This window comes from Vulpes lagopus, chromosome 8, assembly GCF_018345385.1.
Source record: "Vulpes lagopus strain Blue_001 chromosome 8, ASM1834538v1, whole genome shotgun sequence".
Classification (NCBI taxonomy): Eukaryota; Metazoa; Chordata; class Mammalia; order Carnivora; family Canidae; genus Vulpes; species Vulpes lagopus.
In genome coordinates, this window is record NC_054831.1 from 128,757,450 (window position 1) to 128,872,279 (window position 114,830).

Genomic DNA, 114,830 nt, shown 5'->3' on the forward strand with positions numbered 1-114,830 from the left:
CAGCTCTAGGGGGCAGAGGTACTCTTTCCATTTATAGGTGGAGAAACTGAGGCTCAGAAAGGTCTGGTCTCATGCACCCATTAAGGAGCCATCTCATGGAGCGTTGGGCTCGGAATTAATCAGGGTCCCTGAGAGAGAGGGTCCCTGCGTCCTTGGGCCTGGGCTTCTGGCTGCCCTGGAGGATAGTGAGTGGCCTGGGACTGGGGTGACGGGGTCTGGATTCTCCTTCCCAAGGGAGCAATGGGTCAGACAGATGGTGTCCTCCTCTCCCTTAAGGAGCCCTCCCTCCATGAGATGAGGGTGACAGTGAACTGGTGGCAATGCCACACCACAGACAAATGAACCCACACTGGGGAAGAACAAGAGGCCCCGAATTTGGTTTGGGGAGTGCAGAGTAGCTTCCAGGGGCCGTGCTACCTTTCACATTCCTCAGAAAGTTTAAAAATGAAAAGGACCGATTATAGTAAATATTAACCAGGATATGGAGCAATCAGAACTCTCATGTGCTGCCGATGGGGGTGTCAGTTGTGTAGCCAGCTTGGAAGGCTGTTTGGCAGTGGTACTAATTCTAAACACGCGTACGCCCCACGGCACAGCAATCCCACCCCCTGCTTTATCCCCAAGAGGAGCAAGTGCTCACATTCCCCAAAAGACACATATGAGAGTGTTCATGCAGCTTTACCCTGAAAGACCCCCAACAGCGAATCATGTCCATCCGCAGTAAAAAGGGTATAGTGATGGGCTCCTATCCCAGATTAACTACCCAGCAAAGGGGAAAAACAACATACAGAACTATGGATGGATCTCAAACAGACAACCCTGAGCAAAAGAAGCCCCAGAAGTGCTACATGCTTCCATTTACACGAGGCCGGCAGGGGATCCATGGTGAGAAAAGTGAGAATCTGATTTACCTCTGGGAGCCTTCGGGTGTGTGGGGAATGGTCTGGGTGGCGAGTCCACAGGGGTGTGCACGTGAAGAGATGCGTTGGGCTGGATGTGGAACATTTATGCACATTATTGCACATAAGATATACCTCAATACAAAGTCAGAACAAGAGAGCAAACGGAGGAGAAGTGCTACCAAACTAAGATCTGAAGGGTAAGTAAGAACTGGCCAGGAGGAAAGGGGAACAGTGTTCCTGGAAGAGCAGCTGGCATATGCAAAGGCCCCGAGGCAGGAGTCCATGGTGTTGCTTCTCAACTTGGCTCTGGGCTCATTTAATAATGCCCTTGCACCTCCATTCTCTGTGGCTCTTTCCACTCATTTGAAGGTCTCCACTGTGGAATAGGTTGGCAGAAATCCCTTCAACAGCTCATGATTCTGGTCTACGTCAGCATGTTCCATCTTCGAGTTGTTGAGGAGGGAGCTATAGCCAGAGCAGCATGGGCAGGACTTGGAGTTCAAAGCTGGGTTCAAAGCGCAACGGTGCCATGAATTGTGTGCTCTTGGATGGGCCCCTTCACCATCCCCCAAGCCTCAGCTTCTCCATCTGTAAGAAGGGTCTTTAACACATGGAGTTTTGGTAATAGGATACAGGAGATGCTCAACAGATGTCCGCCATATGGGAGTCAGTCAATAAAGCCTGGAATCGAGCGCCACTCAAGTCATGGCTCCCCCTGGGGTGATCTAGCTTGGCGCCGGTTAGGCCTCTGCAAACTGGCCCCCCACCCCGCCCTTGATTCCTTGCCATAAGGAGCTCAGATCACCACCTAGAATGGCGCCTGGCGGGGCTTCAAGGAATGTTGGCTCATGATGGCCAGCGCTTCTATATGCCAGGCACTGCTTTAAGCTCTTCACACATGTGGATGTGCTTAATCCCCATAATAACCTCACCAACGATTACCCTCCCATTTTACAGCGAGGGAAATTGAGGCACAGAGCAGCTGAGTGACTGGCTCACAGGCACAGTCGATGGAGCCTGGCTCTGGATCCCCTCCTCATCACCACACTGCCATACCGTGAGATGACACAGTGCTGCCCAGGCTGGCCTTTGTGAGACAGGCCTGGAGAAGGTGCTGGAAGCAACCAGGGCTCCCCCCAGGGCTGCTGACCAAGATCAGGTGCTGTCCGGGAAGCCAGTGGGACACTCTGGCGCCTGGCAGTGGTGAAACCCACGCCCTTTCCGAGGAAGGCAAACCCACCCAGAATAATTGTCGACACAACATGCAGCTTAAGCCAGGTATAAGCCCAGAGGTGCCCAGGAGGGATGAGGCCTGGCAACGTGCTGCTATTGCCGTTGCTGCTGCTGCTGCTGCGGGCACAGCCACAGTCGCCCTTCTGCCAAGCTTTTTTTTTTTTTTTTTTAGTCTGTTGTTGTTGTCATTGTTTTCCAGGAGGAGAGACGGGACATCTCAAGAATTTGCCTGTGCTGCTAGAATTAATTTTCACCTGTAGCATTATACAGGGCTTGAAGCCACTCCCTTTCTTCTGTGCCGTCATGTTTTACTGCCCTGCCTTTCATTTTACCAGGAAGAAACCTGATAGGAATGTTCTAGAAGCTACAGCCTGGGGTGGGGGTGGGTGGTGGGTGGGGACGCAGGCGAGAGGGAGCAGTTTATTTTCTCTGGCAGCAGCACTGTGGAGATGCCCAGAGAGGGTCCCTGGGTGTGGGATTGTGGGAGATGCTTTTTCCCCTGCCTCTTTACACATCTGTGGGCTTTCTATAGGTGCGTATGCAAAAGAATGGAAAACAATCAATGGTGCTAATAGCTAATCTTTATTGGGCATTTACTACATGCCCATTTGACATGTATTAACTCATTGAACCCTGACAACCACCCTGCAAGGTCCTATTTTCAGTTGAGGAACTGAAGTGCAGAAAAGAAAATAAGGTAATAATGAAGAATCCGAACGACCGAAATTTAAAAAGAAGTTGTCAGGGGATCCCTGGGTGGCACAGCGGTTTAGCGCCTGTCTTTGGCCCAGGGCGTGATCCTGGAGACCCGGGATCGAATCCCACGTTGGGCTCCCGGTGCATGGAGCCTGCTTCTCCCTCTGCCTATGTCTCTGCCTCTTTCTCTCTCTCTGTGTGACTATCATAAATAAATAATAATAAAAAATAAAAAGAAGTTGTCAGGAGCAAAGGAATGATTCACGAAGGCTACAACATGACAAAAACATCATGCTCAGTGGAAGGAGTGAGACACAAAAGACCACGGATTGTATGACTCCATTTATATGAACTGACCAGCAAAGGCCAATCCATAGCGATAGAAAGATTAGGGGTCGCCTGGGGCAAGGGATGGAAACAGGGAATAAGAGTAGGTGGGCACGAGGGATGTTACTGGGAGAGATGAAATATTCTGAAACGGATTTATAGTGATGGTTGCACAGCTTCGTAAATGTACTGAAATCCACTGGAATGAGTGAATCATACGATCAACAAAATATGCTTTCAATATAGTTGAGTCATGTTGTTAAGTCATGTTGTTAAGGTGAGAAAAATCTAACATTTACTGATCACCTCTTCTGCACTTGACAGGAGTCTTCTCTAGCCCTAACAGCTCGTTTTGTTTACCTGAACTCATCTTCGTGGGCTACCGGGTGCCAGGCACCACGCCTGGATATGGGGTTTCTAGTGAACTAGGCCTGGTTCTGGCTCAAGGTCGCTTTCCCGATGGAGATCACGGTCTAGCAAGAGTTGGAAGGTTGGGGTGGGGGTGGGGTTAGAGATGAGGATGAAAAAGCCAGCAATGGCAAAAGAGTGTACCTGGGGGCTGTCATGGAGTAGGGGTCATGCTCATGTGGCCTAAAGGAAGCGCTCCACCCTCAGATTTGGAGGGTTCTGGGCGGGGGGGCAGAGGTTTAATGCATGAGTTTGACACCTGCCGGCAGAGGGCTAGTTACCAGATAAAATCGCAGGGGAATGGGGTGGGGAGAATGAAGTTATTTGTCCATTCGTTATTAATGCTTTTATTCATTCATTCAGCTACCGTTTATCGAGAACCTACCATGTGCCCCCAACTCTTTGACAGAGCAGGCAGGAGGGCCATGACAGGAGGCAGGGTGGACTCATGGGTGAAGCCCTGCCCTTTCCACTGATGAGAGAACCCATCCTTGTTTGGCAGATGGAGGCTGGCATCCCTCTTGGGGATATGTCTTTGTCTGTGCCAGTCCTCACCCAGTGAGGACTCACCTGTGCTCCCTTTGGATGATGGATGGGCGGGGGCAGGGAGGGCGGAGGGAGGTGAGGGTGTCCAGGGCTGAGGCGATGGAAACACTGACCTCACTGAGCAGCTTGGGGCAGGATTGAACATTAGCCAGGGGGTGGGGCCAAAATTCTAGACCAGGCTTTGCCACCAATTTACTGGGTGACCTGGGTTAATCCCCCCTCTCTGGACCTCGATTCTCTTGTCTGTAAAGTGAGAGTACTGGGCCTGGTGCTCTCTGAGCTCCACCTGGCTGACACTGATGATGAGCAGGACTTCCGGCCTCAGAAACCTCCAGAGCTACGTGAACTTGTCTTGGTTCACCTGGGACTTTCTGGTTTTAGTGTCGAGAGCCCTGCATCAAGAACTCTTGGCCCTGGGCAAAGGAAGGTAGTTGGTCACCCCATTAGAAGGACATAAGGTTAGCCTTCCCTCTCATCTTACCCACAAAGAGCAAGATACATGGCGACTCACTTTTGCTCCCATGTGGCCACAGCACTATTTTCTAGCCATTTTTTTGTACACGTCATATTTCTACAACTCAGTTGGAAATTCCTTTTAGCATGGGTACTACTTCCCCCATTTCCTTTAGATCTTCTGGTCTGCTCAGCTACCTCCTCCAGGCCAGGTATCCGTTCTTGCCCCACCACCTCCCCCTACCACCTTGGCTCCAGAAGGTCTTTTCGGTTGTGTGTTCATTAGCTCTACCGGGACTCCTTAAACTCTTGCCTTCTGTTAGCACCAGGTCTGTGCTGAAGGAAATGCTCAGTGAATGATCATGGAATGTCTGAATCTCTCCAATGTCCAGGACAGGGCTGGGTGCCCCCTGACACCCCAACTCCAGGCCAATGCTGCTGGGTGGGACTTATCCTTCCTGGAACAGGCTGCAGAGACCCACTTCCAAAATGTGGCTTCTTAACCCTTTCTGTCCCCCAGGCTCCTTGAGCGTCTGGTGAAGCCTTTGGACCTCTTTTCAGAATAATTTTTAAAAATAGCATTAGGATTACAATGAAAACAATTTTTACTAAAATACAGTTATCAATATATTTAAAAAATGTGATGTAGTAACATACTTGCTTCTTTACTAAATAATAGTAAATAATAAGATTTAGTAGTGAGTGTAATAGGATCTTAATTTCAGAGTTGTGGTAGCTTAAATGGTATTTTGGGATATTCACAGTAACTGTAGTATTGATATAAAAATATCTTTGATTTCTCTAAGGACAGAATCACAGGGACTTCTACTGCCTGCCTGTACTCGTGATCAAAGGAGATGCTAAGTACCATTTAGAGATTAGTGACAATAAAGATAGGACTTTTGTCCATCCCAGTGTCATAAATTCTATCCTGGAATTTCTTGGTGGTGAGGGAGGGGGTGGTCAGGACCTCCAGCTTTAAGGCAAAGGGGTTTTGATCCTTTAGGTCAAATAAACAAAATCATCAGGAGCTGAGAGAACAAAGAGCAAAGAACAGTGACCACACCAGGTTGGGCAAAGCAGAGAAAGGTTTTAAGACAGGTGAGTTTCGGTGCCGAGTGTTGTAAAGGTTGAGCCCATTTTGGCAGGGAGCAAGGAGCTGTGGTTGAGGGAAGGAAACACGGGGAGGGTTTGCTCTTGTGACCAAATCAAAAGCAGCAGATTAACACAACAGGCACGGCCTCCTCCCAGAGCAAGCCCAAGTCTCCTTTGTGTCTCTTTTGTCTCTGAGAACACCAAACCATTGTCCCTATAAGACAGGGTACCTGCCCTCAAGCTTACACAGGAGACCAAACACAAAAGTTAATAAGACAAAATTAAGTTGCAATTCAAAAAACGCAGCTGGAAGAATGTGGAACACGCCACGTGTCTGATTAGGTGTACACAGTGCAAGCCACAGGCGTCAAGGTGTGGGTCACCTGCCCTCGGAGGTCTCCAGGAAGGATCAAATGGGAAAACGCACAAGAGGCCGGAGGTGTGGGATTGCAGGTGTGGGAATGCGCTTTGGGATTGCTGGTCGCTCCTCTGGTCTCAGTGACCTTCTCTGTAAAATGGGGATGATAACTCAGTATGGCACCTGACCCAGAGGAAGCGCTCAGTAACGGGAGCTGTTATTATTATCAACAAGAGAAGAAGGATGGATATTTGCAGTTTGGTTCAAGGGACTCCAGGAGGCTGGAGAACCTGGGTCTTTGGTGTGGTGGATGTGAAAGGATGGAATGAACGAACGAATGAAGGACTGAATTCTCGGGTTGGCTCCGCCCTCCAGGCTGGTTCCTTCCCCCACGCGGCCCCCTAGGCGGTTGGAGGGAATACACCGCAGCCGTGGGGTCCCCGGCGATGGGCGATGGGCGATGGGCGTGAGTGTGCAGCGGCGGGGGCGGTGTCATTCAGGGCCGGGAGCGGCTGTAGCCGGGCTCACACTTAGGGTGTCACATTCCGGGGCGGTCCCCGCTCAGCCCTCCCCGGCGCGGCACCTCGGGGGCCCGGGGACCCGCCGACCTCGGGAGCCTTAGGCGGGGCAAGCGGTGCACGGGCCCGCCCGGGCCCACCACGTGGGGGACGTGCGGGCGGAAGCGCTGCCCTATCCCGGGAAGGTCGATCTGGGCCGCCCCAGGCTGGAGTGGGGGTGGGGGGCGGACGCACCCTCGGGCGCTCGGGCCCCCCAGCCCCTCCAGGACACGCCGTGGGGCTTTGGGGCCGAGGGTGTCGCGATGGGGAAGGGAGGGAAGCGGAGCCTCCCGCTTAGAGGGCGTGGGGGAAGGGGCGCCCCAGCGGGGAAACGTGCGCGGCTCGGGCTGCCGGTCCCTTTAAGGGGCCGGGCTGGCTCTGCGGCGGAGCCGGCTCACCGCGGGGCTGGCGCAGCTCTGCGGTCCGGGTCCCCAGGCAGAGCCTCGGAGCCAGGCGCGGGGGCGGGGCCCGGCGCGGGAGGGGGCGTGGTCCAGCCGGGAGCTGGGCGGAGCCAGCGCTGCAGGCAGCCCGTCAACGCCGCCCGGGGAGCGGGGGGGCGGAGCCACGGGCGCGGGGGCGGGGCCGGCGCGGGAGGGGGCGTGGTCCAGCCGGGAGCTGGGCGGAGCCAGCGCTGCAGGCAGCCCGTCAACGCCGCCCGGGGAGCGCGGGGGGCGGAGCCACGGGCGCGGGGGCGGGGCCCGGCGCTGCGGGCCGCGGGGGCGGGGCCTCGGGCTCGCGGCGCGCCGCAGAGGGAGGCGGGATGGGCGGGGCGAGGGCGGGGGCGGGGCCGGGGTCTGCAGTGGGCGGGGCCCGCCGCAGGGGCAGAGCCGGCCGGGAGTCCTCTGCGCGCGGCTGCCGCGGCGCATCCACAGCGCCCCTGACAGCCCCGGCGCCGGGACCCGCGCCCCGCGCCCCGCGCCCCGCGCCCCGCGCCCCGCGCAGCCTCCCGGCCTCCCGCGCGGCCCGACTCCCGCCCCTCGCCTCGGCGCCCACACCCGGGGCGGCCCGGCCCGCTGTCGCTGCGGGGGCCGCGTCTGGCGCGCATCTGGAACCGCCGGGCCGGCCGCCCTGGAGCCCGCGCCCGCCCTGGCCCGGCCGCGCCGGGAGCCCTGCCCCGAGCTGGAGCCGCACCTGGAGCCGCGGGCCCGGGGCCCTGAGCCGCGCAGCCGGCGCATGGTCAACTCGCTGCTGTTCGGGGAGATGGCCCTGGCCTTCGGCTGCCCGCCGGGCGGCGGCGGCGGGGGCTGCCCCGGCGGGCGGCGGCGGCGGCGGCGGGGCCGGGCCGGGGCCGTCCCCGGTGACGGCGGCGCTGCGGGACGACCTGGGCTCCAACATCCACCTCCTCAAGGGGCTCAACGTGCGCTTCCGCTGCTTCCTGGCCAAGGTGCACGAGCTGGAGCGGCGCAACCGGCTGCTGGAGAAGCAGCTGGAGCAGCAGCAGAGCGAGCGCGAGCGGCGGCTGCGCTACAAGACCTTCTCCCGCGAGCAGGCCGTGCAGACCGGGCCCGAGCTGCTGCGGCCGCCGGCGCCCGGCGCGGGGCTCGGCGGCGGCGGCGGCGGCGGCGGCTGCGGGGCGGCTGCGGGCGCCAACGCCAACGCCGTGGCCCCGGGCGGCCTGCCCCCCGGCGGCGGCTCGCACCCGCAGCACTACGGCCGCCTGCCCGGGACCATCTGGAGCTACACGCAGGTGCGGCGCACGGGCGGCGGCGGCGTGGAGACGGTGCAGGGCCCCGGCGTGTCGTGGGTGCACCCCGACGGCGTGGGCGTGCAGATCGACACCATCACGCCCGAGATACGCGCGCTCTACAACGTGCTGGCCAAGGTGAAGCGCGAGCGCGACGAGTACAAGCGGAGGTGAGTGGGGCGCCCCTCCCCCTCCCCCTCCCCCTCCCCTCCCCTCCCCCGCCCCGCCCCGCCCCCTGCAGCTCCGGGGAGGGGGCGTCCGGGTCCTCGCAGGCCGCGGAGTGCGTGCGTGGGGAGGGCCGGGGCGGCCAGCTGGTCCGAGCAGGTGGGCTGGAAGCTGTGTTTGCAGCGCGCCCTGCACACGCCTGGAAAACTCACTCACTAGCTCCAAGAATGGGGCTGAGTGCTGGGTGCCCACTGCCGTAGGGGACACTTGGGCGCTGTCGTTGGTCCGGGCCGGTTGTTTTCTGGGTGACATAATAAGCGAGCGCTGGTGCTTCATGTGATCTCACTTAGCCCTCACGCCGACGCAGCGTGTGAGGCCTTCTTATCCCCATTTTGCAGATGAGGAGACTGAGGCACGGGCTTGCCCAAAGGGGGCTTGGCCCAAACCAGGATTTGAGCTAGTGAACTGAACCGCTTTTGGCTAGTTCATCTTCCTCTCTAGGTATTTTCCCAAGGATGTAGGAGGCAGGCTCCCCTCCCTCCATGGGTGAAAAGAAAAAAAAAAAAAAAGACTTAACAAACCAACCCCCCAGGCTTTAAAAAAGATTTTTTTTTTTTTTGGTCCCCTGAATTAAATGAGATCATGTGTTTGAAAATAGGTAGCTCTGTCCCTACTAGCTAGGGCCGGAGTCTACCATCTTGCTCCAGCTCTGCAAGGTCCAGTTGGCGGAGTTGGATAACCAGACCTCCACCAGACTGGCCACAAGCTTTTAAAAGCGTCTCTCTTTACCCCTCTTCTCTCCACCCCCTACTGTCATGAGCACCAACAGCCGCAGCCCTAGAGGCTCACAGGAGGTGAGAACGTTGGTCTGGACACTGGATGTTGATTGGACCCAGACCACCATCTCTGGCTGGTGTGCGAGGCTGACTGCCTGCAGGACCGGCCTGCACATTCCTGCCTAGTCCCGATCCCCCAGATTCCCCAGCCGGGAAACCGACTTTGCTCCCTGCCTGCAGCCGGGCTGACGGGACTGATGGCTCAGCTTTCCAAGAAGAGGAGAGGGGTCTGTCTGTAGTCTCTCAGGCCCTGGTGGGGGCAGGGCCCTCTGCTGTCCCAGGCATGGGCGACTCTGCATTAGGTGGCTTCCGACTCTAGGGCTTGGAGGGTGTTGTGAGAAGCCTCCTTCTTTCCACTCCTTGAGTCCTGGTGCTCACATGAGCAAAGAAGTCCGATCAGGGAAATGTGAGGCGTGGATCTCCTTCATCACCTGGCAGGGAGATGGTCGAACCGTTTGGAAGCCTGTTTGCTCATTGGAGAGATAGGAATAAGAACATCTACCCCCCAGCTGCAGAAGGGGAGAGTAGGTTGGTGATGCTTTTGGGAAGGTATAGAGTAATCAGCTGATGTTTTTAAAGGTGATAGGCATTGGCAGGCCAGCATGGAGCAGAGGCCCGAGATGAGAGATGAGACGAGAGTCTGTCTCATGCAGGGTGGGCCTGGCTCTCTGGGGGGAGGTCTTACACCCCGCTGGGGACCAGCCACTCTCTTGGGCCCATCTTCTCTTGAGGACTTGAGAATGGCCTGGTTCCCTGCCTTGGCGGTGGGGAGGCTACCTCTGTCTCTGTGGGCAGCTTCTCTGGGGTGGGGTAGGGGAACAGGCACTTGCTCTCGATGGTGAAACACAGAGGGATGGGCCCTTCTGTCTCCCAGTGTTGATCGTGTCGTCATGCCTCAGGCTTGTGCTGTGTTTGTTTTATTGTGTGTGCTTTTTGGACCTGGCTACTAAGGAGATGGAAAAACTGTGCCCAATCTCAGAGGGAGATAGGTTGACGTTGAGCAATGCTCTGTTCAAGTTGCACGCAGGGCGTGGGGTGTGATGTCAGCTTCTGGCGCTGGCCTGGAATGAGACGGGCACTGCTGGGGCAGGTGGAGTGTGGGTGCCTCTCCTCCCGCCCGCGGGGCTGCATGAAGCACCTTCCCTTCCTCCATATTTTGGTGAACTGGGGAGGTGCATCTTTTCTGAAGTTCATTCTGGGCTCAAGTTGGATTTTTCCAAAGCAAGTGACTCCCTTCTTTGGGACTCCGTTTCCCTATCTGTAAAGTGAGGGGTGAGTGGGCTAGCACTGTGCTTGCTCTTTGAAGCCCCAGGCTTCCTTGGAGAGGGTCTTGGAGTTCCTTGAATATTACATAAGACTTAATATTTTAAATTATATTACAGTGTTAATGCGGTTATAAAAATGTGCTCACTTTTAAGTTCTTAATGTCAACTCATTGTTAATTGTTCACTTGTTAGTAGTTGGCCTCAAGTTAAAGCCACCCTCCTGTCTTCACTATTTGTCTGAAGAGTACTCTGAGATTGCAGAGCAAACCGCTAAAAACCCTTCCCATTTGTAGCTACTTATCTGTGTGAGTCAGGGTTTTCCTGAAACTCTGCAGCCAAAACTGGAGATAGAATTAAACGGAATGTGGTACTGTCATCCATGGTCCCTGTTCTAGATGTTAATGAATCAAAATAGCCTCATCAACTTTACTGATAGAATTCAGAATAAGTAACTGTTCTATTATGCGAATTTACAGTATAAACGTATACCAGTAACCTTCTGTTTTTACTTGTTTCTGTATTTGGGTTTCTCGTGAGAATTTCCTTTGGGAGGAAGGCAGGCATCTCAACAATTTAAGGGAAAAAATTTAAAAACCACTGGGCTAGATGATCTCAAAAGGTCTTCCCAGCCTTGAAAAAATATAATCTTGGGTTTGAGCTCCCAAGCCCACTTCTGGTCTCCTGTCCATAAGAGATGTCAGAGTCTGGAGGGATGGGACCACGGTGTTTGCTCGGGCTGTTGGCCACTGAAGGCTTTAGATCCTTTCCGGCTGTCTAGCACAGAGCCCCAAGCAGTGACCAGTGGAAGGGGTCTGTGCCAGGGAAGGAGAGCTTCGAGGGTTTCCTCCGGTTTACCTGGAGGAACTCACAGCCTTGGACACCTCCACTTGCTTCCCCAGAATGCAACCTGGTGCGCGTAGCTCTGTGTTCTCCAAGCTGGAGGCATTTCGGTTCTACCTCTGGGATTTGTGGCCTTATCCGCGTACCTACCATCATCTGTATTACTACTGATGTAAAACTATTCTTCAGCAGCGTTATTGAGGTATAATTTGCATATCCTCAAGTTCTCTTATTTTAAGCGCACAATTCAGTGATTTTTTTTTTTTTTTAAAAAAGTAAATCCACAGAGTTGTGCAACCATCACCACAATCCCGTTTTAGAAAAATTGCATCACCCCCAAAAAGAGCCTTCATGCCGGTTTGCAGTTAATCCCGATTCCTACCCCGGCCCAGGCAACCCTGATGTGCTTTGGGTTTCTATAGATTTGTGTTTTCTGGACACTTCATATAAATGCAGCTGTAGCATATGTAGTCTTTTGTGTGTGCCTTCTTTCACTTAGATATTATTTTGGAGCTTCACCCATGTTGTAGCCTGTTTCCTTTAGATTGCCTACATTCCTTTAGATTGGTGACTATTCCCCTGTGTGGACAGACCACATTTTGTTTACCGGTTCACTCATGTAGTCAGTAGAATTAATCAATTAATTAATTAATTAATTTATTGTCAGTGGAATTTAAATGTGAAGAGTCACTTGTGTCCCCCCTCACATCCTCTCAAGTGCCGTCAATGGCATAGGAACCATGCCTTGGAAACACCAACCCAAGGCAGAGCCCCTGGCCTGGGGCGCCTGGACCCTGGCTCTGTTTGCGAGGGCTTTGGTTTCCCCTTGGTCCAACCAGCTCTGAGCTCTCCTCGCCCGTGAGGGAAATGTGGTTACCCAAGCTGTACCGTCGACAAGGTTGTCAAGCGTTGATTTGGAAACCAAAACAAACATCTCTGCCCTGTCACCATCCAGCACCACCAAAATGTCCTATTCTGAGTTTGCAAGCTGGGGGCTTTTCGCTGGAGATACCCGCTGAGTCTATCTGAGCTTGAAACAAGTGGGGATTTCTCTGCATCGCATCTAAGACACTCAGACTCCTGGTCTGGCTCTGCTACTAGGTGCTGTGTGACCTCAGGCCTGTTGCTGCCCTCTCTGAGCCTTAGGTCCTCCACCGTGGCAGGAGGGGATTCCTTTTGGTGAGCCCTCCCAACTTGCCCTATACTTTGTTCTGTGACTCAAGGGGGTCCAGGTCGAGGCTGTTCATCCTGCCTCGCGGACTGGCAGCCCTCTCCCTCTCCTGCCCCAGGCCCGGTGTGGTTTGGAACCGTCTGTCTGGGTTTCCCTCCCTCCCCCTGCAGGTTGCCAAGTGCTGTGCCCCTGACTTGAGTTGGCATGAAGGGCTTGGTTTGTTTTTCCCTGGTGGTTGGGTGATCAGAGCTTTGCTTGAGAGCCAGGAGGGAACATAGTGATCATTTAGCCTGATGGTTCCCACAGGGGCCTTTTGGAGCCTTGGGATCCAGAGCTGCGTGCCTTGGGGCAATTCTGGGGACAGGGCATGGGGGTGCCGAGTCCCTAGGATCTGGCCCCCATCAACCACAGCAACTCTATTTCCATGACTGTCAGATTGGTCTTCTGAGGAAGGTTCAGTTGGAAAGCAGGGTACTACAGTTTAGAAAACAAAGAAGAGAGGGAGAGAGAGAAATCGGTGATTCAGCTGAGTTACTTTCATTTTTGAGGTGGGGAAACTGAGGCCCAGAGGGATCCGACTGACCCACAAAGCCGAGCTGCCAAGACCTTGCCTGCCGTCGAAACCTTTCCCCACCACTCTGAGGTGATGCCCACATCCTCTGCCCTCGGCTGGGGTTTGGGAGAGTTTGCGCCTCCTTTTCATGTATGTGCCTTGAAGCATTTTTTAAAAAGCTACTTTCAGGGATGGGAGGGACTTTTGTCACAGCTATTTCTGAGCATGAGCCGGAAGGGGCTGGGCTGGCGGCCTGAATGAAGGGCTCCAGAAAGGGCTGGTGGGTGAGCCAGCTGGAGTGTCCCCTGCCTTTCCCCGTGTCACACCCTGGGAGGCCCCTGAGCAGGTGTGTGCCGGCCCCCGAGTGCCCCAGGGCTGGAAGAACTGCTCCGGAGAGCCGGCCGCAAGGCTTTTCGTTCCCTGCCACTTGTGTTATTTCTCAAGCGGTCACCGGCACGGATTCTTCATTTCTCGTTTCCCTGGGAGGCAGCCTGGGATGCTGGGGAAAGGGTTCAAATCCCGGCTCTGCCGCTCTCTCGGGGAGACTGCGGGCAACTGCTTAACCCCTCCGAGCTGCGGAGCCACCGCTTTCTGTAAAAGAGGGGGGATAGCGTGGCTCCCCTAGCAATCGGGGAGGGCCGAATGAGCTCCTGTGATCAGGATTCGGGTGGGGTCCCCTCTCTGGCCCCCCCACCCCCAATGTCTGTTCCCTCCATTTCATAGAGCTTTCCTGGCACGGCGCTGGGCCGCCCAGCACATCCATTTCGGGACACATCGCAGCTCTGTGTGTCCCGTGGAAGGCGCCAGCGGTGGTGTCGGGGGCGGAGGGAAAAAGGGCGACTTCTTTGTCCAGCATCTAAGGAGGGTGTTCTTCCTACTTTTAGCGGTTGATTTGTGCCTCCGGAAATCTCTGACCACCGCCCGCCCCTTTCTTCCAGCCTCTGTTGAAAGAAACACACAAACCCCCTCCGGCGGCTCCTCGGCGGTGCTGGCATCCTCTTTGGGGACATATTTGGGAGGGATTTTCAGAGCCTCAAGCCAGAGGCTGGGAACGAGGTCCCAGAAAAGAAAGGGAAGCAGGAAGCCGGGAGACAGCTGACGCTGAAGATTCCTTCCCTGCGGAATGTGAGGCGGGGCTTTCGCCTTGGCCACCGGATGCAAGGCCCCTGCCCCCCCTTGCACACGCACGTGCGCGCGCACCCCCGGGCTCCCACGCTCTCAGCCTCTCCAGGCCCGTGGCCCGCTCCCCCCACACGTGTCGGTGTTTGAAGGACACAGAAGGGTAGACCGAGGATCTGAACATGCTGTTTGCCGCAAGGAGATGCGTTGACTTCTAGGGGGATCGATTGAAACTGTGCCGTGCATCAGGGATACCGCAGGCTGTGGACTTTGCGTCGGGAGTCCTGGCTTTTGATCACATCGGGGAGGCCAAGCTGGGCTGATGTTGTGTTGGTTTCCCTGGTCGTGGGTGGCTGACGGCCTGGGACAGGGTGGAGGTGCTGTTGTCCCCTCTGCTCGGGATCAAGACTCCGTCCACCAGGTGTGCCGGAGCCATCGCTACCTCTCGGGTCACGGCAGCCTGCACCGTGAATCTCAGTTGTCTGGGGTGTCTGCGCCCCCCCAGCGACTGTAAGCCTATAGGGGCCGGCTCCCGGTCTGCAGAGCCCAGCCTGAGCCTGGCCAGAGTCCATGCTGAGCAAGCGTTTTGCAGGGAGGGAGGGCGCTGTGCCTGGCTGCTGGTGCTGGTAGGCCCCCAGTGCGGCTGGGGGATGTAAGGCACAGACGACACAGATGGCCGACACAGGCTGCACATCTAGGCCCGCACATCTCGTGCAGGGAAGGGTGTGGGTTTGGAGGCCTGAGACCCACCCTCCAGGCCCCACATAGCAGTTCTGAAAAACTTGAATAACACCCATCACGTGGTGTCAGATGCTGGGCTCCTGGAGCAGGAGTTAAAACCTGAGATTGGGTTACTCACTTTGTCTCTCTGGGTCTCAGTTTCCTCATCCGTGTCCCAACGTTGGGCGGAGTAGATGGGCCCGGGCAGCCACGGCACTTTATAAACGGGGAAGTTCTAAAAGAGTTTCATGGCAAGATTTCACAGGGCAGAAGCGCAGGTCCCCTAAGGGGTGAGTGGTATGGGCTTCGGGAAATGGGCAGAAATCAAGAACCAGGCTGGAAGCTGGAGGGAGGGTGGTCCCTGCCTTTGCCAGCAGCGTCTGGGTGTCACGTAGCCTCTGGGCATTGCTGGTTGTGTGGTGCTTAGAGGATTCTGGGCCAGATGCGGAGCTGGGGAGGTTTTCTGAGGCTGCTCCCCGCCCGCCAGAGCAGTGTCCTCCCACCTCCAGTGGGCACGGGGCGTTCGGCTTCCTGGGCAGGATGTGGTTACTTGCCTTAGTTCCTGGTACAAGAGAGGGTAGTTGTCACCCAACAGTAAATCTGGTGAATGCCTCTGGTTCATCTGAGGGGCTGTGGCCGGGCTGAGCCCCTGGCTGGTGACACAGGGCAGCTTGAGCCCTGTGGAGTCCCAGCTTGCCTGTGGTGTGATCTGAGCTTCTGCTTGCCCACCTGGAAATGGGGGTGGTGGGAAGATGGGCCTGTCCAGTGCCCTGTTCACCCTGTAACTTCATCGGAGTGGTCTGGAATCAGGACACCATTTAGTCTTGCGTACCTCTGTTTGTCACTCTCTAAAATGGGGATGAATTTTCTTATGAGTTCTGCTTCCCAGGGTTGCTATAAAAATCATTTGAGGTAATGGAATGTGAAAGCATTTTGAAAAAGGCTTAACAATAAATGACTTCATAGCCACCATTGACTGAGCAACTACTATGTGCTGGGCTCTGTGATGACTTCTTTAAGTAAGTGAGAGTTAATTATCAGGTATCCCCAAGAGGTGGGAATTAATTATGCCCATTTTACAGGTGAGAGGTTCTTTTTTTTTTTTTTTTTTTTAAAGATTATTTATTTATTTGAGAAAAAGCAGGACAAGCAGACTCCATGCTCAGTGCAGAGCCCGACATGGGGCTCGGTCTCAGGATGCTGAGATCACAACCTGTGCCAAAACGAAGAGTTGGATGCTTAACTAACCGAGCCACCCAGGCGCCCCCAAGGTGAGAGGTTCTGAGGGGTGGAAGAAATCTGCCCCAGATCTTGTGGCAGGTCCAGTCTGGGTCTCTAGACCCTGAGCTCAGTGTTCTTCTTGCGGGGGGGACAAGCTGGCCAGGCCTCATGCCACCTGAGGGCTGCCGATGGCTGGTCCAGGGTGAGGACGCAGGCTGAGGCATGGGGTCCCCCCAGCGCCTGTCACAATATTGCCACGACGGGTGTAGAACAGGAGGCGGCTGCCACACTGGGAAGACTTCCTGCTGTCGCTTGACAGTAATTATTTCTTGAGAAACCAGTGAGTCACTGGCAGTGGCAGGCAAATGAGCCTCCCGGGCCACTATAGAGGGCGGTTCAGCCCCCCTGCTCTTTGGAGGTGACCGTGGTGGGGGACCGGACTCGAGGTAGCAGAGAGTTCCTGGCCAGCGACAGAGGTTGGCACACGGAGCCTGGTGGGCCTGGCAGGGGGGAGGGACGGAGGGGGACAGCGAGCACGGATGATCACCTGTCTGGCACTTTGCACATGATCTGATCGCATGCAGCCCTGTGCCAACTCTGCAGATGGAAACCCGGGCTCAGCGCAGAGAAGTAACTTGCTCCAAGTCACACAGCCAAGCCGGGGCAGCACGTGCGTCTCAGATTCTAAGTTAATGCTCCTTTGATCGTGCGCGGCACCCCCGGCACTCCCAGGGCAGCAGCCAAGGGTTCTCGTGAGCTTATAACAAGCAGGAAAGAGCAAAGGGCATTCTGGTGACCGGAGGGAAACTGGCCTTGGCCTTGGAATTGGGTCTTCCGAGCTTGTGCTTTTGGTTGGTTCTGTGAACCTTGCCCGGGTACAGGGAACCTGTTACAGTCATTCTGTGCCTCCTGTCGGGGAAGATGAGCCTGCTGGGTGTGGATGTCTGAGGAGCTGAGGTTCTGTTCTGACAGTGGCTGAGCACGCTCCGTGCATGTGCCAGGTCCCGTCCTGGGCACTGGGGGTGGAGCACACAAAGCACACCCCCCCCCCACCGCCCTCAGGAGCTCAGAGCCTGGGGACACAGGCAACTGTGACCGTGCCATGTGACAAGTACCTGCTCAGATAGTACCTGTGCACCATAAGGGCACAACAAATACTAATTAATTAATTAAACAGCTATTTATATAGCATTTACTCTTTGTCAGGCTGCATTTAAAGCCTCTTAGGGACGTTTGATTCATGTAACCTCCTAGTAACCCTGTGTTAGGTACTGTCATTAGCCCGTTTTAGAGAAGGAAACCGAGCCACAGAGGCTTTGACAGAACTCAGCCCGGACACGGCTAGCAGGTGGGAAGTGAAGATTTTAACCAGGAAGGCAGGCTCCGGATTCAGCCTTTTATGCTGTACCCGGGAAGGGACATGCTCACTGCAAGGAGCTTCCATGCTCTGAGCCTCAGTTTTCTTTCTTTCCTTTTTTTTTTTTTTTAAAAAGATTTTATTTATTTATTCATGAGACACACACAGAGAGAGGCAGAGACACAGGCAGAGGGAGGAGTAGGCTCCTCGCAGGGAGTCCGATGTGGCACCCAATCCCGGGACTGGGATCACGCCCCGAGCCAAAGGCAGATGCTCAACCGCTGAGCCACCCAGGCGTCCCTGAGCCTCAGTTTTCACTTCTGTGAAATGGCCAGAGTTCCTCTGACCTCACCGAACTGTTTGCAAGATTAAATGAAGCGATGTCTGTGGAAGCACTTTATAAACTATCGAGTGTTTTGCCCTTGGGGTCAGAATGATGAAGCAGCCTGGGTCCTGCCTACGCACACTGCCGTTTCCTCCCCAGCTTCCCTGGCAGCCAGGTGAGGTTCCTCAAAGCCCCGGGAGGTGTCCCGTCGTCGCCTTGCCTTTGCGTCCTAGCCGCCCCTGGATCCCGGGACAAGCCGCCATGGGATGTTGGACAGAACCCCGCAGAACCCGCCGGCTTGCAGCAGAGCGTTCGTGTGCAAGCTGGGAGCTGGGAAAGGAAGAGGCTGAAGAGGGTTTCTGCTGCTTCTCAGCTGCATGAACTTGAGAGCGTCTTTTGCGGCTCTGCGACATGGGGACAGACATGGGGACAGTCCTCTGCGTGGGGGGCAGGGAGAGTGCACGGGGCAGCGGTGCTCAGACACTGGCAGCTGCCATCGTGTTACTAAGCGAGGCTGGGGGTTCTGGGGAGAAGAGCAGGGCTGAGGGTCCCCGCTTGGGCAGGACCCCCCCCCCCCCCAGGCTGCGCTGGCTGGGGGCTGCCTCAGGGCTCTCCCTGAGATGCTGGCTCAGCGCGCTCCGGCCTGCGTGCTCTGACTTCGGGATGTGCCGGGATGTGCCGGTTCACACAGCCCCCCGCTCATCTGCTGCTCAAGGGGGAGACGCCCCCGCAGTGGAGACACTGCCTTCCGCCCTCTTAACTGGCCATTTTTATTACTTGGGTTATTTAAGACGGTACTTGGCCCGCTGCCGCCCGCTCGCCGTCTTGGGGGAGGGGAAGAGCTGCTGGTCTAAGTGGACCTTGTGAAATTCCCCGGCAGACAGGCTCCTCTCAGGGCAGGGTCGGTGCATCTTCCCAGGGCCCGTCCGTGCCTCGTTTCTGCGCCCAGCCTGCTGTGGTCACGGGCAGAGGGCCATGCTGGGGGCGGGGGATGGGGGGATGGGGGGGTGGGGAGGCACTGACCGGAATAGCTTTGGGGAAAGCTTGTTGCAAAGTCAGACCGCAGGACCAGAGGGCCTTGGAGCTCTGGGTGGGACCCTGCAGTGCTCACAACCCAAGGGTTCCGAAAGGTGCTTGAGCCAGCTTGGGGCCAGTCAAGGAAGGCTTCCTGGAGGAGATGTCACCTGGGTTGTGTTCGGGAGATCGAGTAAGAGTGCAAGAGAAGGGAAGGGTGCTCCAGGTAGAGAGAGCAGCTTGTGCAAAGGCCTGGAGGCGAGGTTGCCGTGCCAGCGAGCAGTCCAGAGCCCGCTGCTTGGGCAGGACCTCGCCTGCCTGCTCATTCCTCTTCCCCTTCTCGTCCTCCCTCCCTCCTGCCTTCTTGGCTCTCTTTGTTCTGCTTTGCTGCCTCTCATCCCTGCTCATCTCCCTCTTCCCCTTCTCTCTTGTTTTGGTCTTCACTTGCTGTGGCTGGTTCTTACCTCCCCATCCTCCGTGTGAGGCGGGTCCTGTTCCCGTGCCTCTGCCCACGCGATGCCAGGCCTCTGTGGGGGGCTCTTTGTCTGCTGCCGGGGCTTTGTGAGCCTGTGTGTGCACACACGTGTGTCTCGGAGCCTCGGTCTACACCCTGTGGACTCGGAGCCTTGGGGTCAGGACCCTGCCTTTGGCCACCCCAGGCCCTTTGTACTACCCCTCGTATATCACAGAGGGGGGCAGGAGAGGCTCCCTGCAGCGAGCGATGGCTGTTGGGTCTTGCAGGTCAGTGTTGTCGCAGGAGACCTCAGCCCCCCAATCCCGGTGCCCATCAAAGAGGAGCCTGGGATCAGACACGGGTAGGAGCATGGGGGCCGGGAGGCTCAGCTGCTCCCCTTACCTCCCAGGCCTGCTGCCCTGCCCATCCCTCTGCTCCCTCACACCTGTGACTCCATCTCACCCCCGGTGGGCCCAGACAGTGTGAGGCCTCTCAGGTCGCTCAGTCCATCCGCCTGCTTCCAGGCAGCCTCCTGCCCCCATCACTGCACATGAGTAGACGTGCCTTTGTCTTTTGAAAAAGCACCTTCTGAGAGCTCATCCCTCAGTGTTTTATATAGTTTTCTCTCCACCCCCACTCACATCCCCATGACCATGTTCAGATGAGAACGCTGAGGCTCAGAGAAGGAGAGCTGCTCCTTTGAGGTCACACAGCAGAGTTGGGTTTGAAACCCTGGAAGTCATTTAAGAAGGGGGTTTTGAAAACTCCTGGAGGCTGGGGCTCTTGGGGTGAAGAAGTCTCAGAGCCAGAGACCGAGCCCGCCCCTGAGCCAGCATCTGGGTCCTGGTGCTGCCGCTGAGCCTAGGAAGGGACATCGACATCGGAGGACGCAGTGGGCTTGTCTCCTTAGAACAAAAGGAGGGCACCTTGGCTTGTCTCCTTAGAACACAAGGCACTGCCCTGGCCTCAGCCTGGCGGTCTTGGGCCGTTCACTGACCGACTACCCATCTTGTGTAGATGGGATGATGAGACCCCCAGCGCTGTCGATAAGCCTCGCCCAAGAAGGGCTCTTCCCATCCTCTTTTCTCTGGGCTGAGCCCTGGAGAGGGGAGGTCGGAGAACTTTGCCTTAAGCCCTGGGGTTGTGTGAACCGGAAAGCCGGGTCCCCCAACCCCACGTAGATCCCTGGGCCGGGGATGTGGCGGACAAATAGTTCTTTTGCGTGCGTACAGTTTTATATGGAGACTCTTAATATCCTGTTGCGATTGGTTTTCTATTTGTCTTCAGAGAAAACACTGACCGTTCAAATGGCCAGACTTATCCAAGCTGGGGAAACTGAGGCCCTAGCTGAGCAGACTACAGGCAGAGCCGGGATTCACCTGATGGCAAGTTCAGGGGATCCCCCCGCCCCTGACTTGTAGGCTGTTCCTTTCTGTGCCTTGCGGCATGATAGATCCACAGGCTTCCGCTCAGGCGGGGGCTCTGAGTCTGACTTGAGACCATCCTGAGCCGCAGGTCTCTCATCTGTAGAGTGGGGATGACATCCTGAGCTCACGAGGTTGTAATGGAGCTTCAGTGAAATAGTGCCTGCCGGGTGCAGAGTGACGCGCTGACCCCCAGCTGATACTGCTCTGTCCCTTCTGGCCCGGTCTTCCCAGGCCCCAGGCCCCATAAGTAAGAACTGCCTACTTCCTCCCCCCGTTCTGGCTACAGACCGGCCTTTTGTGTTCAGGGCACTTCCTCTCCCCAGCAAAGCCGCCCGCCTGACCAGCAAGGAGGAGGTCACATCCCCTCTCGTCCCCAGCAGATTGTCAGCGCAGGGTCACTGGTGGGGCAGGACCTAGCCGTCCAAGGCTGTCCTGCACAATGTGTTGCCTGGAGCCTGCGGCTTCCAGTGGCCTTGTCGGATAGGGGAGAGTGTCTCAGTTTCTGTCGCCCAGACTGGGCGGGGGGGCTCTAGGTCCCAGACTTCTTGTATGTGACCTCCAGCCTCAGGAGGTCACATCCCTGGCCTGAGGTCTCACCATGAGGCAAGGGCAGAGCTGGGATTTGAACCTGAGTCCGGCAGATTCTTCTGGACTGTTTCCCGCCACACTCACAGGCTCAGTCTTCCAGTCTGGGCAATGGGCTGCACGTTCCTAGCCCTGGCTCCTGGGGTGAGACGGAGGAGCTAGAAGACAGAGATTTAAATCCCCCTTGGCCTCTCAGCAGCCGGGGTGGGGAGCAGATAGATGTGTCACGGGAGGATGGCTTCTGGGTTCTGGTCCAGCCCACAGATTGCCTCTGTGAGGCCTCGCGGGTGAAGTGCGTGCTCCCAGACCTTGGCAGCAAGGTGACGTCGAAGGGCCGTGTTAGCATTGTTTTTCCAGGGTTGACGTCAGGGCAGCTGGTTTAGAGTTTCGTCTCTTGGACAAAGGCTGCTTTGTAGCTTCTGCCTGTGTGAGCCCAGGCACATCACCGCCCAAGGTGGGAAAGGAGACGGAGGGGATTGCGGGGCCCGGGCAGAGAAGCCCTGGCAGGCGCGGTCCACCCTTGGCTCCTCCAAGAAGGAAGCCAGGATCCCATGATCCCAGAGCGCCCATCGCACAGTTTCCCTAGAGCATCTCTTGTGCCTGGTGAGGTTCGCAACTTCATGGACGCGTCCTCTTGAAATCCCAGCGCTCTGGGAGGGGGACTGTGGTCATGCCCGTTGTACAGATGAGGACACGGAGTCTCGGCGTGGGGAGTGACTTGCTGCTTGTAATAGCTAGAAAGTGGCAGAGCTGGGATGGGAACTCGGGTCTCTCTGGCTTTAAGGATCACCGTCGGGGGACGCCTGGGTGGTTTGGCAGTTGAGTGTCTCCACCTTTGGCTCGGGTCATGGTCCCGGGGTCCTGGGATGGAGTCCTGCCTCGGGCTCCTCACGGGGAGCCTGCTTCTCCCCCTGCCTGTGTCTCTGCCTCTCTCTCTCTCTCTCTCTCTGTGTCTCATGAATAAATAAATAAAACATAAAAATAAATAAATAAAAGATCACGACCGGGTTCCGCCGCTGTTGGGCCTCATTTCAAACCCAGCTTTGGAAGTGCACTTCAGAAAGCCAAGGTGCCCTGGAGGATGGCTGGAGCAGATGAGTCTCATGGCTTTGGGGGTCCAGAGCTCCTGTCCTCAGGATTCAGGGCTGAGCCACCCTGATTCATGCCACCGTGCCTGGAGCATGTGTTGCATGTTCAAGTAGGCACGGGCAGGTGTGTGCACATGTATGTAGAAAATAGAGAAGGGGACTGGATGCTGGAGGCTCTGTGGTTGTGGGAAAGCGAGCCGAGGAGGTCCTGTGGGCAAGTCTAAGGCATCATCCTGGGGGATGCCTAGGACCTTCTGCTCTTCCTTTTTAGGAATTACCCCACTTAATTATGCATCCATCTCTCCATCCATCCATCCATCCATCCATCCATCCATCCATCCATCCATCTGTTTGCAGGGCCCCTGGACTCAGGCCTTGTGCTTGGGCCCCGGCGGTGATGCTGCATGCACCAGAAAGGCAGGCTCTTGTTCCTAGCCAGCTTGCCGAATGACTAGTGGTAAATCAGAGCTCTGCGAGAGGCCTGGCAGATGTTTAGTTTCTCCCCTGATGCACACTTGAGAGAGGGGCAGGGACTTGCTCAAGGTTGCACAGCAGCTTGGTGGCCGAGCTAGGTCTCACAGCCAGGTCTGTGCCCCCACCCCCACAGTGGGGTGCTGAGGCCCCCACTCCTGGGTGGGCAGCCCTCTCGCCCAGCCCTGTCTCCTCGCCTGTTTTGATGTGTTCTTGGGCTTTTCTGGAGTCCCCTGCAGCCTCTGTCCTGAAAGACACCCGAAGACGCCTGCTGGATCCCTGTGTAGGTAGGTCCCGGGCTGGAGCTGAGCTTGGCTGTGCTTTGCCCAGTGAGGACACCTCGTCTGGAACACCAGGTTGGCAGGGCACCCGAGTGCAGAGATTCTGAGGCCCTGCTTTACTTCTCCTTGTGGACACCAGCGTGCTACCCCCAGGGGTCTCCAGAGGTCACCCATTCCCCCCTTGCCTTGAGGTTTGGAACCTTTGCAGATCCTACGTAGAGATCTTACTGCCTAGGGAGGGCATCCCAGAACCTTCCCCTGGAAGTGCCTCATAGCTCTTTCCTGGTCTCTGGCCATAATCTCATATGCTGCATTCCATGGGTAGGGGAATGGGTGGGCATCAACCACCTGGAGAACAGGGCACCACGCCCCGCCCCTCCCCCCCGGGGCTATACGTTTACCCTCTTCCCTCCTAAGGTCCCTCTTGACTCATGCACGCTTGTTAGGGCATGCTCTTTGTGTGGGAAGGATCTGGCTGGTCCCTTTGGGATCCCACCAGTTCCTGGGAGGGTGGCACATGCCCCCTCCCGGAGTCATGGAACTCTCCCACCTTTCCTCATGTGGAAACTGAGGCCCAGAGAGGTTGAGCAACATGTCTAAGGCCATTCAGCCAGCCTGGTGGGGTGGGGTCTCCTCTTTCACAGGGCAGTGCTGATTCTGGGGTTTAGGCCAGGGAGTGGGTTTTCCAGCCTGATAAAGGTGGCTGGTGGCCTTCTAGCCTGGCAGTCCCTGCCCCACATGTGTCCTGGGAGCCAGGCAGCTGTTTCCACTCGGTTTCACAGGGCTCCCCGGCCAGGAATCAGTGCCCTCCCCTGCTTGCCCTTTGGGTCGGCACATTCCTGGCGGTCCGGGACTGCCCTCAGGGCCCGGCGGTGGCATCTCCTCCACTCCCACCTGTCCCAGGGCTCCCTCTCACCCCACTGCCTCCCTGACTCCCTTTTGGCCTCAGGGAGGCCACTCACCTCCCAGGTTGGAGGGCAGGGAGCCTGAGTGCATAACGGTGACTGAGTTGCCGAGGGGACTCGGACGCCTGTGGACGGGACAAGAAGGGGTTAAGCAGTCTGCCTGCTGGGGCTGGACACCCAGCTGGTGTCCTGGCCCCTCAGGCCGACCAGGCCATCTGGCTTGACAGACGCCACACCGTGTTCCATCTGTCCCAAGGCAAAGTCACCAGGAGGAGGCCCGCCTGCTGCCTTTGTGGGCTTGCACGGATGGGCGTGGACTCGGCTGTCTGTCCCCTAGGAAAGGGCCCACTCCCGGCAGGCTGCCCTGGGGGTGGCTGGCCTATGGGTTTCCCAGAGGCAAGAGGAGGGAGAGCCAGGGATGGTCAGAGCTGCCTTGTACAGACGGGTCCAGAGAGGTGCTGGGATGGGCCCGGGGTCACACAGTGAGTTAGTGTGGGTGAGCGGCAGGACTTGCACCCAGGCCCCCTCGCTGCTCTACCCCATGGTCTCAGCTCCTGAGCTGATTCACCCAGTAAGTACCAGTTGAGGGCCTACTATCTGCCCGGGTACTTAGAGAGTCTGGATCCCAGACAGCACCCCCATCCTGGGATGGGGGAGGGAGCCCAGAGGATAAACCGTCTGCAGGGAAGAATGGGATGTCTCAGCTGAGCCTCGGACCCTGGACCTGGAGCCACCCCCAGCAGCTGGAAGTGGGGCCCACTCACTAAGATGATGCTTGGTGTTCCCGATCTTGTATGATTCCCACAACCTGGGAGGTGGGAACTGCTGCTACCTCCCACTTCAGGGATGAGGAAACCAAGACTCAGAGGTAAAGACACTTCTACTAGGTCACCAGCTTGGAAGTGGCTGAGTCTCTCTGATGTCGAAGTGTTTTGAGATAAGGGGCAGCAGGGGAGCCGTGTGAAGGGCCTCACCCCTTCCCCCACGCTGCTCCTTCTTGTCCCTCTGTCTTGGGCTGTCTCTGTTCCAGCTTCTTGCTCAATCTGGGCCTGGGGTTGTGTGGCTGGGTGGGGTGGGGGGAGCAAATCTCAGGGAGAAGAGAGGCCCTCATTGGGTCTGAGCTGAGAAGAGAAGCCGTGCCGGTTCCTTGGCAGGGCTGAGGGTGGTGACCCTTTGCCTCCTCCTTGGCTGGGCACCCGGCAGCATCTGTGCAATGCTTGGGGGACCCCCTTTGGGGGGGGATCGCTGGTCTCTGAAGGGCTCCCTGCCCACTGGAGGGCTCTGGAGGCTGAGGAACCTCGCTTCAGGGGCTGCACAGTCAGGGCCAAGCTGGGCCCAGCCTGGCAGGTCAGCGTGGGAGCCCCAACACTTTGCCCTTGGGGCTTGGGGGTGATGCAGATCAGGGTCCATTCTGACCCCTGGGAGACTGCGGTACGTACTTGCTGACCTCCTCCCTGCTATTCTGAGGCCAGCTGGCACAGAGAAGGGAGCCCATGCTATGGGATGGGAGAGACTGTGTTCTAATCCAGTATTTGCCATGCCATCAGGACAGCAGGGGCAGGTGAGTGTGAGCTTGGGCGCCGGAGTAGACCCCCTGCGTTCGTGTCCTGGCTCTACCACCTTTGAACTCTGTGACACGTCACTTCCCCTCCCTGGGCCTCAGTTTCCTCATCTGTAAAATGGGCAGAATAATAAGCACCCACCTCCTAAGCGTGTTGGGAGGCCTGAATGAGTTAACAGTGCCCATCGCAAACTACCACTTTATGATGTGAGCTGCTTTAATTATGTGACCTTGGACAAGTCACCTCTCTGTGAGGCTCAGTTTCCCCTATCAGCAGAAATGAGAGGCTCCAGTAAGGTCTCTGCCGGAGGCTCTCCTGTCATAGCAGGTCCTCTGGGTGTCAGGTCCATTTCAACCCACTCTGTCTGTGGGAAGGATGCCCCAGCCCCAGGATGGGTGAGAGGGACACTGTGTGCGTGTGTATGTGGGGGTGTCCCAGTGCTCTCCTCACTGGCTGGGCCCTCATGACGATGGGAGGCTGGTATTAAGCAATGAGTCTGTCCCCTTGAGCTGTGTTTAGTCACTAATCCCTCTCTTGGCACAGACGATGGCACACTAATCACCTGTCCAGCCAGGCTTGGAGCCGCCCCGGCCAGTTGTGACAATTAGGATGCTGTACGCACGGGCAGTGTCTGCCACAAGCCATCCTCAGTTGCACAAGCCCCACATGTAACAGGCTTCCTGGGCCCGTGTCACTCTTCCCTCCTTCCTCCCTGGCAATTGTTCTGTGTGTTCCTCCCCTTACTGTGGTGTGGCAGGAAGCATCCAGGCTCTGGGTTCCAGTCCCTGCTCTGCTGCAGCGTGGCTGTGTGTGACCTTGGGCATGGCATTTCATCGCTCTGAGCTTTAGACTTCCTGTTGACAAATGCTTCAGAGCATCCCCCTCTGACATCTTGGGATCCCACGTTCTGAGATTTTTGTTTTCCACACATGGAATCTACTGTGCTTGCCTATCTTTGTATAACACAGGTGGGGGTCATCCTCCCCCATTTCATGGATCAGGTGACCAAAGCTTGGGGAGAGCACTTGCTCAAGGCTGCAAAGCCTTGGCTTATTTTATTTTATTGTATTTTATTGTATTTTATTTTATTATTTTATTTTATTTCATTTCATTTCATTTTACTTTATTTTATTCTATTCTATTTTATTTTTTAAAAGATTTGCTTATTTATTCATGAGAGACACAGGCAGAGGGAAAAGCAGGTTTCCTGCAGGGAACCTGCTTCAGGACTCGATTCCAGGACTCTGGGATCACGATCTGAGCTGAAGGCAGATGCTCAACCACTGAGCCACCCAGGTGTCCCCAGAGCCTTGGTTTAAATCCAGGGTGGGGTGTGTGCCAACTCCTGTCCGGCGGGCTCTCCTTGGCTTCCTCCCCTTCTTTGTGCAGGCTGCAGATGTTAAGGGTAACCTGGGCTCAGAGGCTGCATGCCCAGGGCTGCTGGGGTGCACAAGCGCTCCCAGGGAGTGATGTGGCTTCCATGGGGAGATTACACGGAGCTGCAGACCCACAGTGCCTTGCGCTTACCTGGGGGGGGGCACAGTTGCTCGGAATAAACAACGGGAGACCCAAAGTGCACATTAGATTTCCAAAATAGCCTGGGGAGTTGCTGTTTTTCCTCAAAGCTGTAAACATAGCTCTGGGTGGGGCCTCCCCGGCCTCCTGGGCACAGACCCTCTCGGGCCTCCTGCTTTTCGGCCTGGGTGCCCAGAACCCCCGCTGGCTTCTGGACTCGAGCAGCAGCAGGGGCTCCAGTGCCTGAGAACTGCTAAGGGTGCCCGATGCTGGGGAGGGTGGCGGGGTGGAGCAGCATCTCTGGGGGCTTGGCCCGGCCTGAGCAGGAGGGCAAAGTCCTGTGGGTAGAGAGCTGTGAGCTCACCTTCCTGTCATCTGTCCCGCAGGGGGTAGGCTCAGGTGACCAGGTGAAAGAAGAGGATAGTAGCAGAGCTGGCAGGTTGGGGGAACTGAGGCTGATGGGGAGAGGCAGGCGGGAGGTCACGCCTGAGGCCACACAGTGAATCAGTGCTGTACTGACTCCAGATGGGGTGTCCCAAGAAAGGCCCTGGAGGTGACACAGTCAGTATACTCTTTATCCAGGAAACGTTTTGGTGCCTACTGTGTCCCAGGCTCTGTGCTGGGCTCCGGAATTGGGGTTGGGAACAAGAGATGGGCCTGATCTTTTGAGAGTTAAGGAGAGGGAGACCCAAAAGTGAACGGATAACCTGAGTAGCAAGTGGCTGGGGCTTTTGGAGCACAGAAGTAGGGCACTTGACCTTGACCAAGGAGTCAGCAAAGTCTTCTTGGAGGAGGGGGCATATAAGCTCGGTCCTGAGGTTGGTATAAGATGAGGAGGAGAGGGAGAGAGAGGTGACAAAGGGGGCAGCTAGAACAGAGCCTTCCAGGCAGGGTGTACAGCTCGTGCACAGGCTTCGGAGGTGTGAGGTGGCTTGGCACACCTGGGGCGGAGGGTGCCACGGGGGATGCTGTTTTATCTTGCCCCATGCTAGCACGAGGCTCATCACACACTGGGTGGAAAACCTCCACCCTTTTGGAAGAGAGGAATCGGGCCCATTTCTCCTATGAACCTGAGCTCCCCACACTTTGCTCCCTGGGGAGGGCAGAGTGCCACCCTAATGAGGGTGAGGAAGGGCCGTATTTATGGCGGGGTCTTCCCCTACCAGCCTTTTGGTTACTAGGGAAACTGAGGCCCCAAGTCGTGTCGCTGCAGGAACTGGGGCGGGGACCTAGGGGCCCTGCTCTTCCTCGGCTCCCTGAGCACCTGTCCTGGCTCCAGCAGCAGCTGAGCACACACAGCACCCTAGAGGGGCACGCAAGCCGTTTCTCAGTCTGCCCCCTTGGCCCCAGGGCTCACTCCACCGCGATAACTGGGCAAGATGCATAGACAGGTGTATGCCAGGATGATGTCCGCAGCGTTGTGTCTGTGTCCCAGCCTGCTGGGACTTGGGAATGACAGTGCAGGACCCGGTCGATCAGTGGGGCCACAGCCACCTGCCGCGTGACCCACCCAGAAGGATGCCTGCTGTACATTAAGTGGAAAAAGCATGCTTGAGCGCCACGTACGATCGGATCCCACTTTCACTTTGAAAAGCTAGGCTTTCATAAGAAAGCCCTGGCGAGGATGTGCAGCTAAGGGTGAAGAGGGTTCTCTCGGGGAGAGGGGACTGGGTGGGGCTTTGTTTTGTCTCACTTACCCGATGTCTTTCTGTTCCTGTGTAATCCTCGTGAAGTGCGCGTGCAGCCTACCGCAAAGGGAGAGGCAGCAGGCATTTTTGTCTTTTTAAAGCTTAAACGATTTTGATTTTTTGACTGCCGGACACACGACATCATTCACAGTCTAAAAGATACAGGAGAGGAAGTTCCCGCACAGGCTAAGACACGGATGAGCCTCGAGGCCATTGCACTAAGTGCAATATGCAAGTCACAAGCGGACAAATACGTGCGGTTCCCCTTCCGTGAGGACCCTAGGGTAGTCCCCTGCTCAGAGACAAAGTAGAAAGGTGGGTGCCAGGGGCCAGAGGAGGAGGGCACGGGGAGCTCGTGTTCAACTGGCTCAGAGCTTGATGGGCAAGGTGAAGGGTTCCAGAGGTGGGTGGTGGTGATGATCGCACAACAGCATGTGTGCACTTAATGCCACTGCACTGGACACTTAAAAACGGTGATGGTGGTAACCCTTGTATTGTATCGTGACTTAAAGACACAGCACGGGGCAGAGTGACCAGCCTCCCTCCCACCCCTGTTCCCCCCACCGCCACGTGGTTCCCTCTGTTTTCCAGGTGGTTGGTGCTTCCTGGTTTCCTCCCTCCTGTCCTTGGGTCCCCTCCATCCGTGGACAGTGCAGAGATGCCTCCTGGCTCTGATGGCCCAGGAGGAGCGGCCTCTTCCATCCCCGCTTCCAGGGCATGAGGCAGCCCAGACCTTCCTGCCCTGTGGGTCGAGGGATTGAGAACCTGAGGGTGAGGGAGCCAGAGATGCTGCTGGAGAGCCCCTCTCTCAGGGGAGGGGAAGATACTCTCATTTCACCCCCTCGCCCCCCTAGCCCTTGGCTCCCAGAGTGAGCACCTGGGAAGTGTTTGCTGAAACTGTCGTGGGGGGAAGAAGGTGGTATCCAAGCCCACAGATAGACGGAGCTGGGCTGCAGTGGATGCTGTGGGGCTGTTGGGCTCTGTGACCCTGGGACAGCCATTCCCTGGGGCGTCCTTGGGCCGGGTCTTTACGTCAGTGCTGGGATGCGCCGCTGGATTGGACACCAGACAGATGAAACAGTCCTCCTGTGTCTTCGTTTGATGGCTCTGTGTGTTACCAGGCATTGATAGCGAGGGTTCGGTTTGGCATCCGGGTATCCTGTCTGGCGCCCCAGGGCCCTGGCTAGTTCCCTTAGCGAACTGCCACCCCAAGCAGAGCCACCCATTCTCCATGGTGGGAAGACCACATCCCGTGGCTCATCATAGCTTCCATCAGTTGAGCGTTTACTAGGACCTGGGCTCTACCAAGTACTTATCGCATCCAGACTCGATACGCCAGCCCCACAAGGTAGGGGCTTCCATTTGCACCCACCTTAGAGCTGGGGAACCTGGAGCTTTGCCCAGAGGCACACATCTGCCCTTCCCAGCATCCCAGTCTGGCGAAGGAAAGTGTCTGGGGGCCTGATGACACTACAGCCTTTCCCCGGTCATGGTTTCCGTAGAGCTGCAGGGCCAGAAGGCACAGACCATAGATGAAGAGACTGAGACCCAGGGAGAGCTCAGGGCTAGTTCATAGCAGCAGGACAGGGCAGGGAAGCAGAGTCTCCATTTATCCAGAGCTTGCATATATCCCTTCCTTCACGGACTAGAGAGCCCCGAGGTGGGTCCTTCATGATCCCTGTGTCACACTGTCCAAAGAGGGAGGCTCAGAGGCAGGAAATCATTCGCCCAGAAGCCTGTGGCCGGTCATGTTGGGATTTGAACCCATTATCGGTCTGACTCCAAAGCCAGTGCCTCTTTTGCTGGTCGTGCGCTAGTTGTCAGGGTGGGTGGGTGGTGGGGCCGCCTGTGGATTGGACGCGGCTGCTGGAGGTGGAATGCTACCCCAGGCCTTTCTCCACCTGGGTCCCAGGGTCTCAGAAGTGAGTAAAGCGGGCAAAATAAATACCCTGGCTGAGCAGCTCTTTTCCAAATCAATGACCGAGACTCCTGCGAGTCCACATCTGTGCATCTGACTCCGGGATGGGAATCTGGGCGTGTTGGAGGGCATGGTAGAGAGTGGGATTTACGGAGCTGGTAAGACACATTTGCCCCTGAGAGGCTGCTCAGCCGGGAAGGTCACATGGACTGGGCTGGACCTGGAGCCAGGCATTGCACCTGGACCTCTCTTTGCTCCTCGGTGAAGTGGGCATGAGAACCCCTGGCTCACAGAGCTAAGGTGGGAGAACAGTGACTAAACCAGCACATATTATGCATTTTCCAGTCAATGCACTTAACATTCCCTTCTCCTAAGAGAGCAGGTGTGATGGGAGAGGCAGAGAAGTGACAGTTTATGGCTCCCTGGATGCCATGAGGAAGGCATGTGCCAGGACGGGAAACCCCTGATGGGTGAGTAGTGACTCACCCTGGGGATGTCAGGAAGAGCTCCCTGGAGGAGAGGATGAAGGTGCAGGAAGCCTGGAAAGAGGTTGGAGGTGGTGCCCCTAAAGCCTCATTGTGGCCTACGATTTGGGATGCAGGTTCCTCCTTGCCACGAGATGCCCTTTGAGTGACTTTCCGTCTTGGAAGTGGTCTGGTTTGTTGGGGGGTAGGGCCCACTCAGGTGTGGCTTCCAGCAGCGCACAGGCTGCTGCCCGGCATGCAGCTCTGGATTACAGGCATGCAGAGCCGCCAGGTCTCTCTCTGTAGGTGTTTCAGTATGTGGCGCCAAAGCGGGAGTGGCCCTGGAATCTGGGTGAATGTGGACACTGGGTAACCGGAGCGGGTGACTCATAGAAACAGCCGAAACCTCAGATCGGCACGGGGGCAGGTGACCAGGGGCTTCTCTGAGCCATGAGAATGCCTTGTGCCTGCTGGGTGGTGTCTTGAGACTAGTTGGGCTCTGGCTGCCAGGACCTCTCCTGCCTCGGTTTCTTCTGCTGTCAGCAGGCCGTTGTCAGGTCAGACAAAGGGCTGAGCCCATGCCCATTCCTCCATATCTGGGGGCATGGAGGGCAGAAGCAGGGAATCGGCTGGGTCTTGTGGGCAGTGGAATTGGCAGTGCCAGCATCCCGCCTCTTTCCCTCTGCCACCCCCACCCCCATGTGTCCCGGTCACCCAGCCAGGTGATGGTGGCATTGAGCAGTGCCAATCATCATCATCATCATCAACGTGATTATTGTGGCAGCATAGTGGTTCTGGAGTCAGGTAGTCCTGGGTTCAAGTCTGGCACCTGCAGTGTGGTCCAGGACCACTCTCTCAGTCTCTGGACCTCTCTGATCATCTGTCATTGGGAGGTTCTAAGGATGAGGATGGTGACACTTGAGTGGTGGCCCTTTTCTAGGCACCTGTCATACATGAGTCCGTTGAATGGTTGCACAAACCCCTATGAGGTGGGTGGTCTTACCGAGGCTCAGAGAAGGTCGGTAGCTTGCTCCAGGGTGGATAGCCGGGGTTTGATCCTAGGACCCTCCAGAGCCCCTGCCCTTCTCCCTGCTGCACACACTGGTTTGAGCTCCAAGACTGACATCCAAGCTGCCTTGAGACCTCGTGGTTTATCAGATTGCTTTGTGGTCAGTGTCAGGCTTTTGCCCCGGGACCATAGAGATTCTTTTCTGCCCTGGCTGGTTGGGCTCTTAGAATTTATCTAGGGGGACACCATTGCACTAAGAATGGGACAGTGATGGCTGGAGGAGGGAAGGGACTTGCCCAAGGTCACACAGCAAGTTAAGGACAGAGACAAGACCTGCCGCAGGGCTGCTGCTATGTTGCCTGAGGAAGTGTGGGCCTGGGGAAGGGGATGCAGCTGAGGGCTCGCCAGCCTGTCCCTGCCACCTCTCTCAAGGCCTGGTGGCTCCCATGGAGAGCCCCAGAGGCCAGCCAGCTGCCCGTGGCCACCGAGAAACAGGGAGGGGGAATGTGGACAGTGCCACGCAGCTCACCTCCGCGCCGGGAAAGCCACGGGCAGTTGAATGGCAGTCGTAGCTCTCGAAGTTGCTTCCAGATCCCCGGGGTCGAGGCAGGATGCAGAAGTGCCCCTGCTTGGGTGGCCCCGGCCCTACCGCCCTGCGTCTCCCTCCCCTTTCCCGCCTGGCGAGTGCAGGCAGGGCGACACCAGTTACAGGGCTGCCTGTGTCCCTTCACTTGAGCTCACTGCGTCCATCCGACCGTGTACCCACAAGGTGGGACTGCCACTCCCACGTCACGGCGGGGGACACTGAGACGCCTAGGTAGCGGGGAGCGGGCTCCCAGGAATCCCAGAGTAGCAGGTGGCTCGGGCAGTTGCCTGCCCTTCTTGGCGGGGTCGGTCAAGACTCCCCGCATCTCTGATGCTGTGAGGCCCGGGCCGCTCGAGGCAAGCCCTGCCCGCTGGGCTGCCTGGACAGGGCCGCCCTTTCAGGGTGCAAGCAGGCCCGTGGGTGCGTGCGTGGGTGCGTGCGTGGGGCCGCAGCATGCGGGGGAGGGGTACGCACCTGGTGTGGGGCTGCCCGACCGCGGCCCACCCCAGCTGTGGGCCTGTGCTGCGCCTTCCCGGGCCATTACTGCCCGCCCCTAATGGGATCGCTGCCCTGGTTAAGTGTACACATTAAATTAATACCTCCTCCCTGGAAACAATCAGTTGGCATTTAATTTGTGTTTCCTTCGGAGAGCGGAGTGCAGCTGGGCAGCCGGGTGGCTGATGGGCACGGCTGCACGGGGTCCCTTCCCTGGGGTCAGGGGCGGGGTGCAGGCGGGAGCACCGAGTGCCCTGGGGAGGAGCACGGTGAGCGGCCCGGCGGCAGTGCCAGGAGGCACCTGCGACAGCGGGGACTCGGGGCTCGGGAGCATGGGGGGCCTCTCAGCTGGCAGGCGGGGGCACCGGCCCTCCTTCTGCTGGAGGGAGGAGGTGCTCACGGTAAACCACGGGAGAGGAGCAAGGCAGGAGGGAGGAGGGCCCCCTCAGAGGGCTGGGTCCGGGTCCTGTCTCCCCGGCCACGCCGGCTCCCCCTGCCTTTCCCGCTCATCGGTGGTTCTTTTCTGCCGCAAGTGGGAATTGCTTGTGATAGGGGACAAGGGGGTGCTGGGGCCTGGGACCTGTTGTGACATTGGAGTTCTTGAGGGGGCTCAGCGGAAGCTAAGAGGGTGACGGGCTCTGGGTCTCCATCTGTAAGGTGGGCTCCCTCGAAGAGGCCACTCTGATCTGCCCGTGGGCTCCGGGAGACTGCCTTTGGCCAAAAGGTCTCCCTGGGTCTGTGCATGGGCTGGGCTGCCTCGTTCCCCAGCTCAGATGTTAGTCTGGGCCGTGGGGCCAGGGCAGGGCACTGTTCCCCAGCCCCCGTCCGTGTGGGAGGGCGAGCAGTGCCTTGTGCATCTGCGAGTGGGGCTTACACAGAAGCTGGAGGAACTGGGGGAGATGGGTGGGCAGGGTGACCCTGCATGTCCCTGGCCTTCTCGGCAGCCTGAACCCAGCTGTGCTGCAATGGGGTGAGCTCCCCGTCCTTTTGGGTGGGAACTGTTCTCTGTCACCTGCCCTCCACCAGAGACCAGGCCCAGGCTTGGCCCAGAATGCAGTTTTGCACTGCCAGCTCCAGCGTAGCCTCACCTGAGCCTGCTTCCCATCACCTGAGTGAGTCAGCCAGGGTGTGTCAGCTGCCTACCTTCCCTGGAAAGGTGTGGACCATTCCTGTGGCATCCTCCCAGCGCAGAGGTCTGGGGCCGGGGCCAGCCGAGGCATTCCACCGCTCACATTGACCTGCCACACATTTATGGTCTGCTCCGTGGGGGGCAGGGGGAGGGCGGGATGGGATGTTTTCACCCATACATACCACCCACCTTATGTAGTGCTCACAGCCACCCTCCAAAGGGGTGGAGAGCTTCCCATCCCAGAGATAAGGAAACTGAGGCCGGAGAGGGTGATTGTGTTGCCCAAGGTCACACAGCTGGAAAGTGGCCGAGGCAGGATGCAAACCTAGTCTTTTGCCGCCTAGGCGGCCCCAGGACTTTCTCCCCAGCAGCCCCATGGGCCATCCCTGAAGCCTTAATTGTTTTACTGGGGCTGTACCCACTTTCCTCTGGAGCTGGAGCCCCAGACCTCTTTCTCTGACGACACAGGAAGTGAAAAATCTGTGAGTCAGTCCCTCTGCTAGTGACTTCAGCCTGGCTTTCCGCCCCCCAGCAGGCTGGCTTTGTGGGCCCCTTTCCTGAGGCTCTGTGTGTCATCGGGAGCTGATGGGGGCGGGGAGACACTGGCTGGGGGCTGGGGGGTGGGGGTGGGGAGGCTGGCCGGGAAGCTGCCCACCCCCTCCCCCAGGGGCCTGCCAGACTTCTCCTCGGTCCATCCTGTGGTTGTGGCTCCTCTGGAATGCGGGGAGGCCACATCTGGCTGGGGCGGGTGCCGTCACCCCCCTTCCTGGCCCCTGGCCTCACACGTGTTCTCCTTCTGCTAAGGTGGCGGCTGAGGCTCCGCTGCAGAGTCATTAGGTAGGGTCATTTCCTCTCCTCGCCCTCTTTGTCCTCGCATCCCTGCCTCCCCTCACCAGCCCAAGGGCAGTGGCAAGTGGGAGGGGGAAGCTTTCTCCTTCTCCCTGCCCCCCTTCCTGCCCTGGTGGTCCCTCCCCCTGGCCTTCCTCTCCTTGGAGTGGGAGAGCTGAGCGGAAGGCCGGTGCTGGGAACTCAGCTCCTGGGAGCCCCTGGACCGGGGTGGTGTGGGCGGAGAATGTTCCAGGCAGGAGGGGTGAGCAGGAGGGCTGAGGAGTGCTTGCAGCTCGGATTCACTCACTCACTCACTCACTCATTCATTCAACAAATCCATGTGGCTCTTCGGCTCCTTGCCAAGTGTGGGTGGGTTCTAGGTGCAGGAGTAGGGCAGTGAGCGTAGTAACTCTGCTGACTTGTATGATGGTGCCCCTCCTCTGAGCCTCTTGTCCCACCGAGAACAGGCACGTCACCCATGTTTCCTTCATGCCCCGTCAGGCCAGGGCACGGGGTGCCTGAGACCTCTGAGATGGGTGCTGGAGGGCTCTCCACGCTGCCCGCACACACATCCAAGTTCCCGATTTGTGGACTCCCAAGTCTGAGCCCCGGCCCGTCCCTTGCATTGGCGCGGAGGCCCTCCAGGACTGCCCTTGCCCTTGCCCTTGCCCGCTATGCCATCCAGCCGCCGTGCTGTGGGTCATGCTGGGCTGCACCCCGGGGGTCTCCGGGCTGCCCCACGTCAGTCCCTTCTTCGTCGGGATCTTGATTTCCTGTTCAGTTCCAGGCTTCAGGCAGTGGGAGGGTTTGAGCACAGGCCACTGGAGGAATTGGGGTGATGAGTTGCAGGCGCAGGAGGCTGGGCTGGGGCTGAGGATGCAGTCTGAGGTCCAGCCCCATCAGAGCTGAGGGCTGCTCACACGACCTTCAGAGAGTATGGAAGCAGGATGTGTTCTTGAGTGTCCCTGGAGGGTGTTGGGGCCACACTCTGTCTCCTGTGTAGGCGGGGAGACCCAGGCTCTGAGAGATGGAGGCAGGTGCTTGGGGAGTCCATTCCCTGTGTGACCCCGGGCCTCAGTTTCCCTATCTGCGCCCTCAGCGGTGGGGACTGGGTGAACTCTGGCCCCTTTCAGCCTTCACTCCGGAGAGATTCTCCTAGTAAAGGTGTGAAATAGACACCACCCCACCTTCCTAGCTGTGGGATCTTGGGTAATGGTCCTGGCCTTCAGATAATCACGTACCTAGAGGGGACCGTGAGGTTGTTTGAGGTTGTGCACGGGAAGCTCCTAGAAAGGGTGCCCGGCACGTGTGCGTGCTCGGTCCATGCTAGCTGCTCTGTGGGGTTACTACCCTCCTCCTCTGTCATCGTCTGCGGGGCCTGCTGCAGAGGCCGCTGTGGACAGACAGCCCTCAGAGGAGCTGGCTCTCGGAGACTGCTGTCCCAAGGGTGTCTGCAGGGTGGGGAGGGAGAGGCTGCAGGGGGCGAGAGTAGGTGTCCCCCCCCACCCCCCTTGTGGTTGGGATACAGCCACCCCCCTTGTGGTTGGGATACAGCTGGCGCTTGGGCTAGGCCCAAGCTCTTTCTGGAGGTGGAGAAGATGGAGCAGTCCATCCGTATCCTCCACGTGGCGGCTGGCTCTTTGGGTGAGAGCCATGCATGAGAGCAAGCAGCCTGGGAGGCGGGGACCCCAAGGCCCGGCTCCCTGGAACCAGAGCTCAAGGAGGGAATAGAACTGAAGTGGCCATGAGGCGTGGGGAAGAGATGGCCTTGGAGACAGTGGAGAGAATGACTAGGGTTTTAGGAGGAGCGGGGGAGGGGGATTGGGTGACATCTGAGCCTCTGTGTCCTCATCTGCACAGTGGGGACAATCTTCAGGGTAAGGCTAAGTGGTACTTTCTCTCTTACGAGTATGCGACGGCCTAACACGGTGAGCAGCACCTAGAAAGTGACCAATGATCATGCCTCCTCTCCCTTCTCTTCTCTAGCATCTTAAGGATGAAAAGCTGGAAGTTTCACGTCAGGGTGGGCAGGGGTGGCCGGGGTGATTCAGGCCGCCTTCGCCCTGGCTGCAGTTCTCTCTGTGCTCTGGGCCTTCATTTCTTTGCCTGTAAAATGGGGCGTGAGTTTGCATCACAGGCTGCAGCGTGAGCGCCTCTGCTCAGTGGCGGGGCCTGGTGTGAGAGCCAGTAAAGGCTCACAGGACACAGTGGGGACCAGTCCCTGGCCCCTAGGAGCCCCGAGGAGGCCTGTTCCCTTCTCAGGGCCAGTGGCCTCCCGGCTGCCTGCCTTTGCTTATGCAGGTGCCTCTGCCCCAAACACCCATCCTTACTGAAACCTTATTCCTGTGGGCAGATCTAGGGCAGGGGAGGGGACTGTGCCCGGGACACGGGTGTGGAAATGTAAGCGACCACATCTCGGGTTGGCTGCGAGCTTCCTCCTGGGCAGCGCTGCAGCGAATGCGGGGCGTCCGGGGCCCCTTAAGCAGCACATCGCCCGTGTCCTTCCGAAACCCCAGGCAGCAGAGCAGCTGAAGGGCAAAGCTTTTTTGCACCGTCAACGCTGGCGCCGGCAGAGCCAGCTTTTCCCACCGCGGCTGGGAGGTGCGGCGGTGTGGGCAGCGGATTTGGTCTGGCAGGCCAGCTGCCGTGGACACGCGGGGGTCTGTCCAGGTCTTCTGGGAGCAGGCCTGCCGCCTGCCTACCCGGCCCGGCTTTGGAAATGAAAAGGCCCGTGAAATCATTGGTGCAATGCTCATCTGTCGGGACGCAGCTTAGAAACACCAGTGAGACTCGGGGCAGCTCAAAGTGCTGTCCAGGGTGTGTGTGTGTGTGTGTGTGTGTGTGTGTGTGTGTGAAGCTCATTAGGAATGCAGCTGTCCGCCCCACCCAGACCTGCCTGAGTCCAGGCAAGACCCCCAAGGCATTGCCTTGCAACATCACAGCTGGAGACTTGCTGCTTTAGAGCAGAGGTGGCGCTTGAGTCCTGTCCCTGCCCACTAGCTGTGTGACCTTAGACACATTACCTCACCTCTCTGAATTCCAGCTCCTGCATCCGCAGGATGGATTTAGGGAAAAATCCTCTCCCCAAGCAGGTTAAGGATAATTCACATGAAAGCCCGTGAGCTGTGTGCGAGGCGCTGAGCTCGGGGTGTGGGACGCAGATCGTGCTGGCCCGTCAGTGGTTGTGGCTCCTGCTGTGGTCTGGAGACCCAAAGACGTGGCTCGTGTTCATGCTCGGGGTTCACTCGGGGCATGTCTCTTTCCTTCTCTGGGCCTCGGTTTCCCCTTCTGTACAACGGGTCTGCTGACCCCACATCAAAAGGTTGCTCGCAAGGAAAGTGAGAGGGGCCAGGGCTCATCTCCAGGAGCCCATCTGGGAAGTGGGTGCATGTGGGTGCGGGGCCCCTGGGTGCCCACACCTTCGCCCCTCGCCGCTCCCTTCTCTGGTGCTCCTGCTGCTGCTGCAGAAGGCATCCTACAGCCCTTTCCTGCACCTGCTCTGCTCGGCGGCCTGGAACGGAGTCCCCTGCCCCGCTCAGAGCAGCAGGGCCAGGAGAGACGATTCAGGGCAGACCTGGGTTCTGGGCCCTGGCCTCCCTTGAGGGAACCCCCCCTCCAAGCCCCATGCTGCGGGCAGGTTTCGGGCAGCCTGGGAGCTTCTCCCCACCTGGAGTCCTACTTCTCACGGTGGGCCTGGGGCTGGACTCCTGGCCTTGCCCCTGACATCCCAGGTGACCTCAGGTAAATTCCCTGTATGCTCTGGATCTCAGTTTCCTTATCTGTAGAGTGGGGGTGCTCAGTGAGATAGTCGGGTCGGGGTTCGACCCTTGGGTCCTCTCACTGACCATCCTTAGCTTCCTCTGTGTCCTTCGTTCCTGGCAGGAGCCCCAACTCCCTGCCTGCCCGCTACCAGACCCTGGAGCCCACGGCAGATCTAGGCCTGGCTGCCAAAGCCAGGGGAGTTGGTATAGACCAGAGGAAACGAGGGAGTAGGGGTGTGTGTGGGGCAGAGGAGGATTTTTCCTCTGTGTGTGCAAACAGTATCCGTTTTCTCTTGTTTCCAAAAGCCAGTGACGTAACGCACCCTTCATCCATTCCTCCCTTCTGGCCTATTTTTAGCTGGCCCCGACAGCATCCTAAAAGGCTTCCAGGCTTGCCTGCTCTGAGGCCATGTAGGGAGGCGGCCCTAGGGTGAGGAGAGAGAGAAGCTCATCTCTGTCTCAGGATGCGGGGAGGGAACCTGCCCCAGGCTTCCTCTGGGGAGGGAGGGGAGCTGGGTGGGGAGCCCGGGGAGGGCTCTGATGGATCCTGGGTCTGCGGGGAGCCTGGCAGGGTTGCAAGTGCTCAGTCTGGAGCCTCCAGCCTGGGTTTGAGTCCTGGCTGCACCTGTCCCAACCCTGACCTTGGGCCCCTGACTTCATGCCTTGCTTTCTGCATCTGTGACATGGGCTAACAGCATAGCTGTGCTGGAGGGTTAGGAGGATTGAATTATGTCATGCAGAACGGTGCCTGGTATTGTTACAGTGATTATGATTATTTTTTTTTAAAGACATTTATTTGAAAGAGAGAGAGAGGGATCCCTGGGTGGCGCAGCGGTTTGGCCCCTGCCTTTGGCCCAGGGCGCGATCCTGGAGACCCGGGATCGAATCCCACATCGGGCTCCCGGTGCATGGAGCCTGCTTCTCCCTCTGCCTGTGTCTCTGCCTCTCTCTCTCTCACTGTGTGCCTATCATAAATAAATTAAAAAAAAAAAAAAATAAAAAAAAAAATAAAAAAAAAAAAAGAAAGAGAGAGAGAGAGAGAGAGAGAGAGAGAGAGAGAGAAGGGCGCCCAGGTGGTTCAGTCAGTTAAGCCTTAAGTGTCTGCCTTCAGCTCAGATCATCTCCCGGGGTCCTGGGATCAAGCTCTGCATCAGGCTCTCTCTACTCAGCTGGGAGCCTGCTTCTCTCTCCACTCTGCCCCTGCTTGGGTACACACACTCTCTCTCTCAAATAAATAAATAAAATTAAAAAAAAATGAAAGAGAGAGAGAGAGGGAGGTGGGGATGGAGGGAAGGGGCAGAGGGAGAGAGAGAATCTCAAGCAAGCTCCCTGCTGAGTGCGGAGCTCTACGTGGGGCTCGATCTCACGATCCCGAGATTATGACCTGAGCCAAAATCAAGAGTCGGACGCTTCACTGACTGAGCCACCCAGACAGCCCTGGTGATTATGATTATTAACATCCCATTCTACCTCCAGTTAACACTGGGGGTACACCGTGAGCTGCTGTGTGCCTCCTGCCCTTCATCCTTTCCTGTCCAGCTTTAACCAATGTGTGCTCCAATGAAGACAATACACAGAAAGCCCTGGAACAGGGCCTGGCACATAATAAGCGCTGACTAAGTGAGAGCTATATTTATTGTTTTTGTTTTAATGTAATAAAACAGCCCGGGGTTTGGATTCCAGCCCCACCCACTAAGCTAGCTGTGTGACTCTGGGTAAGACATTTAACCTCTCTCAGCCTCAGTTTGCTTATCTGTGAGACAGGGATAATAGCTGTGTGGGAGATTTCTTCGCTGATGAGGGTTGCTGTAGGACAAAAAGACTCCAGCGATCACGATGATCAGCACAATAAAAGTTTCTTCCGTGTGGTGCAAAGAGCCCGAGCGCGGTGCCAGCTGTGGCCTGGCCTCTGAGTGCCAGGCTCCGTACCGTGGGATGCTGCAAGAGCCGCATTTGCACGGCACTTTACAGTTGGTGTGAAGGGGCGGTGGCGGTCCCCCCTGCTGCATCTCCCCGTGGTGCAGTGCTCATGCCTGGAACCCGGCACTTGGCTCTACCACCTGATTATATGGTTATGTGTCAGCCTGGCTGTCCCCCTCCCCTAGACCGGGAGCTCCTGGAGGGCAGGCAGGGATCGATTCACTGCTGCACCTGGCTTGCCTAGCCTGGGGACAGGCCCAGGGTGGGCGCTGGCATTGTGTCTGAGGGGTACGGGGAGGCCACCCTCTCACCACCTGTCTTTCTTGGTTCTTGCAGGTGGGAGGAGGAGCTTGCCAAGCGCATGAACCTGCAGACCATGGTGGACACGCTGCAGGAGGTGAGCACCTCAGAGGTCCCCACCAAGAGGGGCTTGTGGGAACCACATGGGTAAGGGGCACAGTCTCCACAGGGCAAAGTCAGAGGCCACTCCCAGGTCAGCCCCTGCACTGTGCAGCCTCCTGCTGCTTCAGTCCCTCCTCCATGGAGCCACGAGGCCTCTTCCTTGTCCCCTGCTTCGGACCTAGGAAGGGGCTGGCACAGCGTTGCAAAAATGCTCGGGGACGGGAGTTGGGAAGCCTGGGTCTGAGTTCCAGTGCTGACCCCTGCGTGCTGGGTGATGGTCCCCTGACTCTTTCCCACCCTCTATTATTCCCCACCAAGTTCAGGACTGGATGGTCTCTGAGCTGCCCTACCCCCAGCTTGCAGGACCCGACTTGGGGTGGAACACCTTGGAGAGGGTGGGGGGGCCTCTCACCTGGGTGGGTGAGAACATCCTCTTGGGGTCCTGGCTCAGGAGCTGTGTCTGGGCTCCGCTTCCCACACACCTCCTGGGTACCCTGGGCAGCAAGCTTTACCTTCTCGGCCTCTGAATAGCGACCCCACGAGAAGGCAAGGGAAAGTTCTTCCAAACATTTAAAAAATTGCTTTCCAATATTTAAGGCACTGATCTACTAAGAGATAGAATAAAATAATGTCAATATGTAGAAGGAAAAGGATGAATGTCTGTCCCCCCTCTTTGTTTTATAACAGAAGTTTTTTTAAATTTACAAACATGACACATTCACAGGTCAAATATTTGGAAAATTCAGAAAAGTACAGAGAAGAAACTAAAACTCTCACTTCCATCTACCCCTGCATGTCGACAAATTGCCGGGTGACCTATTGGTCTTTTCTGTGCAAAGACACACCCACTGTACATGAGTGTGTCTGGTTGGGTTGACACACGTAGCGTTGCCGTTTTTGAGATGGGAGATGGTCATCTATTGGCGATTTTTTTCACATGGACCAACCTCATATTTTAACCTGCTGGAATCACTTGTTATATTAACCTGCTCTTTGTTTCTTCACATCTGCTGGGCATTTTTCCATAGAATAAATATTCCTTTGAGCCGCGTTTTAAGCTGAGTGGTGCCCTGCAGCGTACTGGGCTCAGCGGGAAGCCGGGCCGGGGTGAGGTCCTCTGCACCCGTTCCCCGGCACGCAGGGGTCTGGCCTGGTTGGACATCAGGTGTCCAGCCCCTCCTCCCCCTCAGGGAGCCTGGTCCCCTAAGCCCTCCCCCGTCTCTGTCCTCCCTAGGCGGCGCAGGAGGCTGAAGCCATCCAGGAGGAGATGAACGAGAAGATCGAGCGGCTCAAGGCCGAGCTGGTGGTGTTTAAGGGGCTCATGAGTGACGTAAGTGCCACCGGCCGCCACCCCAGGCGTCATGACACCCTTCACACCCATCATGCAAAATGCTTCTTTCACTCCGAGGCTCCAGAGCTCGGCTTCTAGTTAGACTCCTGGCTGGCTGCGTTTGCCATAAGGATGACGGATGCATCGGAGACCAGCCCCCACCCCCCACCCCCTTCCGCTTCCCTTGGTCTGAGTAGAGCTGCATTAATCTGCTGCTTAACCCATCCCGCCCTCCCCGGGGCTCCCCGACGGTCTGTTTGTGTTCGCTCCGACTCGTCCCAGCTCGCCACTCTCGAGGGCGGGTGCTGGCCGTGGGGCTCGCTGTCTGGGGGCGCTGGAGGGCCCTGGCGGCAGGTGGAAGGAGGCCCCTAGGTCTGGGCTGTGTCCGCCCGAGAGGCTCCCCGGGCCAGCGGCCTGCAGCAGGGTTGCTTTGTAAAGTTGGGGATGGCCCGCGTATGCATCCTTTCGAAGACCGGAACCCCTCTCTCTGAGTGACTGTGGGTACAGGGAGCTGTCGGCCACCTGAGCCTCCTTCCTGCTGGGGACCCGCGTTTCCTGCCACCTTCGAGCAGCGGGTAGCATGTAGGGGGGAGGCCGCCAGAAAGGGTGGGTGACGGCCTGGTGTGGCTTCTGGTCCTGAGGGCCGAGGAGCCGGGTGTGGCTGGAAGCCTCCGGGGGCCCCAGGTGGAGTTCCACCTGACTTGCCCTCATTGGGGTCCTCGGGGACCCCCCTCATCTTCGGCGATGCCCCTGCTGTCAGCCACGGGTGGAATCCTGGGGTGAGGGCACCCCCGTGGCAGGCCCTCTGTGTGGGGGACACGTGGGGCACGCGGGGTGGGAGAGAAGGGAAGGAAGTCTTTCAACAGTGGGAATTCTTTCTTTTTCCTTTGCTCTGACAAAATGACCACCGCACTGTGTCTGTCGTGAGGATGCCTTCCAGCCCTTAGGGAGGCTGGCAAACAGGGTCTCACATGGTCCACTCAGCGCCAAGGCCTGTAGCTCCCACCACCTCTCCACCCCCCCAACCTGAGCAGCGCTGGCCCCGCCCGCCCCGCCCCCCAGAAGCTCCAGGCCCCCCTCGGACTCCGGGCTGTGCACCCCGCTGCCCAGCAGGAGCCTCGGAGCGACTCCCCGCCCCGCCCCCCAGGCTGGCTCCCACCCTTGCTCACGTAACCCCCCTGCTGTCCTCCCTGCAGCCCATGACAGACCTGGACACAAAGATCCAAGAAAAGGCCATGAAGGTGGACATGGACATCTGTCGCCGGATCGATATCACGGCCAAGCTGTGCGATGTCGCACAGCAACGGAACTCGGAAGACGTGTCCAAGATCTTCCAGGTGAATAGGGTCACCCTGCTCACCAGCCGCCACTCCCCCCTGCCACCGCCCCCTCCCAGAGTGCCCGGCCTCCCCCTGCATGGCCAGGCGCTCTTCCCCTCACGTCCCGCCCACTCCCCTTCCCCCAGAGCTAGCCTTCGCCCCAACTCCGGCTTCCCCAGGACAACCTAGAATCAGGGACTCGCCGACTCGTAGGCTCGTCAGGCTGCGTCATCCAGGCTGAGTGCTTCATCCTGTGGCCGAGGAGGACACCCGCCTGGGGGTGGGGGCGTGACATGATGGGCTGGGGGGCAGATAGAGCTGGGACTGGAACTCAGGTGTCCTGACCCTCAGGGGCCGATCCATAGGCCCCGCCGGGTGCCATCGCCAAGGTTGGGAGCCGTGGCCCGGCGGTGGGAGCCCCGGAATTCCTCAGAGGATCTGTTGGCCTCTGTTTTTCCTTCCCACTGAAGAGTGTCCCAGTACCCACCCCCGGCTCTCAGTGAGCAAGTGTGTGTCCCGGGAGAAGGCCATGGGGCAGTTGGCACCGGTGGGTTGTCCTCCAGGGAGGGCTGGGGGCTAGTCCAGCGGCCCGAAGGGCCCGTGTCATTCTCTAAAGGCTGCTTCTGGAATATCGGGTTGTGGTTTGGCTTTTGCTTGAGCCCAGGGCAGTCTAGTGTGTTGTCGCTTTGTGTGACCTTGGGCGTGGCGGGAGAGATCACGGGCTCTCCACCTCTGTGCGGTCTTGCTGCCCCTCTGCTGGGAAGCAGGGTCGACCATTCCAGGCCTTGTTTGGTTTGCTCGCGTCTTGTCTGCTTGGAGTGGAGGAAGCTTGGTGAACCTCGGGCTGCCTGCCCATCGCCTTTGCATGTGAGCAAGAGGGCTCTGAAGCATGGAGCCCTCTGGGCCTCGGTGAGGGCTTCTCCATCTCTCTGGCTGGCTCTAAGACATCCCAGGCGACTCTGTGCCTGGCTCTGGCCCACTCCTCTCCCCAGATCATGGGGCTGCTGCTCTGGTGAAGGGCCGAGCTGAGCAGGCCCAACCACCGGGGGAGGGAAGGGTCCAGGCTGTCTATCCTCTGTCCTGCATGTGTCCCGCCTCACGCTTCCTGCTAACGCCGCCTGCTTCTTAGAGGAGCTCTGCATCTTTCCCGGCAGTGGCTGCCCCAGCCACGCTCCATCCATCCCGTGGGATGCCGTCTCCTTTCCCAGCCCACCCTCCCTCCCAGCAGGGCCTCCCACTCACTCACCTCCATCTCTTCCTTTCCGGGTCAGGTGGTCCCCAAAAAGAAAGAGCGTAAGGTGGCTTCGGACGATGACATCTCCGAGCAGGACGGGGAAGTGAACCGGTTCTCGGACGACGAGGTCGGCTCCATGAACATCACAGACGAGATGAAGCGCATGTTTAACCAGCTGTGAGTACCTCTGCTGCCCCGGCCCCCCTGCTTCCCGGGGCTCCACTCCTTTTCCCCAGATTGCTGGGGCTCGGGTGGCAAACCAGTGGCCTGAGCTGAAAGTCGCCTGCACATGTGCTTTCTCTGGCCAGCGTGGTGTTCTGAAAGAATGTGCGTTTATTCTCAATGTTTATAATTTGGGGAGTTTTACATTTTCAGAAGAGGCTAAAGGGTAGTGGTGGTCCTGTCGGATCAAGCCTTACACTCCCCCCAGTTGTCCTTGGGGTGGGATCGCTGAGCTGGTCCACACACCAGGGCCCACCAAGCTGGCTGGGGGAGGGCCCCCGACATCCACTGAGCATCTTCCGTCTGCAGGGTGCTTTACAGATGTGATGGTCAACTGAGGACGTTGGAGCCTCACCTCCCGCCCCCCCCCTTTTTTTTTTTAAAGATTTTATTTATTTATTCATTTTACACCCCTTTTGTATGTGAGGATGCTGAGACTCCCGGAAGGGAAGCCTCTTGGCCAGGACGGCTCCCCTGATACAAGCAGAGCTGAGGTTCAGAGCCAGGCCTGTGTGTCGCCTGTGTCCTGTCACTGAGACGCTGTGGGCTAGTGGCAGAGAGGGGGGCTGGCTGTGGTCAGTGGGGGGCTGGAGCCGCCCCGTACCAGCTCATGCATGTCCGCCCACTCCAGGTTCAGTGATGGCACAGAAGTAGCTTAAAATTTGCCATAGTGGGAAGTGGGCAAGTACGTGCCCCTAGGGCTCCCCTCCCTGCCCTTCCCTTGCTGAGAGCCGGTTTATTACAACCTCACTGGGGGTAGTTGCCCGGGGCAGGGGGGCCCTGTAGCCTTGGCCTCTCTGGTGCCACAATCTCAACGTGGATCCATCTTTGACTCTAATCCACCTAGTGCCCTAAAGGTGGGTAGGGGAGGGGACAGGAGGGTGGAGCTGAGGGCCTGGAGACAAAGAGTTGGGCTGGGACAGGGTCTCTGGGACCCATATTTGTTTCCAACTGCCCCCCTGGCTTGTTCTTGCCTGTTCTCTCGCCGGAGCCCCTTGCAGTTGGGGCACCTGAGCCCTGAGAACTCAGCTTTCCCCGAGACTCTGAGTTTCTGACAACAGGGCTACGATTGAGCTCTTGGTTGGCTCTAAGGAGCCATCACAAAGCCCCACAGAACCCCTCCAGGGTGGGGATCGGGGGCTCGTCTTTCAGCAGGTGCCTCTGACATTGTACTGGGTTTAGTACAGGACACAGGTCTCCCCTGATGCTTCCTGCAGAGCTCTGAGGCTGGCTTAGCATTACAGAGACCAAAGACCACTCGGCCCAGCCCCTTCACATTCAGATGGGGAAACTGAGATTAAGAGGGATGTGCTAGGAGTTGGAGCAGAGCCCCTGACTCGCGGCTGAGTGCTTTGTGCCCCACTAGCTGTCTTTGTGCTCAGAAGATAGTCCCCCTCTGCTCTCTCTGCAAACCATCCCTGCCCTGGTCCCTTCGCTGCTGAGCCGGGAGACTCTTAGGGCCACAGGAGTCAGACCCGGGCAGGGATGGGTTTGTGTGACTCTTCCTTGTGCTTGCCGTTCCCTGGAAACAGAACTGAGGTGGCCCTGTGTTTTGGGGGCTTGCTGTTGGCGCGTGACAAAGAGACTCCTGATTCCATCTTTTGATATCCCCTGTAAAAGTCATACTCTCCTCTTTGGGCGATGAGAGGGGCTTTGGAAGAGAGCCCTTGGCTGGATCCAGAGTGCCGGGCATGCCTGAGCCCAAGGCGGGGTTGTCCACCCCACAGACCCAGGCTGGGCTCATTTGGGCGAATTAAAGGGCTTCTCTGAAGAAATTGTCCCGTTTTTAGAGAGTCGCCAAGGGCTAGTTAGGCTGCCTGGGAATGGGGCGAGCTGAAAGGAACAGTCCCAAGAGCCAGGTCTGGGGACTCCACCTGCAGCACTACTGTTGTATTGTGGGGCCCAATACAAAAACGGGTGCCTGGTGTTGACAGGTTGGAACTAGGTTCAGTATCCAATCAGATCTGTCAGATTTTAAAGTTATCTTGGTTTAAAAAAAAAAAATATATATATATATATATATATATAATATCTCCTCTGATTGCCCCAGCTCCAGCCAAGGCCATGCTGACCCCCCCGGGCAGGGCCCTGGCCCCCTCCCACCGTCCTCTCCGCTGGCTCTGCACCGGCCGAGACCCAAGCCAGAGGCTGCCCCCGGGGAGTTCCACTGAAGTCTTTGAATCATGTGCCCCGTGTCAGGGCTGTTTTGTTGTGATCAAAATCTGTTGCTTGGGCTTCAGACCAAGGAGAAGGGGAGGAATTTGCTACTCTGCCTGCGCGCTGGCCAGCTCCTGAGCCCGCCCTCCTGATCTTCCGACCCCTTCCTCTTGCCCGTCTCCCTGTCCTTTCTGGCTCCCTGTTCCACAGCTGGGGTTTTCCTTCAGATCCCAGACGCTAGAAAGGAAGTGAAGTCAGCGGTTGGGTATGTCTTGCAGCGACGGTGGACCCCAGGGGCTAATCTGGAGCCAGGCTGGGCCAGCAGCGCCTTGTTCTGCAGCACTGGTCCCGCGCTGGCCCCAGGGCTCACGGAGCCGCCCAGAGGCTGTGCCAAGAAGCCGCTTTCAGTGGGGGACCTGGCTCCAGGTCAGCTCCAGGAAGCTTTTAACCAGAAATTCTTCTTGGGCCCTGACCCGTGGCCCCCAGCCTGACCCATCGTGGGAAGGTCGGGAGCACTGCCCTGGATGACCAGGGGGGAGTTGACGGAGAGCCCTGGGACCCACAGTCTCCTCTGTGGCTGATTCAATAGATCAAATGATTTAACCCCTCAGATGTCAGCCTTCCCATCTCATCGAGTTCCCCTTCAGCTGGGGGAACCAGGGCAGCCCCAGAAACCCCTCAGTCCCAGGCAGGCCGTATAGGGCCTGTTTTGTTTATATAGTTTCAGAGACCAGGGAAGCCCTGACATCACTCAGGCTTTGAATTCAAGCCCAATTTCCAGCACGTATTGGTCTAGAAGTCCCCCTAATCCCTTCGACCTTCAGTTCCTTGCCTGTAAAGTGGGAATAATCAACACCCTCATCTCATAGGGATATTGGGAGGAGGGAATGAGATGCAGTTTAGTACATGCTTAGCAGCCAGTCCCGCATGCGCAGCACATAATGGGTGTTTGGTGTGTTTTCCTGGGGAGGAGAGTGCTGCAGGAGACACCTGGTTTTCTGCCCCAGGTTCTGTTACCGGCTAGCAGTGTGACTTTGGACGAGTGGGTCATTCTTTCTGAGCTGCAGCTTCCTCCCCTGTAAAATGGGAATGATATCAACCTTTCCACGTTTGTGGAGATTATATAAATCGCCTCTTGCAAAGTAGGAGCTCCAGAAATGAGCTGTCACGTGAAAGCAGACAGCTACCAGGTTGGACTTGAGGGACACCTGGGTGGCTCAGTGGATGAGCATCTCCCCTCAGCCCAGGGTGTGATCCCGGGGTCCTGGGACCCAGTCCCGCATCGGGCTCCCTGCATGGAGCCTGCTTCTCCCTCTGCCTGTGTCTCTGCTTCTCTCTTTCTGTCTCTCATGAGTAAATAAGTAAAATCTTTAAAAAAAAAAGAAAAAGAAAAAGGTTGGACATGAGAATATCGTTAGTCTCCACTGATGAAAGCCTGGCATCTTTAAAAATATATATTTTAAATGGCACAAGGAATAGGTCACTACTTTCTGCATTTTAAAAGAGTCGAACACCCCCGGAGAAGGTGCGTGTCCCCTGTGGCCGGCCGCCTTGCAGGAGCGTGCCCGTCGGGGCGGTGCCCCTTTCTTTCCCTGATCCCGGCCTCTGGAGCCCGGCTCCCGGTCAGCCCTGCCCTCCACTGTCATCCCACAGGCGGGAGACCTTTGATTTTGATGATGACTGTGACAGCCTGACGTGGGAAGAGAATGAAGACACACTGCTGCTCTGGGAGGACTTCACCAACTGCAACCCAACCATCGACCTGCAGGGCGAGGTGAGCTCCCCACCTGGCTGCCCAGAGGCCAGCCAGCTCTCCCCTGTCCCCGCTCACTCCCGGCAGCCCGCACCACCTGGCTCATTCGTCCCCTTTGCTCTGTGTCCCCAGCAAGAGGAAAATTTGGGCAACTTGATCCATGAAACAGAATCCTTCTTCAAGACGAGAGACAAGGAGTACCAGGAAACCATTGGCCAGATCGAGGTGAGGACACAGGCTCCCGTGAAGTGGGGTCTCGATGGCAGTTGAGGGGGCCGGGGGCTGGCAGGGGGAGGGGGGGCATCCACAAGGTCATGAGTTGGAGGCTTGCGGTTCACTGGCTGGTGTTGGGGGGGGGTCATACCCCTCCTACAGCCTCGATTTTTCTCAGGTTGAAAATACATATCATGGGGGTAGTGATCCCTGTCTGTCCCAGAGAGGTTTTTTTTTTTTTCCTTCTAAGTTATTCAGTGGAGACGGTGATCCCAAATAATGAGAGAAAATGTGTGAGTGACATGGAGTGATGCTAGGCACTGAGCAAGCCTCCCTGGTACCCACATGCCCGCTGTACGTGCCTAAAGGTAGCTAGGTGCCTCCAGCCCACACAGTGGACACCGTGTGCCCCGTTAGGCAGAGGAAGAGATGAGATTGAAGGAGACCCAAGTGGCTTGCCCAGGGGCCTCCAGTTGGGGAGCAGCCTTCGAGCCTGCTGGCTTGTGCTCTAGAGCCTGTGCGCTTGCCCCCGTCCTTCACTGATAGTGAATGCTGCAGAAGGAGCTGGCCAGCTCCTTCCCTGGGGGATGTGGCATTGGTAGAGGAGAAGAGGCAGAAAGATGACGGAGACCTGAGAACTTTCCTAAGCAAGGCCTAGACAGTGGTGTGGGAATGCCAGGCGGGGCGGAATTGGCAGGCCGAGTGGAAGCTGCCCCTTTGGAGGCTCAGCAACCGTCTCCCTTTCACTGGAAGCAGTTCTGCAGGCCAGGGGGTCAGCATGTGGAGGAGGGCAGAGGGCGTGGTGTCCCTGGGTGGCTTTGGTGCCGTCACCACGGAGGATGCGCGGAGGAAGTGGCCGAGGGTTCCCACGTGACGGTGATTTGGCCTCACCTTTATCCTGCATTGGGTCCTTTCAGCTGGAGCTGGCCACAGCCAAGAGCGACATGAACCGACACTTGCATGAGTACATGGAGATGTGCAGCATGAAACGTGGCCTGGACGTGCAGATGGAGACCTGCCGTCGGCTCATCAAAGGCTCTGCAGACAGGTACCCACCCCCGTCCTTCTGGGGCATTCAGTCATTGTGTCCCTGGGGGGAGTTTGTGGGGCTGCAACCTGCAGCCTGGCCCATTTCACCTGCCCATCCGTCCATCCATCCGTCATGCACCCATCCATGCACCCAGTGAGTATCAGTCACCCACTGTGTGCTGGATCACCGACGTGTCTGATTTCACGTGACTCCCCCAGCGGCCCTGCCCCCACTGATTCAACAGCTACTTGTCATGTCGAAGGCCTGCTCTGTGCCAGGCCGTGGGGACAGTGATGAACGGAACCGCCACAGCCCTCTCGGGCTCATGCCCCACTTTTTGCCGAATTGCTGGGTGGAGGAGGGGCGTGGGGCACTCGTCTCCACCACTGCTGATGGGGCTCAGAGATGTCCACGGGAAGCAGTTTCCTTCCTTTCCTGTCTTCCCACCAGGGGGTCTGTCTCCCGGAGACTGACATGCATCAGGCCCCTCGTATTTGCCAGAAAACGCCAAAACAGAGACAGAGCCCCCCTGCCTTCAAGGGACACACAGCCTTTCTGGGAGAGACAGATATGCCAACAATAAAATGAGAAGATACACGTAGGAAGCTGGGCACAAAGCACAAATATGTTCATTGTAATCCTTTTATCGTGACTGTGGTTCAGGCTATAGAAGAGGGAGACGCAGCTCAGTGGAAGCTGTGGGGGTGAGGGGGAGGGCTTAGCTCTGTCGTACCTTAAACTCAGCTGTTTCCACAGAACCTACTGTCGTCCCCTCTGTGTTCAGACGGAGGAGCAGGTTAAACAGTTTGCCCGTGGCCCCCCCCGGCTCTTCAGTGATGGGGCCAGAATCCCAACCCAGTACTGTTAGCCATTGTCCCGTGTGGCCTCCCTTTGAGCTCTGAGTTCATTGGGGTTTGCTGAGCACCTACTATGGGCCCAGACCTGTGTTAGGTGGCTAAGAGAGTAAGAACCCAGCTAGATCTGTGGGTCCTGCTCCCAGGGAGCTCTCAGCACCTGGAGCAATGAGAGGCAGCACAGGGGATCCCCGAGAGGTCTCGAGGGCCGCATTCAACTCGCCAGCCTAGCTGATTCCAGGGAAAGCAGAGCGAGGACAGGGTCTCCGGGCCCAGGATACTGCTCTGGGGTTAGATTTCAAACAAGCTGCGGCTCCGTCTTTCCCGCCCCTTGGATCCTGTCAGGAGTCCCAGGCTGCCCTCCCAATGACCCCCGTTTTCCCGTGCCTTCCAGGAACTCACCGTCCCCCAGCTCCGTGGCCAGCAGTGACTCAGGAAGTACAGACGAGATCCAGGATGAGTTTGAGCGGGAGGCGGACGTGGAGCCCATGGTCAGCTGATGATGGAGGCCCCCCGTGCGGGCTGGTCTCGGTGATGGGGCCTCTGCTTCCTCTCCCCGCGGGGCCGGGAAGGCTCCTCGGAGTGGGGGTCCGGTCCTCACCACACAGACTCCCTCTGCCCTCCCTTGGCTGGAGGCCCCAGGGGACCGCTGCTTCCTCCCTTCCACCCCACCACCAACCAGTGCCCCTTCTCCATCCACCCACCCACCCACCACCCACCCAAGGAATGGTGCTGTCAATTTCTATCGTTCTCCACATTACAAATGTAGACTTCTGTCCGGACGATGCAGTGTTAACTGTGCCTTTTCCCTTAAGCTGAGCCACTTTGAGCTCCAAAGAATTCTTCCTAGCAGGTGTTTTTATACAAAACTCTAAGGTGAGGGCGGGGCCCCAGGCGTGGGATCATGTGGATGTCTACCCTCCCACCTGCTCCTCTGATTGGCCATGACCTCTGCCCTCCCTGCCTCTGCCTGGCCAGTGCTGACCTTGGGGTGGTCCACCTACCCCCCCCCCCACCCGCACCCCAGGAAGGAGCCGTTTGCCTGTGCAACCTTTCCAGGCCTGGGCGGTGTGTGTGGGGGGTTACCCCGACCCCCATCCCCCACCCCAAGTGTTTTTTTTACTTACTTACCGACCGAGAGAAAAGATGGAAGGAGGGAGGGCAGACAAAATTTTATTTTCTTTTTTGGATCGAGTGGCGACGCGGAGGGACAAGGCACCGTGGGGGAAAGTGGAATCTCACTGTGTTTAAACTACTATGCAAAAAAAACAAAAAACAAAAAACAAAAAAAAAAACAAAAAAAACAACCCACAAAACAAACAAACAAAAAAAGCAGCTTGCCTTATATCATTGTGTAAGGTCGGCCCTTGCCCAGACTCCTGGTGTTGTCCTGGAGCTGGGAGGGAGGCCGAGGCAGCCCCCCCCCAGGGTGAGCACCCGCTGGGAGGGGGCGGTTTGTCAAGGTCGATGGTGAGGCTGGGGGTGGGGGTAGCCTGCAAGGCCATGGCTCACCCGACTGCTTGCTTTCTGGGGACCTCTGTGCGGTGGGAGGGGTCTTTTAGTGCCCTGATGACTTGATGTTTTTTTCTCTCCCTTCCCAGCCAGTGATAAGGGGCTAGAGATCTGTAATTTCTCTGTGAGAAAGTCTGAAGGGGGCTAGGCCTGGCGTCCACCCCCCTCCGCAGCGGAGCTGGGTTCCCACTGCCTGCCGCCGTCTTCATGGGGTCGCCCACCATTGGGCCACTGGCAGGCCCTGGAGAGGGAAGGGGAGCCGTGGGGGGCAGCGAGGGCAGCTGGCGGATCAGAGGTGTGGCAGGAGCCGAGCTGGAGTGAGAGCCATCCTTTGTTCTGCTCATGGACACATGCAAGCCTGTTTCCATTACTTCACTTGATTGACCGACCAGTGGGGAGTTCATCTGAGCCAGTATCTCCCCAAGACTTAGGTGGGCCTGTGTCACAAGGCACTGGGTTGAGGCCACCTGCCAAATCTCAGCTTGGAGCTAGCCGAGCGGGTTTTGCTTTTTTCTTTTTTTTTTAAGGATTTTTTTCTGTACCCACTCCTGTGGGTGGGATTGCCCATTTTTGTTTCTTGATTGGCCCAGGAGCGCCCCCTGGAGGTCAAAGAAGCGACACGTGCCCGAGGACCAGAACTTCCCACCTCCTGCTCTCCTGCGGAAGGCAGAGGAGGGGGCTCTGGCTTTGGATCAGATTGCAGCCCCCTGCCCTGTCTTTCTTCCTCAGGGTACCGGCGACCTGTAAGGGCCTTCTCTCTCTTCCGTTTCCCCACCTGTTTTGCAGTCTTAAGACCATTGTACATAATATTCATATTATATATATATAATACGAAGTGTGTATTATATATATATAATATCCATACATATATATATGGAGAGAGAGCGTGCGTGTGTTAGTGACTGTATGTGATTTTTATTTATCAGCACTTGGTGGCCTTTATTGTGAGTTTGTTTCCTTTTTATTTCTGGTGGTGGTGGTGAGGGAACCTGCTGGTTCCCTGTGGCAGTCTGGCAGCCAAACAGTCCCTGGGCAGGTACGTGGAGGGACGGTGGCTTCAGAGGAGAGCCAGCCCCTTCCCCTCCTCCTCACTGACCCTTCTTCTAAAGGTTACAGGGTTCAAACGTAGCTGACTATTCTTGTCATTAGCGTTATTGTTGTTTTCGTTTTAGTTTCATCTTAACCAAAGGTGATCAGAGCCAGTCGGGCTTGGACCTCAGCTGCTGGAAAGATTTTCCGTTTCTGGGAGGACCCCCTCGGGCCTCCTCTGTCCAGGGCTGGGGGTGGGGGGGGTGATTGAAGGTGTGGTGTGGGAGGCAGAGCAGAGGCCGGCCCCAGGGGTGGTTCTCAAGGTGGTGGGGAGGGTGACAGACCTATCTTTAGTGTTAAGACATAAGGTGACAGTGTAAGTATTGGGGGGGGGGGGGGATAACCCAGGTGACCGTGGCAGTCGGTGTCCGGTGGTATTATTTATGCTTCCCCCCTCGTGTACATAGGATGTTTGTCTCGGGGACTAGGGTGCCCTAGTTTGTCCAGGGAGTCTGGAAGTGGCAGGAGCCAGAGATGGACGCTGGCCATGCAGCCCCTTCCTGCTGCTTTTCTATAGCTGTGCTCCCCTGGGGAGCAAGGATTTGGGGCAGGTGGATGGGCGTGCGGCAGACCTGCCTCCTGGGCAGGGGCGAGTGGCGGGAGGCGGGGAGCCCGGGTCTGGGCCTGGCTGCCTTTCTCCCCACCAAGTTCTTTTTTTGAGTTTGTTGCCAGTGGGCCCTGCTTGTGCCCTCGCCATGAGCCCACAGCTTGCCAAGAAAGCCCCCAACGCTCGCTGGGGCAGCACCAGGTCCAGTTGGGAAGAACTGGTCCGTCCTTTGTAAAGCTGTAAATACTCAAATTTCTATTTCTAAGCCCAGTGTCATATTGACATTGGTATTTTAAGGTCGTTCTCAGATGGGCTCTCCTGCGCTGCCCTCTCTCACTCTCCTATTTTGGGGGGGGGTTTTATAAAAAGAGAGGATTGGGGAGAGGCAGGGAGAAGTAGCTTCCTTTCACCTCCCTGGTTGTGGATCACACACACGCGCACGCACGCACGCGCGCACGCACCTCTGAGACTCCAAACAGGGGAAAAAAAATCATTGGCAAGTGAACACCTCTTGTTTTCTTGTAGCAATATACCTTGAGGTCTCCGAAGGGCCAGCCCATCGCGGACTGAGCTCCGACCTACCGAGAAGCAAACCACTTTGGCTTGGAATGAGGGAGAGGGTGTGGGGTGGCAGGTACTCTATGGTGTAACTTAAGCTAAATGTAATCTATTTATAAAGCAAGAGATTCTCATCTATTTTTATGAAAGGAAAGGGTTTTTAAATCTAGGGTAGGCAGTTATGGTAGCCCCGCGTTCTCCTGTGAACAAGATGCATGTTGCTGCTGGACTGAATATAACCAGTGCCCCTCCCGTCCCCCTGGCCTCACTGCCAGGTCACCTGCACCCATGAGCGGCTTCGGCAGAGCCTAGGTCCCACCTCACCCCACTTCCTTGTTCCTCCACCCCCCCCCCCAGCTCCTTGGTCCTTGAAAGTCTTTGATGGGGGGGGGAACTCGGGGGAGTGGGTGGGTGGTGAGGGATTCAGAATCGAGGTCGGGGAGTGGGGGGAAGATGGGAGATGGGGCACCGGGTGGGGGATGAGCTCTGCTTCAGAGGGTGGGCTCTGGTCTGCCAAGATCCATTTCCGAGTTGGCTGTGTCTGGGGGAGGCTGAGAAGCAGCGGACCGTGGTGGCCATGAGACTGTTGGTTCAGGGAGCTTGCGGCTCCCTTGGGGCCTGGGCCCTACAGGGTCCCAGGCTGCGGGGTCCCAGGCTGTCAGGCAGCCGGAGCAGGAATGGGAGTGCTCCAGGAGACGCCCACCACCCAGCCCCAGCTGTGCTTGCTCCAGGCCTGAGGTCCGGGCTGCAGCCCTTGGTGTGCTCCTCCAGGGCCTGGGGCAGGGACTGGGCACCTGGGGCTTCCTCAGACCCGGGTTCACCATCTCGGCACAATGAGCTCTGGTTCTAGAAGGGCACCCTCCTGGCACGGGGGAGTCTGGGGGCAGCTGGGTGGGTATGGGTCAACGCAAATTCTCTCTGAAAGGGAGCTTCCCTTTGGGTAGAGGATTTCCAGGTTCGGGGTGGCCTGTGTGTTAGTCTTGGGCGAATCCCCCACCATTCCCGCTGCCCGGCCCTCAAAGAAACGAGGCCAGGCACCATCCCCACCCCCCAGCAAGACCCCTTCGTGGACATTTTAGCATCTACCTGATTTTTAGCCCCATCCAGGGAGACTTTGTATCCCGCAGTCCCATCCCACCCCACTGTTGCTGTTTGTCTGCCCATTGGGTCTAGTGTCAAGGGGAAGGGGGAGGGTTTATACTCATTGAAAGACTACTGATCCTACCGGAAACCAACCTGTTTACTGTACTGTTGTAAATATCATGCCCTTTATATCCTGTATATTGGCTTCTTTTAAATAAAGTGAAATGTCTTAGAATTGGTGGTGCTTTCTTCTTTTTCTTTTCTTTTTTTTTAAATTGATAAAATAGTGGGGGGCAGGGGGAAGGGCAAGGGGACTGAGGCATAGACAGGGAAACAAAATAATCAGCCAGTTTGTGATACAATAGGGCAGCCCAGGTGGCTCAGTGGTTTAGCGCCACCTTCAGCCCAGGGTGTGATCTTGGAGACCGGGGATCGAATAAATAAATAAACTCTTTAAAGAAAATAGGGGACATTTCACACCCCCTGTTATATTGGTCCCTCACAACGAAATCTTTGGACGTCCATAAAGCAGGATTTATTATTATACACGCTTTACAGGAGGGGAAGAGTGGGCCGGAGATCCCAGGCCGAGGAACCGGCATCGCCTGGTTTGCAGTTGAGGTCTGCTGGTCATAAAGGCCCTCCCCACCCCCCCACCCCCCAGTTTGTTTAACTTCCTTTCTCGGTGCCCATGAGGGGCTGCCTCGGGGACTCTGGATTTGACACTGTTCTTGTTTTCTTCTTGTTAATGGCCAAACTCGGGGAGACACTGCTTCCTGTGAGCTGCCCTGCCCTCCCCACTAGGGTTGTTTTGAAGGATTCAGACAGGCACCAATTCTAGTCTGTCTTCACCATCTTTAAGACTTGTGGTTAACGGAACTTCCTTTTCTCCCCACTCTTTAGATTTCCCGAAGTGTCTTTAAAGGGTGTGACCTGGAGAAAGAGGAGTAGCATGAAATAATCAGAGCGTTACCCCTCTTCTGTAGACATGGATAAACTGAGACCCAGGGAAGGGAGCTGTTTCCAATGTCCTAGGGAGGAACCACAATCAGCATCAGCACTCTGACTCCCACCAGGTTCTCCTTTAGCATTGGAGGAAATAGAAACATTTATTTTTTTTTCGGAAGAGTGTTTGAAATTCTTCAGCAATTTAAATGGAATGAATCCAGAGGAGCCTGCCATCAAGAAGACTTCAGAATCTGATGTTTTTAAAAAGGAACTTCATCTTAAAAAAAAAAAAAGATTTTATTTATTCATGAGAGACACACACAGAGGAGAGAGAGAGAGAGAGAGAGAGAGAGAGGCAGAGACACAGGCAGAGGGAGAAACAGGCTCCATGCAGGAAGCCTGACACAGGACTCGATCCCGGGACTCCAAGATCACACCCTGGGCTGAAGGCAGCGCTAAACCATTGAGCCACCTGGGCTGCCCTGATTTTTTTTTTTTTTTTTAAGATTTATTTATTTGACAGAGAGTGAACACCATGGGTGGGCCAGGGCCCAGAGGGACAGAGTCTCAAGCAGACTGCGCTGAGTGCGGAGCCTGATGTGAGGCTCCATCTCACCACCCTGAGGTCAGGACCTGAGCTGAAACTAAGAGTTGGTCGCTTAACCAACTGAGCCACCTGGGCGCCCCCAGAATCCGAATTTTAAATAAATCTTTCATGGAAACAACTTTTCCAAAAGAAAACCAAAATTTTCACTCGGGGGTTGGCCGGGGTGGGGAGGGATGGGGGTGGAATGGGGCGCAGGGACAATCGGTTCCAGTGTCGCAGGATTTCTTTTCCTCCGGTGCTCCCCGGTTCTTGGTCAGAATGAAGAGAGAGGCCGGACAGAGTTGTGGGCAGCAAAGCAAGGCTAACCTGAGCAACAGTCAAGTTGATTGAAAAATTAAAAAAAAAAAAAACTTTTAAAAAAAGGGATCCCTGGGTGGTGCAGCGGTTTGGCGCCTGCCTTTGGACCAGGGCGCGATCCTGGAGACCAAGGATCGAATCCCACGTCGGGCTCTCGGTGCATGGAGCCTGGTTCTCCCTCCGCCTGTGTCTCTGCCTCTCTCTCTCTGTGACTATCATAAATAAAAAAATTAAAAAAAAAAAAAACTTTTGAATGATGGCTCACAAAGCTCCCAAAGAGGGAAGGGCCCTGAGACAGTTGCAGATTTGGAATTTAGATCTGGAGGTTTTATGGGCTTATTGGCCGGCTGTTTTAATCTAATCGACCCTCGCTGAGCCTGTCATCTATCTAATCAGTGTTTTGTCATCGATGCATCACATGGGAAAGGGTGGAAGGCTCCTTCCAGGGTGGGTGTTCCATCCTTTCAAGGGTGGTTTCCTCTCAGGGGAGGGGGGAGCTTGCCCCTGCCTGCCTTTCTTTTTTATTTTATTTTATTATTTTATTTTATATTTTATTTTATTTATTTTATATTTTATTTTATTTATTTTATTTATTTATATTTTATATTTATTTAATTTAATTTATTTTATTATTTTATTTTTTATTAATTAATTTATTTTTTCCCTGCCTGCCTTTCTTCCAAGCATCCTCCATCACCAGGTCCCCTAGCTTTGCGGAAGGTAAGCATGGACCGGCTGGGGACGCAGGCGACTGATCCAAGCGCCAGGCCTGCAGGTGGGGGCAGGCTGGGTGCCCCCCGGCGGGAGGCTAGAGGCAGGGCCTGCGGGCTCCGAGGCACCGGGCTGCAGCCCCGGGCGGAGCGCGGCGCGCACCTGGCCGAGGGCAGCGGGGGCGGGCGGATGCTCAGAGCACCTGACGCGCCGACCCTCGGTCCTCCCGCGGCTCCTCCCACGTGTCCCCCTCCGCCTCTCTCATTGGCTCGCTCCGCCACACGGCCGCCCATCCGATTGGCCCGCGGTGTCCGAGGCGTCTCTCTGATTGGCCGAGGAGGCTCACGCCCCTCTGAGGCAGGCGGGGCCATACCATAAAAGACGGGGGGGGGAAGCGTGTAGCTGTCATTGCCTCCCTTTAAAGCCGCCTTGTTCCGTGTCGCCTGCTGGCCTCTCCGGTGCCCTCCCCTGGAGCTATCGTGCGAACAGAGGGCAGGCACGGAGGCGCTTCGGGGGGTCCCGACTCGGAGGACGGCCGCGTGACCCGCCCCCCGCCCGCCCAGGTGGTGCGCTCCGGGCGGGGCTCCGCCTCCCGGCCGCGCCCGGGGCTCCGGGTGCGCGAACCGCCGGGGGTCGCAGGGTCGGTGCTCGGCCCCGTGCAGCGCTCGAGATGCTGCTGCCGCTGCCGCCCGCGCTCCGCCGTGCCCTGCTGGCGCGGCCCTGGAGGGACCCCGGGTGAGTGCGCCCTGGGCCTGCGGCAGGTGGAGGGCGCCCCTGCCGGTCCCCGCCGCGATCCCGAGGGCTCCCCGCGGGGGCCGCTTCCCCTACCCCCTGCCGCTCATCCAGGCCCTCCTCCCCGCGGAGCCCCCTCCTCCATCTCCTTCCTTCCTTGCTCCCGGCTGCCACGCTCGGAAAGTGCCCCCGCTGAGCCCCCCCGCCCCGTGCCGGGCTCCCCACCCTCGGGCTCACATTCAGGACCCGACGCGGGGCTCCCCGGGGCTCCTCTCCCCTCTCTGCAGGGACTTCCACCTCCCTCTTCCTCTCCGACCGCCTCCCCCCTTTCCGAGATAAGTACGGGGCACAAGAGGGACCCTTCCTTCGGGTCGGCGGGGCGCTTCTACCGAGCCGGACGCCGGGCTCGGCACTGGGTCCCCCCCCCCCCCCCCGCGGTGACCGAGGGAGACCCTGCGCGCAGGGCCTTGCACAGAGGCTCACGCGCAGCCCCCGGGCTTAGTAGTCGCGATCGTCGTTTATCCCGCTCGTTCAAACTGCGGTGGATGGTGCAACTCAGAGGTGAAGAAGCCAGGGTGTAGCTCCAGGGTGCACCTGCCCTGCAAACGCCCCGTGCTGTGGAGCTGGGTTCCCGGACCCTCGCCCGCTCAGTGGCACATGTTCTTGGAGCTCTTCTGGGCTAGGTGCGGGGAGGTGGGCAGGGCACAGACCCAGGCCAGGAGAGGCTCGGCCTGGTGGACTGGGTGATGGAGGTTTGCGGGGCACAGACCCCGACCTGGAGAGGCTCGGCCTGGCGGACTGGGTGATGGAGGTGGGCAGGGCACAGACCCCTTCCCCGGGCGGACTGGGTGATGGAGGTGGGCAGGGCACAGACCCCTTCCCCGGGCGGACTGGGTGATGGAGGTGGGCAGGGCACAGACCCCTTCCCCAGGCGGACTGGGTGATGGAGGTGGGCAGGGCACAGACCCCTTCCCCGGGGGGACTGGGTGATGGAGGTGGGCAGGGCACAGACCCCTTCCCCGGGGGGACTGGGTGATGGAGGTGGGCAGGGCACAGACCCCTTCCCCGGGCGGACTGGGTGATGGAGGTGGGCAGGGCACAGACCCTGTCCCAGAGACGCTTAGGTCTGGCGGACTGGATGTTGGAGGTGGGCCTCCCTTTCAGGGCTGGGCAGCCCCCGCTCCCAGTTTGAGTTTTGTTTGCCTGACCCCTGGGACTTGTGACCAGACCAGCTAGGTCTCCACTGCTGAGCCCTGCCCTGAGTTAATCAGTTTCCCAAAGGGTGGTACGGGGGAGGGGCCGGTGCCCTGGGCATGGGTCAGTGTCCTTTGTGGGCAGGGGCTTGATAGGTAAGGGCACAGGAGGAGCACAGCGGGGGAGGATTCCTCTCCCAAGCCAAGGTTGGGGGCCAGACTTGCCACCCCTCCAGCGTGGTCCCTTTTGCGAGCTTCTCCCTGCACTGATACTCCCCCCCCTCCCGCCCCCGATGGGGGAGGAAGCCCTGTAGATTCATGTGTTGACTGAGTACCTACCATGTGGGATACTGGAAGAGAGGGGTACCCGGGGGACTTACAGGTGGATAGGGCCTTCAGAGAGTTTACAGTTTAAGGGCAGGCGGTGGGTACTTAGCCATAAAAACCTCCAGTATCTGGTAGAAAGCAATCTATATTCTAAAAAAAAAAAGCTTGTGATAGCAATAATATTTATCAAGCAATCAAGAACCACAGACCTGGCCCTGTGCTGATAAGCACTGTATTATCCCCATTTTTGCAGATGGGAAACTTATCTGCCAGTGAAGGCAAATGGAGAGCTAGAATCACAGTCAGACTCCAGCTTCGTGCTCTTAATTACAGAGACTCGGGAGCGGAGCCAAAGCGTTTTTTTTGCAACCAGATCTGAAGGCTCAGGTTACCTCTTTCGATAGAGCAGCTGGCCCAATGCCCTAGACAGAGTTTCTCAACCTTGGCACTATTAACATCCTGAGCCTGGCTAATCCTGTGTTGTGGGGGCCGTCCCGTGCATTGTAGAATGTTTAGCAGCTTTCCTGGCCTCTCCTCGCTAGACTCCATTAGCACCCCACAGTTTGTGACAATATAAAAATGCCAGACACTGCGGAAAGTCTCCTGGGCCAAATTGCTCCTAGTTGAGAGCCACTGCTCTAGAAAAGCAGGTTTGATGTTTGGCTACTTTTTCATTTATTCAACAAATATTTAGGACGCACGGATACATATGCTTAAAAAAAAAAAAAACCAACAGTGTATAATGGTGGGTTCACCTGCAAATGCTTTTTTTTGGTCGTTTTTTATTTCATAGACTTGTCTATCTTACTGCCCCCACGGCCTCATACCTTTTATGTGCATTATTTTACTGAGCTCCTCAGCAACCTATGATGTAGGCGTCGCTGTTCCCATTTCAGGGATTAAACGATGGAGACCCTTGGAAATTGAGGAAGACTTGTCTGAGGCCTTAAGCTAGTAAACATCAGGCCCGCAGTTGACTGCCTCCTGTCTTTGGCCCTGATCTCCTGCTTTTTTCTCTACTTCATTGACTTTATCAGGGGTGTCCTCGGTTATGTCTCTGCAAATTCTTGGAAAGAGCCCAGATCCATGTTTGTATTTATATATAGATTTAATAAGCAGAAGAACTAGCCCTGGCACATAGTAGGCTTATACTGGAAGTGAATTGTTCTCTATTACTAGTTTTTATACCAGACCCTGCTGGGTACCAAAGGATTAGAGATGATGTGACTAATTGAGTGAAGGAACAACTAGACTCTAAAGTGACCCTAGTCCTGGCTTCAGGGGCTGTTAGAGCCCCTACTTGGACTGCAGTTGTCACTAGCATACCTCAAGCACCTGCTGCTGGTCCCCAGCCCCTGGCCCGGCGCATAGTAGGTGCTGACCACTGGCTGTTGGAATGGCCCAGAGGACAGCACGGGCTGGATTCTGGCTCCACCTCTTAGCAGCCCTGTGGCCCTGGGCGGGCTATGCAACCTCTGTGTGCTGCCTCATGTTCCCGTGTGGTGGATAAAGACAGTGGCAGCCACTCCAGGGGACTGTCCTGGCGAGGAAATGAATTCACACTCAGAAACCACTTTGGAGAGTTTCAGCACCTAGACAGTGTTGCTTTATGTATTATTTTGATCCCCTTCCCCACCCATGGGCTGTCATGGGTGATCGCCCTGGATCAGGAATATCCAGGTCCCAAGAGCACAGGGTAGAGGCAGGTGTGGAGCTCAGATGCCCCCAGTGCTTTCCCTTCATCCTCATTAATTACCCGGATGCAAACCCCTTTCTGTTGGGGTTGACCTCGCTCGCCGCAGAGAAGGGCGCAGACACCTGCCCATCTTGGGGGTTTCTTACCCACTCTAGATCATTCCTTTCCTGGCAGGGACCTCATGGAGCGGCCAGCCCTAGGCTGAGCCCTCAGTGCCCGTGGACAGCAAGCCACCACCCACCTCTTTGGTGAGCTGGGAAATGTTGAGCCCGAGGGAGGACCAACCTGTCACCACAGCCCCGCTGCTCAGGGGTCTCTGAGTGCCTGCAGGTGCTTCTGCCGTAGGAAGACCTGGGTTCAGGTCCTGCTCTGTGGGGCTGTGCCCCGGAGCCATGCATGAGCACAGAAATCTCAGAAGTCCATTTTCTCATATGTAATACTACTAATAATAATCCTGGCACCTTCCTCATGCATTCATAGCTGGATTCAGGAGATAATCACTTAGCGTAGTGCCAGGTGTGTCGTAAGTGCTTAATAAATACTCCTTGATGTTTCCGGGGCAATAAAGTGGAAACAGCTCGGCCTGGGCCTGATGCCGCTCCCTTCTGGACCTGCCCAGGGCCCAGCACTTTCTCTCGGCTCACCGCCCCTTATCTCGGAGATAAGGAGGATTGGCCTTATCAGGTCCCATATAACAGCTAGGAAAATCTGGAAGCTGAATGAAGCAAGGGTGTTTCCTTTCTCCTCCTCTCCTTGGTCTCAGTCACCACTCACCGCTAACCTCGGCCACTAGGGACCTGCAGCCAGTCCCAGGTGTGAGCAGAGGGCACTGGCTTGGGAGTCCAGTCCTGGGAGCCTGGTGGTGCTGACAACACTTGGGTGTTCATTATCTCCCCCACCCCCACTTTTTTCTTGATGAGTCTCATGAAAGGTGTATCAGTGTGTTGTTTTGTTTTGTTTTTTAGAATTTTATTAGAAGGTGTATGAGGATGAGGGGGGAGGGGTAGAGGGCGAAGCAGACTCCCAACCAAGCAGGGAGCCAGACTTAGAACATGATCCTGGGACTCTGGGGTTATGACCTGAGCTGAAGGCAACCGACTGAGCCACCCAGGTGTCCCATGTTCTTTGTTTTAAAAGGCATTTCTCGGGATGCCTGGGTGGCTCAGCAGTTGGGTGGCTGCCTTTGGCTCGGGTCGTGGTCCTGGGATCTGGGATCGAGTCCTGCATTGGGCTCCTGCAGGGAGCCTGCTTCTCCCTCTGCCTGTGTCTCTGCCTCTCATGAATAAATAGATGAATCTTTAAAAAAAAAAAAGGCATTTCTCACATGCTCCGGTGCACCAGATGGTGTGTCTGGTAGTGAGCAGAATGTTTGCAGGCCGTAGGGGGTCGCTGATGGCCTGTTGGGAGCACAGACAGGCACAGCTCCGTGATGAGCAGCGTCAGTGAGGAGATCATGGGGCTCTGAGATGACGTGATGCCCCCCACCCTGCCGTCCAGGCGCTGGAGGGTAGCATCCCAAGCAGAGGTGACTCCGAAAAGACCCAGGTGGCCGGATTGCAGCAGACCGAGTGGGTGGGCTGGGGCGGGGGTGATGGGAAATGAGCCCCGAGCCCTCAGTAAGGATTCCGATTTTTTGTTGTGGAAGAAATGAGAAGCCGCCAAGTAGGCAGATTTCATTGTCCCAGTCTCTGTGTCCTTGAGACGTGGAATAAACGTATGCTGACGACTGAGGCATGCAGTCCTGCCTCCCCGGGCCTCGCGGATCCTCCCAGAGGCTCCAGGTTCTGCGAGGGACTCTTCTCTGCCTTCCCCCGGAGCCGAGGGAAAGGTGTTCATGTTCATCCCACATGGCCCATGAGCCAAAATAGAAGAGGGGGGGGATTGCTTTTGTCAGGCGTCCTTGGATCATTTTTGGCTGCTCTGACTCAGGATGATCTTTGAATTCTGTTCCCTACATTCGGACTGTTGGGCAGCCAGGCCGGGGCTTGGAGACTTTCCAGGCATAGAGGAAGCCAATGGGGGATGTGAGCCTGTGGTCCCAGTGGACCTCTGCCCTGGGGGAGGTGGAGAGGCCTGCAGGGTTTCTGTTTCTGCCTGGGAGGCAGCAGGCTCAGGAGGGCTGGTAGCTGTTATATTTTAAGCTGGGTGGAATGTGGTGCTAAGCTGATTCCAGCGCTAGTTGTTGAGCACCCGGGCTAGCCCCTGATCGCTAGCCCCTGATCGTTGTGACCTGAGGGTGTCCGAGAACCAATTTGCCTTTTTTTTTTTTTAAAGTAAGCTCTATGTCCAATGTGGTGGGTGAACTCACGACCCTGAGATCGAGAGTTGCATGCTCTACCCACTGAGCCAGGCGCTGAGTCAGGCGCTCCTGGTGCAGTAACGTTCTAGAAGACAGTTTCCTTAGAAATACAGAGCAGGAGGGGTGAGGAAAGACAAGCACCTCGAACCCCGCCATGCCCCTGCAGGGCACACCGTACCACCCGCATTCTTCAGGTGGGCACTCCGAGGCCCGCCGATTTTATAGCAACGGGCTGAGGTCTTGGAGGAGGTGTGCTTTCTGCACGTCCTGGGAGCTGGGGTCCGGGCTGGGGTTGGGGCGTGCACCTCCAGCCTCCTAGCCCATACCCCCTGTCTGCGACACCCTCCTGGCTGCCAGAGGAGATGGTGGTATCTGATTTACTGATTGGGGGTGGTGCGCTGCTGGAACCTTCCAGAGGGCCCTGGGGGCACACACACCACCCCCGCTTTCTGGGCTGGGGTTGAGGCTTGTGGCCTGGACCTTGGCAGCCTCTCTGTTCTTCCCCACACCGTCTGGAGGGGGTCGGTATGGATTTTAATTTATGGGGCGTACCTACAGCTCTGTGTTACCATCTCCTCAGCTCTCCAGCGAAAGGCCTGGTTTGGGGGCTGGCCTAGCCCCACGTTTCTGCCCTTGGTTAGGGGAAGGGTGAGGCCTGAGGAATGGGGCTGGCCTCCTCGGGTGGGCTGGGTGCTGCCTGGGAGGTGTGTTGGGGGGTAAGGCCCAGCTCACTCTGTTTGTTCGTTAGACAAGATCTTGGGTAACCAGGCCCTGCCTTCCTCCCTCCTGGACCGCCCAGGCCCCTCTCAGCGCTTCCTGTCAAGCTTCCTGCTCTGGGCCTTTATCCTTGCGCTCCTCTGGGCCTGGAATGTTCTTCCTTGCCCTTCTCAGATCCCAGGTCACCCTCAGACGACACCTCCCCCGAGAGGCCTGCCCTGATCACCCTGGCTGGAACAGCCCTGCCCTTGCCCTGACTCATTGTCACAAGCCCTCTGTCCTAACTGTGTTTATTTCTTGCCCGTGGCCCCCACTGGAGGTTAGCTGCTTGTGATGGATGATTGGAAGAAAGGCAGGCGGGGACAAAGCCCTTGCCCTAAGAGGAAACCAGCCTCGGAAGGACTTTATGCCACTCCTGCCACTCCGGAGGGAGCCCTCTACCCTTTCCCACCTGTGATTGATAGATGCCAAAAAGCTGATTGGATGGCAGGCTCAGGGAGGGTCGATCAGATTAAAACAGGCGGCCAACTGAGCCCATAAAACCCCCGGATTTAGAAACTCTGGTGGCAACCCTGTCAGGTCCCCTCCCTCTTCTGGAGCTTTGTACAGTTCAGTGAACTTTGCTTTACTATTGCTCAATAAACCTTGTTTTGCTGCCCACCACTCTGTCCTGCCTACCTCTTTACTCTTCCGAGTGGTGTGCGAGAAGCTCGGGACACCGAAGAAAAAGAAATCCTGCCCCATATGCGGCCCGAGGCCTTGCTGTCTTGGTCTCCAGTGTTTAGAGCAGCGCCAGAGACTTTGCAGGTGCCCAAGAGCCTTGTAGAATGAAGGACCAGTCCTCACGGCTCCTGGTTTTGTGTCCTTCCTCCAGGCCTTCCAGGCTGGGTCCGTAGGTCTCCAGACCCCTTCCCAGGGAGGAAGGATAAAAAATGCCCCCAGCACTCACAGCCCAAGTGACACTGGCGCCTGGAGGACTCCCCCAGCTGGGGCTCCAGCTCTGGAACGAATGGCTTCATGTTCTGGCTCTTACCCGGCTGCCCCCCACGCCCCCCAACTGCCTTGCTGTCCGCAGACTTGAGGGGCGGTGGTCACCAGTTTGTCACCAGCCAGTGAGGTCATAAGGTTCAAGACCGAACAGGGTCTCCAGGAGTTCTGGAGGAGCCTGGAGTCAGGCCCTGAGCCCCTGCTGTGGCTGCGAGCTGAGGAGGGCACTTCTCCAAGGTCACGGCCCACACATCTCGGATGTTCTTGCCTCCCTGGAGCTCAGCTCTGGTTACCAAGGGAATCCCAGCGGGGGCCGAGCTCTGGAAGCTGCCCTTTCAGCCCAGAGGCAGCAGTAACTTGGGGCCAGGTGGGAGAAGGGCTGCATCGTGGGGAAGTGAAGGGAGAGTCCATCCCCTCCACGTACAGAACGCTTAGGAGTGGTTTTGCGTTGATTGAATTTAAACATCAAACAGCCATGTGGGTTCGTGTGGTGGTTCTCGCTTAGAGATGTAGAAACGGGCCCAGGGGAGGCTATTTTTAAAGATTTTATTTATTTTTTTATTTTAAATTTTGTTTATTTATTCATGAGAGACAGAGGGAGAGGCAGACACAGGCAGAGGGAGAAGCAGGCTCCCTGCAGGAGCCTGATGCGGGACTCGATCCTGGGACCCTGGGATCACACCCTGGGCTGAAGGCAGATGTTTAACCACTGAGCCCCCAGGCGTCCCTATTTATTTATTTATTCATGAGAGACACAGAGATTGAGAGAGAGGCAGAGGCAGAGACAGAGGGAGAAGCAGGCTCCATGGAGGGAGCCTGACGTGGGACTCAATCCCAGGTCTCCAGGATCTCGCCCTGGACTGAAGGCGGCCCTAAACCGCTGAGCCCCCTGGGCTGCTGAACTTGGGTTTTGGATCTCAGGGCCAGTTCTGTACTTGCTCCAATTTCAGGATTCTAGGCCAACCCAGAACCATCAACCCCCCCTCCCCGCCCCCACTGTTGGAGGTGGAGGGCCTCGGTGCGGCGGCCACCGCTGACCTGTGTGCCTCTGTTCCCGCCCTTGTACCCCAGGCTGTGGTGGAAGCACACCTCTTCCCTGAAGGTGGCCAACGAGCCAGTCTTGGCATTCACGCAGGGCAGCCCCGAACGAGATGCGCTCCAGAAGGTAACGGGGCGGTGGGGGCACCCAGTGGGGGGAGGGCGTGGAGGGAGGGAGGACAGCCTTGAGCAGCCCCCAGGACCCCTCTCTGGGCCTCCGGCCACCACCCCCAAGGCACCTGCCCCCCTGCCCGCCCCCAGCCTTGGAAGGAACACGGCTCTGGGACAGCCAGCCGTGTGTCCAGAGGATGGGAGAGGCTGGAGGCAGCGGGGGTGCAAGCCGGGCCCCTGGGGGGCTCGGGCCAGGTCAGGGCTTGTCAGCCCACGGACGTTTTATGCTGAAGAACGTTGTCCCGTTAATTGCCAGTATTGTAAGAATCATGTGATGTCACATACCTTTCACATACGGTTTTCTGTTCTGCTTATGACGGGAAGACCTGGCAGTGCTGGCCTCGCCTGCCCGCAGGACAGGACGGTGACAGTGAGCGGGGGCTGAAGCCTGCTGCCCCCTGAGCGGAGCAGATGCCCTCTGACCTCAGGGCCCCTTCCTGGCCATCTGCATTTGCAGGCTCTGCACCGGGGCTTCAGGTGGGCCAGAGAAGGGGAGGAGGTGCCCATCTGCCCCTTTGTCCCCTCTGTAGGCTTTGAAGGACCTCAAGGGCCGGACGGAAGCCATCCCCTGTGTTGTGGGGGATGAGGAGGTGTGGACCTCGGACGTGCAGTACCAGGTGTCGGTGAGTCCCGCGGGCAGGCGGGTGGGCGGGCGGCGGGCAGGGCTCGCTTCTCCCCGAATCCGGGGTCCTTCTCTCAGGCAACAGATAAGCTTGCAACACACGGGGGGTCTCTGCCTCCCGGGCGGGGATCGTGGTCCGTTCCCAGAGTTTGAATTCTGTGCGCCGACACAAAACCTCCAAAAGCAGTCGTCTTGGGGGTATTGTCCTGAAAGATCCCACGTCACGCCTGCCCGGAGGGGGTTAAGACAGTGAGTGCACCTGCTTCGGCGTCTCGTTAGGAGAGTGGGAACCACTGGCCACCTAGAGCGTGGGGAGAAAGGACAGAATGTCAGAATCCAGGGCGCTCCTTCCCCAGAGTGGCCAGTCGCAGAGCCCTGCAACTGCTGCTCCAGCGGGAGAATAAGCCACGTGGGGCCCGGGTAGAAATTCCTCCTGAGGGTGTGGGAAGGACACGCACGAGTGACCAGTGGGGCCCCCACAGCAGTCTCAGTCTCACACACAGGGGTTTCAGGGGGCCACGGCGAGCAGGCCAAGGACGTCCTCAGAGCCCAGCGCCTGGGGATGCCAGCGCCCACCCTGCGGGTCTGCTCCCGGGGCAGCTCTTCCGTCCGTTCCAGCTGGACACCCGCAGCTTCCCTTCCAAACCTAACGACAGGAGCTTTCACGTACGGATTCAAATGTCCTGCTCCTCTGGGTGGTGGGGAGGTGTGGCCGCACGAGGCGGACGTTCCTGCAAGGCTCCGTGTGCCTGAGCACGTCCGCGGGCTGCCCTCTGGGGTCCCCGTTCCCTGCCACCCTGGCATACGGTGCCGGCTGTCTCTGCTCGCCGCCCTTGCCCCCCTTGCCCCCCTGGGCCCAGCTGGAGAACGGCCTGCGCGTCCCTCAGGCCCCCTGCCTAAGTGCTTCCCTGGGCAGGGCTTTTGCAAGACTCAGGACAGCAGGTGCCAGGGGCCTGTGGTCCGCGGTGACGGTGAAGGGGTGGCACCTGCTCCGGTGCCTCGCCCCTCCGTCAGTTCCGGGGCGGGAGGGACCTGCTCTTCGAAGAGTTGGGGATCGTGACCAGGATTCGAGGCTGAATGGAAGTTTGCGGCTTGCCCATCGGGTACCTGGAGCGCCGGCCGTGCTCCAACCCCAGGCAGGGGAGCCACCCCATCGCTTTTTATCTCTTGTGTGGCCCTGACGGTTCTAGCCCGGAAAGGCTTAAACCAAAATACCCACCCCCGCTATGGAAGAAAGAGAAGCTGCTCGTCACAAGAGAATGAATGTGTCCTGCTTTCAGGACAGCAGAGTGAAAGGGCGAGGGCGCAGCGGAACTTGGGAGTCCAGACTTGGACCCATGGGTGTCCGGGGCCTGGGGGCGGCTGGGGAGTTAGGGGTGGGAAGGTGACGAGAGAGCCCGGGGGGAGCCAGGATGCAGGAAGCCCAGAAAGAGCCCGGGACGAAGGCCCAGGAGTGCCGGTCCCCATGGACAAGCCTGGTGCTCGTCCGTGGAGCGTCTGCCCCACCGTGGTGGCAGGTGGCCACCTGTGAAAGCGTGTGGCTCTACTCCTTGAGGCTGCCTGGCCCAGGCGTGGGGACCCCACCCCAGCTGGGCCGCTCGGGTTCACGGCCCTGGACCTGCGAACTGGCAACGGGCACCTGGCTTCGGGGGGCTGGGAGCTCCGGGGGGCAGAGAGGCAAGAGGGAGAAGTCCGAGTTTTCAGGCCGGGCTCCTGAGTCCTCCTGAGGCCCCGCTGCAGGCCGCCCGACTTGCCCTAAGGAGGCCCCTGTACCCAGTTTCCCTTCCTGCCCGCTGGCCGGGGATGCCACCTTGGGCCTCCTGACCTCCCTGCACCTCAGCTCTCTCGGGTGTGAGTTGGGGGAGCAGTCGTGCCGCGGGGGGTTGTTGTCGGGGGTGGGCGGACAGACCCCTGCACGTACCTGGGGCTTGTGGGCGCGCAGTGAACAGATGTTGCCGTGGCCCCAGCCCTCCCACGTCTCCAGCTCAGAGCCTGCAGCTAGTTTTTCATCCAAAAAAGCACGCGGCCCAGACCCGTCTGTTTTGAACCTCCGGGAGTCAGTGACCGTGGTGTCGGGAGGCTCTCTCCTGCCCAGCCCTGCTTCTCCTGCAGGCGCACCGTGGGTTTTGTGTGGTGTCACTAGCCTGATGGCCATGCTGCACCCAGCCCCTAGGTGAGTCCTGTCCACAGGTGAGGAATGTCCGGAGGAGTCCACACAGCATCTTCTGGGATTCTTGAGGGTTTTCCCCAGAAGGGGGCTTAGGGGCTCACGGTGGGCTAAGCCCCGTGATGACATTAGCCTGAGAACCCACCTGCTCTGGGTTTATCGAGCCAGGGACTGGCCTGTACTTTGGATGGACCAGGAGACTCCTAGATCTGTAATTTGGGGGAGAGTAAAAGGGGTGGCCCCTTTGCAGATGGGGGAGGCACGTTCTGGCTCTGTCCCTGTGGAACCCCGAGGAGGTGCGGGCTGGGTAAGGATAAGGACCCTGGGTCCCCAGCTCTGAGGGTTCTGAGGATGGCCCGGGGCAGGAGTCGCCACAGGAGGCCTCCTGGAGCCCCTGCTACTGGATCAGCAACCAGAGGGCCTGACGCCTGGAGTCCTGGGGGCACAACCTGGGGTCACTCATTTCACTTGGCTCCTCGGGGGCTATGCCAGCTGTTTCTCCAGGCAGCTAGGATGTTGATACATCCTGGGGGGCCTCCCATTTTCATGGCCCGTGTTGCCACAGGGACCTGGCCACGTGGTAAACGGGGGAGCGCAGGCATGGGAGGTGCGAGCTCTGTCGCCAGCACATGCTGTTGGCGTGGGGGAGCTGCAGCCCACTGGGGCACCCTCAGTTGAAGGGCCTGGCTCCTCGCTGCCTCCTCAGCCCCCGCGCATCACAGCCCAGTCTCAGGGGTGGACAGGATACAGCTGACTCCGCTAGGGGTTGAAATGAAGGGGAAAGGGCCACTTTCTCCTTAGCCCTAGACCGTCACTGCCCAGTAGAACTTTCTGGAGTTACGACGATCAGTCTCGGCGCTGTCCCACTACGGCGGCCACGGGCCACGCGTGGTCGTCCAGCACACGGAATGTGGCAGGTGCAGCCGAGGACCTGAGTTGAAATGTCAGCAAGCACCTGTGGTTAGTGAAAAGCCCCTAGACAGCCCATTGGCAGACTCCTGGGTGGCAAAAATACTGAAAACTGGATACTGAAAATATACTGAATACTGAAAAGAAGAATTTTTCCCCACTTTATGGCTCACGCTAGCACCTGGCACTGCCGGATTCTGTTTGCAAATGTTTGTGGAGGGTCTTCCCTCTTAGGCGAGCTTACCTGGGTCCCATGCCAGGGGCTGGAGAAGCGGTTGCTCTGTCCCTCGGGCCCTCGGGGGGGGAGGGGGCAGTAGACGTCCTGAGCCAGGGTCAGCTCTAGCACACCGACTGGGGCCTCCTGCGGTGACAGCGCCCACTCCAGAGCCGCAGCCACGCGCCACACCCGCTCCGGCAGCCTTTTCACCTGTGAGCTCATCCGGCCCCTCTCCCCATGTGGACGCAGGGGGTCCCCATTTCCCACAGGAGGAGCTCACTTTACGTAGGCGGCGGAGCTGGGCCGGGAACCCGTGTCTGCGTGACCATAAAGTGCACACTTTCTCTGAAAAACTGTGCGGTGCGTGCCTTTCTCTGGGACCGTGAACCTTCCAGAGCAGGAACTGTCTTATTCACCGAGCAGCAGGTGTTCTGTAACCCTTCAGTCAGAGAGATCGGTGTGGGGTCTGGAGGAGAGAGGGCAGGTGTGCGGAGGACTCTTACCTGGAAGGCGAGCTCTGAGCCCGGCCACCTCCCTACCTGCCCTGGCCCCTCCCTCCTGGGCAATGACCTCACTCTTCTCTCGCCTTGCAGCCCTTCAACCATGGACACAAGGTGGCCAAGTTCTGCTATGCGGACAAGGTAAGTCCCCGGTGACTTTGGGTTGGGGCGCTGCCCCTCTTGCCCTGCTGGCTGCTGACATGGAGGTGGATGCCAGATGCTGCTTCTCTCTCTGGCCACGGGGTGGGGGTGGAGTCTGTCACAAGGCCAGGCCCGCCAGGGTTAATTCGAGCCGGATGAGAGTGCGTGGGCCAGGGCTGACATCCCCTGACATGCCTATGGCCGCAAGGCAGCCCGGTATCCAAGGGGAGTCGATTCTGCAAGGCTGAGTCAGGGACGTTGGAAACACCATGGATGCAAAGCCAGATAGAGAATCGGCATCATGGAGAGTCAGCCAGAGGGGTGGGGTGCCCTGTGGCAGGGGGTCTGGAAGCTGGCCTCATGTGGCAACGAGGGCTGTTGGCACCAGGGGTGCTGGCGGCAGATGGATGTCTCAGGCTGCGGTTCAGGCCTGGCAGGGCCAAGGCTGGGCACCTGACCTTGAGGGCTGGAGGCTCTAGCTGGTGGGTCGGGGGCCCCAGGAATAAGGTGAGGCCCTGCTGAGACCACACGAGCAAGCAGAGCTGGTCTAACGGCTGAGGGAGTCAGTGCCAAGTCCCTGGCATGCTGACCCACATGGCAGGTCCCTCAGACCTCCAGATGGCAGCAGGGGGCTCAGGGCCTGGGGTGGACCAGCAGGTGATGGGGTGCTGTGTTTGCAACTCTGTGTGGGCAGCACTGGGGCCACAGGAGCCTGGGGCCCTGGGTGGAGAGTGGCCTCCAGTCTCCCTCGAGCACTCCTCTGGGCCCCTTCGTGCCGTGGGAGACAGCCCTGCGCCTTTCCCTCCTCCTTAGGCCCTACTCAACAGAGCCATCGAGGCCTCTTTGGCCGCCAGGAAAGAGTGGGACCTGAAGCCCGTTGCAGACCGGGCCCAGATCTTCCTGAAGGCAGCCGACATGCTGAGTGGGCCTCGCAGGGCGGAGGTCCTAGCCAAGACCATGGTGGGACAGGTGAGGTACCCGAGGGCACAGTCGGGGGTGCAGGGGAGGCCGTCATAACCCCCCATTGAGCAGACATCAGCTGGGCTGCTTCTGGTGCCAGGACGTGCCCTGTGTGCCGGAGACCAAGAGATGTCCTCGGGGCCCTGTGCTGTCCTCCAGGCTGTGGGCTTTCTCACACCTCCAGTGGGCTGCGGCGGGTTCGAATGCTTTGAGCTCCAGCCCAGATATCACCTCCTCTGTGAGGCTTCCAGAATCTTCTCTGTCCAAAAGGATTCACACGGCCCCTGTGCTCCTGCAGCCTGCTGTTTGCTTGTCAGTTGTGGCTCACATCCTGTTGGGTGTAATGAGGTCGTGTGTGTGTGTGTGTGTGTGTGTGTGTGTGTGTGTGTGTGTCACCTCTTTACCAGCTTTTTGGAGAAACTGATCCTATCTTAGCTGTTCTCCATCTTCGGGGCCTTGCAGCATGTCTCCCCGGAGTCCTGTGCCCCTGATACATGGTTTACCTTTTCAGCTGAATGCATGTTGAGTCGGGGGGTGACAGCAGCAGCTCAAAGGGGGGAAGGCAGCCAAGAGAGGAGGGGGCTTGCCCGGCACGGGCCAGCTCCTCCTCCTGTGCCAAGGGCCCCCTGTGCCCCCCGGAGGTGGTGCCACAGCTCCTTACCGGCTGAGAGCCTCGTGATTCTCAGCAGCCCCCGGGGTGGTTGTGCGCCCCAGTGTCCCCGGGGAGCCACACACACACTCTCCACGGTTAACTAAAGACTCAGGGGCTCGTAGGAAGCGTGGCCAGGGTATTGTAGCTGCTGGCGCTCCAGGTCCCAGGCAGGGTGACCGCTGCCAGTGACCCTGTGGGCCAAGGAGGGGCTGCCCTGATCTGGGGGTTCCCGCGGCCCGGAGTCCCCCGACCCCCACCCCGTCCCCTCTCATCCCTGTGGGCGCACGGTCGGTGTTGGACCAGGGCCAACGGGAGGCCCGTCTCCCGCTGAACCCTGGGCTGTCCTGTGCGCAGGGTAAGACGGTGATCCAAGCGGAGATTGACGCGGCGGCGGAGCTCATCGACTTCCTCCGGTTCAACGCCAAGTTTGCCTTGGAGCTAGAGGGGCAGCAGCCGCTCAGCGTGCCGCCGAGCACCAACAGCGTCGTGTACCGGGGGCTGGAGGTACCCACAGGGGCGGCGGCGGGGTGGGCAGGGGCCGCCCAGCACCAACAGCGTCGTGTACCGGGGGCTGGAGGTACCCACAGGGGCGGCGGCGGGGTGGGCAGGGGCCGCCCAGCACCAACAGCGTCGTGTACCGGGGGTGGAGGTACCCACAGGGGCGGCGGCGGGGTGGGCAGGGGCCTGCGGGAGCCTTGAGCTTGTCCTCACCCCCCCCCCCCGCCCCCAGGGCTTCGTGGCGGCTATCTCCCCCTTTAACTTCACGGCGATCGGCGGCAACCTGGCGGGGGCCCCGGCCCTGATGGTAAGAGGATGGTCTTGATGGTGAGATCGGGGCAGGGGGGTGGGCAGGGGGTGGGGGACGTGCAGCCCCCGCTCCTGCCTCGGCCGATGACGGGGGCCTGGCTGTGGGGCGCCGCCCAGAAGGCAGAGGCAGTGTGGCCCGTGGAAAGGCTTTGGGGCCTGAGACCAGTTTGGCCCCAGCTTTGCGCTGCGCTGGGGGACCCCCAGGTGAGCCCCCGAACTCCTCTGAGGGGGTTTCGTCCTCCTCCAAGCAGAGATCTACCGAAGCTCCCGGTAGGGGGCTGTGAGCAGGGAGGGCAGCCTCGCGGGGGACACGCGTGGGGGGCGCGTCTGGCTGGTGCAGGCTTCGTAGTCGAACGTTGGGCGCGATGGCGCTCACTTTCCAGTGCCCCCTTGTGCCCCGAGTGATCTCCCAGATGTAGGAAGTGACCACACAGCAAAGATCTAGGCCCAGCTTCCAGGTTCCCGGCTCCACTGCCCTCGTCAGGGTGAAGGTGGCCGCTGCGTCCTCCTGAGCTCCCGCCCAGTGGGGGGTCATGTGGCTTAGCCTTGCCCTTGGAGGGGCAGCAGGGGGAGGGGGAGGGTGGCAGGGCCCTGAGCCCCACATGGGGTCGCTGGCTGCTCCCGAGGGTGCTCCTGCCCAGCCGTGCCCACGCCCAGGTGCCCACGTGTCCTCACCCAGGACACGTGCAGAGAGAGCTCTGCAAGCACTTGCCTGGCCTTGCCCAGCGAGCGCCCGTCAACACGGAAACACGCAGAACGGACCTGCCCGAGGGGTGCTGGCCCCGCCAGTTGGTACAGGCTTCCAGAAGGGCCTGGCCAGGGTGTAGGAGCACGGGGGCAGGGTGCGGTCTCACTGGCTAGGGTGTTCAGAGCGCAGTGCCTGGCGCCTGGAGCAGGAGGGGACGTTCCAGCCTCGAGGGGCCTGGGGGTTCCACGTGAGAGATGGCTGTGCCTCAGGAGGGGGTGGCAGTCGGGGGAGCCAGCGGCCCCGGGCCTTGTGAGTCATCACCATGCCTCCCGGACAGGGCAACGTGGTCCTCTGGAAGCCCAGCGACACGGCCATGCTGGCCAGCTATGCCGTCTACCGCGTCTTCCGGGAGGCTGGCCTGCCCCCCAATATCATCCAGTTTGTGCCAGCTGACGGGCCCACGTTTGGTGACACCGTCACCAGCTCCGAGCACCTCTGCGGCATCAACTTCACAGGCAGCGTGCCGTAAGTCCCTGGGGTGGGTGTGGCGGGGGGCACGGGGACGTTCACCAGGTACCCACCTCATGACCTCGGTGCAGGAGCTGGAGGTCGGGCACTGGCCGTACCCCCCCACTCGCTGCGTGGCCACGGGTGGCCCACGCCTCCTCTCTGGGCCTCTGTTTCTTGACCCATTCAACAGCAATGATGGTCCCTGCTTCCCAGAGCAATTGTGAGGGTCCGGTGAGTTCACAGGGGAGGACCTTCCGGGGCTGGAAGCAGCCTAGACATTTGGTGATACTGATCTTGATGCCACTTCTGGGAAGGGCAGGAGGGAGCTTGGAAGGAATCCGAGGAGGAGAGTCGGGAAGGCTTCTTGGAGGAGGTGGTATCTAGGCAGAGGAGCTAGCCAGGCAGGGAGGCGGTGGGGAAGGTGCTGCAGGGGAGGGAACAGGACACACAGGGCCCCAAGGCTGAAGCTCCTGTGCTCGGGGAGCTGGTGGTGGTTCCGTGTGGCTGGAGTGTGGGCAGGAGGTGGTTCCATCGTGACCCCCCATTCAGTAATGAGCAGGTGTATGTCCCGTGAGCATGTGGACAAGTCTTGCCCCTTGGGGGGGTTTAGTCCCGTGACTGTAAGGCCCTGTGAGGCCATGGGGGTGTCTGGGCCTTATCCCCAAGGGGTTGGGAGCAGGGTATGGATGAAGCGGTTTTGTTTCAAGCAGAGATTGCAGACGGGGGCTCTCTAGTTGGACCTGGTGGGGTGGGGAGGCTCTGTCTTCTTTGACTCCTAATTGAGATGAACCAACCTTGTACGGTTGGGGACAGTTTTGTGCAAAGATTTTGAGATTTGTGCAATCTTTTTGAGATTTCAGGCTGTTTTTGAGAACCTGCCCCACTCGGGGCCTGCATGTCCACGTGGCACCACTGGCTGGGGGCAGGGGGGGGGGGAGTGTGCTCCGGTCCTGGCCCACCCTCACCTGGCCCTGGGCCTCTGCATACCTGGTCACTTGCCTGGCCTGGCCCCCCTGAGCCCCCGCGCTCGAGGCTTCTGTCCCAGGTGATCGCTCTGACTGCTGTGTGCATAAGTCACGGGGGCCAGAGGCAGGGGACCCGTGGGGAGGCTGTCCACATCCGGGACGGGCCAGCAGAGGCCTGAACCGGGGTAGAGACGGTGGGAATGGATTCGAATGAGCAAGTGGCAGGGAGACGTGATCACCGGGCCGCGGGGTTGGATCAGTGGCTGGGTGGGTGGGGTGTTGGGGGGGGAGTCCAGGCTCTGGGCAGGAGGGGGCCCAGAGGGCAAGAAGGTAGACACCCGGAAGGCGTGGGTGAATGTGACAAGTCACCTGCCGGTCACTTGGAGTTGGAGGTTCCCGAGGGTCGTCGGGATGGCGGTGTCGGGGTCTGTACTAGGGGGTCCTTGCGGGTGTCCCCTGGGGACACCTGCGGTGGCTTCCAGTCCTCCTTGCCCGGCCTCGGGCTCTCTTGCCCCCCTTCCCGCCAGGGTTTGCCGGGGGTGATGGCAGCATTAGAATTGCTGAGGAGGACCGTTTTCCAAAAAGACCCACTCTGCCAGCGCAGGCCCCACGGGTCCCTGCCTATTAGCGGGCGGAGCGGGCCTGGCCCCATTTGCCATGCTCTGACGAGCAGCGGGCTTAAAGGTAGGAAAGTCATAAATTAGTATTAGCTACTGTGTCGCGGGCTCCCTGGTGATTAGCATTTTTATTGTTTTGTGGCGCTGAGGTTGGTCACACTTGGAGCCCGGGAGGAGGCGGGGGCCTGAGCTCCCTCTCCCAGGACCCTCCTTGGTTTGGCCTCCGGAGCTGGGTGCTGGGCTGGGGGCGTCCCTCCCAGCCATGGCGGCGTCTGTCCCCTGCCAGGTGCCCGCCGTGTGTCTGGCACTGACCTAAGCACCCTGACTCGCTTTAGAGCCATCACACACCAGCTCTACTGGGGCGGGGGGTGGGGGAAAGGTTCTCTCTGGTTCCCAGATGAGGTGCACAGTTTGAGGTTGAGTCATGAGCACAGGTCCATGGCCGTGAGTGTCTGAGTCGGGACCCCTGGCCTTGTCTGCGTCGTCTTGCCACCAAGCCTGGCCTTGCTCCTTCCCCACGGGCCCCAGATATAGCCTGTCTGCAGCTGCCCCCGCCTGCTCAGCTCCCCTCCAGCCCCGACCCTCGCTGTGACCCCCAGATCCCACCTGCTGGGCTTTGGGGCCCATTCCTCCGGTAGGGCCTGCTCTCCAGCCCCCGAGGACCCTCACTGTCTCAGGGACCTGAGCCTCACTTCCTAACCCTCGTCCTGTCCTCTGCTTGCAGCACCTTCAAACACCTGTGGAAGCAGGTGGCCCAGAACCTAGACCGGTTCCGCACCTTCCCACGCCTGGCCGGAGGTAAGGGTCCCTCTCCCGCGCCCTCCCTGTGGTGGGGTGAGCCTTGCAGGAGCTGAGAAGTGCGGGGCCCCAGGAGCAGAGCCGCAGCTGCACTGGATCCTGGGGCTTGTGTTAGGCGCTGGTGCCCCGGAATGTGCAATGTTTCATTCATTCAAATAAAATACGAAGCATCTCCGTAGGCACTTTCTGGACCCCAGGGTTGCCGTGATGGCGAGAGGTGCAGACCCAGCCCTCAGGCGCTTGTGTTCAGTAGCAGGAGGCAGATGGTGGACGCAGAGATGATGCCACCGGGCAGTGACGAGGGGGCTGCGGAGAATTCAAGGAGGGAACAGGTGTGCAGAGGCCAGGGGGGCCGTGGGGTGGCCCCTTCAAGGAGGGAGCCTCTGAGCTGAGACCTGAACACAGAGGGGAGGCCAGTCTCGCCAAGATCTGGGGGGCAAACTGTCGTAGGCGCCGGCCGTGTCCAGTAGAGCTTCCCGGGGTGACGCAGGTGTTTCGTGTCCGTGCTGTCTGGGCCGGTGGCCGGTAGCCACATGTGTCCGTCGGCGCTTGAAAGGCGGCTGGTGTGATTGAGGAAGAGAGTGGTTTGCTTTGCTTAATTTAAATTAACGTGAATGTAAATAGCCACGTGGGTCTGGCGGCGGCTGCGTGACGCGTGCACAGCCCAGGTGGGGGCCGAGGTGGGGATGAGCTTGTGTTGGAAGACACGGGGCCAGTGCAGGTGGCGCAGGGAGGCGAGGGCCGAGGGGGCCGAGAGCTCCGCGAGGCTCCATCCCACAAACACCACTTGCGTAGTCCAGGAGGTCGCTGCGTTGGCGCAAGACAGATTCCTTGTCTGCGGGGCTTCAGAGCCTCTGATGCTCTCGGGGCATCGTGTACCTTCAGGGGAGGGTCTGATACGTGTTTCCCAAACTCTTGGGCTCACAGAACCCCATTGTTTGGGGAAAGAGCTGGACCCATAGCGGGGGGGGGGGGGGCGTCCAGGGTCACGCAGCCCAGCAGCAGCAGAGCTGGGGCTGGTGGTTCAGCGCTTGTGCTCCTGGGGGTGACGTGGGGCACACGGGGGAGTCTGGACCCCCTCCTGAGCCGGTGGGCGCTCTGATGGGGGGTCAGGGAAGGTGCACCCTCAGCCGGCTGTGGCGTCTCCAGCCCAGTCTGCCTTTGACGAGGTGGGGAGCAGGGAGCTATGCCCTGAGGGAGGGAGACCCCTGCTTGCTGTCCCACACGTCCCAGCCTCAGACCCACTCTCTAGTGTCTCAGTTTTCGTTTTAATTTTTTATTTATTTAAGTAATTTCTACACCCAACATGGGGCCCGAACTCACGACCCAGCGATGAAGAGTCACACGTTCTTCTGACAGCCAGAGAGGCGCTCAGTTTTCTCGTCTTTAAAATGGGAATGATAACGGGGTTGCTGGGGGGCTTTAGTGAGACAAAGCAGAAAGTGCTTTTTTTTTTTTTTTTTTTTTTAAGATTTTATTTAATCATGAGAGACAGAGAGAGACAGAGACTCAGGCAGAGGGAGAAGCAGGCTCCATGCAGGGAGCCTGACGCAGGACTCGATCCCGGGTCTCCACGATCAGGCCTGGGGCTGAAGGCGGCGTTAAACCGCTGAGCTGCCCGCAGAAAGTGCTGAGCAGAGCCTGGCAGGTGGTTAGTGCTTTGTGACCGGGTCCTAATGTGTCACGGAGGGAGGAGACCAGGGCCCGGGGGCTGAGCAAACAGGGAGGTGGCGTTTGTGGCCTTGGGTGTGGAAGAGGGGCTCGTGGAGTGGACCCCTCCCTGTCCTCTCCCGGGTTAGGGGTCAGGGAGGCACCGAGGAAGCTGTGCCCGCCTCCAGGCCTGGGTTGGCTCCTGGGAACCTCGGATCCCGGTCCTTCTGCCTCTTTGGTGGGAGCACCCCTGCCCCAGCCTCCGTTTCCCCAGCCATAGGGTGGGGATGGGTCTGGCCCGCCGGTGCCCCGCTGTGACCCGGGGTTGGGGCTGCACACACCTGCGCACAGGTGCAGCCCCCCCCAAGCCGGCTCCCTCACGCCCCTCCCCCTGCAGAGTGCGGGGGCAAGAACTTCCACTTTGTGCACCGCTCGGCCGACGTGGGCAGCGTGGTGAGCGGGACCCTGCGCTCGGCCTTCGAGTACGGAGGCCAGAAGTGCTCAGCGTGCTCCCGCCTCTACGTGCCGCAGTCGCTGTGGCCACAGATCAAAGGGCGGCTGCTGGAGGAGCACGGCAGGATCAAAGTGGGCGACGTGAGTGCCTCTTCCTCCCCGCCGCGGCCCAGCGGGGGGCTGATGGGATTGGAGGCTCCTGGGCGGGGGCGGGGCGGGCGGCAGGGGGTGCGGGGAGGGGGCTCCCTTTGTCTCGGGCCTAGAGCCACTCCAGCTCTCTGCTGCCTCCCTTGCCTTCAGCCAACAGAGGATTTCGGGACCTTCTTCTCCGCAGTGATTGATGCCAAGGTACGGGATGCCAAGACGCAGGCCCTCTGGGGCCCGAGCCCTGCCCTGGGTGGGAGAGGGGGGAGGCCCCGGGTGCCTTGACCGGGGGCTCAGCCCCACTGCTTCGGGCAAGAAGGTCCGATGGCCGCCCAGATGCCCCCAGCCCATGCCCGGAAAAAGGCAGACACCTCCTTGAGCAGAGGACTCGCTTCCCACACATCCTCCACCCAGGCTGGACGAGCCCCCGGGCGTGCACGTTCACATGCACGCACAGATAGGCCTGCATGGCTGCAGCGTGAGCCCAGACGTGCGTGCACGTGTGCGTGCATGCCCACGAACACACTGATATTGGTGTGTAGGCGTGCGTGTGGGTCACTCTCATAAACAGACACGTCTCCATAAACGGATGCACCTCGTGTGTGCACACACGTGTCCATGTGTCTGTTCATAGTGTATAGGCATGTGTTCATCACCTTCATACGTGCACACGTAGCACAGGTGTGCGTGCAGACACGTACTTGTGACCATGCATGTGTGTATGTGTGCGTTCATGTGTGTGCTGTGTTTCTGTAAGTGTAATTGTGGTTCTGCCGCAGACAACACAGTCTCGCATGAGTGTGCACGCACGCCTGCCCTTGCGTCTGCTGTGCCTTAGCCAGGCCCTGGCTTTGCCCCTCCCTGCCCCCCCATTCCAGAGTGTCGGCCCTTGAGGGGACAAGTGTGTTGGGGGCGCTGCTGCTGGGAGTGGCCTCCCAGCCGGTCTGTGACATCCCTTCTCACACCCATCCTAGTCCTTCGGCCGCATCAAGAAGTGGCTGGAGCACGCCCGCTCCTCACCCAGCCTCACCATCCTGGCCGGGGGCAAGTGTGACGACTCTGTGGGCTACTTCGTGGAGCCCTGCATCGTCGAGAGCAACGACCCTCAGGAGTCCATCATGAAGGAGGTGATTGGGGCAGGCAGCCTGGGGCCTGGAGGAGTCCCCCATCGGAGTGTGGGGCACGCGGGACCCTTGCACGTGGCTTCCTTCTGGGGGTGGTATCCCATTTCATAGACGGGAGTGTCTCGCTCCCAGTGAGAGCGGAGCCAGGCCTTGAGGTCAGCGTCCTGACCCCAAACCCAGTGCTCTCTCCTTGACACTGCTGACCCTGGCGGTGTCCTAGCACTTCCACTGTCCGTGGCCACCGGGGCCACTGTCCCCATTTAGCTCTGGGCTGGCCACAGCTGGTCACTTGACTGGGAAGAGAGGGTGTCATTTCCCCCATTATACAGATGAGAAACTGAGGCTCCAAGGGGGTCAAAGCACCTGCCCAGGCTGGGGACAGTGATACTGCCAGGCGATTCCCTGCCAGCTGCTGCCGGAAGTCTTGCTCTCGGGCGTGGGTTTGGCTGGCACGGGGGTGTGTGTGTGGAGGGGGGGGGGAGCAGGAATTTCCTTGGGTCTTCGCCGGGTTGGGAAGCCCAGCGGGAGGTGCCTGGCCCTTCTGGCAGGTGCAGAGCTGGGGACGGGGGAGGGGCGGAGGCCAGAGCAGGGGGTCTGGGGGCCTTGGGGCTCTGGTCTGGCCGCGGCCTGACCCTGGGGCTCCTGTCTCAGGAGATCTTCGGGCCCGTGCTGACCGTGTACGTGTACCCCGACGACAAGTACAAGGAGACGCTGCGGCTGGTCGACAGCACCACCAGCTACGGCCTCACGGGGGCAGTGTTCGCCCAGGATAAGTGAGCGGCCGCGCCCTTCCTCCCGTCCTGCTGTCCTGCGGCACCTGGCCCCGCGCCGCCCTCTGGACGGGGATCCCAGTACTCAGGCCGCCCCTGCCCTCACCTGCCCTGACTGGCAGGCAGGCACCGGGCCGCAGAGGCCGCCGGGCTCTTTATTGAAACCCGGATTCTGGGGAAACTAGGTCTCTAGGGGCGGGGCTGCAGGATCCCCGCCTTTGACCAGCTCCCCCGGGTCCGATGGGGCCCGGCTCAGCAAGGTCACTGCCTCGTGCTGCAGAGCAGAAGCCTTGGGCTCCGGGGCCAGGGCACAGCGCCCGTCTTGCAGAGGCCGGATTTGAGCCCGGGTGCCAGGATGCTAAACCCGAGACGTGGCTTTTCCTTCCTCCGCAGCACTAGCTCCTGCCACGTCTAAGGGGGTGGAGCTGGGATTGGAACCTGGGGGCAGGGTGGGGGTCTGGGGGTTCCCTAGGTCCCCAGGGAGGGGCAGGGAAACTGGACGAGGACAGGCCACTGCTGAGTGTGTGCAGCCTGACCCCCATCCTGCCCTTCAGCTCCTGCAGCCGCCCTGCGAGGGGCCGTGCTAAGTAACCACTTTCCGGAGGAGGAGGGGGCGCTGAGGCTCTAGGAGCTCCCGGGGGGCCTAGAGCCTCTGGGTGGGCCCCGGCCGCTGGGCTGCCGGGGTGGGCTGGGCTGCCCTCGTGACGCTGCCCTGCCGTGTAGGGACGTCGTCCGGGAGGCCACCACGATGCTGAGGAACACGGCCGGCAACTTCTACATCAACGACAAGTCCACCGGCTCTGTGGTGGGCCAGCAGCCCTTTGGGGGGGCCCGAGCCTCTGGTGAGTGGGTCCCCCTTTCCAGAGGGGAGGCGGGTCCCTGGCAGGAGACTCTCGACCTCTCATGTCTGGGGTGTTCAGAGTAATAGGAACACTGGGAGCTCTGGGCTAGCTCCGACCCTTTTCAACAACCTCCTGAGCTGAGGAAGGTACGGTGCTGCTTCCCATTTTACAGAGGGGTAAACTGAGGCACGGGGCGGTGGAGTGACTTGCTCAGGGGCACATGGCTGGGAAGTGGTGGGGCGTTTCGGTTTTGGCACCACGCGCTTTACCACCATGCTCCGGGTCACTTCGGTGCAACTCCTCCTGTTTATAAATGGGGAAACTGAGGCTTGGGGCGGGGCGGTGACCCAGCTGAGGTCCCAGAAACCCGGACTCCTGGCTCCCCGTGCAGTACTCTCCCCACAGTGCTCATGGGCGGGGCAACGGACCCGGGGAGCGAGGCGTCCGGGGCGCCCCGGAAACCCTGGGCTCCTGAACAGGTTTAGTTCCCATTGAGCCGCTTCCTGCGCGTGCTGGTGGTCCTGTCTCCTTTTCCCGCCTGCTGCGCCTGCTGCCCGGAGCTGCTGTTACCTTGTCAGGGGAAAACCGGAGCTGTCTTTTCCACAGGAACCAATGACAAGCCGGGCGGGCCCCACTACATCCTGCGGTGGACATCGCCCCAGGTCATCAAGGAGACCCACGAGCCTCTGGGCGATTGGCGCTACTCGTACATGCAGTGAGCCCCGCTGGGCGCCTCTGCTGTCCGTCCCCCTGTCTGTCCGGACGGCCGACCTCTGTGCACTGGCCCCACCCCAGCCCCTGCAGCTTGCTCCCGGGGGACGACCCCCACTCCGGGGCCGAGACCCGCCCCCTTACCCACACTGGGCTGTATCCTGGCCTGTCCCGCCCCTCGGGGGCAGGTGCGGGCTCTGGTCTGAGACCATGCTGGGCAGGAGCACGGCTGCCCCCCCTCGTCTCCCGGCTGTCCTAGAGATCTGCTAGGTGTGACCTGTGCCCTGCCTCTTCCCCATGTGTCTTTTTTCCTCTACACTGGGCCCGGCGGCTTGGGGACCTGGGGAACGGCAGTAGAGTGCCCCCCAGGATCCTCTGGGGCTAAGGAAGCAGCTCTGGGCCCCCACGGTGAGCCTGAGCATCTGCAGAGACTCTTGGCCTTGGCTCCTCTGGGGCTCCAGGATGAGATGTGACCCAGGGTGGCCTGCAGGTCCTGGGGGCGCCCCCAGGAGATGATCCCCATCTCTGCCTGCCAAGCCTTTGCCTGCCAGGCCTTTGCCAGCTCCAGCGGGCGTGGGCCTCTCTGGTGGGGGGGGGCTGCCCACCTTCCTCACTGCCTGTGGGCCCACGCCCGCCTGGGCCAGGGGTACCCGTGCCTGACCATATGCCTTAGAACCTGTGTGCCTTTCGCCTGCTGTCTGTGCTCTGCTGAGGCCCCTGTGATTCCCGGCAGTCGCCCTGTGGTGGGGTTGGGGGGCTGGCAGGGGCTTCCCACCGAGCGCAGGACTTGGTGGTCCCTCCTGTTTGGGTGGTGGTTTTGGAAGATCTTGGGTGGGCCTCTGTGCAATCTCGGCTTTCCATCAGCTCGAGGCTCTACCTCTGCAGAGGCCACACTCCCAGCCTGCCTTGGCCTGGGGTTTCCTGCGGGAGCTCAGTCCCCACTCACTGTTGGAACCGGCCCAGGGAGACTGCTCCCAGCTCCTCCCGGCCCCGAGACCTAGCCTTGGGTTCCCATCAGGCCTGGGCCAAGGATTGCCCGTAGAACCGTCCCTCCTTTCACAGAGGTGGCTCTGTGTGGACTGGCCCCTCGGTGGCCCATTGATGCAGCCGGTTGGCAGATACATCAGCCTGCTAATTGGATGGCAGGTGGCTGGGGATCCATAAGGGGTGACTTTGGAGGACAGTTTTTAATGGGCCCTAAGAGTACTGGCCCTTCCTCAGGGAGCTCCCCCATGGGCTGGCCCCCGGGCACCCCGGCTGTGCACTGTGGCCCGTGGTCAGGTGGTAATGCTGCCCGGGCAGGGCATAGGGTCTGCCCTCCTCCAAATTCCTCACTGCTCCCCGGAGAGGCCAGGGCTGTCAGCCGGCAAGAGATGCTGCGGGTGTCCTGGCTCTACTGATCCTACACTGGAGGTGGCAGTCGGATTCACTCTGATGCCACCTAATAAACGCTTGTTACTGAATCACACTGGCCGTCTTTCTGGTGGGGGTGGCCGGGGCTGGCCAGCTTCTCCAAACAGGGGCTGGTATGTTGGCCATGGCCCTCGTTGTGATGGGAGGAAGGATGCGCACTGGGGTTTGGGAACACGTGCTGGAGGTCTGGGAACTCTAGAGTCAGGTGGGTTCAAATCTGGATTCGAATCTCAGCTCTCTGCCTTCCAAGAGTTGTGCAACCTCTCTGACCTTCTTTATCTGTAAGGTGGGGGTAATAATGCACCCGTCCACGCGCACAGATCGTTGTGACATTGACTGAGCTGATTCATGTAATTGTTTAGAACAATGCCAGATGCAGAATTGATGATTCAGCCGTGTCACCTATGCACATACATTGTCGTAACAGCCACCGTCACTGTGCTGTGATGGCTAAGTTTGTGTGAAAACTTAGCTGGGCTGCGGTGCCCAGGTATTTAGTGAAACGAATTAAATCATTAAATATTAACTAAAATAATCTGAGTTATTCTGGATGTTTCTATGAAAGTGGTTTTTGGATGAGATTGACATTTCAATCTGCGGACTCCCAAGTAAAGCCATACTGGGGGTGGGCCTCATCCAATCAGTCGAAGGCCTTAACAGAGCAAAGACTGACCTCCCTGTCAAGCGAGAAGACATTCTGCCAATGGACAGCCTTTGGGCTCAGCAGGCGTCTCTTCTTGGGGTCTTCAGGCCTCTGAGCTACTCTGCAGATTTGGCCTTCACCAAGGATTGGCGATTGTGCGAGCAGTTCCCTCGTGATAAATCTGCGTGTACTCTGTTGGTTCTGTGTCTCTGGAGAACTTTTTCTCGCTCCCAGCAGCCCGATGGAGTACATGCTGCCGTGCTCCCATTTTGCAGAAGAGGAAACCGGTGCGGGGGGTGAGGGGACTTGCCAAGGGTAGGGCCTATCCCTGGGACGTAAAGCCAAGTCTGTCCTCCCCCGAGATGTCCACACATGGCCCCGACCCGCCTTGGAAAGACCCTCAGCTGGCCAGGTGACGAGAGCAACCACGGCTAGTCGCTTGAGGCCAGAACCTGTGGCTCCAAGTCCAGTAGGCCGGCTGCCTCGGAGGGGAATCTGTCCTGGCCTGTCGCCATCAGCTGCTCCCGCCGCGTGACACCTCCTTGTCCCGGATCCCATTGATCGGGGCGATTGGTATGCAGGATCTCAGAACTGTGAGGAGGGGATGGAGACTCCGCCCTTGCAGTGCCCCCACCCGACTGATCCAGGGGCCGCTAGTGATGGGTGCAAGAGGGGGGCTTCCCTCAACAGCAGGGGCAGCCCCCAGAGGGCCCAGGCTGGAGCTCATGGGTGGGAAAGGTGGCGGCTGTGTTTATAGAGGATGTGTAGGGCCCCTCAAGTGTTTCTGAGCAAATGGGGCCATCTGCTCAAGGTCGCACTGACAGTCACAGAGTTGGCTTGGTCTATGTGGTCTTATCGAGCCTGGCATTGAGCTCATTGGCTGTTAGCCGCCTTCTGTGGAAGGACTCGTAGAGGTCACGCGGCTGGTTGGGAGGAGGGCCGGGGTTTGAACCCGCGGTGGGTGCCCACAGCCCATGCTCCCTGCCACCTGCTTCATCGGGTCCCCGATTTCCTGCTGTTCCTCTTCCACTGCCTGCCCCCCCCGACCCCAACCTGGCACCTTTGCCTGCATTTAACTCGGGCGCTTGGGGGGTGGGGGGCTCACAGCCGTTGCCCCTCTGTTCCTCTGCTCTCGTGCCCCAGGCTTGGGACTGGGGGCTCCTGAGGACCTAGTGCCTGTCCTCTTTGCATGGCCACCGCAGTAAGTGCCCGTGTCCGCGGTGGCCCAGGGAGCCTCTTCATTTCCCTGCTGTGGTCGGGGGCCCGGCTACGGGGCTGGGCTCAGAGCGTGAACCATTTGACTGAGGCCGGATGTCCCTGCCATTGCCGTCCCTGCGGGCTGCCAGCCGGGCATGCATTCTAGGGAAATGAGGGGCCGCCTGTGCCACCTCCTGGCCTCCAAGCCAACCCAGAGCTCCTGGGGGGCTCGAGGAAGAGGCAGGGTGGAGACCCAGCCTCTTCACAAGCGTGTGTCTTTGTGTTCGTTGATCCACCGCCATGCATGTGGGTGCGGTCCCTGCGTGGGGTCCCTGCCTGTGGTTGGAGCCACGCGGGTGCAGCTTGTGGGTCAGGCATCGTGCCATGTCTCCAGAGCCTCACCGCAGCCCCGGAGGGTGCCCCTGCTCCTCCGTTTTTACAGATAGGGAGACTGAAGCATGGGTGGGTGAACTGGGGCGCCCCCAGGAGATGATCCCCATCTCTGCCTGCCAGGCCTTTGCCCACAGCAGGGCCCCGCAGCACACACCAGGCAGGCCCGGGCTCAGGTCCCGTCTTAACCCCCGCTTCCCTGCGCCTTGGCTCCCTCTCCTGCCCTCAGACTTGACATTCCTCGGGGAGCTGAGGCTCGAATGGCATGTGCCAGGCCCCGTGCCCTGCTGATTGAGGTGCTCAGGGAGTGAGAACTTGTCATCTTCATCCCGTCCTCACACCTTCATCCCGGATGCCTGTGCCCAGGAGGGATGAGACGCCGGCATCACCGAGCACCTGTTCCTGGGCCAGCTGCTCCCGCCCGTTACCTTGGACCACACGGGCCGGTGAGGGAGGTGGTATTATTTTAGCCCCATTTCCCAGATGAGGAAACAGGCCCAGGGAAAGAATACCTGCTCAGTACGGGGGAAGGGGGCAGAGCTTTTCCCCGTGGCCATACCAGCACCCTCTCGTCCCTTGCAGGAACCCAGCAGCTTCCGGGTGGTAAGTTGAGGCCCGGCTGTCACTGCGGCTCCAAACGCCCGCAGCCAATCTCGACTCCCTGGTGAGGTGGTTGGCACACCTTGGGTGGTGGAAAGGGGGCCCCCCAGCTGCCCAAGTGCGTCAGAATTCTGCTGAGGGCTCAGCCCCGTCCTCCGTCTCCAGGCCCCAAGTCCCCAGGCTGTTGCCCTCAGTGCCTGGGGCCCTTGGCACTGGCCGGGGCAGAGCGAGGGGGCTGAGGTTCTGTTGGGTGTCTGCCTGTGATGAGCACCCAGGTGGGCATCGGGACAGAGCAGGGCTCGGGGGTGGGGGGGGACATGCCCGGGGAGCGCTCACAGCCCGTAAGTGGCAGAGCCTGGATTGGAATCCAGGTGGGACAGATCTGAGCCTTAGGAAAAAGCGTTGTCCAGGGTCCAGACCCCAGGCTTCTATCGGGGTTAAATCAAAGCGAGCCGTGCCAGGTCCGTGCCAGGTCCGTGACAGGAACAAAGCCGTCCGCACTGTAGTGCGTGGTATTTGCCATCACTCATTGAGCAGATTCCTGACCTATTAATCTCATTTCCTCGGCCTCATTGAGGATGGCTGTGGCCATTTCCTAGGCGAGGAAGCAGAGGGGAGTCCTGGCCCCCGGCCCCTGGGCTGTGCTGGGCCTCAGAGCCCCGGGGAACAGGACCGCCCCCTCCCCATCCCAGTCCCCATCCCAGTCCTTCATCTGCTCCCAGAGACACGGTTTCCAGTTCTCTATCCGCCCCGTGGCCTCCTGCAGGGGCCGCACAACCGGCTCTACTTTTGACTTTTAAACTTCTCTTGGAGGAGTGACTGGTGAGGCTGGGGTCTCTGAGGACTGGCCCTGAGGCCTCCCCGGTGACCCTCCTCTGAGCTGTCTCTGAAGCAGGCCGGCCGCCCGCCTGCCTGACCTCCCTAGGGGCGGGGGTCCCGCCCGCCTGCCCCTGGCCCACCTGAGCCAGATTGGAGCTAGGTTTCCAGCTGCCCAATTTTGCCCCCGAGGAGGCAGCAGAGGGAGGAAAAGGAAGGAGGAGGAGGGGAATGCTGCGAGGGTGCGTGGGAGGGGGCCTGGGGGTGCAGAGCAGCAAATGGACGATGCCCAAGTGGGTAGAGAGATTGGAGGGTCAGGCGGAGGAGAGGAGCCCCCAAGTCCCGGGGTCAGGCCGCTCTTCGGGGCGCCCCCTGTGCTCCATCCACTCTAAGCACCACGGCAGGGGGAGGAGGGGGCTCAGGGCAGCTCCTCCAAGCCCAAAGCAAATGTGGCCAGTTCCTTTCAGTGAGCACCCGTGGGGCCGGCGGGGGGTGGGGAGCAGATGCAAGGCAAATGGGCAGCTTTTTCTGACCCCCTTTTCCTCTGCCCCCCCCCAAAGTGCTTTGCATAAGCCTCTCGTGGCTCTCTGCCATCTAGGCCGCCAGTGGCCACGCAGGTGTGAACGTGGGGCCCAGGGTCTGCGGAGGAGCCTCGAGAATCGAGCCTTGTGCTCCGGGATTGAGTGGGTTTGTCCAGTGCGTGCATCAGTGTCTGGGGCTTTTGTCAGGATCTCAAAGGGATCCTCGGCCCTGAAAGGTGAGGAGGCACTGAGTCCACCTTACAGCTAGGGAGACTGCAGCCCGGAGACAGGCCGTGACTCGCCCAAGGGCGGTCGGGGCAGGGTGGGCCTGGAAGCCAAGACTCCTGACTCTCTGTCCAGTGCTCCTTCTTCAGATGTTGGTCTTCAGAGAGATCGTCCTTATCGAGGGGGCCCCGTATTCCTTTCTCATTGGAGCCTCTCAGGAGCCACCTCTCCCCGCAGCCCCCATTAGGGTCTTGGATTTCTCGGAGTCACATACTTGCTGTGTGGCTTTGGAGAAGTGACTGTCCGTCTCTGAACCTCATCCTCCTTATCTGCAAAGGGGAGACGTGGCAGGGGCACATCAGAAGGCAGTGAGGATGAAGTGGGATGACGGGGACGGAGAGGGCTCCACTCAGCGCCCGGCACGCCGTGAGCCCTCAGAGCACGTGAGCAGCGGAAGTGACCATGTGCACCACCACCATCGTCCTCCCAGGCTTCGAGGCGTGGACGCCGTGTCCCTGTGTGTCCTGGTTCTGCCGCTTGGGCCCTGATGGTGGGCTCACCTGTGCCCGCTGGGTCAATGGCTTTCTCAGGCTCCCGCGTCTACAGTTTGGGGGGTTCAGCACTTGGGCCCCTGGGTCTACTACGTTCTACTGGTGGTGTGACTCTTGGCAAGGGGCTTAAGCTCTGAGCCTGCTTTCTTGTTTTAAAATGGGAGTAAACACGGCTGCTGGGACCTCTGGGTGGCTCAGCAGTTTAACACCTGCCTTCGGCCCAGGGCGTGATCCTAGAGTCCCGGGATCGAGTCCCACGTTGAGCTCCCTGCAGGGAGCCTGCTTCTCCCTCTGCCTGTGTCTCTGCCTCTCTCTCTCTCTCTATGTGTGTGTCTCATGAATAAATAAATAAAATCTTAGAACCAAAAATAAAAAACAAAAACAAACAAACAACCCATGGCTGCTGTGCAGAGTGTTTGAGAGAATTAACATAACACCTATGAATGCCCGGCCGACCCCCCAGCAATGCGCCCTCCTGTTACCCCCCAGCTGCCCGAGTGCTTGGCATAGCGGGTAGCTGGCCTTGGAGGTGCCAGCAGGGCATCCTGGGAGCATTCTGGGGAGGCCGGGGTGGCCTTGGGTTTGGGGTGCGTGATGCAGGAGGGAGCAGGCTGCAAAGGCAGGGCCAGGGAGGATGGCCGGGTGGGGGGGGTGGGGGCACAGCCTGCAGACCAGGGCCCAGAGGCGATGCCATAGGCACTGGAGAGTCCCAGGAGGGGAGAGAGCAAGGAGGAGATAGAGCCGTGCTCGAGGCTGTCAGTGTGAGGCTCCCAGAGAGGTCTAGAGAGGAGGTGAGGGGGGTCTGAGCTTGGGTGTGGCAAGAGGGGGAGAGGCCTGGGGAGGACCCTGGGGGAGGGAGGGGGCAGAGGGTGAACTCACGCTGGAGCTTTTGACTTGCTGATGAGGAGGGTGGATCTGAGGATGGTGGATCCAAAGTGGGCCTCCCCTGGTACAGATGAGGAAACTGAGGCCTGGAGAGGGGAGAGCCAGGCCCAGAACCCACCCCTCCAGACAGCCGGGCACCGCTCTTCCTTTTGTTTCATGGCTGGGGTTTCCCCTCCCAAGCACTGGTTGGCATCGGCCCAGAGAGGGGCAGGGACAGGCCCAAGATCACACAGAAATCCTGTGTGTCTCCCTGTCATTCTCGCCTGGAGGATGACTCCACCCCAGGAGAGGAGGAGAGGGAGGGGCGCTCCCTCTGGGGCTGCTAAAGATGTCCAGCTCCCTTCAGGGTAGCTTCACGAAGCCTTGGGCGTTTTCAGCAAGGTGTCCGCGGTGCCCCCGGGGCTGTTCATTTCCTTCCAGGAAGGGACAGTGTCGGGTGACCTTTCTCTGCACGCCGCGGCTCCTGCCGTCTTACGTAGGCCCCAGCCCCACCCACCAGGCTGGAATTATGATCTCTGTCTCCGCAGAGGAGAGATCAGAGGTTATTACCTGCCTGTGAGCACGCAGCAAGCAGCGGATGTTGAGTCCGGGTTGGCCCGAGTCAGGGTGGCGTCAAGCTCCCTCGAGGGCGGACTCACTCCTGGCGGGAACCAGTCTGCCCCGTGAGGTTGCTAGCGGTGCCCCGTGATGACACGGGCGGGAGGGTGGCTCCTGGGCTCTGGGGCCAGGGACGGCGTCCGAGGGGAGGCAAGTCTCCCACCAGCCCTTGAAGGAGGAGCCGGGCTGGGCTGGGCTGGGCTGGTGGCGGGGAGCATGGGGTTCTCGGTCAGCTTTCTGGGTCAGCCTCCTCTCCCCACCTCCCTGGGACCCACCGCCCTGATGGGACCTGTCTGCCTCGTGCGTCCCACAGCAGGTGCCCCAAGGCCCCCGCTGGGCCACGCGTCATCAGGGCTGGCAGGGACCGATGCAACAGTACACGCACAGGGTCTGTGATCCACATCGGAGCCAGGTCTGCGGGCACCCTCCCCGCTCCATCCCACTGCTTGGCGGTGGCCCCCTTGACTTTGTGGAAATCTGCACCTTTCCTTTTTGACAGTACGTCCGCCCCTTGGCACACGTGGGGTGAGACCCCCAGAGCAGGGGGGTCATTTAGCAGAGCCGAGCGACGGATGGTTGGCCTGACAGGTGGCAGCTGCCCCCTGCTCCCCTCCCATTGTCTTTGCTGTTGTTGTTGTTGTTGTTGTTTTTTTTTTCCTCAAAGTCAGGAACCTCCTGATGTAATATATCGTGGAGATTAAGAGCCAGGCCCTAGAATCTGACTGTGGGATTTAAATCCCAGCTTTGCAGGCCGTGCAACCCGGGGGGGGTTTAGACTTCTTCGTGCCTCCGTTTCCTCATCTGTGAAATGGGTCTGGCACCAGCCCTGCTTATCATGAGCATTAAATGAGATGGTGAACGGCAAGCACGCAGCATGATGCCTGGTTCTTACTGCCAGTGGCTGCTGCTTCTGGAACACCTGCTATGGGGCCGATGCTACCTATGAATTACTATGTGCCAGGCTCAGCTTGGGCTCCATTTGCCAGACTACTCTGCCCCCTTGGATGAGTACCTGGGTCCTTTGCTCCCAAACGTTGGCTACGTCAGGGGCATGAGACCTGTCCTCAATCGAGAGGCAGAAGGCTATAGGGAGTGCCCAAGTGAGCAGGACATGCTTTCTCTACTTCCAGGTGGGATTCTCCTAGACCACCCAGGTCCCACCATACCCTAGGAAGGGGCCATCCTAGTTCCGGCCCCTTCCTTTCCCCCCAGAGTTCGCAAACCTCTCCACCTGTGCCAGGTGCTTTCCCCGCCCCACGGGCTATGGCGGGGCCACCATTATGTAAATGTCTGTGCAAATCCCCTGATGTCAAGCTGCCAGCTCTCTGATGAGGCAGGGCCACCTCCGGGGACCCCCACTTCCCAGCCATGGGACCCCGGGCCAAGGCGGTCTGCTCTCTATTCATCCTGCTGCAGGTCCTGGCTGAGCCGGCTGAGAACTCAGACTTCTACTTGCCTGGGGATTACCTCCTGGGTGGCCTCTTCACCCTCCATGCCAACGTGAAGGGCACCGTCCACCTCAGCTTCCTGCAGGTGCCCCAGTGCAAGAAGTGAGTCTCCAGTGTGAGGCTGGATGTGGAGATGGGGGTGGGGTGGGAAGCCTGCGCTGGTCCCGTGGTCCTCAGGGGACCAGGCCAGGACCAGGGGCTTGAAATGCTCCTCATCCATTGCAAAACCCCTCATCCTGGGTTATCCCCACTGGCCCCCAGGGAGAACCCACACAGTTCATGTCACTAAGATCTTCGGCAATTGTGTTCTGAAACATGGAGACCTGGTTGGCCTGAAGTCACATCTCTTAATAAAGAGTTACAGGATATTTGAGCCTGGAGGGGTTGTAGAGACCGTCAAAATCACCCCCCCCCCTACTTTGGCAAGTGAGTCCATGTCAAGGCCCCGTCTAGAAACCAAGGGTTACGCCTTTGGAAGGCAGAAACGTGGTTTTTCTGTCGCAGGTTCTCAGACCGGAGGGGAAGGTTTGCCTTTCTCTAGGGCTGTGGTTAGGTGGGTGGCGGTGCTTCCAGGACGGGAAGGATTTCCTTCACCAGTCTCATGGGGTGGTGGCATCACTCAAGATTAGGTGGACCATCTTCATGCAAGCAAGGGATTATGAATTAAAGACCTGGTGCAGAGAGGGAGAGGGAAAAAGGAAGGGATAAAGGTGATAAAGGGCCAACTGTAAGAAATGGACGCTTTTTGTGATGTTGGGGAAGATCATGTGCTGATTTGAGAGTGGTGAGGGTGATGGTGCCGTGATGGTACCAGGCACATTGTTGAATGTTCTGATGCCTGTGATAATGGTGGGGAGACCAGTGAAGTAACGGGGGTGATGGTGGTGATGTTGATAACATTGATAGCAGTCATACTGGTGATAATGCAAATGGTGAAGAGTATGGTGATGATGATGGTGGTGATGATGGCGATGATGGTGATGAAGATGATGGTGGTAATGATGGGGATGGTAATGGTGGTGATGGTGATGAAGATGATGGGGATGATGGGGATGATGGGGATGGTGGTGATGAGGGGGATGGTGGTGATGGTGGTGATGAGGATCATGATGGTGATGAAGATGATGGTGCTGGTGTGACGGTGCTGGCAGTATTGGTAGTGGTGGGCACAGACATGTGGTCACAGTGACGGCAGTGGTGATGATATTGTTCATAGGAATAGTAGGTGCATGATGTGACAGTGATGATAGCGATGGCAGACATGGTAGTGGGTAATGGTGATTGTATCCGTGGACACTGGTAGAGTGGTGGTAGATCATAGGGATGGTGGTAGTGGTGACAATGGTAGTGATTGATGGTAGCACAAGGATCATAATGCCAGAGGTGGTCATAGGGATGATGGTGAACCTAGAGATGTGGTATGGAATGGTGACCACGATGTGATGATAAAAATACCAGAATATCCTGGAATGGCGCTTTCTTGGATAACTCCTGGGCTTTCCTCTGGTAGGCAGAGGAAACAAGCAGGCTCTCCCAATCCTGCCCCTTCCCACTCTGGACCTGCTTCCTACCCCACCCTCCATGGCTTCCCCAGGTATGAAATGAAGGTGTTGGGCTACAACCTGATGCAGGCCATGCGCTTTGCGGTGGAAGAGATTAACAACCGCAGCGACCTGCTGCCCGGCGTGCTGCTGGGCTATGAGATAGTGGATGTCTGCTACATCTCCAACAACGTCCAGCCCGTGCTCTACTTCTTGGCACGGGAGGACTACTCCCTGCCCATCCAGGAGGACTACAGCCACTACGTGCCCCGTGTGTTGGCGGTCATTGGTCCTGACAACTCCGAGTCCACCACAACTGTGGCCCATTTCCTCTCACTCTTCCTCCTTCCACAGGTGAGGCCCTGGCTCCTGGGGGAAGGAGCTGGGGAGGGGGCAGAGGAGGGGTTGTCTAGAGGGCTCGCTTCCCCCCACTGGTCATGAGGGGAGAAGGAGGTGGGAAGCCAGGTCAGGATGTCAGCCTCAACCCTGGGAGGGAAGCCTGGCCTATTCATGAGAAGCCTAGGCTTTGGAGACAGACAGACCTGGGCGTGCATCTTGGCTCTGAGTCTTGGCCATTTTGAGTCATCGAGCAAATCTCTTAACTCTTCTGAGCTTCAGCTTCCCCACTTATAAAATGGGATGATGAGAGTTCCATCCTAGGACCGTCTGAAGCTTAAAGGATTTAACCTCTGTAGGCACTTATAGGATGCAGTAGCTGGTCAATTATGTAATGGTCGTTATCTAAGGCACCTTCCTTGCACAGAAATGAAAACCCAGAAAATGCTCAATATTATCCTGTACAGTTGCCTAGTACAGGGTCTGCCACATAGTAGGTCCTCAAAAAAATGCCATTAGTATTAGTACTATTATTGTAAGCGTCATCATCATCATGATCGAAAATGCCTCAACCAGTTTTAGTTGGTCTAAAAGTTCAACACATTAAAGAGCAGCTAGCGCAAGAAGACTTGGCACACAGTAGGTAGTTGCAAATACTGTATTTTTGCTGACATTTTTATTTTGCAAAGCACCAAGGGTCTGACACACAGTAGGTGCCTAATAAATGCTAATGTACTTAGGTGAGGCGTCTCGTTCAGGACTAAACTCATTCTTTCATTCCCTTAACAAATATTTATTGAGCTCACCCCCCAGTGGGAGAGACAGGCCATGTCATGATAGGGCTGCTGGAAAGTGAGAAGTGCCGTGCACAAAGGTAAAGGGCAAACAGGGTGAGGGGGGCTGGACGGGTCGGTGGACAGATGGAACGGGGAGAGGGAGGCTGCAGTTGCAAGCAGGGTGGTCGGGTGAGCCTCGCTGGCAATTGGACAAAGGCTTGAGGGAGGTGAAGGGGTGAGGGAGGTATGGAGGTGTCTGGGAGAAGAGCCCTCAGGAATTGGGGGCAGCGAATGCAGAGGCCGGCAGGTGCCTGGATTCGCTCATGGAACCAGGGAGCAGAACTGGGACCAGGGAGAGACTAGGAGAGATGAAGTCAGGGAGGTGAGGGCTGGGGTCAGTGATGGAGCCTCTTGGGGGCCCCTGAAGGACTCTGACTGTCCCTGCGTGACTTTCAGAGCTATTGAAGGGTTTTCAAGTGCTTGCCGGGTCACCTGGCCGCTGCCACGTTCAGCGGAGACTGTAGGGGGAAGGGTGGGGGGATGCTTTGGTGGCCCAGGTGGAGCGGTGGTGCCCCGGTGAGGCCCTAGCTCATGCGCTGGCAGGGGTCCCCTCCCGCAGATCACCTACAGCGCCATCAGTGACGATCTGCGGGACAAGCAGCGCTTCCCGGCCCTGCTGCGCACCGTGGCGGGCGCCGACCACCAGATCGAGGCCATCGTGCAGCTCCTGCTCCACTTCAACTGGAACTGGATCGTCGTGCTAGTGAGCAGCGACGACTACGGCCGCTACAACAGCCAGCTGCTCAACGATCGCCTGGCCGCCCGCGACATCTGCATCGCCTTCCAGGAGACGCTGCCCATGCCGCAGCCCAACCAGGTGGCGACGGAGTGGGAGCGCCAGCGCCTGGAGGCCATCGTGGGCAAGCTGCAGCAGAGCTCGGCGCGCGTCGTGGTGCTGTTCTCGCCAGACCTGATCCTGCACAACTTCTTCCGCGAGGTGCTCCGCCAGAACTTCACGGGCGCCGTGTGGATCGCCTCCGAGTCCTGGGCCATCGACCCGGTTCTGCACAACCTCACCGAGCTGCGCCAAACCGGCACCTTCCTGGGCGTCACCACCCAGAGCGTGCCCATCCCGGGCTTCAGTGAGTTCCGCATACGCCGCACCTCGGTCAGGCTGCCTGAGCCCAACAGGACCAGCCTGGAGGCCACCTGCAACCAGGAGTGTGACACCTGCCAGGACACCACCGCGTCCTTCAACAGCATCCTCACGCTCTCCGGCGAGCGCGTGGTCTACAACGTGTACTCGGCTGTCTACGCCGTGGCCCATGCATTACACAGCCTCCTGGGCTGCACCCAGGCCTGCTCCAAGGACGTGGTCTACCCCTGGCAGGTGAGGCCCACCCCGTGGAAGGGCAGGCATACAGTGGTTGCCATGGAGACGCTGGGTGCACCTGCTGGGCTCTAGCCTTCCCATCTCATGCTGGGTTCTGGGCAAACTGGCGGGACAGGTCATGGGACATGCCCTGCCCTCCAGACACATAGAACCAGAAATCCTTCATGGTGACAAGACTCCTTTTAAAAAAAAAAAAAAAAATGTAATCATTGCCATCCAAGGTGGCCTGTCCTGGGAGGAGAATTGGGTGAAATTTCCTGGAAGGGAGCCTGGCAGGCCGTGGGGGCCCCAGGTCCCCTGCCATTTCTCCGGGTAAGAGGCCTCGGGGGCCACTTGTGTACTCCCTCCTCTCTCTGAGGCCCTACTTGAGGTTTATGCACCTCCTCTCGTTCCAGGTTTGTGTTGTCTGGATTCCAAGCTGGAATTTAAACCTGTGTTTTTCTGACTTGCACTTACACACACGCACACCCAATCAGGAAACCCTCGTGGGGGTGAGAGGTTTTACTGAGGAGCAGAGGAGCAGAGGGGATTCACATCAGAGACGTACACCTCATACCTAATAACCCGGCATCTCTGTGCTTGAATGGCTCCTTGGCTTTTTCGTGGTTTAAGGTTCAGGCACTCCTCCAACCCTTGCCTATATTCTGTCTTTATTCTCTGCTTCCTCCCCTTTTTCTGGATCCCCGATCCCCAAATACCTGTGCACTTCCTTCCCAGAGCAACCTCACTCTTTAAAAAAATCCCCCCTCCTTCCCTTAATCTATTTATTTGTACCTCTGTACCCCACAATCTCAGAGCCTAACCTTGCAACCCTAAGAACTTATTTTCTCTAAAAATGCAGTTATTCTTTAAAAGGAATTCTAGTGCCAGCCAGCTAGGCATTGTATTTTGTTATGGGTGCTGCTGTGTTAATAATACACGTAATTATCATGGGTGCTTTACTGTTTATTTGAGCATCAGTAGGCCCCGAGGGCCTGGTATACATCGCCCTACCCTGTGGCCGTCCTATGAGGTTGATAATCTACAGAGAGGAGGACTGAGACAGGGAGCCAAGGTGACCCAGCGGTGATGGTTTCAGAGGGAAGCCGCAGCCCCCAGCTTTGAGCCCTGGTGGGCCCTTTGACCCCCTCGTGGTTTTCCCACTGTGCTCTTCAGCTCTCCCAGGCACAAGTGCCAAGAGCTGTGATGAAGGGCCCGTCAACTTCTTCCCTCTCCTAACAGTGAAGACCAGAGAGCACCAATCGTAGCAACCAGAACACCCTGCCCATTTACTGCACACGCACTACGTGCAGGCCCTGGCTGGGCCCTGTGGGAGCACCAGACCGTCCCCCTAGGAGGGATGGGGACAAGCCAGTAAGCTCTGTCTCTGCTGAGTGCAGCAGGAGGGAAGAGTTGCACTGTGGCGGCAGTGGGTTGGTGGGGGGTGGAGCGGTGTGCAAGTCACTAGGAGTCCCAGGAAGGCATGGGACATTCCAGGAGGGGATCGGTGGCCTGGTCGTGTGCTCAGCTCACTGTAGCCGAAGAACGGGGCAGGAGGGGAGCCGCAGGTGACATCGGAGGACATTCTGTGCCCGATGAAGTTGGTGGTGCTTTGTTCTGGATCCAGGAGGAGCCCACGGAGAGTTTCAAGCCAAGCACTGAGATGCTGTTTTTGAGACAATTCATCAAGTCAGGTTGGGGTTGAGGTGGCGGGGGGATAGGGACAGGAAGCAGGGAGCCCCGCTCATCCTATGCAAACGTCACCCAGGGTTTCCACTGGTGTGAACAGTGTCACCATGGGAATTAGGAAATGATGCCTTTTTGTGCAGACACGTTGGACCACGATGCCTTTGGCTTGAGGTGGACGCTGCCCTACAACAGGTGCATGGCTTGGTGGGGCGAGGGAGCTGGGCTCCAGCTGTTCTTCCCCTTTGCCCTAACGGGCCCCCCACCCTGACGCTGGGTCATGCCATGCCACCTTGTCGATTTTTGTGATAAAACCCCAAATTTTTATTGTCTATTTATTTGCTTTCTTGTTTATTGACTATTCCCTACCCCACCCCCACCCCCAAATGTAGGCTGAGAAAGCAGGGACCGACCTTCCTTCCTTCCTCTTTCTTTTCTTCTTTCCTCTTTCTTTCTTCTTTAAGATTTTATTTATTTGAGAGAGAGAGAGAGCATGAGCAGGGGTGGGGGAGGGACAGAGGAGGAACGAGAAGAGAAGCAGACTCCCTACTGAGCAGGGAGCCCAATGCTGGGCTCGATCCGATCCCGGGACCCCTGAGGTCATGACCCGAGCCGAAGGCAGATGCTGAACCAACTGAGTCACCCAGGCGCCCCAAGCAGGGACCTTTCAATCCTATTTAGTGTCGTATCCCGAGCTGCTGGAACTGGGTCTGGGTCAGAGCTGACGCTCAGTGAATGTTTATTGAATGAATTAATGAATGAACAGAGGAGCACTTACTGTGTGCTAACCCCTTATGTGATTTGCCATCTACCCCCAGACATGCTGTGAGTAGACACTGTTACTTGATGATTGTTCTCCCACATTAGGTCTAGAGAAGTGAGGATCACCCAGCTGGGGAGTGGCCAGGGCAGCAGCGGGGGTGGGGTGGGGTGGGGGCGTGGGGTGGTAATGAGGCACAAGGGCAGGGGCAGTGGGGATGGAGAGGCCTCAGGTCACTGGGATACTCGAGGATGGAGGCTGGGAGGTCACGCTGCCCGTGGTGTTGGGGGGCTGGGGGGCACTCGGGGGCACGCTGGGGAAATCCAGGCTGGCAGAGGGCAGAGGGCTTTGGCGGTCCCAGGGAAACTGTTCAGCAGGTTATGGAATCATAGAGGGTGGGGGTTGCGAGGTCTTAGAATCTCCAGGTCCAATATTTTTGTTTTACAAATGGGGGTGGGGATGGCGCCCTTGTGGCATTTGCCACGTGCTCGCCATCCCGGCATCTCAGGTACAGTCCCTCTGTCCGTCTGTCGGGGGGCAGAGCTTGGTACTTAGGTTTGAATCCCAGCTTTGCCACCACTAGCTCTGCAACCTTGGGCAGGTTATTTAATGCATCCGGGCCTTGGGTTTCTCATGTGCTAAGCAGAAGGAACACTAAGCACCGTGCTGAGCTCTGACGGGGACTGACCGTGCAGTGTGTGTCCATGACCCGGTGCAGATAGAAGCTCCATGTCTTCCTCTTTCTCCTCCTCCATGTCTGACACCAGTGTCTGGACAGTGATAATCCAGGCCTCCTCCCCCTCAGGAGAGTTGCAGGGAGGATCCTTTCTGACCCCTCCGTCAGAGGTCTGGAATCCAGGGTTGCTCAGCCCAGCCTGGCCAGGTCAGTGCGGGGATGTGGCCTGGCCACCAGGACCTGGCTCCCTATGGGCCTCCACCATCCTCACCCCTGCCAGAGGCCCACCACCTGTGAGGAGCCTCCCTCCTCTCAGCTCCCGAGACCATTGCCCCCAGTCGCAGCACCATGTGCAAATTCCAGAGACTTCCAGAGCCTGACTCTGTGGTCAGGGTGGGAAGAAGGCGAGGGCCCGAATCCCTTGGCTAACTGTGTGTCGGTCCCCGAAGGGAGGTCTCCCAAGATACAGCCCAATAGACTCTCTCATTTATGATGGGAAAATCTAGGAGCCAGATTGATGAAATATCTAAGTTGGAAGTTCCTTCAAGGGGTCAGCACAGAGGTTCAGTGACTTGCCCAAAATCACACAGCAAATTGAGGAAAGAGCTCAGATTGGAATTCAGGCCAGAGGATGCCCAGTCCAAAGCATGTTCCAGTTTGTACCAGCTTCTGCATGCTCAGAGCGACGGAGGACGATGACACGGGGAGAGACTGGAGACTGGCCTCTAACTGCGGGGAGGCAGGAAGCCCCCAGAGGGACAGGGGCAGGTGCAGCTGACCAGGGCAGGTGAGGGAGGCAGTGGACTCGAGCTCAGCTATGGGTCCCCGAGGGGTGGCCGAGTGACTTCCAGGGAGAAGGAATAAGATCAACACTTCGGCGGGAGGTGAGTACTTACTCGTGTTGAGGCACCGTGCTAAGTTCCCAACATAGGTAAACTCTCATTTGTTGCCTCCAAGCCCCGGAGACAGGGTTTTTGTCGTCCTGCTTTGCTGAAGAGGAAACTGGGGCTCACAGAGGTCAGGCGACAGGTGCAAGGCCTCATAGCAGGTGGCAGAGGTGGTGTCTAAACCCAGAGTATCCGACCCCAGAGCTGGAGCTCTCAGCCACCACCTCCCGGGTGGCCCCCTTCTCAGTCCTCTTGCCCCCTTGTCCCCATGTGGAAGTCAGGCTGGGGGGATGGGAAAATTTCCCCCGGGTCCGGTCCCAGCTCTGATGCCAGCCTTTCCCTTTGGCCCTTCTAGCTCCTTAAGGAAATCTGGAAGGTCAACTTCACCCTCCTGGGCCACAATGTCTTTTTTGACAAGCAAGGGGACGTGCTCATGCCCATGGAGGTCATCCAGTGGCAGTGGGACCTGAGCCAGAACCCTTTCCAGAGCATCGCCTCCTACTACCCCAAGCTGCGGCAGCTCAAGGCCATCCACAACATCTCCTGGCACACCGCCAACAACACGGTCAGCTCTCTGAGGGCTGGGGCTGGGCACCGGCTCACCCTGGGGTGGCGAGGGCCCTCTGGACCCGAGATCTGTCACTGACAGCGGGTGGGGGGGGTGTCTGTGCGGTGGGGGAGCATCTAGGCCCAGTCTCTCCCGTTGATAAGCACTACGGGGGCCTAGGGTTTCTGGCTCCCTGGGACCCAGGGGCTCAGGGGCTGTGCCCAGTGAACGTGTGCTGGACACGCGTGTGCTAAGGACTCAGTTCTCACGTCATTGCTGGTGCTCCCCGTACGGTAGCTGTACCCTCAGCTGCGTCTGGCAGCTCACCTGTCGTTCCAAAGCTCCTCTGTTTTACCCTCTTAGATGCATAACAAGCTGTCAGAGTGGTGGTGGTGTGTGGGGACGGACAGGGACCCAGCCTCGTGCGGAGGGGGAGGGGATACAGAAGCTCCAAGAGCCTTCCTCATCTGCATCCTCTCCCCGCCCCATTCCCTTTATCCTCAGTTCCCGGGGTGCTTGGTGCTGCCGTTTCAGAGCATGGGGATTTCTATGGAGTTGGTTGGGTGGGGGTCTTGATTAGTTTGCTGCCCACTGGGGACCACAATCTGGGGAGGCGCAAACCCAGACATGTAATCTCGTGGTTCTGGGGCCTGGCAGTCCGACAGCAGTGTCAGCAGAGTTGGTTCCTTCTGAGGGCTGTGAGGGAGAATGTTCCGGGCCTCTCTCCCAGCTTCTGGTCATTTGCTGGCCTTTGCTGGCTTTCCTTGGCTGGGGTGGTCCTGCCCGACCTCTGCCATCACCCCCATATGACATTCTCCTTGTGGATGAGTCGGTCTCCAAATCTCCCCTTTTGTAACGACATGGGTCGTATTGGAGTAGGGGCCCACCCCACTCCACTAGCGCTTCATTTTAGCTCATTACATCTGTAACGATCCTATTTCCAAATAACATCACATTTGGAGGTCCTGGGGGTTCAGACTTCAATCTATGAATTTTGAGGGGACACGATTCAACAAATAACAGCATCTTCACTTGGGTTTCTCCCAGAAAGCAGAGCCTGAGGCAAGGGTTGATGTGCAGATAGTTTATCCCAGGATATGCTCCACGGAACAGGAGTAGGTGGTGGGGGAGAGGTCATTAGGAGCAGAGGAATGTTCTCAAGCTGGGCACTGCTGCGAGCTCAGTGTTAGCAGGACCTTCTGAAGGGCCACTTTAGAATGGCCCCCAAGGGAGGGAAGAGGGTGGGATGGGTCCATGGGTCTGTACTGCCCCCGCCTCCTGTGGGGGGGTCGCCCCAAGGGGCGTTAACTCCCTGTGCTTCCGGGTCACAGATATGTGAGTGCCCAGCAGTTTCTCATGAGCATCTCACGCCATGGCCCCGGGGCAGAGAGAGAAGGAGGCTGAGTGTCGCTTAGATGAGGTGCTGACAGGCAGCGCCTGCATGGAGTGGTTGCTGTGCCGTAGCAGGAATAAAAGGAGGTGGGCCTGAGAAAACGTGAGGGAGCCCACAGAGACGTCTACTCCTCGCTGCTCTCACTGCGATGATGTCCCTCCCTGACCCAGTGGGGTGGAGCCTGGAGGGCGGCAGCCAGCCCAGTGCCCTCACCGGGAGCTGAGCGGACCTCCCCACTGCCCTGCTGCTGCAGTGGGGTCCCCGGTGGAGCTTCTACTCATGCCTCCCTCCTGCCCCGGAGTGTCCTTCGCCCTCAGCCACTTGGCCGCTGGGGTGATCCAGACATTTGTCCCCAGGTGTCTGAGCCCCTGGTCATCTGTCCTTGCTGGCCTGTGTCCAGTGGCAGTAACCACCGGGCCACCGCAGCCAATCTCCTGGATCCCAGACCTACTCCTGCCCGCCCTCCCATGTGCCAGCGACTGGCTCTTCTCGCTCTTCCAAGTCACTTACCTCCTCCTTCCTTGGCTGTCTCGTTCCCTGGCATGGGGCCCCTGAAATGACCATGGGGGCAGCAGACAGCCTTTGCTGTCTGCTGATGGAACCATTCCCTCTTTGGAGGCCAGAAGCTGCATTCTAGCAAGAGTCCGGGCTTGAGGGGATGAGACGCTCTGGTCCCCCGGTGAGCCCCCGAGAACTGGGGTGAGCATGACCAATCCTTCCGTGGTTGCTGAACCCCCGTATTCCAGCTGTTGGGGTCACAGTGCTATGTACCAACCTCCCATTCAGTGCTTACACCTCACCCTATAGGGCAGTGGCCCTACTCCCAAGGTGGTGTCCCCAAGCCGGTACCCGACCTGAGCCCTTAGTGTGCCATCCTGTCATCTTAATAGGTTGGGTACATCTAGGCGACCGGTATATGTTGGGACCAGTGGATCCGGGGGTCACATGCCCGTGTCACACCCCGTTGGCCGTACAATAGGTCTTTTGTCTGATGTGATGTTTTGGGGGGGACCCATGACGCTAACTCATTCAGTCGTACGTCCTTGGATCGCGGCTCTGCCCTGCGGACCGGGGAGGCGAGTTCTCACACGGGCGCATCAGTGGATTCCTCGGGGAAGAAGACAAGACACCCGACGTTGTAGACGCGCCCACGTCTGTGTGGAGTGGAGGCAAATCCAGGGCTCAGCGTGGTCTCCAGGCTGCAGAGTGAGGTGCTTGGCAGTAGCACCAGCTACGCCGACCACAGGGGGGGGGCCCTCTGCAGCATCCCCGACACTGTGCCCCCTCTGTGGCCCATTGCGTGAGCCCCGGGGGGGCCCAGGGCGGAGGCCAGCTGACCTGTACTGGAGGCTTCATCCTTTCCGTCTGGCTCTCATCACTCCCTGTTGCTTGGATTGGCATTCCCACGAGACACAAAGGTCGTCGTGCTTAGTACTCACTCCCGTGGATCTCCACACCTCCCCACCCCACCCCAAATGATCTAATTTCCACCCTTCCAGCCTTGTCCTTTCTGGGCCCTCCAAGCAACCAGCCAAGCCATTCATCACTGCCCAGCAGCCCAGGAATATCCATACGCCAGGACCTTTCCCTGTCCACGCAAAGTGAGCAAGCACGTGCTCTGCTTGCAACTCTCTACACACAAGGGACATTGTCCCTCGTTACTGTCTTGAAAGAGGAGCTTAGTATGGCGACAGTCCATTTTAAGGTCATGCTAGTATCAAGCTATGAGTGTAATACCTGTGAATCACTGATTTGAGAAATACACCTGTTCCCTCTGGCCCTGCTTTGGCCTGATCCCAAATGCACCATTTCCGTTGCATTGAGACTTGCCACTCTTCCTGCCCGACCTCAGGACTCCATCAAGGGTCACTTGACGTTCCCGAGGCCACGTGCTCGTTTCCCACAGGGGCCCAGCAGGACACAGGAGCTGATTCACAAACAGTGGAAGGCATGTTGTTGCTGAATCGTGCAACTCTCTTACTGGGGCTTGCCCACCCTGCCCTGTGCATCAGCAGATCTCCCTGGCCGCGTGGCCTGAGTGGCTAGGAGAGCGGGGCCTGCAGCCAGGGTCTCCTTCGGAGTCTTTCTCTAGGCTTGTCATTCTTTACCTTGAAACCGTAAGCCGTCTGAGTCGCCTGCTGAACGTGGGTTGGAGCAGGATTTCCAAGAGTGATTTGTGCTGTCCCCCACAGCTGGAGGTTCATCAAGAGTCATGCTTCTGTAAGAGCAGGAGATGGAAGATGAAATGACTTACCTTTTAGCCTAGAGAGGATGACCTTGACCTGGAATTTCCCAGACCACGGGACCTCTAAACCCCTCACTGACATGACAGGCCTCCTTCGAATCTTTGAAAGGTTTATCGTATACGCTTATACCTGAGGATTCCCATCCTAGTTGGCCATAAAGAGTCCTTTATGGACTCTACTTCCTACTCACCAGATCCTATTAGTACGATGCCATGGTTACAGCGGACCAGCGTGATGTTCTGCAGAATGTCGGAGCTATCTAGTTCCGTGTAGACCAAACCCTGATGGAGAGTAGAGGAGTAAGCTTCGCTCTGCCGTAAGACCGTAAATGTTGAGACTTAAAACCATAAAAACAACTAGAAGAAAACATGGGGCACAAGTTTCATTTGAGAGCTTTCTTCTCTTTTCAGTAGTCACTGATAGCGGTATATATTCCTCTAAGTACTGTGTTCACTACATTCTATAAGTTTTGCTATAGATTAATTAAAATAAAAAAATGGTAAAAAAAAAAACCCCATAACATCACATTTACCACTTCAACCATTTTTCCCCCAAATTTTTAAATTGTGGCAAGATATACACAGTTTTACCATCATAACCAAGTGTATGGTTCAGTGGTATTAGGTACGTTCACATTCTTGCGCTATCACCTCCACCCTCCACCTCCAGAACGCATCACCTTCAGAATGGAAACTTTATGCCCGTTAAACACCAACTCCCCACGCCCCCTTCTCCCCAGCCCTGGAAACCACCATTCAACTTTCTGTTTCTATGGATTTGACAAAAGAACCTCCTATACATGGAATCACACAGTATTTGTCTTTTTGTAAGTGGCTTATTTCACTTAGCTTCACGTCCTCAGGTTCATCCGTTTTGTAGCCCGTGTCACAATCCCTTGCCTTTTCAAGATGGAAGAACCCATTCAGCCAGTGGATCATGATTATGAATAATCCTAATCCAATCAAAACATCACAGTTCGCTCATCTGTCCATCTGTCGATGGACATACTCGGGTTGCTTCTACCTTTAAGCTATTGTGAACAATTCTGCTATAAACGTGGGCGCCCAGACATCTCTTTGAGAGTCTGCTCTCAATTCTTTTGAGTATACACCCAGAAGTGGAAGCTGGATCATGTGTTCGTTCTATTTTTAAATTTTTTGAGGGACCCCCATATTGTTTGCCACAGTGGTGGCATCATTTTGCATTCTCAGCCACGGACAGGAGATTCTAGTTCCTCCATATCCTCACCAACACTGGTTATGTTCTGGTTTTGTTTATTCGTTTATTTGTATTTATTTATTTATTTATTTATTTATTTATTTATTTATTTATTTTTTAAATAGTAGCCATCCTAATGCGTGTGGGGCGGTCTCTTGCTGTGGTTTTGATTTGCATTTTCTGACTGCTGATTGAGCATCTTTTCATGCTTATTCGTTGTTTGTATCTCTTCCTTACAGAAATCTCTATTCAGGTCCTCTGTCCCTTTGGTTTTTTTATTTTTTATTTTTTATTTATTTTTATTTTTTATTTTTCCTCTGTCCCTTTGTGAATTAAGCCATTCTGTTCTAGGGGTTCTTTATATATTCTGGATACTAATCCCTTGTCAGATATATGATTTGCAAATATTGTCTCCCATTCTGTGTGTTGCCTTTTTACTCTCTTGGTAATATCATCTGAGGGACAAGAGTTTTAAATGTTCATGAAGTCCTGTGCAGGACACCACGGCCAGCTCCAGCATCATGACACTCGGGCCCTATGTTTTGTTTTCTTCTAGTTGTTTTTATGATTGTAGGTCTCCCATTGAAGTCATGGTTCCATTTTGAGGTGATTGTGTGTCATGTTAGGTCTAACCTTATCCTTTTGTATGTGGATATCCAGTTTTCCCAGTACCATTCATTGGAAAAATGATTCCCCCCTGCACCCCACCCCCAATGGTCTTGGAACTCTTGTCAAAAACATCATTTGCCTCTATATGTGAGGGTTTGTGTCTGGATTCTCTATTCTGGTTTATCGGTCTGTATGTCTGTCTTTATGGCAGCACCATGTTGCTTTGATTACTGTAGCTTTGCAGTACGTGTTGAAATCAGGAAATGTGAGTCATCCAGTTTTGTTCATCTTGGAGATTGCTTTGGGGACCCCGGGTCTCTTGAGATTTATCTGAATTTTAGAGTAGGTTTTTCTATTCCTGCAAACAAAAAAGAATCATTGGGATTTTGGTAGGGATTGCATTAAATCTGCAGATTGCTTCGGGTGGTATTGACCTTGTCGCCATGTCGAGTCTTCCAAGGCATGAACGTGGAATGTCTTTCCATTTACTTAGGTCCTAATTTCTTTCGGAAATGTTCTGAGCTCTTCTCCTCTGTTTCACCATTGCCTGTTTAGCGAGAACCACCACCGTTTGCCACCTGAGCTATCGTGACAGCATCCTACCTGCTCCCTGGCTTCCGCTCTGGCCCCTCACGGTTTAAACTCATCATGGAACCTGGGACAATCCTGTTAAAAGGGACTCAGATCCTGTCATTCCTCTGCATGGAATCCTCGCCTGGTTTCTCATTTCACTCAAAGTGAAAGTCCAAGTATTTCGACGTGACCTCTTTGAACTAATCTGCTGCTGCCCTTCACGTTGGTGCTCAAGCGACACGGGGCTTGCTGCTCAGTGACCATGCCACGTCCCTCTTGGCCATGGGGCCTTTGTACAAGCTGTTCCCTCTGGCCTGTGCAGATCTCCTTGTGGCTTGGTCCCTCACAGCCATTAGGTTTCTGCTCCAGTGTCAGCCGCTCAGTGAGACCACCCTTGCCCACCTTGTTCGATTTTGCAACCAGCCCCTCCTTTGCGTTCCACCCCCTCTGCATGGCTCTGCTTTTCCTCCTGGTATTTATCACCGCTTGTCAAGTGCATATTCAGATGTGAACTGTGTCTTTTCCCTGTGAAGGTGTTCATTCCTTGGGAACAAAGACGGGGCCTTGTTTGATTCACTGCTGTATTTCCAGTGCCTGGCTCAGTACTTTTTTCAATGAATGAATGAATGAATGAATGGAGTGAGTGAATGAATAGCAGGTTGAGAGTCCATGAGTAAGAGAAGGTTAAGTTGGTTACTTAGGGTAGAGTGAAGAGATGAGTTCGGGAGGTGGTGGGGTTGTGGGGGGAGGATACATGGCAAGGGGGTGGTAAGGCGTAGGTGTGGACAAGGTGCTCACGTGTGTTGGTGTGCACATGTGTGGTCCTGTTGGAGGCAGAGAAGACCCCTGACAGCCTGGAGAGGCTGGCGGGGGATCAGATGTTTTATTTTGTCTGATGGAGAGTCTCTGAGGTTCTTCCAGGAACAAGAAAGCAGGAGAACAAGATGTCTGGAGGTGTCATCTGATGACCACGTGCAGGAGGGATGACGGGGGTGGAGCAGGAAGGCAGGTGACCTCTCAGAGGCAAGAAAGCAGGGGTTCTGGGGCCAAGTGGTCCCATTGCGGCTCCCCTTGTGTGGGCCCTGGCCCTTCATACGCGCGCTCTCATAACACCCTCCTGTTTGGGCATCAGGATGATTTTTGTGCCACCTGGATCTGGTCGGGCTGCTCCCCCACTCAGGAACGATGGCTTCCCACTGCCCCTCCATCCTTAGCGTGCCACACAGGAGCCTCCAGGATGTGGCTCTCCCACCCTGCACCCTTCTCCCAGTGCCTGCTGACTCCCTTCCATCCCCCAGCCTCATTGCCTTTACTGTTCCCTCTGCTTGTAATTCATCTGTGTGTTCACTAAACCGGGGCAGGGGGTGGGGGGTCCTCTATTCTACAGAAATTGAGCGGTAAGAACAAGAGACATGGCCACTGCCTACCTGCTCTTATTCAGCTGAAAACCCCTGCCGCTCCGCAAAGGCTGTGTCAGACTCTTAGATGCACATGGCAGAAAGTGGTGTAAGCACAAAGTGAAGTCGTTGCTTCCCATCATTGAAAACTCCGGGGGTAGACCATGAGACTTCAGGCACGGATGGATCCAGGGTCTCTCTCCAGAGCGCGGTCCCTTCCTTGGGAGTGCTCCCCCTCCATGGAGGCAGGTGGCTGCTGGCAGCCCCAGAGTCACATCCTGTCTGTTTGGCAACCTCAGGAAGTCTCTGTCTCAGCGGTTGGATGCTGTCATGGGAAGAAGGTGGATCAGGTGTCAGGAGGCCAAACTAAGAGGGTCCCTACAGACGTCCAGTTCTAATGGCAACTCCTGCTCCTTCCCCATCCCAGATGGGGGCCAGGCTTCCCTCCCCAGAGCATCCTGCTGGTTGGTCTCAGGGGCTCTTGTCCTCCTCCCTCCAGATCCCCGTGTCCATGTGTTCCAAGGACTGCCATCCTGGCCAAAGGAAGAAGCCTGTGGGCATCCACTCCTGCTGCTTCGAGTGTATTGACTGCCTTCCTGGCACCTTCCTCAACCGAACTGCAGGTGGGATTTGCAGACCCGCACCCCTGCTCCCCACCCTCAGCCCTGCCCTGCTCTGAGAGCAGGGTCTCTGGAGTCTCCCCCACAGGATGTAAGTGTCCAAAGGCCAGGGACCATGTCTGATTCCAGCGTATCTCCCTCGGAGTTGGTGTAGAGAAAAATCTTCAACGCTCGCTGCTAGGGAGGGTGGGAGAAGGTCCCCACCAGGCAAGGCTGTCACTGGTCCCCACTCCATGCACATGTAGCTGAGGGCTCAGGGGTGTCAGACCAGAGAATGTCCATTGGATGGATGGATGGATGGATGGATGGATGGATGAGTGGGTGAATGAATGAATAAATGAATGTCTCGGTCCATAGAAGAAATGTTTCTGGCAGACGGGGACAGGATCTGGTTTATCTCTGACCTCCCAGTGCCTAGTGTAGTGCAGAGCGTGTCATGTTTGCTCAGTGAATGTTGATTGAGTGACATCCTTGATCAGAAGAGCTCATACCTCCCCCTATAGATCACAAACGCTGGGAAGGTGCGGAAATGCCTTCTCTCCGTCTGTTTTAGTGTTGAGCACCGTTCACAGCTGGGACTTAAATTATTTTTTTCGTGACTTCCTCATCAGAGTACTTACCGTGGGCCCAGCAGAGCCCAGAGCCCAGAGTAGGTGCCCAACAAAAATTTGTTGCATGATTTCACAGGCTGTTCCCCTCCCAGTTGGTCGGTAGCCTGACGGCAGGGGGCTGGCTAGGTGTCGCCCACGTCTCTGGCCTCCCACCTCAGGTGCGCATCACCCACTATGGAGGGTGTTCGAAAAAAAAAAAATTTGTTGAAGGAATTCTTTGGACCAATGTGTGAATGTCTATGCCACCTGAGGGTAAGGTCTCAGGAGCAAGGAATTACAGTTGTTAGGATCCGAGTCAAGGGAACCTCGGTTCAAACCCTGCCTCTGTAATGACCACCTGGCTGAGCCTCGGGTTACTCATCTGTGAAATGGGGTTGCAGGGAGGAGCTGATGGGCCAGTGGGTGTAAGAGGTGCAGTGAGTGGTGGAGGTTAGGCCGGTAGGCGTTGCCCTCAGCTCGCCCCCCACCCCCGAGGCCTGGCCCGGGGCGGGTGCAGAGGATGGGGGTGCTGCCAAGTGGGCGAGGCTGACGGGAGCTGCCGTGGCTCTTGCAGACGAATTTGACTGCCAGCCTTGCCCGAGTTACGAGTGGTCCCATAGGAACGACACCTCCTGCTTCAAGCGGCGGCTGGCCTTCCTCGAATGGCACGAGCCCTCCACCATCTTTGTGGTTATGCTGACCATCCTGGGCTTCCTCAGCACCCTGGCCATCATGGTGATCTTCTGGAGGCACCTCCACACGCCCGTGGTTCGCTCGGCCGGGGGCCCCATGTGCTTCCTGATGCTGGTGCCGCTGCTGCTGGCGTATGCCATGGTCCCCACGTACATAGGGCAGCCCACGTTCTTCTCGTGCCTCTGGCGCCAGACCTTCTTCACCCTCTGCTTCACCATCTGCATCTCCTGCATCACCGTGCGCTCTTTCCAGATCGTCTGCATCTTCAAGATGGCCAGGCGCCTCCCGCGCGCCTACGGCTACTGGGTGCGCTGCCACGGGCCCTACGTCTTCGTGGCGTCCTTCATGGTGCTCAAGGTGGTCATCGTGGCAGGCAACGTGCTGGCCACGACCGCCAACCCTACTGCCCGCCCCGACCCCGACGACCCCAATATCATGGTCCTGTCCTGCAACTACCGCAGGGCGCTGCTGTTCAACACCAGCCTGGACCTGCTCCTGTCCGTGGCGGGCTTCAGCTTCGCCTACATGGGCAAGGAGCTGCCCACCAACTACAACGAGGCCAAGTTCATCACCCTCTGCATGACCTTCTACTTCACCTCCTCCGTCTCCCTCTGCACCTTCATGTCCGTCTATGACGGGGTCCTGGTCACCATCCTGGACCTCTTGGTCACCGTGCTCAACCTTCTGGGCATCAGCTTTGGCTACTTTGGTCCCAAATGCTACATGGTCCTCTTCTACCCAGAGCGCAACACGCAGGTCTACTTCAGCAGCATGATTCAGGGCTACACCATGGGGAAGGACTAGCACCGCCCACTAGGGCTGCCCAGGGGGCCCAAGGGCTCAGCCGGGGGGAGACGCAGACGGGGTGGGGAGGTGGAGCTGGGTGCAGGTCGCACTTTCCCGGTAGCTGTTTGGCTTGCTAGGCCCTGCCGCCCATTCTAGGAAACCCCACCCAGGGTGGGGACCCTACTGGTCTCCCCGACAGAGATGGATTTGAGCAGCCTACAGTCTCCCTCTGGTGGTCACAGCGGGTGCAGGCTCGTTCCCCTCCCTCCTGTTCTCGGGGAGCGAAGGCTGGGCTGCAGGGGCTGGGACGGGCTGCGGGGCGGCGGTGTGGGTCACTAGCTGCCCCCCTGTCTGTGCCTCACCTCCCAGACGCCCCCCCCCAGACTGGGATCCAGCTTCTCTAAGCAACTGCTGTGCCTCGGGGCTGCTGCGTCATAAATGCATGTGAATAAACCTAACTTGGGTGACGCGAATGAGTTTCCTTCTTGTTTCTAGAGTGTCCCCCCTTCCCCAGAGAAAGATTTTAGTCAGAGACTTTGTTTTCTAACCCAGCATTGCCACGCCTGAGCTGTGTACTTTGGGCCAACTGCTCACTGTTTCTGAGCCTCTACGTCCGCGTCCCTACAATAGGAACAAGAGCTCCTTCCCAGGGACACTGAAGGGTCAGAGAGAATGGGCGTGGAGTGCATACAGTAGGTACTCAATAAATGCCAACCATTGCAAATCCGCATGTCCCTTGAACCACCAGGGTCAAAATAGGGCCGTGTTTCATTTTTACACCCAAATGTCCATGGTACTAGCCTTCGCTGCAAACTAGGTTGGCCCTCAGCAAATTCTGGGCATTGTCTCGGGGGTGTTTGGGCCTCACACGTGCTCCAGAGCCAGCACGTGCCATGGTACCACCACCTTGGCACCGCTGAACCCCGAAGACAGTGCGGTTTGGGTGTGGCTGTGCCCATGCCTATCGTCCCGGGTGGCAGGATGAGCCCCGATTCTCCGTCCAGGGGTCAGAGCCAGCCTCTCACAGCTCACCCGGGAGCCAGAATTTCAGTGCTGAGGCCTCAAAGCTGCTGCCCAGAGAGGTCGAGTGACCAGCTCAGGGGTGGCCAGCTGGAAGGGGGGCGTGTGTCAGAGCCTCACTGCACTCGGGCAGAGAGACAGGCTCCCTGAAGGCTCAGTTACTGGGGTGACCTTGCGGCGGCCTCAGAACACCCCCGGGAATGGTTTCTAGATTGGCCCGACTCCCCCCTTGGCAGAAGCAACTTCCCGAAGCTCATTCAAAGCTGGGAGGGCAGGACTATCTCCTTCTTGTCCTGAATTTACCTCTTTTAAAAAAATATTTTATTTATTTATTCCTGAGAGACACAGAGAGGCAGAGACAGAGGCAGAGGGAGAAGCAGGCTCCCTGCAGGGAGCCTGATGCGGGACTCGATCCCAGGACCCCGGGATCACGCCCTGAGCCAAAGGCAGACGTTCAACCCCTGAGCCACCCAGGTGCCTTGAATCTACCTCTCTCGTGCTTCAAGGTGGTGGGCAGTGGGATCTTGGTTTGAATCAAGTGGAGTTTGGGGGAACGGCCTTCACATTGTGGGGCTGCTTCTCCATCACGGCAGCGGCAGGGACGCTCCCTGTTTCTCCAGGCTGAGGCTCTGGCCAGGGCTGGCCCATAGCAGGTGCTCCAGGGGCGCTCAAGCAGCCAAGTCCCTGTGCGCCCGCCTTCCCCTCCACCTCCGCTCCCTGCCACCTCGGCCTCGGCCTCCTTGATTCTGCTCATCCCACGGGGCCCGGGGTGCCGGACCCTGAGAAGCACCGAGAAGTACAAAACACACCCTTGTGCTCACAATCGGTGAGGACAATGGCAGCAAATGTGTATTTGCCTCCCTGCGGGCTCTGCTACGTGGTTCACTATTCCCTCCCCCACCAAACTCCATCAGTCACGTACTGTTGGGGTCCTTGTTCTGCAGATGGGGACAGGAGGGCGCTCAAAGAGGCCAAGCTTCCCCAGGCGCTCACAGCCCATCCCTGGAGCGACCCTCTGCGGAGGGGGACCCAGAGGCCCCCCAGGGGAGCTGGTGCAAGGGGGGCTGCAGTCTCTCCACAAGGCCCTGGGTTGGCAGGGGGGGATCCCCAGATTTTAGGGAGACAGCTGGTGGATGTGGTGCCCAGGGGGACCCTGAAGGAAGCAGGCTTCTGGAATGAGCGATGAAGGGCAGAAGGGTGCCTGGAAGGTGGGGAGCCTGAGTGTGGGGACTGCAGGTGCGGAGAGTGGGAGCCAAGGTGGGGTGCCGGGAGGCCCCAGGCAGCCTGAGCAGGAGCACGGGGCTGGGGGTGGCCAGTGTGAGAACCGGGCTTGGACGGCTAGACGTGGGGCTAGACGTGGGTACCCTGACCGGGCCCCGCACCTTGTCCTCCTGGAGCCACTGCCAGCGTCTGTGCACGTGCTGGCTTGTCCCACCCCGGGTCCCCGGCTGTTCCCGGCTGTCTCTCACCTCTGTCGTCTTCTCATGGTCCTGAATCCTGGCCTGGCCCGGCTGTCGGAGACTGCAAAGTGGGGGAAGACCCCAAGCACGGACCACTGGGTGTGTGCATCCTTCTCCATCCCCTACGCTCGCGTCCCGGGCGGAGACCTCACCC

The 114,830-nt window shown here is 58.0% G+C and overlaps 3 protein-coding genes across 3 annotated transcripts; all 3 read left to right on the plus strand.

Moving 5' to 3' along the window:
- The first annotated feature begins 7,609 nt into the window (after positions 1-7,609).
- On the plus strand, positions 7,610-56,469 carry IFFO2 (intermediate filament family orphan 2). Its single transcript, XM_041767398.1, is given in 10 exon segments — positions 7,610-7,829; positions 7,831-8,429; positions 41,268-41,328; positions 42,568-42,663; positions 43,860-44,000; positions 45,254-45,393; positions 49,249-49,369; positions 49,481-49,573; positions 50,479-50,609; positions 51,840-56,469. Coding segments are annotated over 10 exon segments (1,569 nt in total). The 5' UTR covers positions 7,610-7,748; the 3' UTR covers positions 51,946-56,469.
- Positions 56,470-59,215: 2,746 nt separating this feature from the next.
- Positions 59,216-85,667, plus strand: ALDH4A1 (aldehyde dehydrogenase 4 family member A1). The gene is made up of 15 exons (XM_041766262.1): positions 59,216-59,532; positions 67,820-67,913; positions 68,488-68,580; positions 72,466-72,513; positions 73,327-73,482; positions 74,480-74,629; positions 74,856-74,930; positions 75,958-76,145; positions 78,437-78,510; positions 80,558-80,754; positions 80,914-80,961; positions 81,732-81,884; positions 82,533-82,654; positions 83,375-83,493; positions 84,100-85,667. Exons 1-15 carry the CDS (start codon positions 59,468-59,470, stop codon positions 84,210-84,212), a joined length of 1,695 nt encoding a protein of 564 aa, XP_041622196.1. The 5' UTR covers positions 59,216-59,467; the 3' UTR covers positions 84,213-85,667.
- A 7,743-nt stretch (positions 85,668-93,410) lies between these two features.
- TAS1R2 (taste 1 receptor member 2) lies at positions 93,411-112,214 on the plus strand. The gene is made up of 6 exons (XM_041765301.1): positions 93,411-93,592; positions 95,085-95,385; positions 96,763-97,533; positions 101,880-102,089; positions 110,007-110,130; positions 111,292-112,214. Exons 1-6 carry the CDS (start codon positions 93,411-93,413, stop codon positions 112,212-112,214), a joined length of 2,511 nt encoding a protein of 836 aa, XP_041621235.1.
- The last annotated feature ends 2,616 nt before the right edge of the window (positions 112,215-114,830 follow it).

Coding starts and splice junctions, on each gene's coding strand:
- ALDH4A1 (XM_041766262.1), top strand. CDS start 59,468: ATGCTGCTGCCGCTGCCGCCCGCGCTCCGCCGTGCCCTGCTGGCGCGG. Junction 72,514..73,326: donor AGTTCTGCTATGCGGACAAG/GTAAGTCCCCGG, acceptor CCTCCTCCTTAG/GCCCTACTCAACAGAGCCAT. Junction 74,630..74,855: donor TCGTGTACCGGGGGCTGGAG/GTACCCACAGGG, acceptor CCCCGCCCCCAG/GGCTTCGTGGCGGCTATCTC.
- TAS1R2 (XM_041765301.1), top strand. CDS start 93,411: ATGGGACCCCGGGCCAAGGCGGTCTGCTCTCTATTCATCCTGCTGCAG. Junction 93,593..95,084: donor CAGGTGCCCCAGTGCAAGAA/GTGAGTCTCCAG, acceptor TGGCTTCCCCAG/GTATGAAATGAAGGTGTTGG. Junction 102,090..110,006: donor GGCACACCGCCAACAACACG/GTCAGCTCTCTG, acceptor TCCTCCCTCCAG/ATCCCCGTGTCCATGTGTTC.